Below are 144,179 nucleotides of genomic sequence, written 5' to 3'. Positions count from 1 at the left end.
AGGGCTGTCCTTCCTTAAGGAGATTCAAGAATAACTTAAAAAGTTGTGTATAAAGTGCAAATTAAAATTAAGGTGACATTCAACATTTAATTTTTTAAGGTGACATGTATTTATCTAGCCTGACGAGTTTACTTCCTTGGTTTGAATTGTAAATTATTTAAAAATAGAGTGTAAGAGAGCCTTAGACTAGAAATTTTTAGTTTAAATGTAGTTCTGTTTATAAGTATGCATAAGGATGTAATTATTTGACTTATTTGAACTGTTGTATCAGTGAAGCGAGGTGAGTCAGTGAAGTTATGGTTTTACAGTGCAGTGAACATTTCCGATCAGTGATAATTTATAGCGTCAATGAAATGTGTTCTATAGTGTCAGTGAAATGTGTTACAGAGTGTCAGTGAAATGTGTCATAGTGCCACTACAGGGAATGAGATGAGAGTAAAGTGAAAGACTATTGAAACTTATGTAGGACCTATACATAATTATGTAGGTTGTATTCTAAAATTAGGTATTTTATTTATGTTTTATTATTATTGTGTTAAATTGTATCGTGTATTCTTATTGTATTGTGTATAAAATTGTATATGTGTTGTAAAATTGTATTGTGTATTGTAAATTTTATTGTGTCTTGCTTACCATCTTATTGTGTATTGTTTATATTGTATATACCACTGCCACTGGGTCCTTGCCCACTTGCAGTGTAAATAAATACATACATACATACATTCCTCTGTAATCTGCCAACTCACCTCTTAGGGTTCCAAGAACAGGCTCATCTCCGCAGCCTCTAGATCGTTTGTTATGCCTTCATTATGAAATATATCTTTTCTGGAGCAGCTCTTGATTGGTCTTAGAAATTGAATTTCTGCTGCTGCTACACGCGAGATTCGTTGTTCATTATTAGCCAAATTACACTACCGAATAACAAGGTAGACACCGACGTCGTTCTGTCGGTGTAACTTCATCTGACAAGTGAATTCTTAATGAGCTCGTATCGAAACATCCCCTCAATCTTCACTCTCACACACACACACGTGCTCAGCAGACAGACAATTACAAAACATTATATGATAAGAAAAAATTCTACATAGCACCTACGATCAGTCACAAGCCATGCAACATGTCGACGAGTTCACTTCAACATTTGACTCCGCTCCATCTTCAACATCGTGTCTTAATCACCTCATCGACCCGAGTGACAAAATATTCCATAGAACTTCAGTTTTCAACTACCATCAAAATATCACATCATTAAAATTTTAACTTTCAACATACACATATCATACTTTTATATTTTATACAGGATGTTTCCGGGCTAGTGTTACAAGCTTTCAGGGATGATGTGGAAGAGTACATGTATCAATTTGAGATAAGGAACCCTGCTCCGGAAATGTCTGAGTCGAAAGTTACAAGCAAAAATAGTTGTGTGGAAATGAAATAATTTTATTCCTCTGGTTATTTATGTGTATTTATCTGTAAATCTTGCACATACTGTATTCATCTGACGTTTACGTTGTCTACTTACATTATTCCATTCAGTGCGCTATCTGAGGGGTGGGGCAGGAAACTACACTAAAGCAATGCAGATAGCGTTATGTGTAACGGACATGGTCGGTCCTGATATGCAAGTCTGTAGACAGCAGTGTATGTGTACAAGTTCAGTGTCCAGTCGATCAGTCCTAGTGAAATGGAGGAGTACGCGAGAGCGGAATATGCAGACATGATTATCGAATGCGGATGAGCCAATGGGAACAGTAGACAAGCTCACAGATTGTATTGGGTCGAGTACCCACGTAGGAGACATCCGGCCCATACCATCTTTCCACGACTGTTCCAAAGGTTAAGGAAAGGAGGGCACGTGGTGCGAAATTACAATTCCATTTCCACACTATTTTTGCTTATAACTTTCGACTCAGTCATTTCCGGGCCGTGGTTCCTGACCTCAAGTTGATGCATGTGCCCTTCCCGTCATCCCTGAAAGTTTGTAGCATCAGCCCGGAAACACCCTGTATGTTTACATCACGTCATTATAGTCTATGAAGTCCACACCTGTGGAGTAACGGTTAGAGCGTCTGGCCGGGAAACCTGGTGGCCCGGGTTCGAATCCCGGTCGGGGCTACTTACCTGGTTAAGATTTTTTCCGGGGTTTTACCTCAACCCAATACGAGCAAATGCTGGGTAACTTTCGGTGCTTGACGCTAGACTCATTTCACCGGCATTGTCACCTTCATTTCATACAGACGCTAAATAACCTCATATGTTGATACTTACTTACTTACTTACTTACTTACTTACTTACTGGCTTTTAAGGAACCCGGAGGTTCATTGCCGCCCTCACATAAGCCCGCCATCGATCCCTATCCTGAGCAAGATTAATCCAGTCTCTATCATCATATCCCACCTCCCTCAAATCCATTTTTATATTATCTTCCCATCTACGTCTCGGCCTCCCTAAAGGTCTTTTTCTCTCCGGCCTCCCAATTAACATTCTACATGCATTTCTGGATTCACCCATACGTGCTATATGCCCTGCCCATCTCAAACGTCTGGATTTAATGTTCCTAATTATGTCAGGTGAAGAATACAATGCGTGCAGTTCTGCGTTGTGTAACTTTCTTCGTTCTCCTGTAACTTCATCCCTCTTAGCCCCAAATATTTTCCTAAGAACCTTATTCTCAAGTACCCTTAATGTATGTTCCTCTCTCAAAGTGAGAGTCCAAGTTTCACAGCCATACAGAACAACCGGTAATATAACTGTTTTATAAATTCTAACTTTCAGATTTTTTGACAGCAGACTAGATGACAAAAGCTTCTCAATCGAATAATAACAGGCATTTCCCATATTTATTCTGCGTTTAATTTCTTCCCGAGTGTCATTTATATTTGTTACTGTTGAGATGTTGATTCAGCGTCGTAAAGTAATCCAATAAAATAAAAATAATAAAATAAATAATCTATGAACAACTAACTAATCTTATCTCCGTACGTCCTGGGACAGATTGCGGTCCCTCGTCATAACATTGCATGCCACATACAGTATTCTACTTGGTGTTTCTAGTATTTTAAAGGCTGGTTCACAATAAACCGGGAACGGAAACGGAAACGGCAACGAGAACGAGAACGGAAATGTTAAAATAAATTATTTAAATGTGAGGATTAACAATTAACTATTGTGAACGTTCACATTAAATACATTTATTTTAACATTATTTCCGCTCTCGTTCTCGTTGCCGTTTCCGTTCCCGGTTTATTGTGAACCAGCCTTTACTCTGGTCTTTGGTATAGAAAACCAGTGCTCTATGCGTTCATTAATTATACGTTTTGTAATGTCATCGTATGTTTTTGTACATTGATTTTTAAAATCGGAGCTTGTGTGTTGCAGGTTCCGGCTCCGTGCCCCTGGATCTGTGAGCTGACGAACGACGCGGGCTATGTGGTGTACTCCGCGCTAGGGTCCTTCTACCTCCCCATGCTAGTGATGTTGTTCTTCTACTGGCGCATATACCGCGCCGCAGTGCAGACCACACGCGCCATCAACCAGGGCTTCCGCACCACCAAGGGCTCGCGTACCATCGGCAACCGCTTCGACGAGCAACGTCTCACTCTGCGCATACACAGGTGAGGAGACGAGAGAAGCGAGCAGTACTATGGTATGGTGAATAGGGATATCTTATGCGAAGTTTTGCCGTCAGATGGCAGGAGCGTTCCATGCGGCGCAACATGTTGTAGGGCTATGTTTTGTCATATGCTACAGTTGATTACGTTTTGCCGCTTGTTGGTATACTGTGCGTGTCAAAATTATATTTACAGTTATTTTGTATAACCTAGTATAATTTAATATAATTCAATATTTTCTTACCTCATAATTTAATTTAATTTACAATAAATAATAACGTAAGCCTGTGTAATATTGAGCGATTCCCCGAGATGGGTGGGGAAATCTGCAGTATGCAGAATATAAATACGAGTAAATTGAATGTTCATGAACCTAAACGAGAACTTTGAGAAAAATATGCACGAATATAAAAATAGGAAATATGTCGAAAGTGAATATTGCCCTCTTTAATAATTAGTATTTAAGAACCGTACGCTAAAAACAGGATATGCAGCCACCAATGTGTTTTTGATAGGGAAGAGACTATCGAGATTGAGTTCCTTGTATTTTTTCTGTAGTTGCAGAAAGATCAAATGCAATTTTTAATAGGATGATATAATATGATCGCAGTAGCATCACAATTATTCGTGTGTTTTGTAGGTTAAGAACATTCAGTTTTGAATACTGTGTGGTATGATTTTGAAAATTTGAACTTAAAACATGGCTTTAATGATTAGGGTACAGTACATTAAAAACATTATTCACGAAATGGATTTCACTACGGATCGTCCTCGATAATAAACATCCCAGTTTATCGAGAGTTTACTGCAAGCGTAAAATTCGGAGACTACTACAACTACTGCATATAATCTAAGCTAACATAGCTCGCTGTCGAGGTTGCATATGTTTTTATGAAACTATAGTCAACAATCCCTTCCTTGAAGTAGTTACTTTTATTTAATAGCTAGCACTTTCGAGGCCCAATTTTCTTACTTATGTTTTTTAAGGTTTAAAGCATATATTCAGAATATTTCGGAACCTGATTGAAGACAAAAAGCTTTCCCTGGTTTTTACATATAGGAACATAACAAAAATTTGCCATTTTCAGTTGTTTTTAAGAGTATTTAATATACTAATACACTTCGTATATCCTCAATGTTTATATACCGAAAAAACAAATAAACACGCAAAGCGCATCCCTCATAGTACACGTGCGCTATCTGTTGGTGCTAGTTCAGGATATCCCTATTACTGGGAATGTCCTAGCGTTGTCAATTAATGTAAGAGCGGGAGCGAGTCTGTACGCACAGCATTTCAATTCCTTTGTCTAGTTCAACATCGATTTGATCCACTGTCTCCAAAGTTGGATAGTTACAATAATTGCAAGAGAAACTTCAGAATTCCTTGTAGTTCGTAATAGTGCATGTCCAATTATACAGAGTGTCTCAGGAGGAATGTAAAATACTCCAGAATAATGTAGTTTGAGTTAACCTTATACAGGGTCAGTTAAAAGTTCCGCACCACCTAAATAACTTGTGAAGCATACGGTTCAGTGATATGAAAATTGTTATGTGAGGATAACCATATGCTAAGAACTCAATAATGGTATTGCCGAGTTTTTTCTACTTCCGGTTTAACCAGAAGTAACTCCAACTCTCTTATTTTAAATGGAACACCCAATATATATTTTTAATTTTTGAATAGTGCTCATTAAGAGCTTTTCAAAAAGTACCCACACTCGATACTTCTGTATAAATTCAGTGTTGCTAAGTCAAGAAAACAGAAAAGTGTATCGAATATTAAAATAATAAAATACTCCTTCCTTAACAAAAACAAAACAAAGCTAGCTCACCTTCTAAATTATGTGTTCAAATTGGTAGCCCTCAGCTGCTTTACAATGTGTCACTCGATCATAGAAACCATTTAAGGAATGATTTAACGAGGCTTTAGGAATATTTTGCACCACATCCATTTTTATTTAGCAACACTGGATTTGTACAGAAGTATCAAGTGTGGGTACTTTTTGAAAAGCTCTTAATGAGCTTTATTCAAAAATAAAATAAGTATATTGGGTGTTCCATTTAAAATAAGAGAGTTGGAGTTACTTCCGGTTAAACAGGAAGTAGAAAAAACTCGGTAATACCATTATTGAGTTCTTAGCATATGGTTATCCTCACATGCCAAGTTTCATATCACTGAACCGTATGCTTCAAAAGTTATTTAGGTAGTGCATTTATTATTTTAATATTCGATACACTTTTCTGTTTTCTTGACTTAGCAACACTGAAGTTGTACAGAAGTCAAGTGTGGGTAATTTTTGAGAAGCTCTTAATGAGCTATATTCAAAAATAAAAATATATATTGTGTGTTCCATTTAAAATAAGAGATTTGGACTTACTTCCGGTTAAACCGGAAGTAGAAAAAACTCGGTAATACCATTATTGAGTTCTTAGTATATGGTTATCCCAACGTTGACCACCGAGGAACTGTTTGAGGCGCAGGAAGAGATGGAAGTCACTCGGATCCAAATCCGGGCTGTAGGGGGGATGGTCAATTTGTTCCCAGCCAAATTTCGAGCTGTGTGTGGCCGAGCGTTGTCATGAAGCAACACAACTCCGTCGGTCAGCATCCCACGTCTCTTGTTCTGAATTGCGCGACGGAGCTTCTTCAAGGTCTGACAATAGGTTTCTCTATTAATGATGAAAGAGTAATGGAACGGAGAAAAATTCTCTCCGGCGCCGGGATTTGAACCCGGGTTTTCAGCTCTACGTGCTGATGCTTTATCCACTAAGCCACACCGGATACAACTCTGACGCCGGTTAGAATCGTCTCAGATTAAGCTCCAACTCTTGGGTTCCCTCTCTATTAATGGTTTCACCCCGAGGCAAGAATTCGATGAGTAGGACTCCTTTTCTGTCCCAAAAAAACAGTGCGCATGATCTTGCGTGTTGATATGGTTTGTTTGAATTTCTTTTTCCTTGGCGATGCAGCGTGCCTCCATTCCATGGACTGCTGCTTCGATTCAGGTGTCATATGAGACACCCAAGTCTCGTCAAGAAACTCATCGCCTGTAACGTGTGAGAAAGCTCAATGCACTGGAAGCTCGTTTGGTTTTGTGTTCCTCGGTGGGCATCTTGGGTACCCATCGTGAGCCTCCTGTTGACAACCTCTTAAAACTTACGTTCACGCTATTGTAAAGCCGCAGTAAAATCGTATATACACTACTGCGGAATTAGTCGAGTTTCCCCTACATCTCAAAATTCATCATATAAATCATCATTCACGGCAAAATCAAATATTTCGAATAAAAATGTTTACATAATACAAAAATAAGGGAGAAAAATGGTCGAAGAAAAGAAAAATACAGGGGCAGAGAGTGTGTTAAAAATTAGGGCCAAATACGGGAGATCCTGGGAAATACGGGAGAGTTGGTAACCCTAATTGGTACCGTTCCCTTGTTAGTTCTGTGACATGTTTCGGCTTTAGTATTCCACCATTTTCTCTGCGTTTCTAAGTTTCTGTTTTTTTGCATGTTTGCTATTGCCATCTCGCCTATTACCACTTTACCGCCATGCTTAACCTATATCTTTTTATGTTTTATATTTTTTCATTAATAGGCCATAGTTTCATTTCTCTCATTTCTTGATTCTTAACGTGATCCAGTCTTGAAGACCCCTTTATAGCGCATAAAAAATTCATTTCTGAACATCATTATACTGCGCTCATCTTCCCGTTTTATTATTCAGCATTCGCATCCGTATATCCGTACGAGAGTTTCAAGAAATATCATTTACGTTCTTTATAGACTTATTTTACTACGTACTTTTATAGTTACGTCGCATATTGATATTTTGATAGCTTTATTTGTATATCCTCGTCATAGACTTTTATATTACTAATTATATAACTTTATTACAGCAATTTTGCAAAGTGTACCACATATAAAAATAAAAAAATGTGCTCCTTTAATATTTGTTTCCGTTTTTATTTTTCGGTTTCGTGTCTCTTAAAACCATTATATCTCATATTGCTGTCGGGCGCGGGTACGATTCTCACTTAAGGAGAGAAGATGGTATTTTTTAAAACTGTTTTCCTATTTGGTGTAAAATATTAATTTTTTGTATGTAGAGATCGTATAGCTGTAGCAACTCAACCAAATATAAATATTTTGAAAAAAAAAAATTACTTGGGACCCCAAATTTTTAAAAAATATATACCCAATGCAGAATTGTACTAAAACCGATATATCTAAACCGTCTTTAAAGATAGATCCAAACAGTTTTTTACAATGTATTTACAAACGCATGTTCTACAAATTATCTGTAACAGAATTTTGATATTAGTCCCTACGTTTGTAAAATAAAGAATTAAAATTTAATAACACTTTTCTGATTTCCTTTCTTGCAAACAGACGGACGTATTTTTAAAATGAAATCAATTAACAAAATTCTGTTATAGAGAAAAGTTTCCTAATAGTCTAAAGAATGTGTGTTCTAAATTTCATGCATGTATCTTTAATAGTTCAGAGATTATATCCATTTTTGTCTGGCAATGTAGCAAAAAAAATGAAGTTACTGGAAACCGATAAAAGCGGGCGTGTGATTTAAAAATCCATAGCGCAGGAAGTTTAAGAATGACTTCTCAACATCCGATAAGGGCACAAATACCCACAAAATGTTATGCAATGCAATGCATTTCACACATATCAAAGAGTATTTTTAAGATTTTTTTTTTAATTTAATTTACCAGAAACAACAATAAAAGTGGGCGAGTGATTTAAAAATCCATAACGCAGGAAGTTTAAAAATGGCGACTCAACATCCGATAAGGGCACAAATACCCACAAAATGTTATGCTGTGCATTCCACACATATCACGGAGTATTTTAAAGATTTTTTTTTAATTTACTCATTTTTCACCAAAAAATACCATCCTCTCCCCAAGCTGATTACCTGGCTGGGTTTTTTTCATAGGTTTTCCCTAACCGTAAGACAAATGTCAGGTAATCTATTGCAAATCTTGGGCCTGATCTTACCAAATACCACATCGCTACCATCAATTCCATTGACGCTAAATAACCTGGTAGTTCATACAGCGTCATTAAATAACTGACTAATAAAATAATTTTCATCGATAAAGAGCATTTCCTCCTCTTGTATTATCTCATATTCGACAGTAAGGCGTTGGGATTATATTCAGAAAATACCTTGTTCATTTACTTCGCAGGAATCCTCCAGGAAATATGTTCGCCTAGAGAATATGATGCAGTATAATTGAGGACTTAGTGTGAAATTGACGTAACTAAAAAAAAATTGACATTTTTATATTTTTACCATATACCAGTCGATAGCAAATTCGTTCTTCTACTTGGTCACAAAAAAATCGTAACTCAGTTTCAAACAGCCTTGTATATTATTTTTATTATGATGTACCGAAGTACATAATATATCATATTATGATATTCCGTGCAGGAATTCTGCGTTATCATATGATCAAGGATGGATAAAAAAGAGAAAAATTGTCTCCGACACCTGGACTCGAACCCGGGTTTTCAGCTGTACGTGCTTACATTTTATCACTGAGCCAAACCGGATTCAAGTTCCGATGCCGGATCGAATCTCCTCAGTTCAAGTTCTACCTCTCAATTTTCCCTTTGATGGCCTACTCTCATGTACTGTAACACTTTCCATTTTTCATAAGTTTGCTTTTTATGCAAAAGGAATATTTTCTCACATTTTACAGGAAAGTGAAATTTTCAGATATGTTTACTTAGTAGCCTTACAGGTACTGAAACAATGTTTTCGTAAATGTAATATATCGTAAATACGTATTACTGAAGATATTTTATTGAAAATTTTGAAAATATTTGCATGAAAAATGTTAGTAATGAAATGAATTAACAAAGGAACTATTGTTACATTATAAACAAAAGATATGTGCTCATGTGTTGTAAAAACGTCAGCTGCATATCTTCAGCAGATTTCGAGAAAATAATTTAATATTCTGATTATAGGAAGTTGCGCACAAATATTACCTTAAAAGCATAATGCGATAAGAGTTTTGTTGTGTAATATTAGTTATAGTTAAAACAGTAATATTGTTTTGATTAGTTCATTGATTACTTTTATAAGGCTAAAGATACCATCAATATCAATTCCAACTTATCATGTCATACTCAATCTCTTTCTTTGGGATATCACTTTCTTTGTAAATGATGTGTACTTACTACAGTATAATTGTACTACTATGGAATTTATGTGAATATTCCTTCTTAACTCTTTAATAATAATAATAATAATAATAATAATAATAATAATAATAATAATAATAATAATAATAATAATAATAGTAATAGTAATGTTTTATTTTCGCTGGCAGAGTTAAGGCCATAAGGCCTTCTCTTCCACTCAACCAGCCTTAATCAATACAATACATAAATTTATTATGTTATCAACGTTTAAAATACAACTGCAATATCAAGAAATTGGTGTGATAATATCAAACAGAAAGAAGCCATATAAAAATAACGACATAAAATGTCACGTTCCGTTTGAAATTTGTGGACCACTATTTTCTTAATTCAACAGGCTGCTTATTCATATACATAACCCTTCCTCCCTCCATACCTAGCGCTTGATGCCCGCGCACGACGTCAAGGTCAGAAAAATGCGCTTGCTTTGACATCACTGTTGTACTGTATTGTAATGTATGTAATTTAATAAATAAATGGCACTTAATTATAATTTGTAACAAGAGAGATGTTTAACGGATCCTCAGGAAGACCATAATTTGCAAAAAAAAAAAAAAAAATCACATGTTAATCATAAACATTTTTTTTTATTGTCTACTCTAAAAATACACCTATTTCAGACTTTGTAAAATCAAAATATGAAGACTGACACGTGTAATTTAATTTTTATATAAGTAGAACATAATTAGCAGGAATTGTAAAGTTTTTATCGTCTGTAAATTTTTTTGTCACATGTCACTTTCTTGCATCTTCTGATTCTTGTCTGCAACATTTAATTTCACTATTACGACAATCAAATAAAAAATCAAACTCTCAGCTTATCCGTGTAACAATAAGGTGAATAGTATACAGAAAAGAATAGTAATATGCGTTACAAGAGCGGTATGTTGAAGTTTTCATGTTCCAGGAAAGTTTGAAAAAGCGAAACGTAGTTGAGCTTTTTTAATTTCCGAGAATTGAAAGAAAACATACCGCTCGTGTATCGTACATTATTTTGTGCGAAGATCGCTTATTACATACCTGAAAGAGGAATTCCTAATTAGTTGCAATGAAATCTCCATCTTGGTTTCTGTTCAATGACGGCAAATTTGCAAAACAAAAATATCTATCTTCAACATTGTTGCTTTAAAATGCTTTCTGTGTTTACCATACTCCAGCAGGCCGTGATATACGTCTGTCTTTTTTTTCCCCCCCCAGTCTATAAATCTTGTTGATTTTTTCCTTAATATTACTTGCATCACGAATGCAGTAACTATAGTGGAGTTGTTGAGTTTATTTAATTTTTGCAAATATTTAAAAACAATAATTAACAGTGCAATTTAGGTGAAATTCCAGTGGTGAGTTTCCAATTTATAATTATTACTGTATTGAACGTCTCAAAAAATAATATGTTAAAAGCCTAAAGCAGTAAAATCAATATGTCACTTCAGCGGTAAGAAGAGGGAAATTGTTATGTGTGTTAGGTTGGGAATACTGAATGTGGAATTTTAGACTTTCCGCGGATTGATTTTGTGCGGAAACCAAGCAAATACGCACGATCTCGCACAAACAAAGTTTGAATTATAACTTCATGAAACATTAGCAGAGCCCATATGATTCTATACTGCACATAAAACAAACAAGATGTAACTGAAACACTGTTACAGAGATTAAACTTATTCTTCCAGTTGAAGATATTACAAAGAAATACAGAAATCACACAGGACTTTCAAATATTTGCAGTAAAAGTGTAAACATAGCCTAAGAAAAAATCTGGAAGATTGCCTATAGAGAAGAAAATGAAAGTAAATATTAAAAACAAACTTTGCCGTATAAACCAATGTAGTCAAGGAAATAGACCTTAGAACAAATATAGAGATTGTCAGAACTGGTTCAGTAACTAATCCCTAGAGATGATGATGATGATGATGATGATGATGATGATGATGATGATGATGATGATGAAATTATACATATACTAGTGGCTTGTGCAGCAAATGCTTCAAACTAAGTTCATTAGACGTTCAAATAAACATTTTGCAGATGTATTTTCAATGAAGAATACCAGACATTCTGAAATTTATTTGCTTCCGTAATAATGAAAGATACTCTCTCTCGAGCCATTACTGAAGATAATCACGTATAACATAAATATCTACACCACACCGCCATTAAATATAAGAAAAAGACCCAACCCCACTTATTAATAACTATAAAAATATTTGATTTTTAATAATATTATTATCTTACGTAAGTTTTATAGCTTTCAGTAACATATACTATATATACTATTTAGCCGCCACTCAGTAAAATATAGAAATCAAAATCTAATTTAAGTTATTCTCTACATCTACTTATATAACCCCAAAACGTTTCACTTTCATATCATCAATATAGCATTAATATGTATAATTAATGAAAAATAGTCACATCATGACATTAACTACAATAATATTTCATTTCTAATAGTAATAATGTCATCAAACCACCTCAAGTTTTGTAGTTTTTAATATCCAATACACAGCTGTACCCAGAAAATTACACACCACAGAATCGAACCTGTAAATTATTTTTAGTAAGTTAAGTGTTTAATAACCAATTTAATTTGGGCTCTAAATATGTCAGCATTCTTGCAGATCATGTCCGTGTAATATTGTTTACTGTGGTTTGTGTTTTGTTTTATTCTGAAATGCAACACGGCCGACTTGATGCTCGCTTCGCTTCTCCTTTACTGGCCTTGACAATTCATTTTGATCCCTGTGTTAAAGCGAAGGGAACTTCAAGTCGGCCGTGAATGCAATTAGCTAGTTCTCAAAAATGACGACAGATGGATTTTGGAAAATAGAAAGATTATGTTGAAAAATTGACATTTCACTGAAAACTACAATTTTTTCGAAAAACTTTGAGTTCCAAGCTTCAAAATGAGGGGTCATTTATTAAAATCCGTTCAGCCGTTTTACCGTAATTTCCATTACCAGTTCAAATTATATATTGAGGACATGATAAAAAATATGTAGCCTTGAAAGACACCTAAAAATATGTAGCTATACATGCACTTTTACATAAACTCGCGTATACTATGTGCTGAAAGACAGCTGAGGGGATGCAGAAGGCAGATACGTGCGAATAATCGAAGTAGTTTGATAGAGTCGGCGCGAACTCAAATACACACAATAGGAGCGGCATAATCTGATATGCGAGGTACAAATTGAATCGTCAATACTGAGTCGAGAGTTTAAATTCAGGTAAGAGCCTTCAATCCAGCGCATTCGAATTCAATTCTGTTTGCCGAAGTCACTGCCTCCTGAAACTCGTATTTTATTTCCAGCGCCTTCCGGAAACTGCCATTCGACGAACGTCTTCAGTTTATATTATAATAGGCCTATATCTATGTTAATTAATATTAGCAGTATATTTGTACGTCACAGCTCGGCCGTGGTGCTATCAGTAGTGCGACGGCCTCTCAAGAAAAGGACAGGGGTTCGACTCTGTAAAGTTATTGCAATATTTCTCCGGTAGGCGGGCAAAAGAACCTAAGTTATTATTTTTATGATATAAGATTTACTTCATTAACCCTTAAATCCACAAAGTATCCTATAGTATACAAAAGGTTAATAGGCCTAGGCTATCTATATATATAATTTGAACTGGTAATGGAAATTACGGGAAAACGGCTGAACGGATTTTAATGAGTGATTTCTCATTTTAATGCCTGGCTTCCAAAGTTTTTCGGAAAAATAGTAGTTTTCAGTGAAATGCCAATTTTCCTACATAATTTTCCTATTTTCCAAAATCCATCTGTTGTCAGTTTTGAGAACTAATTTTATTGAATCACGGCCGACTTGATTGAATTTCAGAACAAAACACACACACCACAATAAACAATAGGCTATTACACGAAGGCCATGACCTGCAGAATTGCCGACATATTTAGAGCTCAATTTTTTTTATATTAAAAACTGATTCTGCAGTGTATAATTTTCTGAGTACAACTGTGTATTGGATATTCAAATCTACGAAATTTGAGGTGGTTTGATGACATTATTACCATTAGAAATTAAGTATTATTATAGTTAATATCATGATGCATGTATTTTTCATTAATTGTACATAATATTAATGCTATATTGATGATATGAAAGTGAAACGTTTTGAGGTTATGTAAGTAAATGTAGAGAATATCTTAATTTAGTTCTTCATTTCTATAATTTACTGAGTGGCTGCTGTATATAACTAGAAAACTTAAGTAAGATAATAATATTGTTATTAAAAATCGAATATTTTTATACTTATTAACCCAGTGGGGTTGGGTCTTTTTCATATACTTACTGGCGGTGTAGTGTAGATATTGATATGTGTCATTGTCTTCGGTATTGGCTCGAGAGAGCGCAAAAATTACAGTTCCTAAGGAAAGATCAAAAGGTATTACTTACTGATAAAATAAGAGGCCTAGAAAATTTTGTAGTCTCCAGATCATTTCAGCAAGATCTCTTGATAGGATAAAATGATTTTACGCTCTACATTTCAAGTTCTACATGCAACAGCTATACGAAAATGCTATTGTTCGAAAGTTTAGCAAACCTGACATTTTTTTAACCTTTGCCTACAATCCACAATGACCTGAAATAGCTACTGCTATCGTCCTGACATTGATACTTGCGTTTTCGCGTTGAAACTCAAAAACTGAAGTTGGATAGGTTCAAGAAAAAGTATTTGGCCTAAAAAAATCCATTGAGAGGGAGTATGTTTCATTATTATGGAAGCAAATAACTATAAAAAAGACAAGTATCCTTCATTGAATATAAATCTGAAAATTTTTTATTTGAACGTCTAACGAACTTAGTTTGCAGCAGCATTTGCTGCACAAGCCACTAGTATGCTATAATTTTAGGAAAATTAAATTTAACCAAAATTTCACAATGCTATAATATTGTACAACATATAAAATATGGACATTGCGATAGTTGTTTTCTTTACAGTCCGACACGGTTTAATAAACTAGTGTAAGAAATGAAGTTTTGCCAATTTAAGGGTTAAACCAAATATCAACTGCTTTAAGAAAAAAGTCTTTGACAGTAGAAGAGGAAGTTTTTTGCCTTGCTACTAATGGCTCCCCTAGATGTATTGACATCATAGCGTATTCCCAGACTACCAAGAAAGGATTATAATTGATCCTACCATAAGGATTGAAACGGGGAGTAGCCAGCCGGAGGACGTCAATAAAGAAAAGATCAACATTTATCTGACAACAGTTGATTACTTCAAAGCAAAATACCAGCTTGAAGACATTGAGGTGATTGGTCTTCTTATTGGAGCTCGTGGTGTGATTCCCAAATTCTTTGAATGCTTCAGGAAGACTTTTGAACTACCACAGACACTTACTGCTGACATCATAACTTCAGTTTTGAAACGCTCTTGCCAAATTCTGAGTCATCATATTCACTCTGTTTATTTTTTTTTCTTTTCTTCACTTTATAATTCATATATGTTTATTTTAATTTTCTTTCCACAAAATTTATATAAACATTTAATATTGTAAAATTCATGTACGAGAGTATATTGAGTCCTTCTGGGCTACCTCCAATGGGAGGCAGTTATTATTAAAAAAAAAATACCGGACAGCTAGCAATTTTATGTACGAACGACGCTGGTGCTGCTACCTAGGCGGCCGGTTTGGTGATACTCGTGAAACAAGCTGTAATCAACTGTAATATAATATATTGTTGCTGGGCTAGTTAATAGTTTTATTAATTAGTGCTGTGTTAAATTTCAGGGTGTATATTATGTCCTGTTTATAATTGCTACAAAATTACAGCATTACACACTGCTCCAAATCGTACTTTCGATTTCCGAGGGATCATAAAACGTGAGTCAACAACATTCTTTAGTAGGCCAAATTCCTTCTTTTTTGTGTTGATAGAAAAATACAAATTACCTTTTTTATCTAGACCTAATAAATGAATAGAAGTTAAAATGTATCGGAAATTTTAAGGTTTTATCAAATTAAGTTTTATTGTTGTCCACATGCACTGCCATCGTGATCTAATACAGGCCGTAAGGCAGACCACGTGACTCGCTTAACAGCTGATCGCGAAAGGCGGTCTTTCAACCATATGAATTAGTTGCAGTGCATGAAGAATAACATATATTTCTCTGAAATGCAGTGTAATTGCGTCAGTAAAATTTTAAACAGTGATTGTGAGACGCTTGAGACACAATTTACTTGCAATTTAAGGTATAATATTATTTTTGGTGTGAAAATTACGTTGTTGCAGGCAAAGTTCGTATGTGTAATACCTGCCTTTATTTCGATTAAATATTGCGCCCTTATGTGGTTAAGTGAAATTTTGGTCTTATAAACAGTAGGCTAAATATGTGTAATAATATATACGTGAAAGTGAAACATTGACTGGCATGTAAAGTAAGTTGTGATTAGGCCTAAGTGCAGCGTTACCAATGTTACTCTTGTCTAATCCATTATTGTTAGTTTACCGTATTTGTCTTATTAAATTTAAATTATTGCTCCCTTTTTATTTGTGAATAACCTACATTATACCAGTAAATAATACTACGTTTGATAATATACACAATTTGGACTAAAAACGAGATACATATAGTATATTACAAAAAATTATACCCTATAGTTTCCATTACTGTTACAGTATCTAGAATTGTAATTAGTTGAAATAAAGCACTCATGCTTCATTACGAAATTCTTGCACATTCATTTATGCACGTTTCAACAATTTTCAGTTGCATCGCACGCATATTTTAATGTGTTGAAGTTATAGGTTATGTTTATTCTATCAGTACTTTCCTTATTTCCATATTCGCAATTATGCATTATAATTAAGCATAACGCTACGTATAACTCATAAATGCAATTTGTCTACACTTCAATTGTATTTATTCGTTTCATACGGTACTCCAGTCTGAAGTCTGATTAGTGTAATATGTTACTAGGGCTAAACTAGCGCTGAGGTAGTTCCCTTCGTATTCATACATCTTGCATATACAAATTAGTTCGGTTCGTTCAGGATTTTAATATGCCTTGCTTATAGGATCAAATGCATCTCCACAAAAAATAAATTCAACTGTTTTCAGTTCAGAAATTACCGGAACTATACCTCAGCGCTACTAAGTAATATAACGTATGTACATTTCATAGGAGGGACTGTGGTGAATTTTCTGCCTATAAGTAAGGACGGTAACCGTGTTCTGAAGTTTATCCTAAAAAATATATTCTTCTTTGTTAAATCTCAAAACCGTTTTCGTTCTCAACTTAAGCCTAAAATGTTGACGCAGATAGGTTATGTTAACATGGTAAATTCTCTTCACATAAAAATAACACAGTTTTATTTATTATTCCTGCCACATTATGCAACACATAAATGGAACTTATGCACATATTACATTGAATAAAAATTTAATTGTATTATTTATTTGTTCCCTACTATACTGGGTTGTAATGAATTGTATTTATCTAACCTACCAGATTAACACACAACTGTACATACACTAATTTCATAGGAGGGACTGTGGTAAATTTTGTACCTACAAGTAAGGAAGGTAGATGTGCTAAATTAAAATCACAATAAAAATAATTCTTCTTTATTAAATCTCAAAATAGCTTCCATTCCAAACTTAAAATGTTGATGCAACCAGGTTATGTTACCATGTAAAACTCCGTTCATATTAAAATAACACAGCTTTATAATTATTTCTGCAACATATTATGCGATAAGAACTGTGAAGGGGTCTTATACACACATTACACTAAATAAAATTGAGCGCCGACACGCATTAAAGTAATATATTTCACTCAGCTCCGTATACTCAAATAGAAAAGCCCGACTCATCGAGTGACGTCACTCAACCTGCATTACGGCCTGGTCTAGATCACGATGGCAGTGCCACATGCCTTTACTAATTATTATAAGCATCAGATTACTATCAATTTTATCTTTGCAGTAAGTTGTCAGCAATGCGTATATAAAGCATTATTGTAAATTCATTCATAATATCAGAATTGATTTTGTCTCACTAAACCAAAGAAAAAATATGTAACAATTAATTACGGAAATTAATATGAAACATGCATTATTTCTCGTAATATACAGCTATGATATAAGATATAATTTTACATTAAATATTAATCAACATTTCTTATGTGTTTGATATATTACTCCACATTAGTAACTCACGTTTTAAACAATAGTCCGAATTCCGCTATGTTAATACTGTATTTATATATGTGGACGTAATTCCATCCCGCTCCGCTAGATGTCAGGTCAGCGATATTTCGACTCACGCCAATGCTGCTAGTATAGGCTACAGCTGTCCGGTATTATTATAATAAGGTATTTGGTTAAACCAGTTTCCTAAAAGACGTAAGAAAACATGAAATAGCCGAAATGTGTCACTTTTTTGGAATTATAGCACGTGTTTAAATCTTTGAAAAATTCCTCCTGTAAAAATTTGCATAGAGTAACTTAAATCCTTTTGCCCGCCCATTAAAGATTTGTACTCGAAAATGTTTTTGTGGTGTAGGTTTTCTTTAGTAGTTCCGTTTTTCTCGCATTCTTTAATTTCATCCTGGCTTCTAGTGCATGTAGTAGGTCTGTATGTGATGCTGTCTCATACTGACACTTCCGGCATTTTATACCGAAATACTGACGGATACTCTTAAAATGCCTTTGATTGAGGTTCTAGCTGATATTTTACCTATTATCAGGCAGTAAAACTCACTTGACAATATGTGTCAGAGGAAGAACAATTGTTTGTATGCATCTGAAGTTGATTAGTGTAACATCTAGCTAATCGGCGATGTATGCATTGGAGGGGGAAAGGAACTGGCATCCTACTCCATTATCTTTTGGCCTAATTGCCTCATAAGTGGTATCACTTGTGAGGTTCAGACCTGTCTTCGGACAGTTGACTAAACAACAACTCTTAAAAACTAATGTTCGTAGTTGTAAATTTAGTTAAAATGAGACACCACCTCGTCACTAATTTTACATTACTTTTTGCAACGCTGCCATGAGAATTTTAATCTACGAATGTTAGCACACATTATGGCAAGGGGATTGTCTTCGAACATTCAGAGACTAACATTTCCTTCCGAATCTTATACTAACACATCTTAAGTCAAGGCATGGATACACCTTCATAAGAAGAGATTTAAAATATCCTCTTATGTCAGACATTTTGTTCGTTTTGAAGATAGGCCTATTACAATATTTGTTTTCTCTCTCCTGTAAAATAAGTTTTTTTTATATACAAGGTTGCTGCTGAATACCATCGAATGTTATAGTTACTCTATATTCGTCTTACAAACATCCGAGATTCGGAACGTGTTCCTTTTCCAGACATTAATGCTTAGCAATTGTATTTCCGGAAAACGTTTAATTTATTGAAGTCTGCTATAGGTAATTCTGTGGCTAAAAATTATATTGTTATTGAAATGCACATCGTAAAAAGGGTGTTGAAAGAAGTGGCGCATATTTTTACAGGCGGTAGCATAGGTCGAAACTAGAAAAAAGTTCCTATAAACATGTGTATCTGTTGAGATATTGCCCATGTTGTATTGTGGCTTATGATCGCTATTCGTTTAAAATCACAAAACAATGGTGCATATTTTGAGAGTGGATAGCATCCCTCGACAGAACTAAACAGGAAATTTAGTAATAAGCAAAGGTCCAGGATACTATGGCGTCTATCATTTTACTTGTGTTAGTAAGTAGTGTAGGCTGTATTTGTGTTTATGCACGACGGGGCAACACTCTATTTCCTACGTCTCGTGCGACAGTACATAAAGTTGAGGTTTAATGGGCGATGACTTGGTCGAGGATGTCCAGTAGCGTGGCCTCCCCGATCACCTGACCTAAATCCTTTGGATTTCTGGCTATGAGGACATTTAAAGATATTGGTGTATGCCACACCCATCGACAACGTACAAACGTTACAGGAGCGTGTGTCCAATGCATGTGAGCAAATCCGACAACAAATCTTCGGTATTGGCAGCGGAACTGTCTCCGTGAAATCTCCAGGCCATTCGCCTTTTTCATATATTTCGTGTCGTGTAATATTCACCGAGATACAAGCATGTAGAATACCGAAATCAGGAGTTTTATTTCACCAAAAATCAGTCCGCTAATTACTAGGCATGTCGACCAGTTGATACCCAGTGTAGCAACGCAACGCAGAGAAATAGTCCTCTAAGAGGCAGCCTCAGCTGAATGTGAAAGTCACCTTAGAAAGTACAGAACAGTTTTTTTCATCATTTTTCCCTACCTACTCTGTCTTTATAACTCTTTCACTTCTTGAAGCGCATTCAATGTTACTCTTATTATGTTACAAGTATCCTTGAAACTGACGGCCGACTGAAGTTCAAGAAAAAGAACAGCAGAAAAAGTATGGAAGCGATGTTTCCAACTTAATTACAATGTATTGTTGAAAATTGAATTTACTGTAATAAAACGCGTTTGAATTTAAACTCCATCAATAGAGAAACGTTCCACGCCTAGATCTCTGAGATTTCAAGGTAGAATAGACACATTGAATTATATATTTTATTAATATTCGTCATGTATATAGGTTTATGTCTCTTCACTGTCATTCGAGCACTATATACAAGTTCAGCGAAACTTTTTTTCAAAGCTAGACAGAATAGTATTCCATACGGAGTGATGTGCTTCTTGTATTATGTTCCATTTCTGCTGATTTAAGCAGTTGTCTGGCTCATGCTGACTACAATTTCAAGGAGTTCTGAATTCTGAATGTATGGGTTTATTGGTTAATTATCAGTAGGCCTACCTGGAGGACCAATCATCAGTCGATAAAGGAGTGGGGCTGAAGGCATAAAATATTTTATTCTTTGCTATGTTATACAGTAGATTATTATTTCGCATATATCGACATTTGGCTATTTAACTCTCTAAAATGAGTTTCCTCAAACTAGATAACTCACCTAGCTAAATCGCTTTCTCCTACTCCGAAACGGTAGATTCACCCTATTTTGCAAAACCCTAAAGACCGTTTTCAAAATAAAATGTGCAAATTCTGTATTATTAAATTCGTGACGCGGTCGAGGAGTTAACCATAGTTATTTATATTTAGTTTATTATCAGTAGATTATTATTTATTTGAAATTAATTTATCGGTGATGAAGTTTCTATCATCGGCAGATCCCGAAACCTATAATAAACAAAATAATTGTAGGATAGATTATTTCTAAGTACTTCGATTTTTCGCTGACATTTATCCCATTATGACCACGTTACTCCATCGACCGTCAGTGGCCTGTGTAGTGCATTAGCTGAAATTAACACATTGCGACCCGATTGTAATGAAACACTGTTGCCAACATAGCGCCCTACAATCTCGCTAACTTTTCAACAAAAAAAGTAGCTAAATCTCTCCAAAGTTTGTCAAAAAAAATCCCCAAAAGTCGCTAAAAATTAATAATAAATATCTTACTTACTTACAAATGGCTTTTAAGGAACCCGAAGGTTCATTGCCGCCCTCACATAAGCCCGCCAGCGGTCCCTATCCTGTGCAAGATTAATCCAGTCTCTATCATCATACCCCACCTCCCTCAAATCCATTTTAATATTATCCTCCCATCTACGTCTCGGCCTCCCTAAAGGTCTTTTTCCCTCCGGTCTCCCAACTAACACTCTATATGCATTTCTGGATTCGCCCATACGTGCTACATGCCCTGCCCATCTCAAACGTCTGGATTTTAAGTTCCTAATTATGTCAGGTGAAGAATACAATGCGTGCAGTTCTGTGTTGTGTAACTTTCTCCATTCTCCTGTAACTTCATCCCTCTTAGCCCCAAATGTTTTCCTAAGCACCTTATTCTCAAACACCCTTAACCTATGTTCCTCTCTCAGACTGAGAGTCCAAGTTTCACAACCATATAGAAGAACCGGTAATATAACTGTTTTATAAATTCTAACTTTCAGATTCTTGGACAGCAGACTGGATGATAAGAGCTTCTCAACCGAATAATAACACGCATTTTCCATATTTATTCTGTGTTTAATTTCCTCCCGAGTGTCATTTATATTTGTTACTGTTGCTCCAAGATATTTGAATTTTTCCACCTCTTCGAAGGATAAATCTCCAATTTTTATATTTCCATTTCATACAATATTCTGGTCACGAGACATAATCATATACTTTGTCTTGTCGGGATTTACTTCCAAACCGATCGCTTTACTTGCTTCAAGTAAAATTTCCGTGTTTTCCCTAATCGTTTGTGGGTTTTCTCCTAACATATTCACGTCATCCGCATAGACAAGCAGCTGATGTAACCCGTTCAATTCCAAACCCTGCCTGTTATCCTGAACTTTCCTAATGGCATATTCTAAAGCAAAGTTAAAAAGTAAAGGTGATAGTGCATCTCCCTGCTTTAGTCCGCAGTGAATTGGAAAAGCATCAGATAGAAACTGACCTATACGGACTCTGCTGTATGTTTCACTGAGACACATTTTAATTAATCAAACTAGTTTCTTGGGAATACAAAATTCAATAAGAATATCATATAATACTTTCCTCTTAACCGAGTCATATGCCTTTTTGAAATCTATGAATAACTGATGTACTGTACTGTTATACCCCCATTTTTTCTCCAATATCTGTCGAATACAAAAAATCTGATCAATAGTCGATCTATTACGCCGAAAACCGCACTGATGATCCCCAATAATTTCATCTACGTACGGAGTTAATCTTCTCAAAAGAAGATATCACTACATAAAAATAAGAAAAACATACATATACGGAGAAAAACATCATTTTGTCGTCATCGCCCTTTTATGCAGAGTCTGGTTATGTTGTTGACGGCTGTAATGTAGAGGTGGAAGGTGTGGGAACAGCTGATTGTGAATACACTGCACTTGATCCAATCATTGACACTATACTTTCTAGCAAATTGTAAGTGTGGAAATTTTCGCCCAAGCGTTTGACCACAATTTTTTGTGAAATCTAACACTTTTTAAATCTTATATATTAAAATTTATTGAAACCAGCAAAAACTACAGTCTCATTTGCTTCACACAAACTGTAGATACAAAATTCCAAAACTCAATTGTCTCGGGTCGGTTCGGAGTGGAAAATCTCCAAGCTGCGGGGAAGAACCAAGAATTAGCTGGAGCTCGCGACTCGTCACGTGTCAATCAAAGTTGCCACCGTTTATGGGTGTTGGAGCAGTAGAATTGAGAGAGAAACCTAACCCGTGAGAATCATTGAATCAGCATCTTTCACCCCTGATCACTGATCACGAATATATGAGATCAGGGCTTTCACGTATGAATCATTAGACGACTCAGTCATGCACCCATGCCTCTTCTAAAACTGAGAAGTGCATGACTTCAGTCGAATGTTTTAATTTAAAAGAAAGGAAAAAGTAGAATATAAAAATCAGCAGAAAAGTCACTAAACGTATTTTACAAAATTTGTCGCCGAGACTGATTCAAAATTCCCTAGATTTAGCGACTTCTCGCTAAATATGGCAACACTGTAATGAAGTTATAATGCGATGAACATGAAAGTTCTTTGAAGAAAACATATTCGTTCACGATTTAGTCAGCAAAGGACCCTTTACTTCTCGGAACTTGTCACCGGAACCGTGGACAAAAAGGCTGTGACATTTTCACTTCACAGCTGCTCCATTACGACCGTGAGGTCTCACCTGCTCTTAGTAATCTGTGTAGGAGAATGTTTGAATAAAGAATTGCAACGGATTGGACGTATGGCCCAGGTTCTCGGCGCAATATCAGGGCCTGATATAGCAATAAATCGGCAGAGCAAACTGAGAAATGGGCGTCACTACGTTACTTTTACAGCCGCCCAGGGAGCCACTGGCGTTAATCCACATCGCAGTCCATCTGCAAGTTTTACCGCTTCCTCCCGCTCCTCTTCCTCTCGACTCCCAATCTCCGGTTCTCAGACATTCTCACGTTCGACCACTTATATTCCCCCACTTGCCCTTCATTTCATCCAAAATAAATACACAAATACGCTATATCCCTCTGAAGCACGTTAAATCTTAACGGACCATAATTTATTCCCTTTCTGTCTGTTAGGCTGTCTGTATATCCATTGATTTTGAATAACCTTCGAAGTTGAAGAGGGTATTTTAAAAAATAACTATCTACCGTCCCTTTGTTCTTTAATCATTCGTCCATTCATGTGTTCCTACGGTTTCATTCACTGGATCTGTCAGTTACGCACTCACAACCCCAACCACATAATCACCCATTCAATTCAGTCACCCGTTCATCCACCCATTTATCTCTTCATCCATCATCCGTTCATTCACATTGATCCACAATCCATTCCTCTACACACTCATGCTTCCATTCATTCATACTTCATCAAATTATCCATCCGTATAAAGTTGGAAACCTCGCATTTCATTGGCCTCGTATCAGGGAGACGGCATTGTTGTCAAATATTGTTCTCATGATGACTGTACAACACTGGAAGAAGTGGAAGCCACTTGGGGCTCAAAGTGAAAAGTGAAGACTGAATTATTATTTACCATAATTTATAACACATTCATTTTATCCTCACGTTTTGTATATTTTCTTCTCCATTTTATTTCGCTTCCCATAGTCCGAGAGTGTGACATAGATTGTAGTAATTTATTCGTAAAAATGAATTATTTGCACCACAGATTGTGAAGAGAGGAATGCATATTAAAAGGGTAGTGTACAAAGTTTATGTGATAAAAAAGGAAAACATGTTTCCCAAAAAAGACAAAACCAAAATGAATAACAGAGAATCTGTTATGTAAAGGATAACACCAACTCATAGCGTAGTAACGGCATGTTTGAAACTGGGTTTCAAGAATCGTAACCTTGGTAACTGTACCATTCCCGCCTATTATACAGGTATTGAACCGAAGATTATAAAGTTCTAAAATCTTATTGTGAAAAAGGTACATAGAGTTGGTTAATAATGGCATGTCTGAACAAATTGAAAAAAAAAGTTTACAACGATAGCATTGATGACTGGGTGAATTGAGCTGTAACTTTGATAAAGGAATTATTGTCATTGGACAAGTTAAACATTAACTTTGATAATGGTACAGTTTGATAATGGTACCATTGTCATTGGACAAGTTGAACATTAACTTTGATAATGGTACCATTGTCATTGGACAAGTTGAACATTAACTTTGATAATGGTACCATTGTCATTGGACAAGTTGAACATTAACTTTGATAATGGTACCATTGTCATTGGACAAGTTGAACATTAACTTTGATAATGTTACCATTGTCATTGGACAAGTTGAACATTAACTTTGATAATGGTATCATTGTCACTGGACGAGTTGAACATTACCTTTGATAATTGTACAATTGTCATTGGGCGAATTGAGCAGTAACTTTGATAATAATACAAATGTGTCAACGGTCTAGTTGAACACAACTTTAATAATGACACAATTGAAAAGGTGGATTCCAAAGTGTCCTAAGTCGATTTTTTTTAGACTCTAACTTGCTTTACTAAAATGTTAATTTACATTTTTCAAGCCTGTATATAACTGTGTAAGCTTATTTAACAGACTCTAAGTCTTGACTTTGATCCGTTTGAAAATTAAAAAAAAAAAAAGATATGCAGAAACTAAGGGCGTTAAATTTATTTTATTAATCTTTGCCATTTTCTCATAACCTGTCATTTGCAGTAAGGCCAGTTTGGAATCCATCTCTTCAATTTTGACTAGGACGAGTTTAAAAGTAACCTTGATAATGGTGCAATAGTTATTGAGCCAGATGAACAATTATTTTGATAATGGTATAAATGTCATTAGTTCAGTTGAGCAGTAACTTTAATAACGGTACCATTATCATTTAGCTAGTTGAAGAATGGCTTTGTTAATGGCACCATTGTCATTGGCGAGTTGATCAATAACATTGATAATGGTGTAATTGTCATTGGGCGAATTGTGCAGTAACTTTGATAATAATACAATTGTCAACAGGGCTAGTTGAACACAACTTTAATAACGGCACCATTGTCATTGGGCGAGTTGAATAGTAATTTTAATAATGGCATCGTTGACTTTAGGCGAATTGAACAGTAACTTTGGTAATGGTGCCATTGTCACTAGACGAGTTAATCAATAACTTTGATCACTGTACCATTGTCATTGAGCGATTTTAATAATAACATTGATAACTGTACCATTCACATTGGGAAAATTGAGTGGTAACGGAGTTACTGTAATTGACCGAGATTAATGGAAACTTTTACAACGGTAGCAAAGTCAGTGGATGAAGTGCATAGTAACCGGTGCTTTCTCTGTTGCAGGGGGCGGGGCTCCTCGGTGATGCGGCACGGGCCGACGCCGCCGCCGTCGTCCTCGCAGCAAGACAGCAGTGTCACAGAGACGAGCCTGGCCAGCAGTGCGTGCGGGTCGCCGAGCAGCGGCGCGACGTCCTCGAGCGCCGTCAAGTCGCCCGAGTGCCAGCGCCTCACGCGCTCCTCCACCAGACGCAGCAACAAGCCCATCAAGATCAGCGTGAGCTACCCCAGCAGCGACGCCATCTGCATGGCCGGCAGCAACAACGGTGGGGTGCCCTCCTCATCGCCCAGTCCCAACAGCTCCAAGAAGTCCAGCTTCTCTTCTTCCTCCCCTCCCCCAGGACTCTATTCTGTTCACTATTCCAATGGCGGCCGCGAGGCTACCTCGTCCGTGTACCGCAGTCGAGATCCGAACTGCCACCTCCGGGTGACGGGATCTCGCCTGGCGTCTCACAACCGCCGAGGCAGCAGCGTCCGACGCCGCAGCAGTACTGACAGCACGCTGACGCCTGGCGCTGCGCAGCAGTTGCTGGAAGACAAGGATCTGTCCCCGTCACCGACTTTCGACGACAGCGGGTCGGCGAAGCCCAAGCTGATCTCCAGGATGGGAAAACGCAACATCAAAGCGCAGGTCAAGCGCTTTCGGATGGAGACCAAGGCGGCCAAGACGCTTGGCATTATAGTAGGCGGCTTCATCGTGTGCTGGCTACCGTTCTTCACCATGTACCTGGTTAGAGCATTCTGTGAGGATTGCATCCACCACCTTCTCTTCTCCGTCCTCTTCTGGCTGGGCTATTGCAACTCTGCCATCAATCCCTGCATATACGCCCTCTTTAGCAAGGACTTCCGATTCGCTTTCAAGAGGATCATCTGCAGGTGTTTTTGCGCGAGGAAGATCAAGAAGGAGACGAGAGACTGGGCTCGAAGACGGGGCTCCGACGGCTCCCAGCTCGGAGCACGAGGCCCTGAACCCGGTTCGGAAAGAGGGAGGTCGCCCTCCAACAACAACACTCAGCAGTATCCTCACAACTCGGTAGGAGAGGACAGCGACCAAGGCAACGATGGATCGGACTCCAGGTGACCTCCACTAATGCCACTCACAGCGTGGGGCAGGGTTCGTTGCCTGAGAGACCAGAGAGTCCTCCGCAACATTGTCCTGTGCAGCTGAAATGGGTTCGGACCTTCCACGAGCAGGTGTCCTCCAGACTCGTGCCTGCAGCGGTCTGGAGGGTCACTTGGAGTGATGCAGGTCTGAGAGTTGGCATGCTTCGGTCTTCAAGAACAACCGGAAAGTTGTTGCATCGATTTATGCTTTATCTTTGAAGCTGAAAGGTTCGAAGTGTCCTAGTGAATGCACAGGCTTGCCAAAATATTGAATCAGTTGAAATGTAAAAAAAAGAACATGTTATTTGAGTAATAACTGACAATCGCAGTCAGATATTGAACTGGTGATCATTTATTCAACGCTGTAAATCTAGTTTCGCGGAAGTACATCTGTCTTCCGTTTGTAATTTAAGTTTTTTGTGGTCATGACCCATTGAAGAGCTTCCTATGTAATATAATTATTTTCTCACAGTACCAAAGTGAATAATGAAAGTCCTACTATCATTACAAAAAAAGACAGAGGCTCAGTGAATTTGTTTAGAGAACACGATCGCAAAAGTTTATTATCTACAAACTATGACAACCAAAGGGAGAAAAGTTTCCACATGTTTAAAAGATATCTTCATGATAATTTACAAATCTCACAAGAAGTTGATCAGCGTACAGATACTTCATTCATTATACTTTTTTCCATAAAGATTATTTCAACATTTACATCTATTCCTAAGATTACGAGTTTGAAAGTCCTCATAAAAATGTATATTTCAAGCCATAATAACAATACTTTCAACACTAGTCAATATTCATTTAAAATTTGTTTCCCACACATGTTGCTATATTATCGTATTATTTGGCACTGTCAACTGTATGCTAGAAAACAACAAACGGTTGATCGTTCTGCAAAAATTTAAATGATCGGTAACGAAAATATTAAACAAATATAGTACTCTAATCATAGTTAGAAGCTATTAGTTTAAAATTAACTTAAAGTATTTAGGTTAATACATAGTCTAATGATTGCTGTACATATTATTAACGATAAATTCTGAGGAATTATACATATTATGAAATTTCCGTATGCTTAGCTAAGTGGAAATAGCTTTGGAAATTTAACTTTTATCGGAAAAATTTCCTAAAAGTTTATTTTTAAAATGTTTAGCATTCGTTCAGAGTGAAATAAGCTGTAAAAGTTATGCATTTTGATAAATTTTACAACCACAAAGTAAAATCATAATTTATTAATTAAATAAGCGTGAAACTATTTTTATATAATCCTTAATTCGAATATACTCATTAGACATCTTGTTCAAAAGGGTTAGTTTCGTTAATCTCTTTTAAATAAGAAAGATAATGAAACTAAACGTACGGGGAAAAAAAGACACTCAAGGATCAAGATTGCAAAAATCCTTTGATGTTCATTCTCTTATCGACGAGACCTTAAAGCTTGAAAAGTAATTCATGATGATTCATGTTTTCTGTCTGCTATACTTTGAAGTGGACCACGTTACATTAGTTGTCTCTAACTTTGTTTGTCAAGAATGTGAACTGCAAATACAACATAAGCATTGCTACAAATTCCTAATGTCTACACAACAGTTAGAAAACAAAATAAAATGAACGCATTTCTTCGGACCAATTACTCATTTATCGTATTTTATTTTATATACTGAATGTGGAAACGATGACTGAAAAATAGCTCGCTGAGCGACAGGTAATGCGATTCATCTTAGTAAATCATTAAAATTAAAATATTTGCATTGTATAATTTATAAACTCGGCTGTATTCATGAGAACCCATACAAATTGAGGTGTTCATGTAATTACATAAAGATATCTCTCTTTTTTTTCGGTAATTTCCAGAACAACTTCAATTAATTTCCGCTTAAACGGATAGTATCTTTGACGAAATAACGTGTGTAAGACGACATTTTATAGTCTTCTATCTTGAATTAATTAACATTTTCTGAATGCAATCTTACACGTCTTAAAATAATTCAATTATCTTCATATTCTCATTTTTTTCGAAGGATACCATTTCCTTGATTGAAGATTATCTGTCAGATCAACAAAACCTTCATCTACTTGTCACAAGAATGAACATTTTTAATGTTATAAGTGAGGTTGTACAGTACACATATTAGTGAAATCACTTGTTACGAACAAAAAAGAATATAGACAGGTCAGATCAAACATAACCTAAATATTCTGTGTGCACAAACACATTTCTTTATACTCTAATCACAATGTATATGAAGTGTACCTTGACACACATCCAGAGTAGCAGTGTGTTGTTAAAACACTTCTTATGGACATCAAATAACATTTTTTCACATCTGATTTCCTTTAATACAGAAAATAGTGACACGAACTCGCCAAAGTGTCGCTAGGTTAGTTTTCAGTTCATCCATGCAGAAGATTTGGAAATTTCGAAGACCAATAAGCAAGAATATTGGTTTAACAGAGTCCGAGTTTCCATTCTAGACGAGAGTAGTTAAAAATCCAGCGATGAAAAGCGAAACTTAAAATACTTTATATACTACAAGGTTTATAATCTGCTTAACGGCAGATTTGAGATGAAAATGGTAGTCGTACATAATAAGTAATCGATAAATGACGAACATTCTCTTCGATATTAATTTCATGTTGAAGCGACACATCATAACAAGACATGAACAGAGAACTAACTCCACAGAATTTAACCATAAGCAAGGAAACTATTAAGAAAATTCATAGAATATAAATCATCTTTCACCAAAGGCAGTGAATGCCTTCTAAAGATCAGAGTTTCGTGAAAATGGAATATCTTGAGGCAGAAGTTCCTTTCTCTTTACTTGTGCCCTCTGTGTGAGTATCATTGTTATTCGTCAATTCAATTTCGATGTATAACTATTGAGTGTTTACATAGAATTTCCAAGAAATGAATTTTCATAATATTTTCCTCCTCTTAGCGAACTACTCGATGTCGAAGGCTACAAACCTGAGGTATTCAATGTCTCATACTGAGACAGAAATTCCCAGATCATATGTCAACAGAAATGTCATTATTCTTCAAAGGATACCTACTGTATATTCACTGTATATTTATAAAGAAAACACATTTAAAACGGGTATTACCATTTAATGTTATGACGTTACTGACCAATTCGCGTTTAGAATTAATTTTCTTGATGATTCTTTAGAGAACAATAAGCTTTATTGTAATATTATTAATATTCCTATACTGTACATTGCATGTATATTATGTAACCCATGTACCCGACGCCCGGGGAATAATACATGTCTCCGAGCTTATCCAAAATGTGATAATACTTTCTTGTTGAGTGCGCATGCGTGAAAGGGATGCCTGTTTGTTGTGTATATCTCATGTACAAAATGTATTTATGTTGACCAGTAAATATTATGATGTTCAAGAGCGTGGTATTTCAATTCTTATTCAGACCATTACACCTTTACTACGTCATATTACTTTCGACCAATAAAACGGTACTGAACGACGAGTTCCAACCAACCATGGTTGCTTATCAGAGACGTGCACAACGGCCCAGCCCGTAGGCTGCTTCCGCACTGGGCTTCACAGTCTCGCACGCAACAAGCCTGTGACGTCACCGCACTGGCCGTGCCTGGCTGCGGTGGGCTGGTATTAATGCTGCGCATAAATAGTTGTATCCGGAGCAGTTGTTTGCGCGCTTTTAACCGGACACCTCCGATTGATGCCGTGCAGGTTGTATATGTGCTGTGGCGGAGATGTACACTTTCCGCTAAGCATTCCTTTATCCGGATCATGTAGTGGTTCGAATCCGAGTATTTTTAATAAGTGTGTAATTTTTTGTTTATTCTCTCATTGTTTTACTCTCTTTCTCTCTTTTTGCTTGAAGTACTGCCATAGTCTGTACAGTCACGAAGCTTGAGTTGTGAGTGTGCTAGGAACAATAGACTGTGCCGATAGTATTTCGTATTGTCTGTAATGAGGCGATATTAGCGACCCTAGTGGTTAGCAACTATCTATGCATGCATATTTACTACTTATTGAGCTTCGTGACTATATACAGTATACTAGACTGTGGTACTACTTTAGCCGACAGATTTTTTCTACATAATTCATAGCATTTATGTAAAAGCGTGTTAGTTTTATATTACTGATCAGATTAATGTCATTAAATTCAATTATTGCGAAATCTACATCAAACATTTTTGAAACATTCGTTTATTCGCAAATAGTTACTGCCAATTAGTCTAATCGACTGAGTTTAACGTAAAATATATTAAATGTAATTTCAGAATGGAATCATTAGTTACCCATTAGTTGAGTTTGCGCGGGTTTGTGCTTGCGTAAGCGGTTCGATCAACGATCATCTATTGTTTCAAACATATTTTTTTTTTTTTCTGTTTTTCAAGATGAGTCCAAATAATAGTGTATCGCAAAGAAAATAATCTCTCTAGAGAAAAGCAGTAATTGAGAAGAACGCTGCTAGAGAGTTTAAAAACAACAGAGACGGATGGGAATTTAAAAAATATCACTGGATCAGTTTTTAAATGTGTGTTCGACAGCTGTGGAAAATAATTTAATTTTGTGTGTTGTCCGGTATGACTCTGTTAAGAGAGAAGTTTTATATGATATTCTTATTGAATTTGGTATTTCCAAGAAACTAGTTCGATTAATTAAAATGTGTGTGAGTGAAAATACAGCAGAGTCCGTATAGGTCAGTTTCTATCTGATGCTTTTCCAATTCACTGCGGGCTAAAGCAGGGAGATGCACTATCACCTTTACTTTTTAACTTCGCTTTAGAATATGCCATTAGGAAAGTTCAGGATAACAGACAGGGTTTGGAATTGAACGGGTTACATCAGCTGCTTGTCTATGCGGACGACGTGAATATGTTAGGAGAAAACCCACAAACGATTAGGGAAAACACGGAAATTTTACTTGAAGCTAGTAAAACGATCGGTTTGGAAGTAAATCCCGAAAAGACAAAATATATGATTATGTCTCGTGACCAGAATATTGTACGAAATGGAAATATAAAAATTGGAGATTTATCCTTCGAAGAGATGGAAAAATTCAAATATCTTAGAGCAACAGTAACAAATATAAATGACACTCGGGAGGAAATTAAACGCAGAATAAATATGGAAATGCGTGTTATTATTTGGTTGAGAAGCTTTTATCATCTAGTCTGCTGTCAAAAAATCTGAAAGTTAGAATTTATAAAACAGTTATATTACCGGTTCTTCTTTATGGTTGTGAAACTTGGACTCTCACTCTGAGAGTGGAACATAGGTTAAGGGTGTTTGAGAATAAGGTTTTTAGGAAAATATGTGGGGCTAAGAGGGATGAAGTTACAGGAGAATGGAGAAAGTTACACAACACAGAACTGCACGCATTGTATTCTTCACCTGACATAATTAGGTACATTAAATCCAGACGTTTGAGATGAGCAGGGCATGTAGCACGTATGGGCGAATCCAGAAATGCATATAAAGTGTTAGTTGGGAGGCCGGAGGGAAAAAGACCTTTAGGGAGGCCGAGACGTAGATGGGAAGATAATATTAAAATGGATTTGAGGGAGATCGGATATGATGATAGGGAATGGATTAATCTTGCTCAGGATAGGGATCAATGGCGGGCTTATGTGAGGGCGGCAATGAACATCCGGATTCCTTAAAAGCCAGTAAGTAAGTAAGTGTTGTCCGGTAGGCTATGCGGAGAACTGTATGCTCATGCCAGAGTCCTGCAAAATAGACGTGAATCGGACAAGGGGACAGGAAATTCAACAGAAAGGTAGGTACGTTTAGTGGGCCTCTGATCCACACTGGCCATGCGCCAAACGAAGGCAAAACCAACTAGCCTAATGGGTTAGTGTCAGTGCATTTCGGAGCAGTGTGATGGGCTACAAGCGTCGTAAAACAACTGATTTCAAACCAATGGCAAATCCTAACTCCACATTAGATAAATAAGAATTCTGTGTGAGGATAGAATTTTGGCTTTGGATTATATCCGCTTCCCTCCGTCAATCTTGTCTCCAATTATGTTTATTTATATCGAAGCATTATTATTTAATTATTTTATTTGCCAAGTTCGTTTAACATTTTACATTTCAGGCATCTTAAGTCATTGATGTAAAATTCGCTGATGTCTAATTTTAATTTTAATTGATATTCATTTTCATTCATAGTTTCCTGCCCTGAAAAGCCAGTATTCTCGAATCTTTCCTATTTGTTTACTTTCTCTTTGTCTCCTCATATGATCCACATATCTTAATTTCGTCTATCATCTGATACCTTCTTCTGCCCCGAACTCTTCTCCCGTTCACCATTCCTTTCAGTGCATCCCTCAGCATACACTTTCTTTTCAGCCAGTGTCCCAACCAATTCCTTTTTCTCTTCCTGATAAGTTTCAGCATCATTCTTTCTTCATTCACACTTTCCAACACAGCTTCATTTCTTATTCTGTCTGTCCATTTCATACTCTCCGTTCTTCTCCATATCCACGTTTCAAATGCTTCTCTTTACTTCGTCGTAATGTCCACGTTTCTGCCCTATTCAATGCCACATTCCATACAAAGCACTTCACTAGTCTCTTTCTTAGCTCGTTCTCCAGGAGGTCCGCAGAAGATGCTCCTTTTTCTATTAAAAACTTCCTTTGCCATTGCTATTCTCCTTTTGACTTCCTGGCTGCAGCTCATGTTACTGCTTATAGTACATCCCAACTATTTGAAGCTGTCCACTTGCTCTACTGCTTCATTTAGTATTCGCAAGTTTACCTTCTTGTTTTTTCTTCCTATGACCATGGTCTTAGCGTTATTTGCATTTATCTTCATCCCGTACTGCTCACAGCTGTTATTTACAGTAGTTCCAGTAGCATATCCTTTATAGTAAGTAATACTTCCTTGACAAAGGAACTAATCTTAGGATGGTATTCGAATAGACATGCCATTAATTTATAATGACGACTTCCCCATGTGGACGACAACTTTGTACAGAAGTGTCAGTAATATGTATGTTAAATGTTGCCAAAGTGTTGTATGTTGCGTGATGTATAATAATATGTAGGTACATAAGCCGAGCTTTCCTTTATTATTATTATTATTATTATTATTATTATTATTATTATTTCCTTACAATTATCTTTTAGAGACTCATTGCCGCCCTCACATTAAGCGAGCTCTCTACCGCTGCTCTACGAGACGCAAATATCGAGTAACTCCATAGTTCCGAAACTCCTTCTATAAGTGCATTGCATCGTGTAACATCACCGTGATCCAAAGTGGACTTAGAAAATATTCGCTGTTCACGAGTGCGGCCACTTTTTTTTTTTTTTTTTTTTTTTGACAGCTGTACGTTAGGATGTATAATTAAACTGTAAAGAATTAAGTTCCTAAAGCCGTATGATTTGTAACAATTGTTCTGCTAAGTGCGTAAGAATGATGTAATTTTTAGTTAAAAATTGAAAAACAAAATCTATACAAATAAATTAACAACACATTTTTAGTATCAGAACACTAGCCAATTAAAGAAATGATACTTCTGAATAGTCCATTTTCCATTTGTAATATTCTTTCACCGTTAAAAAAAAAAGGTCTCCTTCTTCTTCAGCTACAGGGATTAGGCCTATTGGCCTGTTCCGTCTTCAAGGCTTAAATCATCTGTCCATCTTATTTTCGGTCTTCCGACATTTCTATATCCTGTTGGTGCATAATCCATAATTTGTTTTGGTAATCTGTCATTAGTCATTCTTGTAATATGTTGGTACCAATTTTGTTTCTGATTTTTAATCTTTTCTTCTAAATTAAAAATATTTAATAATTGTCGGATATTTTCGTTTCTTTGATGATCCAATAAAGTATAACAGGCAACACCTCGTAGAAATTTCATTTCACTTTCTTTCTTTCTTTCTTTCTTTCTTCAAGCTCTTCATCTTAACCGGTGTTTGATTTCACTTCATAAGTTCAAATTTATCCACTAATAAATCAAAAGTATTTTACTAATAACTTCAAATTAGTGTAACTTTAAAACTATTAAGATTAGGACACATGTTTATATGACATTTTTTGCTCGAAATGTGTTCGGAAATAAGTTCCGTAAGTGGCGGTAAATTCTCGTGAATAACCCTGTATATGCCATAGCATTTACATGATCAATGAAATATATTGATAAATACCTTTATTTTATTTTCACAGGTGTAATAAACTACAGATAAGAGAGGTTCACTTTCAAGATATTTTTATTTTAATTTTTTGGTTGTTTCTTCCTTCCTTTCCTTGCTTGTTTGTTTCTTTCTTTCTTTCTTTCTTTCTTTCTTTCTTTCTTTCTTTCTTTCTTTCACTAATCAATTCCTTCTTACTTACTTCGTTTCTTTCTTTCTTTCTTTCTTTCTTTCTTTCTTTCTTTCTTTCTTTCTTCAAGTTCTTCATCTTAACCGGTGTTTGATTTCACTTTATAAGTTCAAATTTATCCATTAATAAATCAAATTTACTTTAATAATCAAAATATAAATTTTAAATATAATCTGTAACCTAAAGTACAAGAACAAATTAATTAATTCTCAAAATAAAACGAGTATCCCCACCCCCTCACCCTCCTGTGGTAGGGCCCCCCCGTTATTCTCCCTCACTCTACGAACGTGTTCATCGATGTCGCTAGTACCAAGAAATGTAGACAGACCATTTAGTTCGTTAGAGTGTGTCCAGAGTGCACCACAGGACAAGTAAATCATAAAACTATATTGTATCTTACAATTTATAGGCCTATTTTTATTCGAGAGATGAAATCGACTGGTCACTGTCAAGACAATCTTCTGTGTGTGATAATACTGATAATATACGATATCATATTGCAACGGATAAAAATATTAATGATCGAGGCGGATATAAAATCAAGTAGACCTGCTTTGACATTAAATGTAGCGTTCAAGCTAGAGATTTGAGGATTTGTATTTTTCGAATGGGGGTACAGTAGTGGGGAGGGGGCTCAAAAGAAAGTCTTGCCCAAAAGTGGGTCGTCCATGACTTCAGAAAGTTTGTGAACCACTGTGATAACGCATTGAGCATGCGCATAGCTGCATTATTGCCGAGCAAGCATAACACTGATAGCATTTCAGAAAATGTTTTCTGCTACAAGAAAAAAAAATACTTATTCTAATTAACTGTCGTGTCCTGAATCCGAATCTGTATTCATATTTTCTGTATTACGTCAGGTTTTTTCTATAATTTTGAGAATAAAAATGGAAAAAAAAAAAAAAGAAAAAAAAAACATCAAAATTAGTAAAGTTCATGATTAAAAAAAATAAATGTAATACGATACTCTAACTTATATGACTGCTTTTAGGTATTGAAGGTCGTTGAACCCGAGCCTGTATTCAGATTTTCTCTATCGCATCGGATTTTTCTGTAATTTTTGGAAATAAAAACGAAAAACTTCAAGATTTAAACAAGAATTGCAAAAACGTCAAATGATGTATAATATTTTTAAAAACGCATTTTAACGCCGTAATATAACATTCGAGAGTATAAAATTAACTATTAAACCTTAAATTATTAATATAAATTATTTTTATATAATTAATATAACACTATTATCATAGTCTAGTATATACAGTCACGAAGCTTGAGTTAATGAGGGTACTAGGAACAATAGACTGTGCAGGTACTATTTCTCATTGTCTGTGATGAGGCGATAGTAGCGATCGTAGTGGTTAGCAACTATTTATGGATGCATATTTACTACTTATTGAGCTTCGTGGCTGTAGATATTAGACTGTGCTATTATTATATAATCAATTGATATATAAGTAATTTTATTGTACTACTTAAAAGATTTTCTTTTCACAAAATAAACACATATTTGAGGCTTATATCTACCACTTTCAATTACTGGCAAACGAATAAATGTAGAAATTAAGTGATTTTTTTTCAACTTCTCTAGCAATATTAAGCAAGAAAAATGATATTTAGGGATTCATTGTTCATAATTTTTTATTTATGTTCTTTACAACATTTTAGTGATTCCATTATTTCTAAATTACCAACTTTAACGTAATAATAATAATAATAATAATAATAATAATAATAATAATAATAATATAATTTATGTAAGGATATTACTAATTTCAGTGTTTAGACATTTTCATTAACTTAAAAAAAAAAAGGTAATTTTTAGAAAATTGGACGTGATAAAACGAAACTACATAATGGGTTTTCTAACTATCCATAGTGGGGAACTGGAAAATATAAACATTTTCTCTGTAGCAAAATGGTTTCATACCACTATAATATCTGCATTTAGACCATGTGACTCAGCAGCAAATGCGTTTCAGTTTGCTTTAGTTGCTGGCCTAATCAGTCCAATGATAAGTTATGTTTCATTCAAAGTATAATTAAAAGTAATGGCACTTTAAAGTTTTGTTACCAATGTATTACAATCATTTTTAACCCCCTCCTCCCTTGCCCCGAGAACCAAATTCTGGCTGCACCACTGATTGCTGTATTTGGAATTCGTTTCATCCGTATCTTCATCTCCTCCCAGTTCTTCTCTTTTTATTTATTGTATGGAACCTATGATTTCTGCTTTCGTACATAACAGCATCGCAAAGCTAACAGTTCATTTTGAAACGAGACTAATGAAACGACAGCAATAATCGGAGTATTGTGAATGCAAAATCAAATTCATAATATACATACCGTAAATACCGTCCAATGGCTACCGATGTGTGTAAAGCTACCCTCGTTACATACTTTTTTTGCTTGCTATCCTTGCTACGCTTGTGATTAAAAAAAACACACAGAACGCTTGTTGTAATGTAGCTACATCGCGAGAGATGGCAGCAGGTCGTTACGAGACACTGCGCCATCTACTGTTAAGGCTGTGAACTTGGTTTCTTTCTTGGCATGGATTACTGAGGCAAGGGTCCATAAGAGACCTGGAACTTATTGAAACAGGCATATAAAGTGCCACCAATTAAAAAAAAAAGAAAAGAATGGATTACTGTGGTAGAAAAATGATTTCAAAAATGGCGGGTTGTTATAAACGTTAAAAAAATTTAGAAATACAGCCTTCTCCAGACAATGTAACTAATGCAATATTCATTCATTCATTCATTTTAATTTGTTTTATTTATTTATTTATTTATTTATTTATTTATTTATTTATTTATTTATTTATTTTGTTTTGTTTATTTGTTATTTCTTTTGTTTTGTTTGTTTATTTATTTATCATACACTATAATCCGAAAATTCTTGAATTAGACTCTCAAGAATACCTGCACATGCCTGTAATTGATCTTGTGTCAAACTAGACGTTTCGTTGACAATTTGGGAAAATGGGCTAACTCTCCTTTCAAAATCTGACGCTGCCAAAGCTGCCAAACTCAGACTGCAGCGTGGTACAAAGTAATGTGGTGTCATCTAGTCTTACAGCACAAACTATTAGAAGCCAACAGCTCTAGTCTCTTACAAACGCTTATACCGTTATTTATTTATTTATTTATTTATCTATTTATTTATTTATTTATTTATTCATTCATTCATTCATTCATTCATTCATTTATTTATTTATTTATTTATTTATTTATTTATTTATTTATTTTATTGCTAGTAAGTTTGAAATGAATACAGGTTATTAAATACAATGAAAGATAAACGCCCAATCCTGAATGAGTAAGACTCAGGAGGGGATTCCAATCAGACAAAAATAAAATTAAAATTGAGAGTGAATACAGATTAAATAGTGTTTAATATGTTTAAACCCAAACTATATATCCAATACAAATTTTTATATTTTTTTATTAATTTGGAGAGGATTCGTGGTTAAAATAATATTGGAATAAAATTTGTTTAATAATCTGGGACCTTTACTCATACTATGATAAAAAGCTGCATTGGTTTTACATTTTGGTTCACACAAACGCAGAGAATTGATATTTTTAGTTCTATATTTATGTATATACCTTTCAAAGTTATTAGAAATTCTATGAAAATATTTTAATAAAATAAAATAATACACTTGTTTAATATTGGAAATTTTAAAATGTTTAAACAACAATTCAGTTGGGTAATCTTTCTGCTTTCTTAAACAAATGTTTAATACTTTTTCTGTAGTAAAATTAACGGATAAAGGTTGGATTTATAAGATCCACTCCAACCTATAATACCATACATAAATATAGATTGAAATAATGCTAAATAAATTATACGTAAACAGTTAATTGACAAAATATTTCTTAGAACAACAAAGTAACATAATGTTTTACGTAATTTATTACAAATATAATGGATATGATTATTTGTTTATTTATGCTCGACCATGCCGAAATGTAGTAATTATACACCTGGTAGCAGTCCTTTAATGCATATCATTAGAGTACACCTATTCATTAAAGTTCAGGTTTTCGATTATTCTCGGATATGCAATCGAAATACAACTAGGGAAACGTCACGGATGCTGGAAATCCAATACTGTCGCAGAAGGTCATGTTCTGTTACTATAATAATTAGCAGGGAAAGGATTTATATGTAAATACATATTTACTTATAAAGCTAATATAATTTATATTTTGCATTATCTTTATGTTTCACAATGTGTAGGGTTGAAAAATCCTACTTTTATTTTCCATATTTTTCCATATTTTAGAGTTTAGTACATATTTTCGTTAATTTCCATATATTTTCCATATTTCATATAAAACAGTCCATATTATATTAGGTTTAACAATAAAACAAAACAAAATTCCATTAACTTTTAAAAATACATTTCAACAATAGAGATTTAAACACATGTTCAGTAATCCCTTTAACATCAGAGTTATTTGAAAATTAGCAGTCCTATCAACAATGGGAAAGTAAGTTACAAAACTGTATTAATTTAATTTAAAATTTTTAACAGACTTCAGTTGTGCAGCTCAACAGTTAAATGCCAGTCAGAGTACACATAGGTTCAGTTTTGTAAATCATACTATAAAGACGGTAAATATGCCAAAAGTACGTCATTCAGTCAATTTAAAATCAAAACTAACAAGTTACATTTCAGAATTTAAAGAAGATGGTTTATCAACTGACAATAAAATATTATTTTGTAATTTGTGTCAGTGTGCAGTATCATCTACACAAAAGTTCCTGGTGCAACAACACATTACAACTAGTAAACATCAGGCCAACAAACAACTAAATTCCAAGCAGAGACAATTGTTTTTAACACAACCAACAACATCGAATGTAAGATCTGAGTTTAACATCGACCTGTGCCGTTCTCTCATCTCTGCTGATATTCCTCTCTACAAACTAAAGAATAAGGTCTTCAGGGAATTCCTTGAAAAATATACTCAACATACAATCCCGGATGAGTCAACACTTAGGAAGACGTATGCTCCATCCATCTACGATGAGACAATACAGAAGATAAGAGATGAAATTAAAGATAGTTCAATTTGGGTTTCCATTGATGAGACTCCCGACAAAGAAGGTAGACTTGTTGGTAATGTAGTTATCGGTTTGTTAAGTGAACAATATTCTGAACGAATTCTTTTACATTGTGATGTTCTAGAAAAGTGCAATAACAAAACTATAGTTAAACTGTTCAACGAAGCTATGGGTATCCTGTGGCCAAAGGGTATTATGTACGATAATGTGTTATTCTTTATTAGCGATGCTGCCCCTTATATGGTCAAAGCTGGACAAGCATTATCTGTTGTATATCCTAAATTGACTCATTTTACTTGTGTGGCGCATGCATTTCATCGTGTGGCAGAAGTGGTCAGAGACAATTTCCCTAAAGTAGATTTGTTGATTTCATCAGTGAAAAAAGTATTTCTCAAAGCTCCCAGTAGAGTTAACGTGTTGAAAGAAATGTACCCTGAAATTCCATTGCCACCAAAGCCAATTTTAACTAGATGGGGTACATGGCTAGAAGCAGTTGAATATTATGCCGAACATATAGACTCTATTAACAATGTTCTCCTTGCATTGGACTCTGAAGATGCAGTCTCAATTGATACTGCGAAAACAGTTACCTGTGACATAAGTGTGAAGAATGACTTAGCTCACATTCAGCATACATTTTCATGCATCATAAAAACGCTCAAAAGTCTCCAAAATAGGCACCTTTCACTATCTGAAAGTTTTGAAATTATAAATAGTACTGTGGAACAACTGAATCGTGGTAGAGGTAAAGTTGCAGATGCAGTAAGAGCTAAGGTGGACACTGTACTTTCAAAAAACCCTGGATATGAAGAACTACAAAAGGTTGTTGCTGTGATGAGTGGTGAATCAACAGTGAAGATTAACTTGGACTTATCCCCAGCAGACATTGTGAAATTGAATTATGTACCAGTTACTTCTTGTGACGTCGAACGCTCTTTTAGTCAGTATAAATCTATCCTCAGAGACAATAGAAGAAGATTCACTTTTCAGCACTTGAAAGAAATGTTTGTAACCTATTGTTATGGTAACAGACAATAAAAATTGTGTTTTGTTGAAACTACATTGGAAGATAAGGTACGTCCATTATATTTTTTGTTTAGTTTGATTAAAATGTACCAATATTTAACGTACATAGTCATTTTTTTATAATTTTAAGTCCATATTTAATTCCATATTTTGGTAAAAATCCATATTTAATTCCATATTTTGGTAAAAATAACTACATATATATTTACATATTTCATATATTTTTAGTCCATATAAATCCGTTCCCTGATAATTAGCGTTAATTGTAAATAATATTCAAATAAATTCAATTTGTCATCTCCTTTTTCAATGTCGAATTCAATTTCAAGGTTATATCAAGATTAATTTTTATCTTACTCTCTAGATTATATCATGGTCCTCGACATTCGTTTCCCGGAAAAAAATCAATACTTTCGCGTCTGCGCACATCTCACAATTTATGAGGTAGGCTATTGCACTCACATAACAATAACATGTATACTTATGAATCATTTCAAGTTAGAAATATGGTCGAGCATAAAAAGTCGTATGAAACTTGCCTATAATGGTAATTAAAACGCTCGTATGAAAATTATGAAACTCGCTTACGCTCGTTTCATAAACATACTCGCGTCTTAATTACTAACATTATAGGCTCGTTGCATAATGTACTATTATTTTCCTCATTCATCCCTTCTTTTATTTGATTAAGTGTTTATTTAAATTATTTTTATTCACTTAAAATAATTAATATGACGTTTAGTTAACTTATTTCTTTCGAAAACTGCAGCGCAAGGATGGAATTATGCTAATACGCACAGTAAACGTTTTCAAAGGAAGCCACGTGGCATATTTTAGTTAGTAGGCCTACAACATTTGCTGGGACCAAAACCAATGGAAATTGCCATCCAATGTAGTCTGCTTTAAGGTTCGAATAAAGAACATAACGACCACAAGGCCTGCACTACGACCTTGCCTTTTTTTTTTATTTTAAAGACTTTGTTTTCCGCGGAAAGGAGCGCCAGTGGATTCCGTAGTTTTGCATGCGGCTTGTAATTATCCTCTTACTGTGATGACTGCTGAATTGTATTCCACTTTGGAAACTCCTCGCCTCGTTAACCTTGGAACGTAAACACAAAAATAACATTACAGAATGCGCACAAATTGGCTATTGTTACCACAAGGCTCATACTGAGCTGCCTCTCAGCCACTAATGATAAAACCCACATCATTACTTGATATTACTGGGTTAAAAAACGGTTTACGTCAGACTCAACAAAATTCATTTCCGTAAAGCAGGGATCCGTATTAGGGCCTCTTCTACATAAATGACATATCTGATTCTCTAAAACACAGTAAACACATGCCCTATGCTGATGATGTATACAGAGTGATTCAGACAGTAATTTATTTCGGAAACTAGTGCATGAAAATTTCCGAGACAAAAAAATTTATAACTAAACCACATGTGAACTTTCACTTGAGCTTGATTCCATCAATCAGCTCTGACAGGAAGTAGGGTCAGTGGCGTATCACTTTAAAATTTCAAATGGGAGTCGGGGTCAAATATTGATAGAGCTCTTCAAAACAAACAACTTTCATAGGAAACGTTTTATTAATTCCTACTCTTTCAATGAGAAAACGTACGAAAAGGCAATGGGTGATTCGGAACAACCGTAAGTCATTTATTTCGGAAACTAGTGCATGAAAATTTTCGAGACAAAAATATTTATAACTAAACCACATGTGAACTTTCACTTCAGCTTGATTTCATCAATCAGCTATAACAGGGAGTAGGGTCAGTGGCGTATCATTTTTAAATTTCAAGTGAGAGTCGGGTCAAATAGGGTACCATTTGATAGAGCTCTTCAAAACAAACAACTTTCATAGGAAACGTTTTTATTAATTCCTACTCTTTCAATGAGAAAACGTACGAAAAGGCAATGGGTGATTCGGAACACCCGTAAGTCATTTATTTCGGAAACTAGTGCATGAAAATTTTCGAGACAAAAATATTTATAACTAAACCATATGTGAACTTTCACTAGAACTTGATTTCATCAATCAGCTCTAACAGGGAGTAGGGTCAGTAGCGTATCATTTTAAAATTTCAAATGAGAGTCGGCTCAAATAGGGTACCATTTTATAGAGCTTTTTAAAACAAACAACTTTCATAGGAAACGTTTTTATTAATTCCTACTCTGCCAGTCACTTGACCACGCCGAAGTATTAGAAGTCATTGACAGTGTTAGAAGAAGAGTACAGGTGTGTGCTGCTCAGAACGGCAGATAGTTTGAAAATTTATAAAAAAAAATTAATGGAATTGTCAAGCCTTTCAGTAACATGTCAACATTAATTGTCTTGTTTACATTTTCGTCTTGTAACATTTCTCAATATTGATGACATCGTCTTTTTGTGCGTTTTCTCATTGAAAAAGTAGGAATTGATAAAAACGTTTCCTATGAAAGTTATTTGTTTTGAAGAGCTCTATCAAATGTTACCTTATTTGACCCCGACTCCCATTTGAAATTTTAAAGTGATACGCCACTGACCCTACTTCCTGTTGAGGCTGATTGATGAAATCAAGCTCAACTGAAAGTTTACATGTGGTCTAGTTATAAATATTTTTGTCTCGAAAATTTTCATGCACTAGTTTCCGAAATAAATGACTTAAGGGTGGTCCGAATTACCCATGGCTAGACTTCGTTGAATTGCCACAAGCAGCATGCTATCAAGTTGCCGATGTACGGTAGTATAGAGCAGGAGAGCGACCGCCCGGTCTCGTAGTATAAGCAGTTCATGTTAAGAGTTGTGACCGGTTCAAATAGATAGAGCAGCTGCAGCTAATGTATACCTATGTAAGCACTTGTTTTTGCATTACTGTGGTTGGAACAGTCAAAGCTTCACATTTATTCAGTGGAGACAAGAATTCAATCAAACATACTACAATGAGAGTGTTGCTGTTCCAAATTATTACCCCTGGAATACCCTTATCTTTGACCCGTTGGGAAACGTGGTTGGATGCTGTTAATTATTATGCAGAACATTACGGAAAAATAATGGAGGTAACTGATGTATTGGATAGCACAGACAGTTCCGCTGTTGGAGCTGTAAAATCATTGCCTTCTGAACAGCTATTGGAAGACATTCTGTTCATTGATTCTAATTTTAAAATCGTGTCCAAAAGCATCATCCTGTTAGAATTATCTAAACTACAACTCTCAGAAGCCCTTAATATAGTGGATAAAGATCACAAACCGTTATCCAAAATAACAAAAATAACAATTCACTAATTTAAACAATGTAAGTTGAGAAACGTTAATGCTAAAAATTCTGCATATTCACAACTTCGTATTATAAATGATGTACCATCAGGTCACGACAAGGCATCTGAAGTTGGTGTACTAAAAATTACTGACTTTCCGTTCTTCAGATATGTAGGCCCTACGTATTACATCGTGTGATGTTGAGGTTACTTTGCAATCGCACAAAATATACGTAACTCTTCACTGCAATGCACATTTTCAAGGATGATATGAGTATCTTACATTAAATTTTAAGAGTTAATATATCTCACTATAAAATAATTGTGTATTTACATGTTTAGATATTTCCTGATTCAATGATCATTCATTATGCAGGATACATGTTTTATTGTAACCGCAGTATACTGCTCAGTGTTTACATCAGAGGCATACTCCATTCTTTCCACGTCCCCTCCTCATACAGTGTATACCGCGTGCGCAGTAAACCTTGCGATTCTCGTGGCAATTCCACGAAATCTACTCATGGCATTTTCGTACGTTTTCTCATTGAAAGAGTAGGAATTAATAAAAACGTTTCCTATGAAAGTTGTTTGTTTTGAAGAGCTCTATCAAATGGTACCTTATTTGATCCCGACTCCCATTTTAAATTTTAAAGTGATACGCCACTGACCCTACTTCCTGTCAGAGCTGATTGATGAAATCAAGCTCAACTGAAAGTTCACATGTGGTTTAGTTATAAATGTTTTTGTCTAGAAAATTTTAATGCACTAGTTTCCGAAATAAATTACTGTTACGGGTGGTCTGAATCACCCTGTAAGATATGCACATACGCGACCTGAAACTCTAAATGACACAATAGACCAATTGAACAGTTACTTGAACTCAATATCAGCATGGTCTACAAAATTCGACATAACTTTAAATCCAAATAAGTCGCAGGCAATTCTAATCGGACAACAACCACTCTTACGCATTTCAAAATTCGCTATTATAAATTCTATAAAATTGAATGAAACTATAATCCCATTCAGTCCCTCTGTTAAATATCTAGGTGTGTACATGGACGAGGGCCTCAAGTGGAATGTCCAAGTAACACACACATGCAAGACCGTCTTCTCCATCCTTCATTCATTAAATCGCCTGAAAAATTTTCTACCCTTTCAATTAAAAAGAATTCTCTTACAAACATTGGTGCTGCCACATTTTGACTATTGCGACATTCTACTAACAGATTTAAATTCTAAATTAGCCCAAAGACTGCAACGCGTTCACAATGCCTGCATACGTTTCATTTGCAACATCCGCAAATACGACCACATTACACCTTCCCTTGAAACGCTCCAATGGTTAAGATTACAGAACCGAAGATATATCCATTCACTAATTTTCATATATCGCATTATCAATACTTCTTCGCCTAACTATCTCTCGGTGCGTTTTAATTTCTTGTCCTCTTATCACAGCATGGGTACTCGTTCTAAAAATGACCCTTTATTGTCTATGCCTTGCCATAAAACAGCTCACTATTCTTCCTCTTTCACAGTATCAGCAATTCGTTTTTGGGACCCCCTACCCAGCTCCCTCAAGAACTGTTGTTCTGTATGGTTGTGTGTATAGGTGTATATATGTAATTTTCCTCAGTGTTGTATAGTTATAATTTACAATTGAATTTGTTATTCTTGTAATTTGTAACATTGGTTCACTTACCGCTCTCATATTCATTGAATGTAACTTTTAGCCTTATATTATTTTGTAATTATTATTTAGCATGTTCGCATTATTTTACTCGACTTGTGCTTGTATAACTATATAAACTTTTATTAGTGTTCTTTAAATATTAGTCTGTAAAATTGAATCAGCTTCTTTTGTTTCTGGCTAAGTGGAAGAGAAGGCCTGATGGCCTTAACTTCGCCAGAATAAATAAATAGATATTAATGCAGTTTTCAGACTACCCATTAAAATATTCTTCTTGTATTACATACACATACAGCATATTCGTATTGTTTCTTTTGCTTCAATGACATTTTGTACCATATACATCAATCCACGCAAATTTAAGACGTCCAAAAGCAACGTGGACATATGTATAATTTCTTTACAATGTTCCGCCTTGAATCTGTAATTGTAATCTGGGACATTTATTATTATTGTATCTCCAATGGGAGGGTAGCCCTATTTTATATATGTATGCTAGGGCTATAGTTTTACACAAAAAATAGGCCTAAGCATAAAACAAATTGAAAAGAAAAATAAATTAGCTTACACAATGGAAATAACCAAACCAAATAACCAACAACCAAAAATACATTTAAAAATAGGCTTAAGGACCTTACTAATAGAAGGTAATTATACACAGTATTTAAAGGGTGTAAATGATATATTGTTATTGAAGTGTTGTATCAGTGAAGAATTATGTTGTGTCAGTGAAGTGTGTTGTATCAGTGAAGAAGTATGTCGTGTCAGTGAAGTGTGCTGTGTAAGTGAAACGTGTTCCTGTCAGTGAAGCTTTATAGTTTATAGTGGCAGTGCAAAGAATTTGAACAGTGAAATGTTTTTGAAGTGTTAGTGAAATCAGGATAGAATCAGTGAAATGTGTCGTAGTCCCAGTGCAGTGCGTGAGTTGACAGCGAAATGAGTGTAATGTTGAAAGGTACTTGTGCAGATATGAACATATACTCGTGGGTTTTAGTTCGATCTTAGTTTTAAGATACAAATTAGAATATTTCAAATGTTATTTTAAGTGATCGTTTCATTTAATTTAGTATATTCCCTGTTGTTGTTGTTGTTGTTGTTATTAGTAGTAGTATTAATTGTATTTTTAATTAATAAGTTTATTATTGTCATTATTGAGTGTAATTAGTTAGCACTGCCACCGGGTATATACCCATTGCAGTGTGAATAAATAAATAAATACATACATACATACATACATACATACATACATACATACATACATACATACATACATACATACATACATACATAAAACCTAAACAATCCGTAATTTAAACATTGCGATTGCAAATCAAACATCAGTCATCAATTCAGACATACAGAAAACAGTTACAACACATTAACAAAACATTTCTTATAGCGGTACTCTATAACACAATTAAGGAACTTTCCCTAACATACATCATAAATTAATACACAATAGTCACACAAACACAATCAAGCATCCCACAACTATGATTCACATACACAACAAATCAAGCATCCTCTACAACACATACACTTCAACATGATAACTATACTTTTAAAAGTTACAAATTTGGCTGCAAAAGAATAAATAGGACACTGTTACTAAATACTGTTATTTCTACAAGGTCTTAAATACACCTGTAATAAATATGTAAAATTCCTTTATGCAACATTGCTTCAGAAGAACTTTTGTTATTGGTGGTGAGAAAGTTGTATCGTACATGCTAAGGTGGGTTTCTAGCCGGTATCTCTTGCGTTCTTGTAGTGGGCACTCAAATAACAGGTGGTCGACTGTTTGTGTGGGGTGTTCACACGGACATGAAGAGCCATTTTGGTTGTCAATTTTGAAACGTTCAAAATATGAATTAAATTTTCCGTGTCCAGTCATAAATTGCGTGGATATGTAAGATGGTTCATAATTCTTTACGGTTAGTCTATCTTTAACTGTGGGAAAATATAGTGATTTTGTGATTTGACCATTTGTACTATTTAACCACATTGCATTCCAGTCATTTAAGATGTCCACCTTCATTTGCATTTTTACATTGGGACATTTAACCCTAAGTTGATTAATTTCAATAAGTGAACAAATATGGGAAAATAATAGATATCGGCCGGAATAATATTAATTCCAATCATGAAGAAATGGGAAAACCTTTGAAAAATTCCCAACTACGATGTTGTCCACTACAAATGTCACTATGGATTTTTTTTTTTGTCAATGACAAATCCCAACCCTAACCAGAACTCAAACCCGGATCGCCTGCGTGACAGGCTTATGCTGCAAACCATGCAACCACCTCAAAGTATTACCTACGTTTTTTATTCGCTTTTCTGACATGTTGTAATGTTCAGTTATCCTCAGACAAAGCTACCTGAATTCATATAAAATAAACAGTCTCATCTAGCTAATCTGACCTAATACAACACCGACAATGAGAACGGAGGTCAGCACAGTGAAGCGGAGATAATGGTCGCTAATTTCAAGGTCGAATGTTATGTACATATTAAATTACATTGTACAAAATGCACGGTTCCTCGCATGTCTCTGATCACGCAACGGCTGTCAAGACATTTGTCTGTCGGACAGTGGCCGAGAAAGACGTGAGTACAATATACTGTAGGTCGTGCTTCCTGAACCTCATCACCAGCAAGTATTGGATAACGTTTTATTTTTACACATTTGTAATATCCCTTCTCTTCGTCTGTCTGTGAGGGATCTCATTTAGAGCTGGTGCATAAAGATAACCTACATATAATCATAAGCAACAGGAATTGTGTTAATTTAAATAAATGTGCAAACGTATATTTATATTCATTAACAATTATTTATTCTGGTGCTTTCTACAATTTTCCAAAGTGTGCAGAAATGTTCCTGAGAGGTAAACCATTTATAATTACATAAGCTACAGAATGGATCTACGTAGATGAAATTATTGGGGATTATCAGTGCGGTTTTAGACGTAATAGATCGACTATTGATCAGATTTTTTTGTAATCGACAGATATTAGAGAAAAAATTGGAGTATAAGGGTACAGTACATCAGTTATTCATAGATTTCAAAAAGGCATATAACTCGGTTACGATAGAAGTATTATATGATATTCTTATTGAATTTGGTATTCCCAAGAAACTAGTTCGATTAATTAAAATGTTTCTCGGTGAAACTTACAGCAGAGTCCGTATAGGCCAGTTTCTATCTGATACTTCTCCAATTCACTGCGGGCTAAAGCAAGGAAATGCACTATCACCTTTACTTTTTAACTTCGCTCTAGAATATGCCATTAGGAAAGTTCAGGATAACAGACAGGGTTTGGAATTGAATGGGTCACATCAGTTTCTTGTCTATGCGGATGACGTGAATATGTTAGGAGAAAATCCACAAACGATTAGAGAAAACACGGAAATTTTACTTGAAGTAAGTAAAGCGATAGGTTTGGAAATGAATCCCGAAAAGACAAAGTATATGATTATGTCTCGTGACCAGAATATTGTACGAAATGGAAATATAAAAACTGGAGATTTATTTTCGAAGAGGTGGAAAAATTCAAATATCTTGGAGCAACAGTAACAAATATAAATGACACTCGGGAGGAAATTAAACGCAGAATAAATATGGGAAATGCGTGTTATTATTCGGTTGAGAAGCTGTTGTCATTTAGTCTGCTGTCAAGAAATCTGAAAGTTAGAATTTATAAAACAGTTATATTACCGGTTGTTCTGTACGGTTGTGAAACTTGGACGCCCACTTTGAGAGAGAAACAGAGATTAAGGATGTTTGAGAATAAGGTTTTTAGGAAAACATTTGGGGCTAAGAGGGATGAAGTTACAGGAGAATGGAGAAAGTTACACATCGCAGAACTTCACGCATTGTATTCTTCACCTGACGTACAGTAATTACGAACATTAAATCAAGACTTTTCAGATGGGCAGGGCATGTAGAACGTATGGACGAATCCAGAAATGCATATGGAGTGTTAGTTGGGAGACCGGAGGGAAATAGACTTTTGGGGAGGCCGAGACATAGATGGGAGGATAATATTAAAATGGATTTGAGGGAGGTGGGATATGATGATAGAGACTGGATTAATCTTGCACAGAATAGGGACCGATGGCGGGCTTATGTGAGGGTGGCAATGAACCTTCGGATTCCTTAAAAGCCATTTGTAAGTAAGTATATCTGGTGAGTCGTCCCCTATCCGGAAACTGGGGAGGCGCCCAATGGGGCACTAACAATCCCGACACGGAGTTATATAATTGCCTAAAGAAGCTGACCTAAATAGTATTCAACTGACGTGTCTTCATGAATATTCAACAACGCATATGCTGCGGCAGGTCACGGACTGTCAATTTTTTTCTACCGACAAATGCGTCACAAGATAATTATGTTTACACTCTATTCGTGTTATTGTAGTGACATGTTTATATAACTAACAATTAGGTAGGAACCTACTGTCTCCATAATCTGGAGTTTCTTGCAGCCGTGTCAAAATGACTGGTAGCCGATGGACACGGCCCGGCGACATTCCGTTCCCAACGGTGTGGCGGTGGTACAACGGCAAGCAGCCTCTGGAAGGCAAGACGCCTCGGTTCCGCATCCAAGACGTGACTGAAGACTTGGAGGACGAGGTGGTGCAGCACATGACCGACGTGTTCCTGAGAGATGAGCCCATGTGCAGCTCCGTAGGGCTCGCTGACGATCCCGTGTCCGTGCTGGAGTTCCAGACTATGTGGCGTGACTATATGCGCCAGAGAGTGGCGTTGGTGGCGGTGGTGGAGCCGGAAACCACCCCGTATAGCGGACACAGGGTCGCCGGCTGCAACTTGCTGGGTATCACCTGTCGAGGGGACGTCACAGACATCAATAAGGTAACAAACTGTGAAGGGGCGAAATTCAAGAAATAGCTTATCTATCTATCTATCTATCTATCTATCTATCTATCTATCTATCTATCTATCTATCTATCTATCTATCTATCTATCTATCTATCTATCTATCTATCTATCTATCTATCTGTCTGTCTGTCTGTCTGTCTGTCTGTCTGTCTGTCTGTCTGTCTGTCTGTCTGTCTGTCTGTCTGTCCATCTATTTATTTATTTATTTATTTATTTATTTATTTATTTATTTATTTATTCTGGTGTAGTTAAGGGCATCAGGCCTTCTCTTCCACAACATCAGGAATACAAATACAATAATAGAAATAAACAGAAACAATACACTATATACAAAGTAAAGCTACACAAGAAATAAAGAGAGAGAGAGAGAGAGAAAACACTATAAACAAAGTAAAGCCACGCAAAAATATACACAGGTTGCAGTCACACAAACTTTGAATGAGTGATTAAGTACCATAATTAATTGTAGCCCAACTAATTAACTAACATAAACGAGAAACTTGCAATTTTAATCTAGATTAAAAAAGAAAAAGAAAAAAAACACAAATCAATACTTCTAGCAATAACTAAAAAACATTAACTAAGACAAAATTTTCCAATTTAATTTTGAATTGGGATAAAGTCCGGCAGTCCCTGACGTCATTAAGTAACGAATTCCAGAGTCGAGGTATATCTACAGTATAGGAAGATGAGTATAAAGACGTTCTATGATGAGGGATAGAAAGAAATGCTTGTTGTCGGTTTCGAAGTTGTAAGAAATTGAAAGCGCAATAACAAATAATTCGGAGTAGAAGTATGCATGATTCTAAACAGAAGAGACATTGCATTGAAATAAATTGCCCTTGACCAAATATTTTAGAAGCACTTTCGATTAATCGCGTAAATCAATTATGAATAGGGATTGGATTTTTATGTAATATCAAGATGTGAAATATGTACATATTTATGTAAGAAAAATAAGCTGAATATGTACCAAAATATGTAAAATCATTTAAATATTTTATATCAATATCTGACAGGTATAGGATAGATAAGACTCTCCAGTTGTGATTTCATAGAGCACCCGACTCTTTTACCGCACACTTGACACATTACTATTTTTCCATCTGTAGTGAAAGCTTCATCCGTCGCAATCCATGATTTTATTTTAGTCGTTAGGGTTGAAGATATAGGGGCCATTTTAGTTAGTTAAAAGCAGTAGATAAACTCATTTGCACTTTATACTGTAAGTACTAAAACTAGAGAACTGAGTGAAATGAATGACACAACAGTACTGGAAGCACTGTTTCGCTTCACTGGATTAGGAGTTTTAGGCATTTTAGCTGCTTCCTGTAAGAAACAAAGTAGGCCTACCTACTAAAACCTCCAACTATAGGCATTTACAAACTGTTGTTTGAAAAGTGACATTCCTGTCTCATTTAGAAGAGTAGGATTATTCCAGCCGAGAACCATATTTTCTAATTGCTCGGAAAATCCCATTTCCGTAGAGATCAACTAAATTTAAAGTAAAGAGGTCAAGCAATAACCTAAAAAGCTATTTATTTTAATCTTTCAACATCTTTCCAGTTTGTTCCTTTATTCCAGCTTCTTTTCAAAAGTCGGCTACTTTATTGCAGCTCATGCCAGACTTGACACGGGTTTTCCCTGGAAGGATTAGGAAGAGGGTTGTTAAGGTTGCAAATTGCATGGGAACGGCTTGTTAAGACGTGTGCAGAACAATTATAGTTCGAGACAAATCATGTCGTCTTCGTCCCACTCCTCCGCATGAAGGCAACGCTACTTTCTGAGTGTTTTTTTTACAATACAAGGTAGTTGTATGAGAAAGGTTGCCTTTTATTCACTCATATTTACAGTGGGTGGTATGGGGTGAGTGCCTCTATTACTTCCTGGAACTAAGACTGTTATGTTTCGTCCCGAAATATATCCTTTCTCGGGTAGGTAAAAAGGCTTCTTAATATTTGTATTTAAAATTGTAAACTTCCCCAGCAGAATTTCTTTATTCCTTTTAGAGAAGTAAAAATGAATAAAACCCCTAAATATGTAGATTCTAATATATTAATGGTAATTACAAGATTCGCAAGGATTTGTTATTTATATACGGTTAGATTGAAAGGAATGTAATATGTAATTACATAAAAATCTGGTCCCTAGTTATAAAGCTCTTGAAGACAAAGACACAAATTCAAGAAGTAATTTTCCTTCATTCCATTCAGATAAATTGCTCTGAATCAGAGACTTAGAAACATTTTCTATTAATCGCTTAAATCACTTGCAAAACTTTGGGAGATACAGGCACAAATTGAAGAATCTACAAATTACAACAGATCTCTACACGTTGCTGTACGAGCTGTATGGCCTTCTTCGTATAGCTTATGCAAAGCCTCAAAATGTTAGTTTCGTTTTTCAACGAAAAACGTTGTTTTCCAGATAAACGTAAGCGTTGTACCAAGCTCCCTGCTAATCTCGTTGGTGCAATATGATAGATTGCGTCCTCAAAAAGTGGCACAATATCTGGTGTTCCTTATCTCTGACATTACCTGTCTTGCAAAATTTGTTCACTGTAGGAGGTGGCTTCTGATATCTACATGTGAATTCTTGCCTCACCTCCTCACAGAACATTCCTCGCAAGCAACACTCTTTCCTCAGTCGTCAGCATGGTTCATTAAATATAGAAACAAAAACATTGGTTGGCGTTTTCAGAAATATTAATATGGCATTATAAATACCTTGTAAGGGAGAGTAGCCATCGATGAACCGTTGCTTCAAATAGACCGTTGCCATATTCTTGATAAGTCATATTGACTGCGTATCCATGTAACTTCACCTCAAGGCTTCCCCCTCCTGTATGTCACTCCTGAGTTGTCTTTGGAGGCGGCAGCAAACACGTGGGCTGAACAAGATGCTCAGATACGTTTTTGTTATTTTTACTGTAATTTTAAAGTAACTTTAAGTACAGAGCACATTGGTTTAATGACATTAAGTTATGAAATAGCATAGGCTATATAAATGGAAGCAGAGTTATGTCTGCTTCCTTTTTAGTTGTATAGTCATAAATTTTGTATAACCTCTTCAGCGCTCTTTAAGTGTGATTAGAACATGGCGAAGTCGCTATGGATGGACCAGCTGGAGTTCCCATGAATGGACTGCATTTTAAAATGGATCATTCATGGAAACCAATTCCCTTCAGGAAGCAATCAAAATCAAGACTACTGGTTTTGTTCCATGTACGAAGAAACCATCGAAGAAAATATGATTCAGTGTATGTCATGCACATGAAGCTTGTGGAAATGTTAGGCGGGGTCAAAAGAAATACTTTGTGTGGCATGTGTGTCTTGAAAAGGAAGACTTTTATGTACAATATAAGAATAATCTCAGCCTGCAGAAAATAATTTTATATGTAAAATCATATCATTATGTTGCTGTCTTGTAATTTAAAGTTTTATGCTAACATTTTAACTACTGTATTAGCTAATTTGAAATAGTATAAAACTTTAAAACATTGAAGTGACAAAGACTGTTTTTTTTCATGATTTTCAGCTTCAAAATACCATTACAACTCGATTAAAAGTAAGTTCAACATCCATTAATCGAATCTATGTCTCTTCATTTGTTATGATTTTCCCTTTCCTTTGAATAAGGTGCTTAGGAAAATATTTGGGGCTAAGAGGGATGAAGTTACAGGAGAATGGAGAAAGTTACACAACATAGAACTGCACGCATTTTATTCTTCACCTGACATAATTAGGAACATTAAATCCAGACGTTTGAGATGGGCAGGGCAAGTAGCACATATGGGCGAATCCAGAAATGCATATAGAATGTTAGTTGGGAGGCCTGAGGGAAAAAGACCTTTAGGGAGGCCGAGACGTAGATGGGAAGATAATATAAAAATGGATTTGAGGGAGGTGGGATATGATGATAGAGAATGGATTAATTTTGCTCAGGATAGTGACCAATGGCAGGCTTATGTGAGGGAGGCAATGCACCTCCGGGTTCCTTAAAAAATCCAGTAAGTAAGTAAGTAAGTAAATAAGTAAGTAAGTAATTATTTTGAGATATTTTTAAAATTTTTCTCTTGGTCCATTCATGGGAACATGGTGGTCCATTCATAGAACCCCGTCTCCTTCATTGAACCAATAGCCGAATTTTAAATGAGCTAATCTTTAAACAGATATAAATAGGATGTAGCCCTGAAAATTCATTTTATCATTCTATATTAGTAATGTAATTATTCAAGCCTATGAGCGGAATTTTAAGGCATTGCTTTAATTAGATGAAATAAGAAATCGTTAGGTGGTTCATTGATGGCTACTTTCCCCTACTTTCGATTAATAGTTTAAATATCAGTTTCAAACCTGAGAGACAAGCGACTTCACGACTTCTTGAGGACCGTGCGTCATCTTCATCTACACGGCCTTTTTCTTTTCCAATATCGACAACAGTGCTCTTATTAATTTTAGCTCAAGCAGCAGTTCTCATTACTATTGCGCCAAAGGTAAAAGAAGCCCGCCATTATCTTTTTCCCTCTCAAAATACTCTCTTACATTACACATCATCTCTCGCGCTTGACTCTTTAACGGGGCAGCTTGTACAATATTCTTTGTTCTCCGCCTGCCTTTCCTACCTCCCTACATTGCACAAGTCACCTGTTTAGAAACTCTCGCATAAACCAGAAAACACACACTAGTCACACACTCCACCAATGACAACGAAGATAATACGTGTAATATAATTTAAACACTAGTACATTATGCAACGAGCCTATAATGGTAGTAATTAAGACGCGAGTATGTTTATGAAACGAGCGCAAGCGAGTTTCATAATTTTCACACGAGCGTCTTAATTACCAGTACAGGCAAGTTTCATACGACTTTTTATGCTCGACCATATTTCTAACTTGAAATTATTCATAAGTATTCATGTTATTCTTATCTGACTGGGGAACGGAACTGTCCTTGTACAATATCTCGTAAATTGTGAGATGTACGCAGACGCGAAAGTATTGATTTTTTCCGAGAAACAAATGTCATTGACCTTGATATAATCTAGAGAGTAAAATAAACATTAATGTTGATATAATCTTGAAATTGATTTAGACATTGAAAAACGAGATGACAAATTGAATTTATTTGAATATTATTTACAATTAACGCTAATTATTATAGTAACAGAACATAACCTTCTGCGACAGTATTGGACTTCCAGCCTCCGTGACGTTTCGCTAGTTGTCTTTCGATTGAATATCCGAGAATAATCTATACTTGAGCTTTCATATTGCTACAATGGTGTTTTCTGATTGGTGGAACACCTGAACTTTAATGATTAGGTGTACTTTAATGAGGTCCATTAAAGGGCTGCTACCAGGTGTATAATTACTACATTTGGGCATGGTCGAGCATGAAATAATTATCGATACACTAAAGCAATAATAAAACCAAATAATATTTTTAATTCACACAATCCACGTGCTAACCAGCCAACTCAAAGTCATCCCGGGTAACTTGTAAACACAGACACTTCAACACCGTCCCGTTACCATGGTTACGCGTCTCTCGTGATTGGTTGATTTGAATGATTCCCAGGATAACATACTAAAGGCGCAATTTGTCAGGTCGGAAGTTGTTCTGGACACGCAATAGGAACAATACATTTTTCAAGTCGGATATTTATTTACTTATTTATTTATTTATTTATTTATTTATTTATTTATTTATTTATTTATTTATTTATTTATTTATTTATTTATTTATTTATTTATTTATTTATTTATCGACATAACGATTTTAGCTCCTAATTTTGAAGATACATAAGCTTTCCCAACGTTAGATGTCAGATAAAAATATTATATATGCCTGGACACTTGTATTTTGTTAAAGCTGCATGCGTTTGGAGCATTCTAAACATAAAAAAATGTACTTTCGGGAAAATGACAAATTTGTGAAAAAGGATACAATAATGACCTATAGAACAGTGATGTCAATTGATGCCCATAGGAGCAAGCACGCGCTTTAGAGCTCAGGAGAGCCTGAGCGCTTTACAGCGGAAAGGAAAGAGACAGACGAAAGAATTAATATATGCCACTTGGTCGAGCTATATTCAGGGATGGCCAGCACTGATTCAATAGATAAAGGGAAGAGAAGTCATTAAAACTGTATCCATGTTAATTTTTAGCTTTGTCTGAGAAGTATAAGTGCATTATAAGAATGTAACTTTTAATTTAATGCTCATTTTTCACAAGTTTCATTTTTTATTCAAAAGAAATATTTTCTCAACTTCTTTTATAGAAAAGTGAAATTTTCAGATATAGGCCTATTTATTTAGTAGCCTTACAGAATGTTTTCGTAAATCTAATATACGTAAATACGTATTACTGAAGATAGTGTATTGAAAATTTTGAAAATATTCGCATGGAAATTGTTTGTAAGGAAATGAATTAACAAAGCAACTACTGTTACATCATAAGCAAAAGATATGTGCCCATTTGTTGTAAAAATGTGTAAGGTCTATAGCTTCAGGACATTTCGAGAAAATAATTTAATATTCTGATATTAGGAAGTTGCTAACCAATATCACATTAAAAGCATAATACGATAAGAGTTTTGTTATGGAATATTAGTTACACTTAAAACATATACAGCACCTAGGTAACTTTGCTTTGTACTGTAATATTGTTTTGATTAGTTTATTGATTACTTTTATAAGGCTAAAGGTACCATCAATATCAATTCCAACTTATCATGTCATACTCAATCTCTTTTTTTGGGATATCATTTTCTTTATGAATGATGTGTTTCATCCATTTAGTACAATATAGTTGTACTACTATGGAATTTATGTGAATATTTCTTCTTAACTCTCCATTATGTTATTAACATTTAAAACACAAGTGCAATATTAAGAAATCAGTATTAGTACTTTTGTTTTACAGACAATATAGATAATATCAAACAGAAAGAAGCCATATAAAAATAACGACATAAAATTTCACGTTCCGTTTGAAGTTTGTGCACCACTGTTTTCTTAATCCAACAGGCTGCTTATTCATATACACAACTCTTCCTCTTTGCAAACTTAGCGCTTGATGCTCGCGCATGACGTGAAAATCAGAAAAATGCGCTTGCTTTGACATCACTGCTATAGAGCTTACCTATATTAAAATCGCTCCTGGATCTCAAAGAAGACGTAGAGCCAAAAAAAAAAAACAAACAAACAAAACAAAAAAAAAAAAACAAAAAAACACTCTTACTATCAACTTTCTAGGTACTCCAGGGATATTTTCATACAAAAAAAAAACGAAAATTGTTTTTTTTTACGTTTCTTTTGTAAAACTCAGTCCTAGTGTCCCTTAATAATGTACGAATAATATAACATTTAGACGAGCGCGAGTCCAAGGATCCGTCTACGGCCACGTGAAGGTTTGTCTTTAATCCATTACGAATTCCCTTGTTAAATACAGTCCGGTCCTCGAAACGTCAAGCCACGCCAGCAAGAGACGCATTAAATAACTCAGTAAGCACGTGATTGGCTTTCTGGGTGACATATCGACCGACCACTTGGATTGCTTTGACTTAGCTTTACAAGGATCTGACGTGAAACTGATCCCTACACACAGGCTTACATTGGTCTATTATGTGCATTATATATTATGATTGTCCAAGTCCTACAGCTGATAATCCGATGCTGACAGGTGGGCCATCCTGCCTCAGACCTGACAGAGCCAGGTCTCCCCCCTGATAAGGTCAAGGGCCGGCTCTCCAAGTCCTTCTTACTTCAGTAAGAAACCCGTACTACTCGCAAGATTTCGCCCTAGGTTATTTTCAACTATTACAGATGAGAGATGAAATAAACTGAGCGAGGTGGCTCATGTGCAGAGACCGGAAGTTTAGGTATTATGAATAATTAAAATGGGCAGGCAAAAAGGCATAATAAATAGCTAAAATAGGCAGCCAAAAAGGCATTATAAATAGCTAAAATACGCAAAAAAGGCAATTACAAAAACCTTGCACTAGACCCACAACCTTGCACTTTCCACAAAGGGATTTCGACAGCAAGAAAAGCTTCACATAAATCGAACGCAAATTGATATTTTAGACTCGATGTTGCAATTACTGTTGGAAGCAAAGAAATTATCTTCCCAGTAGCCTTGGTAAGTGCATTTTTATGTTTGTTGGTTGTACTGATATGTTGCGATAAGAAATATTTAGCTAGCTACAACAACGTCGCAATGAAAACTGAAAGAAAAACAATCGTTAAAAATAACGTTAGACCCGCACTCATTGCTGCCTTGTCAAATAAACATAAGCGATAATTAAAACGCTTACTGTTATGCATTTTTGCACGGCAGCAATCATTGTTGCAAAGAGAATATGAACTGACTGAAAGACAATAATAATTACACATTCGGTGAAGTCACTTTCATTGTAGCGGTTATAGCAATAAATTAAAATATACCTGTAGGCAATTTTTAATAATAAATTAATTAATAATAGATAAATAATCAAATAAAGGCAAAAAAAGCATTTATTTTGTACATTAGGCATTTATATTTAAAAAGGCAGAAAAGGGCAATATAAAACTGTGACGTTTCAATCACAAAGGTATAATTCGTACAGATTTACTTTCAAAATGAAGATAGATTTAACACATTTAAAAAGGCATTCTGCCAAAGTTGCGGTTTCTGCTCGTGTGTTAAGCATGAGACTCGCATTCGGGAGATCTGTGGTTCGAATCCCCGGATCGAACAACCTAACTGTGGTTTTTCCGTGGTTTTGTACAGTTATTTAGGCAAATGTCGGGTTGGAAAGTTCATCAAGAGCTATAGTGAGTAATATGTGAAAGTTTTCATTCTTGCTATCAGTTGTTCCTCCAAATTATCTCCCATTTATGATACGCGCTCTGCAACAATATTACGAGACAAACATATAGATTTAAAATCATTAACGTATTTCGAACATATCCCTTTTGCAACAGCTATGAGACAGTCTTTCACAAATTCTCCGTCAGTAAATAGCTTTGAAGCCGTTGCAATAATTTCACAAATTTTGTAGTTAGCACGAACCAAGCTTATATAATAACACCCGATGATGATGGAAGGTTTCCTGAATTCAATCTTGATTTTAATTCTTCTACAGCCTTTTCACGAGTGAAACCGGATAACTTTTCTGGTTCATAAGCTTCAGCATGACGTGTAGAATTAAAATACCTTTTAATATTATGATGGCTAATGTATCCAAGTTCTTGTCTACATATTAAGCAATGTGCCTTTTCGTCCTTTAAGATAAATAAATATTTATCTGTCCACTCACTATTGAATCGTCGTTCCATATCCATACCAGCCGCCAGAGTTGATAAACACACTGCGTACAGAACACTGCTGCAGCGAGCTGACTGACTGTCGTTTCAGCTCAGCTACGGTAGGAAACAGTATTAATCGTTTCACAGTTTGAGAGCGCTGTTCGACATCCCTGAGCTACCTATAAATTGGAATGAAGTTGTTTCATTCGAAGTATGTCTGACGTCACAGCGCTGGTACAAGTACGTTCGTATACAAAATAGTTACGCATCCTCTGCCATCTTCCTCTGGAAATTCAAAATAGGGACGCAGTCATAGTGAGTAGTCTTATCGATCACTGCTCTTACTAGTCGTATTATTTAAATAACTGCATCTTTGTGGGTGATTGGAGGTTCGTTGCAGAGGTAAGACCCTCAAGAGTGTAATATTGCAGGTCATTATTGAGGATATTTGAACTAATATTTTCACTGTCAATATAGACAACATTCCATATAAATTGTGTAAAATAGACTCTGGAATTCGTTACCTGCTAGCATCAGGGACTGTCGAAATAAAACTCAATTCAAACTCAAACTTACTAGGCACTTCGTCAGTAATTGAGACTCGTTCAGACATGGTTTATTGTAAATAGTTCTCTTAATATATCACAAAATATTTCAATATCCGGTAATTTCATCACTATAAAATTTTGTTATTCTAGGTTTAATTTGTAATTCAGTAAATACAAAAATATTCTTTGTTCTTAACTTCTATGATAAAATGTCTAGCTTTCATTAATCAGGTAATCTTGTCGTACTTTAATTTGTATTGTAATTGTAATTGTAAATTTAATATTAATTGTAATTTTATTCTTCATATTATAGTTGTAATCCCCTGGTAGAGGGGCAGAGAAGGCCTGACGGCCTTATCTCTACCAGGTTAAATAAATAAATACTAAATAATACTAAATAAAAGTGTCAAAAACAGTGCACTGAAAGACACTGCAATACCAAAAGGCGCAGAAAGTGTGTTGAACACCAGTTACATCAAAATCTGAAAATTATGAAGATATTAACTCGACGTTTAGCATGGATTTGTGTAGCCTACCATGATCTTCAGTGCCAACATCTCAATTAATAAATTGAATAATCTACATTTTAGGGAATTTCTAGAGAAGTACCTACATAGAAAAGTAGTTGGTTTTCAGTGATGGGCGACATGCAATATCCTAATGAAACACGAAAAAATATCAGACATTATGAATATCTTGTACTACATCATGCATCAATAACATCATATACTATTGAAAGAATTTCTTGCGATATTATATCATTTCAAGTGACATCTGCATATGTTCAAGTTCCGTAACTTACGAATGCACGTTATTATTCACTACAAAGTTCACGACGAAAATGAACATCACTGATCAAGGATGTATTCACTAGTATAGCTTCAGAATGTCGGGAGTTGAGTGTACTCCGCTAACACGCAGCGACGACCTGTTTGTTTATATTCTTATCCGCTGCATTACCTGTGTTCGACGTACTACTGGGTGTTCATTTCAAAGTGTGTCATGACGTCACTGTTGTGAGTCAGCGATTTGAAGCGAGTTTCAGATTTTATGTCAGAGAAGTTGCCTATTAATCAAGGCGTTCAATCTGAACTTGAGAACGTGTACGGTATAACTTGAATACCGTAGCAACAGATGGGGTCTGTAAAGTCTGTGTGCTACCATAACCTCTTTCGAACTGTGTTTTGCGCGCGCAAGTCGTACGCAGGATATTTGTTATCATCGGTTGCGTACGGCAACATTCCACAATACAAATCAAATGCTCCGTGTCCATGTTGACCGTCGAAGTTAATGTCAACAAATACGTAAGTAATCGTCTTAACCCTCTCCGACAGTAAGAAAAAAACTCACCTCAGTACGTGTTTCCAAACAGTTCACATTCCTGCCACTACAGGTGTTACCGTACGTATCGGTAAGTACTCTTCAGAATGAACGCCGTACTTGCTAGCCAACTTCTCAACGAGCGCGCGCGCTCCTTCGGAGCGGGAGAGCCTTGTTTACCGCTCGCCGAAATGGAGTGGAAGATACGTCAGAATGACATAGACTTGCTATGGGTAGAGGAGAGGAAAACGACGACTCAGTTATCTAGTGGAATGTAGTGTGTAGGCCTATTCTCAGTAACTGTTTCACGTTGCTTACCTACTGCTACAGTACAGTATGGAGGAATCTAAAAGACGGAACATAACATTTAACGATTTACTGCTCGAAATTATTGATCTTCAATGTGACCTAAGGGCTAAAGATCGTTTGAATATATAGTCCACACCTGTGGAGTAACGGTTAGCGCGTCTGGCCGCGAAACTAGGTGGCCCGGGTTCGATTCCTGGTCGGGGCAAGTTACCTGGTTGAGATTTTTTCCGGGGTTTTCCATCAATCCAATATGAGCAAATGCTGGATAACTTTCGGTGTTGGACCCGGATTCATTTCACCGGCATTATCACCTTCATCTCATTCAGACGCTAAATAACCTAAGATGTTGATAAAGCGTCGTAAAATAACCTACTAAATAATAATAATAATAATAATCGTTTGATTAATACTACTACCCTGGTTGAGTTTTACAAGACTAAACATTAGCAATAATATCCACGACTACACAGGCTGTCTGTGAAAATGATTGCTATATTTGGCTCAACATTTATATTTGTGAGCAATTTTTTTCTATAATCAACTTTAATAAAGGCAGACATCGAACATCTGTAACTGATGTTTCATTATGATCAGTAGGCTACTGTTCCTTTCAGCTCCCAACAGCATAAAACCTCGTTTTCATGTACTGATAAATAAAAATATAACAAACTGATATTATACATTTAAGTAGTATAGAATTTCTATTATTTCTGTACAATAGATATTTCTTTATTAATTAATAATAGACCAAGATAGTTTTGCAAACACTGAACGGGAATTCATTTCATAAACACTCGTAGTAGTACTTCCTCTTGTGTTTATTTTGTACGAGATCCACCCCTTCTTCCAGTCCATCCTTATACAGAGCGCAGCTAATATCTGCATTCCGCTCATGAGCTGTGAGCCGGCTCGGAGAGCGCAAACCTTGTGCAGGCCTGGTGTAGGCTCATCGGCTAGCCACAAGACGGCATACAGCGAGCCATGACACACTTTGAACTGAACGCGCAGTATATACCCAATGTGTCTTTAACTTCGGTCTTTAGGTAGCTGGAATACGAAGCCTATTAGTAATGTTAATTTTGTTAAATTCTCTTTAATTTTATTTAAATGCTAGTGACTGATAAAACGCCGAATATTGTATACAATTTTGTTCTCTGTTTACTTCAGTACAAGGGCGTCGCATTTCGCAAGCTGATTGAAGCCCTCGACCACACCACGAAGATGGCCAAACTGTTTGAGCGATATGGCGTTGATTACTACCTGTGTGCTCTGGGACTGTCGGTGGCACGCGAATACCGAGGACAAGGTCTCGGCTTCGAGCTCCTCAAGTAAGTCCTGCTGCGTATTCCATGTTCTATGATTTCGAAAGCTTAATTGAGAACGGTTTTCGATATTTAATGAAAACCTAGTAATTATTACAAAATTTGCAATTCAATACTTGCCTTCCTAGGAATCATGTTCCAAGTTCATTGGATCTAAAAAAAATCCAAAATCACGAATTCCTGCAGAAGTTAGCACTTATAACAAATATTACACTTATGTACTAACTCTATAGCTTCAGAGAAAAAGCAAACTTTTTTTTCTAAATGGCGGAATAGATGTGTGTGTGCCTAATGCCTACCCACTTCACTTTGCGTGATTCGGGTTTCTCATATTGCGGATAGATGGCAGGACTGTGACCCATTTTCTAGTTGCACACCACTTCGGCAGTCCACGCTGTAGGCCTACATGATGTGTATCTGTGGACAGTTATGTCGTTTACTAGGGTGTGTAAGTGTAATAATAATAATAATAATAATAATAATAATAATAATAATAATAATAATAATTTATTATAGCTGGCAGAGTTAAGGCCGTAAGGCCTTCTCTTCCACTCAACCAGCAAAAAGTATACATACATAATTATGTATGAACTTACAAAGAATTCAACAATTTGATTTAGATAAGAGCTACATGTATACAAGAATTATTTACGAATTAAACAACAAAATACTATGAACTATTAATTAAACCCTGAAATACAAACTATGTAGCAGAATTAAGCTAAAATACATAGAATATTAATATATTTCAAATAATATTAGATAATAGAAAGAGATTATTATGAGACAATTTTGAAAATACAGCGCTATCAGGATGCATGTCTAAAGGAAGGAGTAACAATGTAGACAGTGATAGTTTAAGTGAAATGCTAAGAAGTGTAAGTGTTCATGTAAGTATAGTGAATGAGTAATGATGATGAAGGTGAGGATGGAAGAAGGGGAAACCCGGTGTCGGCACGTAGCCTACTCCTGTCGAATAGCACCAAGGAGACCTTCAGGCTTAACGTCCCCATCCGACGGACGAATCACTGTCAACAGTGACATGTGCCTTGGTCGTGGTCTAGACCTCGTTTTAGAAATCGACCCTAATAGTTTTATTGATGTGGTGCTATTTTACGCACCTCTCTATTCATTTCTGTAGTTGTAGAATCGTTCTCAAGTAGATTCAAATCGTGTTGCAGGGCGCGGTTCGACTTGGGCCGAGCAATGGGCCTGCCTCTGACGGTAACCCTGTTCTCCCCCGCCAGCACCCAATGGATGGGGGCGCAGCTCGGGATGAAGACGGTGGTGGAGATCGACTACGAGGACTACAAGGACGACGAAGGGCACGTCGTTTTCTCCGGCATAGAAAACAAGTCCATGAAGCTAATGGCAGGAAAAATATAATATGACGAGCAGAGTTAATGACCTTTTAATCATGTCTTTTTGCCACTGTAGATATTAATGTAAACAAATAAATTATCCACTATATAATAATAAACACAGACATCTCTTTGTACAACATCCTTACTAATTTTTTTACTTGGTTATTTAATTATGTTGTATTAACTGTTGAGTTATTTAGCGTTGATGGAATTGGCGATAGTGAGATGACATTTGGCGAAATGAGGCAGAGAATTCGCCATAGATTACCTGATATTCGCCTTACGTTTGGTGAAAACTTCGGAAAAACCCAATCAGGTAATCAGCTAAAGCGAGAATCGAACCCACGCTCGAGCGCAACTCCGGATCAGAAGGCAAACGCGCTACCACCTAACCTACGTCTCTGGCTTCCTTATTATTATTATTATTATTATTATTATTATTATTATTATTATTATCATCATCATCATTATTATTATTATTTTACGTCGCTGTATCAACTGCAAAATAATCTTCCATCGATGGAATTTATAATTAATCAGAGGATTCGCCATGTGATCACCAGTCTATTTGGCTTCTCGTTTTCAAAATTTATCCGCATATCATCAGCTAAGTACAAGATCTCATCATAACAATTTACTCATTATACCCTAAAACAAGACATCTTTATATTCTTCATCCTATACAGTTTCAGTTGCTAGAAATTGCTTCCGAGTGATGTAAGGGGTTGTTGGACAATAACTTCATTTAGGTCCAAATTACATAAATTCTTACTTAACAAATTAATTGCTGATTAATATTTATTACATATAATGGAACTAACATCTGTCCATTCTTATTATTATCATTAATTTCTCTAAATAGATTTACAAAACCTCTAATGGCAATTACATTAATATTCTCATTATAGAAATATATTTTATATATATATATATATATATATACTTTTTCTCCTTGTAACATAGTTATAATAAGCTTATATTAAATTAATTTTCATCATTTTACTAGCTATCTGGAATCTCAGATTAATTATAATTGATTGAATTAAATTAGCTCATGAATTAAGTTACTACTTTACCCTATAGGTTTATCTAAATTTAAATAAATATGTAGTCTACTAGTCGTTAAAACTTAACTGAAGAATATAGCTGGAGAACCTTTTAAGTGTAGTGTAAATATTCTTAATTTAAATATGTATTGTATTGATTAAGGCTGGTTGAGTGGAAGAGAAGGCCTTATGGCCTTAACTCTGCCAGCGAAAATAAAACATTATTATTATTATTATTATTATTATTATTATTATTATTATTACCTGGTATTAGCATTATTGTTGAGAAAAGGCGCGGAAAGATATTCAATGAATAATCAGTCTAAGCGGGGTTCTAACTTAAACCCAAAACCAATCTCGGAGCATGAGCAACATTCGCTGTTCCTAGACCACGTCTGCATGTTTACACAGTAAAGTAGATACCGGTATTGTTAGTCCATATCGCTCCCGTAACATAGAGACTGCTGCTTTGCGCACTAACGTCCCCAATCCATTGCGAAGTCACAGACACCATTTGGTCAAAAGTCACGTTATGTTTGTATTTTCCTGCAACTTAAACCTGTTTAAGACAATAAAATTGAGCTATGGTCAATAATTCGTTCTTTTTTTACACTGCGAATGTGCAATGAAATGAAATTCACTGACAGATACAGAATCCTTTGTACATAACGGCTCAGGACATACAGAAACAGTGCGCCTTTCATACACATCAAAGTTCAAGAGCGTTTCTCGGGCGTTGCATGCTTGCAGTTCATCTCTATTTGTTATGAGCTGCTGGGGGGATTGCCGGTGCTCATTCGTACGTAATATAGTACAAACTATTGTGTTTTTTCTAATTTTTAAATTGCTGTAGGGAATATTCATTCGTGCGTAATAAAATGCACGTTATTGTGTTGTTTATAATTGTTATAGCACTCATCCGTGAGCAGCGTATATACAAGCTGTTGTATTTTCTTCTAATTGTGGACACTGAAGGGTATACTCATTCGTGCGTAATAAAATGCACGTTATTTTGTTCTTTATAATAAAATTCTTATAGTACCTATTGGTGTTTAGTGTATGTAGAACAAGCTATTGTGTTTCCTTCTAATAGTGAACGCTGAAGGAATTACTCATTCGTGTGTGTGTTCAAAGCTATTGTGTTTTGAAATAACATACGTTTCAGGTAAATTTACTCAGAGTGTGTCACGAAATCAGATGAGATTAGAAACTGCTACTGTGAGAGAACTAATAGAGATACCGTATCCAAATAAACCAAATTTCACTTCATGGTACGGGAACAAATATTTCTGACATACGTGGTTCGAACTATGAAACAAAAGAATGGTGAGGGTAAAGCCAATCTAGAAAGAGAAAACGTTGTGTCACTTGCCAGTAAATGGTCATTATTCAGTAATGACACATCGTACAGCGTTCGTTTTAATGTTTTTCGATCCAGAATTACAAATTCTGCTAGAATAGTACCAATTTCTAAAGTTCAATTTTGAAGTGTCGTAGCATGTGATCATATCATAGACCTATGTTGTGCAATGTAAAGCTTGTCAGTGATAATAAAATCTTGTAAACAACGAACACTGTAGTGTCATTCTATCTCAGCGAACCATTCATCACTACATGTAAACATTGCTCCACAAAATCTCTGACGTTTATTTTAATAGTCTGAGAATGTTTTATATCATATTGCAACGATTTTTTGTTATTTTAAGTTGCGTCTTTGCAAAAAAAAATATGTAAGAAAATATCCGACAAATAATTTCGAACATTTCGCAAAAAGAGGCTGGTCGTGTATTTCAGAACAGTCTTTTAAGATGTTAAAAATGTAGGAGAAGTCGGGCACATTTTTTATGACAGAGGTAAAATGCAATTTGTATTCATTTTTAAGTTGTTTATTATAAACGTTCTTCCTGCTGAACATGTTTTATAAAGTAAAGGTACAGGGACATCATTTTATTTTTACTTCAATTTTTATTGTACCTCAATTTTTTAATGTACTTCAGTCCCACCCCCTCTACTAGTAAACTTCCAACCGTTCTCCACACAGAACCTGGGCCGGGTATGCGGTCATAGTAAGCAGTACTGAGTTAGTGAGTATAGTACGTTCCAGAAATATGTTCGCGTTTTCCAGTGGCGAAAGAGCTTTCAATATTGAATCATATTTTCGCACAGGTACTGTCGTCCGTTTGCCTACGTTGCATCCCGGTTTCCCCCACTCGCTTCTGTTCGCCCCTGTGTAAAGTCTAATGGCTGGGCTGTCTTAGCTCTTTTCTGAAAATATTAATTTCTGTTAGGAATTGGACGTCTACGTAATATTATACAACTGTTTAAAATAACTTAAATAAAAGGGCCTCGTTAAGTAATTAAGTGTCACGTGATTTCCCCCATTTCTACGACCCTGCTCCATAACCACTTGGACGGACAGTAGATAGCATGTCTGAGTAATTTTATCTTTTCGGATTGGGCAGAAGTGAATATTGAATTTACAGTACGTAAAGTACACTCGGGAGGAAATTAAACACAGACTAAATATGGGTAATGCGTGTTATTATTCGGTTGAGAAGCTTTTTTCATCTAGTCTTCTGTCAAAAAGTCTGAAAGTTAGAATTTATAAAACAGTTATATTACCGGTTGTTCTGTATGGTTGTGAAACTTAGACTCTCACTTTGAGAGAGGAACAGAGATTAAGGGTGTTTGAGAATAAGGTTCTTACAAAAATATTTGGGGCTAAGAGGGATGAAGTTACAGGAGAATGGAGAAAGTTACACAACGCAGAGCTGCACGCATTGTATTCTTCACCTGACATAATTAGGAACATTAAATCCAGACGTTTGAGATGGGCAGGGCATGTAGCACGTATGGGCGAATCCAGAAATGCATATAGAGTGTTAGTTGGGAGACCGGAGGGAAAAAGACCTTTAGGGAGGCCGAGACGTAGATGGGAAAATAATATAAAAATGGATTTGAGGGAGGTGGGATATGGTGGTAGAGACTGGATTAATCTTGCTCAGGATAGGGACCAATGGTGGGCTTATGTGAGGGCGGCAATGAACCTCCGGGTTCCTTAAAAGCCAGTAAGTAAGTAAGGTACTCTTTTATAGAGTAGGTACAGAAATATTTCAACATGAGTTACTAGTACGAAGCCGAAACTGGTAATTGGAATTAGGTACAGTAGTCTATAGTGGGATAATATGCACGAAAAAACTGAAGCCTGTATCGAAACAAACGGCCTCCATTTTCAAAAATGTGTTTAAATATCCACATTATGATTATTTTTAATTTAACTTCATTCTCTATATTGTACGCTAATGTGCTGTAGATAGAATAATATACACTGCATAATGAATACGTCCGAATGGATAGCTCAATTCGTGAGTAAAAACACTTACTGTTGATACAGTACTGTATTTTGATTAAACAAAAACCTAATAAAAATTATCAAACTGAAAATGCCAATATTTCCTAGTTACGTAAATGGATGAACTACTTTTCTTTCCTCCTATACTTAAAGTTATTTGTTTGTATTTTACGTCAGTATCATTGAACTCCGGTCGTGGAAGGGGGTAGCAAACGTCGCTTCCTGTTCTCAATCTTTAATCCAAAAGTATTGCAAGGTTAATATTAGAAATGTTAGTAAAAATAAAATGATGTCCCTGTACTACCGTAGAGATCGTGGTAACTGTGCGGAGGCACAGTCTAGTATATACAGTCGCGAAGCTCAATACGTAGTAAATATGCAAACATTAGATAGTTGCTCACCACTAGGATCGCTAATATCGCCTCATTACAGGCAATGCAAAATAGTACCGTCACAGTCTATTGTTTCTAGCACCCTCAAAACTCAAGCTTCGTGACTGTATATAGTAGACTGTGGTGGAAGTGTAACAGAATGTGCCTCTGATTTGGAGTACGTGGAAAGCGACCTATAAAGTATTCTATATCGAAGCAAGTAAGTAGTTCAATTTACATTACACAGATACAGGTATTATACAATAATATACTGATTTATAAATCGTAGTTACAAACAAATTAGAAAAGGATTACAGTTGGGTTTTTAGATATTTACGAGAAATTTTAGAGTGAGATAAAAGTTGATAAATAATGAAATTATATAGAATAGACTTAGCATTATAATTAAACTAGTGGCTTGTGCAGCAAATTCTGCAAACTAAGTTCATTAGACGTTCAAATAAACATTTTTCACATTTATTTTCAATGAAGAATACCAGACATTCTGAAAGTTAATTGTTTCCATAATAATGAAAGAAACTCTCGAGCCAATACTGAAGAGAACCACGCATATAAATATCTACAACACACCGCCATTAAATATATGAAAAAGACCCAACCCCACTTGATTAATAACTATAAAAATATTTGATTTTGAATAATATTATTATCTTTAGTAAGTTGTATACCTTTCAGTAACATATACTATATAGCCGCCACTCAGTAAAATATAGAAATCAAAATCTAATTTAAGTTATTCTCTACATCTACTTATATAACCCCAAAACGTTTCACTTTCATATCATCAATATAGCATTAATATGTATAATTAATGAAAAATAGTCACATCATGATATTAACTACAATAATATTTCATTTCTAATAGTATTAATGTCATCAAACCACCTCAAGTTTTGTAGTTTTTAATATCCAATACACAGCTGTACCCAGAAAATTACACACCACAGAATCGAATCTGTAAATTATTTTTAGTAATTTAAGTTTTTAATAACCAATTTAATTTGGGCTCTAAATATGTCAGCATTCTTGCAGATCATGGCCTTCGTGTAATATTGTTTACTGTAGTTTGTGTTTTGTTTTATTTTGAAATGCAACACGGCCGACTTGATGCTCGCTTCGCTTCTCCTTTACTGGCCTTGACAATTCATTTTGATCCCTGTGTTAAAGCGAAGGGAACATCAAGTCGGCCGTGAAATGCAATTAGCTAGTTCTCAAAACTGACGACAGATGGATTTTTGGAAATAGGAAAATTATGTTGAAAAATGGACATTTCACTGAAAACTACTATTTTTCCGAAAAACTTTGAGTTCCAAGCTTCAAAATGAGGGGTCATTTATTAAACTCCGTTCAGCCGTTTTCCCGTAATTTCCATTACCAGTTCAAATTATATTAATTAAATTGTAAGCGTAACAGTAATTTGCAGTACAATGCTCAGTAATGACTAAACTCATTTTCATTTGTCGGGCTGCCTCAACAAACAAAACATTCCATATTGGCCCCCAGAAATGCATCAGTGACCGCTCCACAGCGAGCTTGTTACTATTTGATGTCCTGTCGCACAATCTGGAAAAATATAACCATACTTTTTTGAGGAAGAAGGACGCACAGTCACTGTTTGAGGAGTGTATAGCTCGTGAGGGCAAGCATTTGGACGATTTTATCTTTGAAACAAAATGATGTCAAAATGGCAAAAATTCTTCTGTAAGATGCCAAAATAAAATTTTGAATAGGATCTATGTTGCTCTTGTTATTTATGTTCCTAACTGGAGAGATCATTCTGACGTACCCTGTATAATTGGACAATTACAGTAAATTGCGGTCCACACCTGTGGAGTAACGGTTAGCGCGTCTGGTCGCGAAACCAGGTGGCCCGGGTTCGATTCCCGGTCGGGGCAAGTTACCTGGTTGAGGTTTTTTCCGGGGTTTTCCCTCAACCCAATATGAGCAAATGCTGGGTGACTTTCGGTGCTGGATCTCGGACTCGTTTCACCGGCATTACCACCTTCATCTCATTCAGACGCTAAATAATCTAAGATGTTGATAAAAGGTCGTAAAATGTATTTATTTATTTATTTATTTATTTATTTATTTATTTATTTATTTATTTATTTATTTATTTATTTATTTATTTATTTATTTATTTATTTATTTATTTATTTATTTATTTATTTATTTATTTATTTATTTATTAACACTACAATTGGGTATACACCCGGTGGCAGTGATACATAATATACAATAATACCATTACAATTATATAATAATTACAGCAATAAAAGAAAAATAAAGGAAATAAAATAAAATAAACCTAAATTTATTTCTAAGTATAAATGAATAGATGCAATAAACCTAGGACTATAAATAAAAACTATTCTATAATAACGCCTAACAATAAGCAAAAGTAAACCTAACTTATAAGTATTTCTATTTCACCCAACTATTACCAATTTATGTAATTACATATCGCCTTAATTAATTACAAATCAATTTAATTACATATCATCTTAATTACATATCACCTTAATTTATTTACATATCAACTAAATTACATATCATCTTAATTAATTACTTAATTAATAATCTACTAAAGAAAAAAGCAAATTGCGGAACAACCAGAATTGTGTAGTTTAATTTTTAGGGGAGAAATAGGCAATTTGTAAGATTTATTAGTTAATTAAAAAGGAATAACTGTAGTTTTAGCAGTATTAAGAGAAAGAATATCCGAATCAAACCATACTTTCATTAATTTTAAACCATTATTTAAGTTAAAATAAGTGTCGTGCCACGTTTTTTCCCCAAACAATAATAGTATTAATACTGTATCATCTGCATAGGAATACAATACACCTTTGTGGTTTTGTAAATCAATTTTTAATAAATGAGTCGTTCAGGCAGAAGTAGTGTAAGTCAAAATTGGGTAATGAGGTTTAAAGTAAAAATTCTGTAAAATAAAGCGCAAAGTAGCAATTAATATGTCCTCCGTGCCATCCACTAACTACTAATAGTTTAAATAAATTCAGTACCAATTCCTATTTTGCGCTGTATTTTACAGAATGTTTACTTTAACCCTCACTACTCATTTTTGACTTACACCACTTCTGCTTTGAACGGCTCAAATCATTAATGTATATCAAAAACAAAATAGGACCAAGAACTGTACCCTGAGGGACACCAATATTAATATTGCAAGGTTAACTAGTAAAATTAAATCCAATGTCTGAAAAATGTATTATACTGTACAGCGATGAGATTTTTCCATTCCGTAATATATCTAGGTCTAAGTGACCTATTGTAACCGGAAAAGCTAGCATTGTTACTAGTGAGGACATATTTTTAAAACTCTAGTTTAATAACCTCAGGCGAAGACTCAACATGCGGTTCTATTGTTCAGGCCAATAAATTAAACATGCTTTATCGATTCAATGAAGTTGACAGTTCAAACCCGTAACGATTTCAACTGTTTACAACGCAACATATTTCTCGAAATAATACATTACAAGAAACAAGTGAATGTCATATGCATCAAGAGCGAAATCAATTTTCCAGAGAAAATTTCCTTTGTGTCGTTCCATTAAACATTAACTTAATGTATTTCATGGTGGACGATATTAAACTGAAGGACATCCATTCATAACACAAAATCAAGAAGGGGAAGACAGGGAAGATCTTATTGAAAAGTTATGAATTGAACAGAGAAGAAAAATGATTAATGAATTTACATGTTAGCGTAGGCCTATTCATATTAAAATATTTCGATTTTGAAAGTAATAATTACTGAGATCTCAAAAAGATTTTTGGAAATTATCCCAACCAAAGAAGTTAACTAAAATACGAAAGTTTTAAATAGGGAAAATACGTTTCAATATATTTCACAGCACACAAAATAATGGAAAATGCGTATTGCTCTAAAAACGTGTAATACAGGTTGTTTCCGATGTAGTGTTACAAACTTTCAGAGATGATGGCGAAGGGCACATGTATCAATTTGAGATAAGGAACCCTGGTCCGGAAATGACCGAGTCGAAAGTTACAAGCAAAAATAGTTGTGTGGAAATGAAATAATTTTATTCCTCTGTACACCTTATTTATGTGTATTTATTTGTACATCTTACACATACTGTATTCATCTGACGTTGTTCACGTTGTCTACTTACAGTATTCCATTCAGTGCGCTGTCTGAGGGATGGGGACAGGAAACTACACTAAAGCAATGCAGATAGCGTAATGTGTAACGGACATGGTCGGTCCTAATATGCACGTCTGTAGACAGGAGTGTATGTGTACCAGTTGCAGTGTCCAGTCGATCAGTCCTAGTGAAATGGAGGAGTACACGAGAGCGGAATAATCAGACCTGACTTTCGAATACGGATGAGCCAATGGGAACAGTAGACAAGCTCACAGATTGTATCGGGCCTAGTACCCACGTAGGAGACATCCGGCCCATACCATCTTTCCACGACTTTTCCAAAGGTTAAGGGAGGGAGGGCACGTAGTGCCAGATTACAAGTCCATTTCCACACAACTATTTTTGCGTCCACACCTGTGGAGTAACGGTCAGCGCGTCTGGCCGCGAAACCAGGTGGCCCGGGTTCGAATCCTGGTCGGGGCAAGTTACCTGGTTGAGATTTTTTCCGTTGTTTTCCCTCAACCCAATACGAGCAAATGCTCGGTAACTTTCGGTGCTGGACCCCGCACTCATTTCACCGGCATTTCATTCAGACGCTAAATAACCCAGATATTGATACAGCGTCGTAAAATAACCCAATAAAATAAAAAAACAACTATTTTTGCTTATAACTTTCGACTCAATCATTTCCGGACGATGGTTCCTTACCTCAAATTGATACATGTGCCCTTCGCCATCATCCCTGAAAGTTTGTAAATCACCTCGGAAACACTCTGTATAACACAGTTCAATTATATTTGCTCAGAATACTTCAAGTAAGGGGTCAAACTTCGTACCTTGCATAATCCAAACGTTTACACTTATCATACCTTTATTTTTCATGCTTTAAAATTTTTCATGGACTCATAAAAATGTATATATGTCATGCTTTATCCTTATCTATACATGCGAGCTATGCTTGATCTGTTGGTGGGGGGCAGAGTGTTTTGAATTCTAAATATATTACACCATTACTTTACTTAACTTCACTGCGACCTAGTAGATCTAGTGTTACATCCCATCTAGGCGCATTCACAACCCTCAGCAGTTGACTACACTAAGGTTCGGTGAGTACCCAAGTTCAGAACAGACAGCCTGACTTGTCCCTAGATTATCCACCCCACGTGGATCGAAAGCCAGCGAGTGTGGGATACTGTGGAATAATAATGGAACGGAGATCGAACGGCGTAATGTTGACGATTAACATGGGAACGAGGGAACCCAGAGAACACCTCAACTGCGAATTTCTCCGCTATAAGCAGGGTTGCAGAATAACCAAGTAAAAAATGAAAGATGGTTCCACGTCGAAATTTGGACAAAGCACAATGGGCCCGTATCAATAATCTAAGTGTGCAAATCCATAACACACATACAGTCTCATTGTAAATATATTATACTAGTGGCTTGTGCAGCAAATGCTGCAAACTAAGTTCATTAGACATTGAAATAAAAATTTATCAGGTTTACATTCAATGAAGAATATCACACATTTTGAAAGTTATTTGCTTTTATAATAATGAAACATACACCCTCTGAATGGTTTCTTTTATGCCAAACACTTTTTCTTGAACCTACCCACCTTCAGTTTTTGAGTTTCAACGCGAAAACGTAAGTAACAATGTCAGGACGATCAGTGGGGTTTTCACATGGGAAAAGCTATTTCAGGTCATTGTGAATTGTAGGTGAAAGTTAAAAACGACAGGTTTGCTATACTTTCGAACAATAGACATAGCATCTTGGTATGGCTGCTGCATGTAGAGCTTGAAATGTTGAGGGTAAAATCATTTCCTCCTGCTCAGAGATCTTGCTGAAATGATCGGGAGACTACAAAATTTTCTAGGCCTCTTATTATATCAGTAAGTAATACCTTTTGGTCTTTCCTTAGGAACTGTAATTTTTGCGCTCTCTCGAGCCAAAACTGAAGAGAATGACGCATGTAAATATCTACACCACACCGCCATTAAGTATATGAAAAAGACCCAACCCACTTGATTAATAACTATAAAAATATTTGATTATTAATAACAATATTATTATCTTAAGTAAGTTTTGTAGTTATATAAGAGGGGTTCACAACCGGAGTCGACCAAGTCCATCTGGAATAGTTCTGAAATATTGAGTCTTAAAGTTCCTGGCTCACGCTTAGTAACCTTCACTTTCCATAGGAAATGCTGCCCTCTGTGGAGTAACAAATGAGTTATGGACTTTCTTTGTTTGTTTTTTTCTTTCTTTCAATGATTGTTTCTTCATAAGTACCAGGTCGAATTTGACCCTTTCCTTTGTTTGTTATTGCAACGAATAAATCTAAGTTTTCTTCATCCGAGATTGTATTAATCCACAAACTGATCATGGTGGACTTGGTCCACTCTGGTTGTGAGCCCCTCATATATTTAATAGCCACCACTCAGTAAATTATAGAAATGAAGATCTAATTTAAGATATTCTCTACATCTACTTATATAACCCCAAAATGTTTCACTTTCATTTCATTAATATGTATAATTAATGAAAAATAGTCACATCACGACATTAACTATAATTAGGGGAGAGTCGGGTAGTATCGGACATCGGGTAATATCGGACAGTGAGTTTCTTTCATCTACCACACGAGGATAGTACCTGATTGACATGGTTATGTTTCTGTGATGTCGCATAGAGAAACGTAACCATGTCATTCAGGTACTACCATATGGCGGTAGATGAAAAAAACGCACTGTCCGATACTACCCGATGTCCGATACTACCCGACTCTCCCCTATATTTCATTTCTAATGATAATAATGTCATCAAACCACTTCAAGTTTTGTAGATTTTAATATCCAATACACAGCTGTACTCAGAAAATTACACAGCGCAGAATCAGACCTGTAAATTATTTTTAGCAAGTCTTGAAGTTTTTAATAACCAATTGAATTTGAATTCTAAATATGTCAATAATCATGCATATCATGGCCTTCGTGTAATAGCCTATTGTTTATTGTAGTGTGTGTTTTGTTTTATACTGAAATGCAATTAGTTCTCAAAACTGATGAAAGATGGATTTTGGAAAATAGGAAAATTATGTAGGAAAACTAACGCTTCATTGAAAGTTACTATTTTTCTGAAAATCCTTGGATGCTAAATTTCAAAATGACGGGTCATTCATTAAAATCCGTTCAGCCGTTTTCCCGTAATTTCCATTACCAGTTCAAATTATATATATAGATAGATATTCACCGCATTTACATAAAAATGAAAATTTACCTACGCCACACTTTTTAACATTACTGTAATGTCGTAAGACGATAAAAACGAATGCGTCATGCTGATAAGATAACTCAATTTTCCATACTAATATGTGTTATATCCAAGGCAAAGCTTAAAAGAATACATAAAACTGTCGATATTCATTTAGCTTCACGGTCAGTTTTTCTTAGAGAACGTCTGAAATAGAGGTAAGTACAGGCACAGAGCGTCGTTAAATAAAACATAATTTAATAATTTACACAGCAAAACGAAATAATAGTGTACTTGTATATGAAAACTTAAAAAGAGAAATTATAACCGATAGGAATTATGCGACAGCTAAAGAAAGCCTAACTGGACAATGTGACAAATAAATAAATCTATACCAATAATAAATCTGTAGCCAAAATTTTTCTGGTAATTTTCGATTTTCCAAAAATAATTGGTGTTAACATGTATAATTAACTATCCTGAAACCGAAAATCGCTCTTTTGAAATTTTTGTTTGTGTCTGTCTGTCTGGATGTTTGTTACCTTTTCACGCGATAATGGCTGAACCGATTTATATGAAAATTGGAATATAAATTAAGTTCGTTGTAACTTAGATTTTAGGCTATATGCCATTCAAAATACTTTATTTAAAAGGGGGGTTATAAAGGGGCCTGAATTAAATAAATCGAAATATCTCGCTTATTATTGATTTTCATGAAAAATATTACATAACAAACGTTTCTTTAAAAATAATTTCCGATAAGTTTTATTCTATACAAAATTTTGATAGGACTGATATTTAATGAGGTAAATGAGTTTTAAAATTACAATAACAACGCCATTTATGGCGCTGTACTGAAATAAAAACAAATGACTTCGTCTATAAGGGGCCTTGGACAACAATAATCGAAAGCTATTAAACATAGCCTAAGAGAATGTTTCTGTGTTTGTATGAAGTAATATCGGAAGCTAATTAATTGTTTAATTATTATTTCACCATTGGAAAGTGTAGTTTCTCTAGATGGATATAATTCTACAATGTTATTACAGTAACTTCTGAAACATATAGCAAGTAATATAAAGTATACACATTAAAACTAAATGATATGTCAATCTTCATTAAACTATGGTTGCACGTAATAACAATTAAGAAACATGTTAAAGGAATTGTCATTGCACCAAATGATTGCTCTCTGGACCAAAATGACAGCATTTTAATTATTTAATTACAATTTAAATTAAGTAACATATTAAACGATTTATCCTTCTATCAAACACGAATGTTCCCTGGATCAAACGTCCTATTTGAATTATGTAATTACTTTATATTTATTTCTAGCAGGTGCAGCGGAGCGCACGGGTACGGCTAGTATATGTACAATAATTTTAAAGTACTAACAATTTATTACAAATAATCAAGAACAAGTCCACACCTGTGGAGTAACGGTCAGCGCGTCTGGCCGCGAAACCAGGTGGCCCGAGTTCGATTCCCGGTCGGGGCAAGTTACCTGATTGAGGTTTTTTCCGGGGTTTTCCCTCAACCCAATACGAGCAAATGCTGGATAAATTTCGGTGCTGGACCCCGGACTCATTTCACCGGTATTATCACCTTCATCTCATTCAGACGCTAAATAACATAAGCTGTTGATAAAGCGTCGTAAAAGAACCTACTAAATTAAAAAAAAAATCAAGAACAAATTTTAAACTAAACAATTCGCAGAAAGGGGCACAAATCTTAACAAAAGAACATACGGTAAGACAACAAAAATGCTAATTTTATTCTAGGAACACACAACGAACAAACAAGAACATTATAATGTGCTAAAATACCTCCGATTGAGGTTCTAGCTGATATGTAATTTAAATCTATCATCAGGCAGTACATCTCACTTGACGATATGTGTAGAGGAAGAACTAATTGTTTTTTCTACTCCAGCATTATAAACAATCTACGTCATTGAAAATCTACGTAATATTCCACATTATTATACCACAGCTGTAAAATATTACTACGCTAAATAAAATGTCATTACTTCTATTATGACGGCATAGATCTAACCTGTGCCATAAAGTTAACATTATGAGAAGATTTGCCATGCTATAATATTTAATACATTATTATTGTTATAGCAATCTCTTTCCTCGTAGACCATGATATCAAACTACAAATCTAATGTTATTTCTATATTATTAATTGTTTTATAATGCTGTCGTACAAAAAATAACGTATGAAATACGTTTATAATACAGTGTGTCCGCAGAAACATTCCGGGGTTACAAACTGCTATAATTCTGTCACTATGTGTTTTACGAAATTCATACCGGTTCATTTGAAATAACAGCACGAAGAATTTCAGGAAATGCGTAATTAATAATTGTTGACCGCAACAACAGATGGCAACACAAGAAGAAAGAAAAAACGCCGTTTCCGCTATTTCATTTGTCATTAAGGCATTGTGGGATATAAACAAATTTTGATAAATGATCTGAATGTTAAATTTTCAAGTCTGAGTGAATTCTGCAGCATTTAGTGGGTTATTTAGGATGATGAAGACCTTTCAGTCAAATTCACTTTTAGTGACTAGGCAACGTTCCACGTCAAATGAAAAGTAAATAAGCACAGTATTAGGATTTTGGGGAGCGAGAATCCACATTTCATTTTGGAGATTGAACGTAACTTCCCTAAGCTAAATGTGTTTTGTGCCGCTTCGAAAAGGAAAGCCTATGGCACATTTTTCTTTCAAGAGAACACTGTCACCGGTATGAGTTATCTTGATATGCTTACTGAGTGGCTGTTTCCACAATTGAAAGAAGAAGGCAACGAATTTCTTTTCCAACAAGATGGAGCACCTCCTCACTGGCATCTTGAGGTACGGAATTTTCTAAATCAACAACTTCCAGGAAGATGGATTGGGCGCGCTGGGAACCAAGATAATGTCTTCTGCAGCTGGCCTCCGAGTTCCCCAGACCTGACTGTCTGCGTCTTATTTTTATGGGACAAATAAAGAATATTGTCTATATACCTCCACTACCTCAAAATCTGCAAGAGCTCCAACTTCGTATCACTGCCGCCTTCGAGTCCATCCCTATAGATATGTTGGAACGTGTGTGGCATGAGTGGGGAATATCGCCTTGATGTCTGTAGCGTGACACGTGGAGCACACATCGAGTGTCTTTGAGGTAGGTACAAAAATTTTTGAGTTTCTCTTTCTAATGATACCAGTTTCGTATAAATCCGGCAACTGACAGCGACGCTATAGCAGTTTATAATCCCGGAATGTTTCTGCGAACACACTGTATTATATATATATAGAGAGAGAGAGAGAGAGAGAGAGAGAGAGAGTTATTGCACTCGTCAAAATTGGGAAACTCGCTTCACTCGTTCCCTAAAAATTGACTCGTACGATAACGTGTAACATTATGAACCTGTTTCATAATATAGCATTATATACATCTGAAGTCTGATTAGTGTAATGATATGTTGCTAGTCAGCGATGTATACAATGGAGGGGGGAAGGAACTAGCCAACTTCCCCTTTACCTCCTGGATTAGTTGATTGTGAGTGACGTGATTCCTTATGGTGTCATTTATGATATCCAGATCTGTCTTCGTCCAGTTGACTAAACAACGATGTGCGAAAAAATCTAAATAAACATAAGACACAAACTGTTAGAATAAATAAACAAAATACGATTACTTATTATTCTGGGATTATATGAAAAATATAGCCCTGCAAGAATACAAGTCGAAGAAATAAGATCGAAACTATTAATGTAGAAAATGAGTACAAGGAAACAAAAATTCAAATTGTAATGTAGAAGAAGCACTTGTTTGTCTAGTTGTCGAAGGGAATATTAGCACTGTTGGAAATTACACGTTGTCGCAAATGACGCTATCGCAAATGTCGCGGACTCATCAAGACAAATTAATGTATGGTATTATATGCCACAAGAAAGTGCTTTTATATGTTTAAATATGGAATGCTACACAAAATTACGCTATATTTGTAATATACAGTACAATACAAAGAACATTATTCTTTCAGTAAATACAATGATGAAAAATGTTACAAAAATAAAAACCGGCTATAAGCAAATGAACAAGTAAATTTATAAAGATATTTGTAAGAATTAGTGTGTAGCTATAAGCAAATGAAAAAGCAAATTTATGAGGATATTTGTAAGAATTAGTGTGTAGCTATAAGCAAATGAAGAAGCAAATTTATGAAGATATTTGTAAGAATTAGTGTGTAGCTGTAAGTAAATGAATAAGCAAATTTATGAAGATATTTGTAAGAGTTAGTGTATAGCTATAAGCAAATGAATAAGCAAATTTAAAAAGATATTTGTAAGAATTAGTGTGTAGCTATAAGCAAATGAATAAGCAAATTTATAGAGATATTTGTAAGAATTAGTGTGTAGTTATCAGCAAATAAAAAAGCAAATTTATAAAGACATTTGTAAGAATTAGTGTGTAGCTATAAGCAAATGAATAAGCAAATTTATAGAGATATTTGTAAGAATTAGTGTGTAGTTATCAGCAAATAAAAAAGCAAATTTATAAAGACATTTGTAAGAATTAGTGTGTAGCTATAAGCAAATGAATAAGCAAATTTATGAATATATTTGTAACAATTAGTGTGTAGCTATAAGCAAATTAGTAAGCAAATTTATAAATATATTTGTAAGACTCAGTGTGTAGCTATAAGCAAATGAATAAGCAAATTTATGAAGATATTTGTAAGAATTAGTGTACAGCTATGAGCAAATGAATAAGCAAATTTAAAAAGATATTTGTAAGAATTAGTGTGTAGCTATAAGCAAATGAATAAGCAAATTTATAAAGATATTTGTAAGAATTAGTGTATAGCTATAAGCAAATTTATGAAGATATTTGTAAGAATTAGAGTGTGGCTATAAGCAAATGAACAAGCAAATTTATGAAGATATTTGTAAGAATTAGTGTGTAGCTATAAACAAATGAATAAGCAAATTTATGAAGATATTTGTAAGAATTAGTGTATAGCTATAAGCAAATGAATAAGCAAATTTATGAAGATATTTGTAAGAATTAATTTATAGCTATAAGCAAATTAGTAAGCAAATTTATGAAGATATTTGTAAGAATTAGTATATAGCTATAAGCAAATGAAGAAGCAAATTTATGAATATATTTGTAAGAATTAGTGTGTAGCTATAAGCAAATGAATAAGCAAATTTAAAAATATATTTGTAAGAATTAGTGTATAGCTATAAGCAAAAATGAATAAACAAATTTATGAAGATATTTGTAAGAATTAGTGTATAGATATAAGCAAATGAATAAGCAAATTTATGAAGATATTTGTAAGATTTAGTGTGTAGCTATAAGCAAATGAATAAGCAAATTTAAAAAGATATTTGTAAGAATTAGTGTATAGCTATAAGCAAAAATGAATAAGCAAATTTATGAAGATATTTGTAAGAATTAATGTATAGATATAAGCAAATGAATAAGCAAATTTATGAAGATATTTGTAAGATTTAGTGTGTAGCTATAAGCAAATGAATAAGCAAATTTATGAATATATTTGTAAGAATTAGTGTGTAGCTATAAGCAAATGAAGAAGCAAATTTATGAAGATATTTGTAAGAATTAGTGTGTAGCTATAAGCAAATAAATAAGCAAATTTAAAAAGATATTTGTAAGAATTAGTGTGTAGCTATAAGCAAATGAATAAGCAAATTTAAAAAGATATTTGTAAGAATTAGTATGTAGCTGTAAGCAAATGAATAAGCAAATTTATAAAGATATTTGTAAGAATTAGTGTGTAGCTATAAGCAAATGAATAAGCAAATTTAAAAAGATATTTGTAAGAATTAGTGTGTAGCTATAAGCAAATGAATAAGCAAATTTATGAAAATATTTGTAAGAATTAGTGTGTAGCTATAAGCAAATGAATAAGCAAATTTATGAAGATATTTGTAAGAATTAGTGTGTAGCTATAAGCAAATGAATAAGCAAATTTATGAAGATATTTGTAAGAATTAGTGTATAGCTATAAGCAAATGAATAAGCAAATGTATGAAGATATTTGTAAGAATTAGTGTGTAGCTATAAGCAAATTTATAAAGATATTTGTAAGGATTAGTGTGTAGCTATAAGCAAATGAATAAGCAAATTTATGAAGATATTTGTAAGAATTAGTGTATAGCTATAAGCAAATGAATAAGCAAATTTATGAACATATTTGTAAGAATTAGTGTATAGCTATAAGCAAATGAATAAGCAAATTTATAAACATATTTGTAAGATTAGTGTTTAGCAATCAAACACAAAATAAATAGATTCTATATGTTATCGTGAAAACATCCCCTTTTAGCTCTGTTGACATGACTGACAACCAGTGGAAGAGGCCCAGTGATGTTTCGTTCCCGTCGGTGTGGCGGTCGTACGACGGAAAGCGTCCGCTGGAAGGCATGACGCCTCGGTTCCGCATACAGGACGTGACCGAGGACTTGGAAGACGAGGTCATCCAGCTCCTGACCGACGTGATCCTGAGGGACGAGTTTATGTGCAGCACCGCCGGTGTGGCCAGCGACCCCGTCTCCCTGGCGGAGGTACAGGGCTTGTGGAGGGAGTACCTGCGGTATAGGATATCTCTGGTGGCGCTGGTAGAGCCGGGCACCACTCCGTATATCGGCCATAGGGTCGTCGGCTGTAACGTGCTTGGCATCGTCTCTCTCCATGACACGTTGGATGCCAACCAGGTGAATAGAGGTCAATGAGTGAATGAATGTGCGCGGGTGAAGCGTTGAGTGGAATAGTGTTGTGTATCAGCGTATTCCGAATCTCACCGGACCGGTGAACATCAATGACGTCACGCTGCAGCGAAATAGGAACAAAAATGCTGGAAAGTTCAATAGCTAACATGGCGGCTATATAAGTTGTTTTCTGTGCTACGCTAGCAAGATTTTGCGAAATTTCCGTACTGTCATCTCGTTCAAAGAAAAGAGAGCATAAACAATTTATTTCTTGAACCAGTAGTAATAACTGGTCCGTTGACATGTTCGCTCATAAGTAGACAGTGGATGCTGGATGACTTATCGTTGAATGTAGGTGCACATTTACTATATCTTACATTTTTTTCATTCAGACCATTGGCTCAACAGGTTTTAAACGTAAACAGACGACGTCAACATGCTACTGTATCTCCGTACAGTCAGAAAGAAAATAAAAGTAATGTACTGTAGTACTGTAGTACATATCTTGCAAGGTTCAGTCCTCGTCATCATTGATGCAATTACCAGCGTTGCAGTAAACGACGATATATTATCGTAAGTTGTCGAAGCAGAATCGTCTTCGCCTATCGCTTAAACAGTTTTTATATCGAGACAATTTCTGAAGAAAACCTCTAAAATGAGGATCACTCATTTTCTTTAGAGGAATATTTGTACTGAGCATCATGTTGCACGTGTCGTTAGACCCGCACAACTAAATGATGATGATGATGATGATGTAGATGATTTTTTCAGATTTCTTTTCAACGCATTTCCTGTGCGATGTACTGGTGCAATGTTTCTATATAGCCTGAGTTGTTCTGGTTTTTATTTCAATCTTACATACATTACACACAATATTGTCTTCGTTAATGCATAAAATATCACTCTCATACTTCTTAATTGCATTTAGTATCTCTGAGTGAATTTAACGTTTTGCCATTATGAATGGATCAGCACAACGAGCAGGATAACACAACTGCACACGTTGCGTTGCAATGTTACTATGAACGCATCGGGGTTCCTTCGTTTTGTACGCCGCTGTACTCGACAGGTACACAAAAGACGGACGGCGCGCCACGTGCCACATACGCTGATACGAAACAACTTCACTTTTCCTTAAGTCTTCCCGCATCCACTATCTACTCATAAGCCATTAACATTTTTTTTACGTTGTGCTCATTACAAACAATACAGCAGAACCAAAGCAGAACACACCGCCATGACACAACAATGCACGATGTCATTCGTCTGCTAATTCCCGCCCTATACAAGAGCCAATCAGATTCATTGATGGCGGCTGATGGATATTGCCATCACCTCTGCAAGCTGATGGAACCGGGGCGACACCGGTGGAGCATCAGTGACGTCAGCGTTGAAGTTCTGAACACCGTGATGCCATCAGATTGCTCAGCGCTGAGATTCGGAATACGCTCTATGTTTGAGGTCTGCAAGGGTCGAAATTTTTAGACCAGGCCCGGCCCAGCCCAATCTGAACCAGACCGAATCCGACCCGGGATTTGCTTATAATTGAGTTCCCCCCCCCCCAAAACAAGTTAAACTTAAGTCCATTTTAAGTAACTTAACAGGAAGGACAACAAACTGTGAATGCTGTTTCGATTTATGCTGGATGTTTCCGGATGGTTTCTCACTGTTGTAGACAAATATGTTTTCAACATAGGTGAAATAATAATTCCTCAGTTTAAATATACGTTTAAAAGAGGGTCATTTCTAAAGAAATAAATTAACACAAATTCTGTGTGATGCTTTCTATTGACCAAAATTCCAGAAACAGTACAAAACATGTATGTTTTTGTAAATTTATACCTTACATTTATACAAAATTCTCATCAAACGTCTCGACGTCCACACCTGTGGAGTAACGGTTAGTGTGTCTGGCCGCGAAACCAGGTGGCCCGGGTTTGATTCCCGGTCGGGGTAAGTTATCTGATTGAGGTTTTTTCCGGGGTTTTCCCTCAACCACTGGGTCACTTTAGGTGTTGGACCCCGGATTCATTTCACCGGCATTATCACCTTCATCTCATTCAGACGCTAAATAACCTCAGATGTTCAAAAAAGCGTCGTAAAATGACCTACTAAGATAAAATACATCTCGGCATGCATGCAACATCATACTACCTATTGCCGTACTACCCTAGGGTCAACAGTGAACATCTGACGAAACTTTTAGCAGTATGCGGAATCATTAAAAAACATGATACTTTGATTCACCACGTACTCGCTTGCTGTCTCCTACATATCTTCTGGCCAATAATTCGAATCTAGGCCTCGGAAGTTGATGAACTTTTTTTACTAACTTATTAGCATCATGGTCATTTTTAATATCATATTTTCAGATATTTAATTTCATTTTATAAGTCATTTTTCTGTGATCTTTAGCTCATCAACTTCCGGGCCCGGATTCAAATCCTAGTTTGAACAAGTTACTTGGTTGAGGTTTCCGGGGTTTTCCCTCAACCCATTAAGAGCAAATGCTGGGTAACTTCAGGCGTCCACACCTGTGGACTAACGGTTAGCGCGTCTAGCCGCGAAACCAGGTGGCCCGGGTCCGATTCCCGGTTGGGGCAAGTTACCTGGTTGAGGTTTTTTCTGGAGTTTTCCCTCAATCCAATAAGAGCAAATGCTGGGTAACTTTCGGTGTTGGACCCCGGACTCATTTCACTGGCATTATCACCTTCATCTCATTCAGACGCTAAATAACCTAAGCTGTTGATAAAAATAAATACTAAAATAAAATAAACTTTCGGCGCTGGACCCTGGACTCATTTCACAGGGGTGATTACCTTCATATCATTCAGGCGCTAGATAACCACAGCAGTTGATAAAGCGTCGTAAAATAACCAACTAAAAACCGCTCTCTGTAGCCAACTCTCACGTCTTCACAGCAAAATGCTCTCAATATATTCGTCCTGCGTCAGCATGATTCAACTACAAACAAACAAAGAATTAAGTTACAGTTTTGGTGATATCGCCTCCTATGACCTATGATGAATAACTTGTCGGAGACATTGTAGTTAATATATCGAGAGTACACTCATGTAACTGGGAGATCGAGCTCAATAGAGATTTGAAAGAAATGTTTAAGGAATAAGGTAGCCTCTTTCCATCGGGGCCTGTTGTCTTTTTCACAGTTCAAAGGAGAAGCCTTCCGCAAAGTATTCTTGACCACCATCTCCATCACCCTCAATGCCAACCTGTTCGAGCGCTACGACGTGGACCATTTTCTGAGCGCTGCCGGGCTGTGTGTGTCCCGCGAGTACCGAGGACAGGGCCTCGGGTTCGAACTTCTCAAGTAAGTTCTGTTTCCGTTTCTACATTAAAGGAAACATAATATTATTTATTTTATCTGTGAGTTCCACATTAAATCTTACTGAACATTCATTTGATATGAACAATCGTCAAGGAGGCACAGGGGAGCTACGATAGGTAGCAAAATCCGGTTACTAAAGTCAAGTACAGGGACATCATTTTATTTTTACTAACATTTTTAATATTAATCTGGCTATACCTTTAGAGAACCGGAAATACAGTTTGCTACCCCCTTCCATAACTGTAGTTCGATGATACTGGCGTAAAACACAAACAAATCACTCTGCTAGGTATAGGAGGGAAGAAAAGTAGTTCATACATTTACGTAAACTAGGAAATATCGCGATTTTGAGTTCGATAATTTTCATTACGTTTTTGTTTAATCAAAATATAGTACAGTATTAACAATAAGTGTTTTTACTACGAACTGAGCTATTCATTCGGACATATTCATTATGCAGTGTATATTATACTGTCTACAGCACATTAGCGTACAATATAGAGAATGAAGTTAAATTGAAAAATACTCTTAATATGAATATTTAAACACATTTTTGAAAATGATGGCGGTTCATTTCGATATAGGCTTCAGTTCTTTTGTGCATATTATCGCACTATAGATTACTGCATCTCATTCCAATTGCCAGTTTCGTCCTTCGTACTAGTAACTCATGTTGAAATAATTCTGTACCTACTCTATAAAAGAGTACCTTACGTACTGTAAATTCAATCTTCACTTCTGCCCGACTCGCACAGATAAAATTACTCAGGCATGCTATCTACTGTCCGTCCAAGTGGTTATGCCGCAGGATCGTAGAAAGGGAGGAAATCACGTGACAGTTAATTACTTAACGAGGCCCTTTTATTTAAGTTATTTTAAAACAGTTGTATAATATTACGTAAATGTCCAATTCCTAACAGAAATTAATGTTTTCAGGAAAGAGCTAAGACAGCCCAGCTTTTACAGAGGGGCCAACAGAAGCAGGTGGGGGAAATCTGGATGCGACGTAGGCTAACGGATAGTACCTGTGCGAAAATATGATTCAATATTGAAAGCTCTTTCGCCACTGGAAAACACGAACATATTTCTGGAACGTACTATACTCGCTAACTCAGTGCTGTTTACGCTAAGGGTCTTGGATCTGTGTGGAGGAACTTCATTAGTAGAAGGGGTGGGAGTGAAGTACATTCAAAAACTCAGGTACAATAAAAATTGAAGTAAAAATAAAATGATGTCCCTGTATAAGAGCTGAGGAATCATCTCACTAACCACACGATACCTCCATTCTGGTTGGATGATCGTTCACCTCTGCTTCGGCATTTGGGCGTGAGGCCAACAGCCGGCTGATCGTTCTGGGTCCTTGAAGGACTGTAGCGTCACAGATTATTATTGTATATCCCACAAAAGTACGAGTAAATAAATAAACTTAATTTGATATCTTATTCTCAATATTAGTCAGTTGTTTCCTATTTTCGAGCAATTGACAACTAAATCGTTTGATCATTTCATTTGGTCTCGACTTAATTGTTACATATCTCCAATTTATGCACCTTGTATAAATATACATATGTACGGAAACTAAGATTAACCTTTCCTGGAGACTAAATGTCTGGATTTTAAGTACGATCGACACCTAAAATAAAATTGATCTTTTGCTTTTAGTATTAAGTTATTCATTTGCTAGTAAAAAACTAAAAAGTTAATTGTGTTGTTATACAGTGAGAAAGTTGGTAGTTTTTAGATTTTTTTAAAAGTTATTTCAAATTTTAATGTTTTCCGTTCATTTTTTCTTACTGTTTTCATTTTTGGGGTAAACATCGGGTGTTTTTAGAATGTATTTTTCTCGAAAGGACAGAATCAGTACTTATAGATATTTACCTAGAGTCGACGGCAATTCGGAAGGCGGTAGTCTGCTAGCGTTTGCGTCGAGAGAGACAGAGCGTACAACATTGCCACATCGTACTTCACGCGCACGTGCGATGCAAATAGCGCAGGAGAGAATTTAAATTATCAGAAGATAATAATGACCTTAGCCGTTGATTACTGTAAGCATGACACCAAACAAACCCTGTTTCCTTCACTAACAATATTCTTTGCATGGTTCTCAATCCCACACCACATGCTTCTGCAGTCGTTTCTTGCACGTTGGCAACGTTGCAGCCAGCATCAAGATGGCCGGCAGCGTTGTGCTCGCCAACGTTTTTAAAATAATTATACACCTTAAACAATATTTTCCGCACCTGCCTGTGCAATATTTTTTTTTACAGTCTCTTCTTCCATTTATTTATCTTACACGCACAGTAAATGTTAGTTTTACTTATTCAATGTATTGAAACACTCACACGTGAACAAACGAACTCGGGAAGTACTTGTTACAGACTGATTCCGATTGGTTCTACTGTACAAGCTTGTGACGTCACATACCAGAAATGCTACGGCGCATATAGCAGCCGACCGCCTTCTGAACTGCCGTCTAGTCTAGTCTTTTGATACTCCTTGCATGCATACCATTTTTTGATTCATTATTCTATCACAATTCGAACTATGTCCTTTACAAACGTACCTTCTTGACATCATGTATTTAAAACATACAATGAATGTGTTTTCTTTGCTTGATACTGCCAATTGTCATCGTGCCAAAAAGGGATATCCGAACTTTTACATCAGACGACATAGTGCCACATCGCCGTGAAGTAACAGTCAGCATGTCTGACTGTTCCAGAGGAATATTTTAACTCATTAAAATTATAAAGATTTATATGGATTTCTCTGTATATAATCTTTCCGTTGTAAGAAGAATCATACAGTAAACAATGGCACGTGACTAAAGTGAGGCTAGATTGGTCGCAGTTTGGCGCCAGAGATTCTCAGTAAGTGATCCCGCCCACTCCTGTACAGTTGTGGCAAAAAAACCGGACCGAACCTTGTAGCTGATTTCAGAGCCTTGTTCACTCAGAGCACGATAGACTGGTAACTAAGACTTTCGTGGTTCGAATCCTGCCTGGGGAGGAAACTTTTTTTTGTTCCTTATTCAAATTTATTCCCAATACTTTTCGATTGCAGCGATATTTTACTACTTAATTAACTTATTATTCCCAGAACATGAATTTTATCAGCAGTCGAAAAGTATTGGGAATAAATTTGAATAAGGAACAAAAAAAAGTTTCCTTCCCAGGTAGGATTCGAACCACGAAAGTCTTAGTTACCAGTCTATCGTACTCTGGAGTGAACAAGGCTCTGAAATCAGCTACAACGGTCGGTCCGGTTTTTTTTTTTTTGCCACTATTGTACATTCTGTTTCATTTTAAACATTTCCCGTTACTCGTCAATGTAGACCTAACCTCACTACCATGCATTCGTTTGTTAGGAAACTGTTACTTTATAATTAATTAATTGGATTCAACTCACTTAACTTACTATATATTCAACACTATTTCTTTCTCTCTGCTTTTGAGAGGGTTTCCACTCTTATGTTTAGTAACAACACACATAGAGGATGCAGAAGCCATACTATCACGTGCTTACGAGAAAAAGCAAGTGGCGCCAGCGTATTACAGAACAGACTACCTTAGGTTCGTTGCAACAAGCGGTTCATGGATCAGTTCGTGTACGGTTCCTGTACTATCTTATGCGCATGCGCTATGGGATTTAAACTGGATTGGAGCTGTTGGAACGCTTTCGCGAATCGTTATGTACTAAATCCAGAGATGCTATAACTGTGATCATCTTTGTTAAGAACGGAATGCTTAATTATTATCGTTTCGCAGCTAATTCTAATTTCAGAAAACAGAATTTCGATCATTTTCTATAAAAATATGAAAAAAAAATATATATATGGAAGGCAAGAATTCCGCTAATTCAATGTCGTGTACTTAGGAATTCTCATCTAAAAATAGTTATTTTTAATTATTAATTTATGTACGTTATTTATTATACTTTTAATCAAATTAAATCTCTAGTTTTATTATTCGTCTGTACTGTCACTTTTCATCTTAACCTCATTGATGTGAACAGTCGATCATGTCTTTCTTCAGTATCCAGGAGACGTTGGTGACCTAATGCGCATGCGCGTCTCGCGTACTCTTTCAACCCGCAGACTACTTCTGACCATTCCCAACCCGTGTCAAAAGTTCATTGGAACGCCCGACTGCAGTACATGTTTCCGGTTCAGGACTGGTTCGGATTGTGTTGGGACGCTTTTTCTGTACTGCGCATGCTCACGATAATCACGGACGGTTCCTGACTATTGTTGGAAAGAACCTCTTGGTATTACCCTTAGTATTCATCCGCTTACAATGTAAATAACAAAATATAAAAGTAGCTTTTCTTTTACATAGCGTTTTACATATGAGTGAAGTTATTTCATCGTATTTAATAAGTAGAATTATTCAATTTGTATTTTCAAACAATGCAAGATAATGATTTCCAAATACGGAACTATACTGTATGTATTATTCACACTGCAATGGGTATATACCCGGTGGCAGTGGTAACTAATTACACTCAATAATGACAATAATAATCTTATTAATTAAAAATGCTATTAATAATAATAATAATAATAATAATAATAATATTAATAATAATAACAGGGAACATCCTAAATTAAATGAAGCACGATCACTTAAAATAACATTTAAAGTAAATCTAATTTGTATCTTAAACCTAAGTTCGAACTAAAACCCACGAGTATGATATGTTCATATCTGCACAAGTACCTTTCAACACTACACTCATTTCGCTGTCAACTCACTCACTGCACTGGAACTACGACACATTTCACTGATTATATCCTGATTTCACTAACACTTAAAAAACGTTTCACTGTTCAAATACTTTGCACTGCCACTATAAACTATAAAGTTTCACTGACAGGAACACGTTTCACTTACACAACACACTTCACTGACACAACATAATTCTTCACTGATACAACACTTTAATAACAAAATATCATTTACACCCTTTAAATACTGTGTATAATTACCGTCTATTAGTAAAGTCCTTAAGCATATTTTTAAATACATTTTTGGTTATTGGTAAAGCCTTTAGTAAGTCTGCAGATAAAGCACTCCAGTCCCTGATAGTACGATTGAGAAAAGAAAACTTCCCAGTGTCCGTCCTCTGTCTTCTTTCCCTCAATTTATATGAGTGGTCGTTCCTTGAAGAGTAATTTGGCGACTGCAACGTATTTTTTATTTCTCTCCAGGCAGGCTCACCTCTGTATGTTTTGAACAGTGCGTATAATCGAATTCGCGTTCTCCTGTCCTTGTGTCCTATTTTAATGGTGAATTTTTCCGACAACACTTGAGAGCCCGTTTTTTTTTTTATCTTTTCTAGTGTATTTTCCTGCGTCGTGTGAGTGTTTCGAGTGGGAGCCAATCACGGGTATGACAGTCACGTGCTTGTGTTTACATTACGATTTTTCTTACAGCGAAAAGGGTATAGATTTCGTATGACACAAGCATAGTAGCTCGCTTTACGAGAACACCTTCATCTCCAAGGCCTCCTACATGTCACTTAGCTATCACCGGTGGAATTTCAGGGCGCGCTTCGACATGGGACGAGCAGTGGGACTCCCTCTTACGGCGACTCTGTTCACGTCGGACAACACGCAGTGGATGGCAGAGCAGCTGGGCATGGATATGATAGCCGACTTGTCGAGCGACGACTTGAAGGATGAGGAAGGTCGCAGCCTATTCCCAGGCAACAAAAACAAGCGCTTTAAGTTGATGGCACGCCGCATCTAGAGCGTGCGGTGTTCTGAAATCAAACGCTATCTGGCTACAGTTCACAGATAGCAGATATCAAAAAAAAAAAAAATATCCGGTTTAACAAGTCCATGCTATTTGACAAACGAATTCTTTACACGATAGTGTGTTTTCTCGTTACAGCTAACGGTCGCCACGATTGAAAGTTGATTTTATTTAATTCAGAGTTGCCAGCCTAGATAAGAATGTTGAAATATTACAAATAACTGCCTATACTTGTTTTTTTGAAAGATGGGACATGACAGGAGCATTGAGATCGGAAAAACAACTGAATGTCACGTAGCGTGGCAGGCCTGTTGCTATGGTAACAACGGTTGAGTTGCTAAACTTACCGTTCTCAAGTGGCGAGTGCTTAATAGCTCTCTTGGCGACATTTATTGTGCACATAGTGTTAGCAGTAGTACGTTTCGTGTTTGATTCCCTGTCGATTTTTGTATTGTTTTCTTACCTTCGCGTCAATTGTCAATGAATATTTTAACGTCAGCCATCTTAACATTGATTAATAGCTTCCATCAGCTGGCAGCATGGTAGTCCATATTGGCAACATGGCACTGTAGTTCCAAGCTCGGCGGCTTAACTGTCATGTCCCATCTTTCAAAAAAACAAGTATAGAGTTGTAATGAAAACCACTGACTTCTGTGTATGCTACAATCCTATAATGCGTGTAAAATTCATACGCAAAAGACAGTGTTATTTAATATACATTGTACGAAATAAATACTGCATTTGAAATGTACTGAACTTTATTTAAACAATTCAAACGTCACTTAACAAAAAAAAAATAAAAATTATTCCAATTGAACACGAAATATTGAAAGTAACTGAATAATTTTTACTCCTTCACATCGAAGTTGATGGTGAAGTTTGTACGTTGACCAGACTGCTGAACTTCAATCAGCTGTTCATAGCATAGGGTCTAATGTATGTACTGTATATTAAGAGTTTTAAAAATATTTTCAAAATACTCTATAGTGCAAAAAATACTGCACAAAACACGTTTCTGAAGTCCATTACAAAATCTTGGAAAATGAAAAACTCGCTCTGATCGTTTTTCAAACTTTTCCTTGGTTTTGTAAAAAGCACTTCCCAACTTTGTATTGTAATATATTATTTCCTTGATAATGAATGTCATGTATATAATATAAAATTTGTAATTACATATCTTAAGAGTTTCCTGAAAATTACTTCCTTTTCACATTATCATTTTCTTCTCCCTGTATTTTATTTTACTTACTGTATATAACATTTAAGAAAATATAAATAAAACCATTTGTTCTACAACCAAGTTGGTAGGTAAGCTTAATATTCTTCATCCTATAAAAATATATATATATGTATTTTTTGTAGATTGTAAGTTTCATTTAAGTGCATGCATATAGCCTAATTAAATTTGTACAATTTTATGTACACTTTACTAGTCATTCATTCACTGTTCATTTCCATAGGCCTATTTGAAATGTTACTGCATATGATTATCGCCTTTAAAATTGATGAAAGCATTAATAGTTATTTATGTATTAAGCAGGCGCTACACATAAAAAAAATTTACGCATATTTTGGTTTAAAATACAAGTTAAATTATTATGGTCTGACAAGTAAATACACGATTAGTATGATCAGTGTAGTAAGTTTCTCATCCAACTAGAATCGTTTGTAGGAGCCTCGTCGTTGACTTGCCAAAGTAAACGACCGTACTTCTTATGGAGACTGGCTTGATCTTGGGTATCTCTTCGGGGCGAGGGCATGAGAGGGGTGTTGTCCAGCGTGGATTTTGAGTTGTTGATAAACGAACAGGGAGGTAAACGAGCTTTGAAAATGGAAACAGATGGCAGTAGCTTACAGAGCTACTGATGAGTGACAATGAATGAGTCGGAGATTGAACATGCCCGTCCTGCGACTGCTGTTAGGCGCGAAAATAAGTTTTTTTAGTGTAGAGGGTGAGCTTGTATTTTATTGGTGTGTATGCTTTCCGTTTCACTGCAGTTACTGGAATCGAGTTGGTTGAGACCACGTGATGACGCGTAAGAAGCTGTTTTAATAAACTGTGTTGTTTGTGTTATTCTACTATATTAAATAGACCCTAGTCAAGATGAATACAATTCAATCTTTAATAGGACATCCATTTTCATCGCGCAGCTTAGAAGAGATGTGTGAGATTAAGCGTCTTGGTAGATCGACTCCGAACCTTGAAACTTCACAGTGCGTGAAAACCAAAACCAATTCATTTAACAGAAAATTCAATTCTGACGCGTACGAGAAGTTTCAGTGGTTATGTGGCTGTGAAATAAGAAAGTCTTTGTCCTGTTTTCTTTGTGTTTTGTTCGGAGGAGAGTAGGAAAACACTTTTCAGCCTCTGAAGTCGTCATAGGGATTGTTAGTAAAATTTCTAGTAATTTTGTACACTCGCCGAAGGTTGAACATAAATTGTTGTGTCTGAAAAATTCCGTTAGAGACACACAGCCTGAAATGTTTCTGAATTCATCAGTGCCATAAATAACTGAACGTTCAGTGCGAATATTCCTTTCATTTATGAACGGATACGCTCTAATGACACTACGAAGAAATTCTTCTGGGAAAACATTGTGGAAATAAGTAGGTGAGTTTTTGCAAATTTTTACGACTGTAGCACGATAGGCCTAATATTTCGTAGTAAGAAAGTAAACGAACAAAATTTTGAAGCACCAGCCGCCACTGGTATTAAGGTAGGTAAGTAGTTTTTACTAGTCGAGGACGAGTGCGCACCCGAGTGATAGCGAGAACTGCAATTGAGTAGTCCAGACTAGCAAATTCTATAAAACTCACATTTTGCATAGGTATGATTTTTTTTTTCCACTCCCACATTTTACGTAATGAAAATACATGACACTCTTCATGTTACATGATTTAATATCTGAACTGTTGGAGAGGTTGTAGTGTTTTGAGTATTATTTCATTTGTTTCTACATATGAGCTAGTCCATCTCAAATCGACCGAAATATACAGAAAATTCACCTTACAATTTCTAAATACAATTAAATTTTTTTATACGTAGAGAACTGTGATACAATGCTCTGTGCAAAGGTTGAGGCATCAGAACTTCATAGTGTTTAAATTAAAAATATTTAAATTTGTCATATTTTCATAAAATTAGCAACTTTAAACAGTTGTAGCTCCGAAACCCTTTCACCCAATGATCAAAATCATGGTTTATTTTGATGCTGGGAAATTAAAGTTTATATTGAAATATAAACAGATTTTCTTACTTTTTATGGAAATGGAGAAATTTAGATTTTTCCTCATTAAGACGCCTTTGGCTAGGAAAAAATATTTTTAAAATATGTAGTTAGATTCCGCATTGAAAGTACAAATAAACACATATTTTTACTGGTGCACCGTTGATAAGAAAGTATTGAAAATATCAAATAAAGAAAAATAGTACGCGCTTGAACTAAACAGCTGACTATGAGACGGGAGCTAGCCGAGACAAACAAGGCCAGGAGACAAACACGTGATGTGTCGTCTAGCAGCGCATGGCTGTGCTAGCTTTATCACAAGTTTTCATAAACACAGGAGTAAAATGACGTCCAACGCTCGCTTATCTTCAGCTCTCGGCCAGTGCGTGCGGTACTGCACCGTTCAAGTCTAGGCGTGTGAAAATAATCTATTTAATACCCTCGAAACTTATTGCCGTACCACTAAGCAAACAATACCGAATCCCTCTTAATAATGCAAGGTTTTTTCTCAATATTTTTTTACATTTTTACAAATGGCCAAAAAGCCTAAAAGCATGTAAAATCAGATTATTTGTCTCTCTGTGTACAATAAAAATAAGGATTACTTCTTAACATAACCTACCAAATGTCAGCTCCAAAATAAGCTCTCGTTTAATGTTCTGCAGTAAATGGTTCCAGAGTTCTGAGCGCTGAAAGAGGCTTGTTTTTATCAAATACGCTAAATTTGTTGCTCAATAATACGAAAACCGTTTGATTTTCGATAGTATATTTTTGAAAATGCACTCCCCTCAACACCTTGTATAAGTAGGGAAAAAATTAGAGTATAAAAATATGCGAGGTTTTTTACTGATCGATTTCATATGGATTAGCCCATATTATGTTACTCTTGAATGAGCCATATGTTGACTTGAGGTACGGTCACACATCGCTACTTTTGCAGCACTACTTTTGTACTGCAGCTGCAAAAGTTGCGTGTCGTGTTCACACGTAAGCCAAAAGTAGCGCGCTGCACAATACTTTTCGTGCTGCGCAACCCGAGTGCAGCAAAAGTTGCAACTGGAGGTTGCGAGTCTGTTCACACACAAGGCGCTACTTTTGCAGCCGCAGTCATGCTGCAGGTTTCCATCTCCGTGTTGACTTCTCAATATACATTTTGTGGTTATGTTCGCATTATTAAGAAACTCATGAGAAAGCTTCCTGATCTATTATTTGCTTTTCTGTCGTATCTAGTATTCAGAAATTGACATTATTTTTACTATAAAGCTTTTAAAAACGCCTATATACTTAAATGATAACCAACAGCATATTCATGTAATCAATGTTGGCAGCCCTCCTGTTTGGAACTACGCTACGGAAACTTTAAAAAATGAATTATATAGTCAGGAATCATGCTCAGACTGTGTTGTGTATTTAATAACTGTTACAAATAATTTATTTTCATCACATTTAACATTAAAATATATCCAAACAATATAAGTATCATTGGCACATTTGGTTGGTAACACTGGTTGCAACCGCAGCAAAAGTTTCAACAAAACCGATATCAAAAATGCTGCGGCTGCAACCATGAGAACCCTGTTCATACGTCGCTACTTTTAAGCTGCGCGCAGCATGGAAAAGTAGCGGGCAGCAGGTTCGGCAGCCGCTACTTTTCGGGTTGCACCGTTGTTCACACGTCGCAGTACAGGAGTTGCGCAGTTTTTTATACTGCAGCGCTGCAAAAGTAGCGACGTGTGACTGTACCTTTATACTTCCCTAGAGAAGCAATGTGACTTACGTCCCGTCGTCAATAGCAACCAGCTATAGTGCTTAAAATCTAATTGCACCCGTACATATTTATTTCACTGTTTGTAAAAGAGGTAAAGTTATCCCTGATACAAGCCACGCAGGCCCACAGGATACTGGAAGGTTAAGGCTCCCTCTACCTTTACAGACAATCTGCATTATTGGCAGTAGAGGTGTCAGTCCTACTTGCTTGTCACATCGTCTTTAACCTCAAGAAAATTTCCATGGTACTCATTTCTTATAGATTCTGGCAATTACCAGGGTCGTATAGGAGAACATCGGAATCGAACCCTTGTCCTTCCGGCTTGCAGGGCAACATCTTAACGCTACTGCACGCCCCATCATGTATGTAAGCGTTATGCAATGTCGTGTATGTTCTTTGCTCTTTAATAAATGAAATGAATAACCGTTTCTACAGTCTAGCTTAGTGAACACAAGGTTTTCGATCGCTTGCTTTCAAACATACTCGTTCTACTTCAAATAATACATCATAAGAAAGAAACAAATGCGTGGCCTATATCAAACAAAGTAAATAGAGTGACAATAAAGTCAATATAAAAATGTTAAGAATTCAGCTTCTTCTGTTACCATTTCTACGTCACAGCGTATGACACGCTCTTTGGTGACCTATTCGGACTACCATTTGAATGGGAGTTTCAGTGTCATTTGTGTCATGATTTGTTTTATTAATACCTTGTTTACGTCATTCAACAATACTTTAGATATTATTTATCATATCATTACTCTGAAGAGAAGATGAACCCTAATGCTAGGTCCATTTGAGGAGATTCACCATGCTTAATCATCATCATCGTCCTTGCAGGTATTAAGTCTAGTGGCCTGTTACGGTCTCCGTCAATCTTTTCAGGGGGCGTCCCAAAGATCGTCTTCCATGTGGTATATAACGGAGAATTTGTCTTGGGAGTCTGGAACGGTCCATTCTATTGACATGGTCAGGTCATTTTTGTCTGTAGTGGTTATATGTTCATAAATAGGTGTAATTTTCAATTCTTTTGTAATTAGTTCATTCCTTTTGTGGTCAAGCAAGGTGTAGCAGGCAGTCCTCCTTAGAAATCCCATTTACGCAGTTGTTAGGCGTTGAACATCTGAGTTTCGGACAGTCCAGGCCTCACTACCATACATGAGGACAGGTCTTGCTAGAACTTTATATGCTTTTAACCTGGTACGTTTTTGGGTTTTCGTGGTTGTGAAAACCTGGTTGATGGTTCTTAAGGCTCCTTTAAAATGTTGAATATTTTCAGATATATCAGTAACAGGTAAATGTGTAAATATTATAACCTAAATATTTAAATGAGTTTACATGATCTAACGTATGGGTTTCAATGCAACTTTTACTCCTAACTGGCTGTTTACCTTGGAACTTCATAATTTTTGTTTTGTTTGGGGAAATTCTCATATTGAAATTTTGTGCTATTATATTCAGACGATAAGTATATTGAGTATTGCAGCTCGTCTTCATTTGTAGCAAAAAGAACCTGATCGTCTGCATATAATAATCTATCTAGGGTACAATTTCGGAAGAGCGGGATGTTTCCATGAATTGTTAGTCGCCAATGTCTGATGATGGAGTTGTGAGAGGGGGCATCCTTGACGAACTCCACAGTTTATCGGTCTCCATTCGGTATGTTCTCATCCGATAGTAATTTTGATAGTATTGTGGTTATATAATTCGTAAATTGTTCTTTTAATTGCGTTTGGAACTGAATCATCTGCCAAAATCTGAAAGAACTTATTTCTGTCAACACGGTCGAAAGGTTTTTCGTAATCAATAAAAGCCAAGTGAGTTTCTTTATTAAATTCCCTATGTTTTTCGATCAAAATCTTCAAAGTAAAATATCCATGCTTAATTCCAATACAATTCAATATAAGCTACCCTAACCTAACCTAGAAAAAGGACTATTTTTACAAAAACAAAAACTAATGCTAATGCACCATTCCATCGAATACACTATTTTCCTCAAACATAATTATTGCCGATGTGAATATGTAAGAGCTCTATTACACTAGGCAATCGATTGCATGCAACTGATTCCAATCTATGTGCCAAGCAATTTCACCCTAAGTAAACCGCACTGCAATCAGTTTAGCGACCGTGTCAGAGTGAATGTGAGTCAAGCCGAGGCCTCTGGTATATACCGGGGACCTCGGTAAAGTTCAGTCGGGAAAATGTCGTCGAATAATGCAGAAGTACTGCTTCTCGCCTTGTTGATTAATAAACAGGAAAGGAAGTTACAAAAATTTCATGTTCATCCAATGTTAGCCTTAAGAAGGGAAAAGGAACTGTATTATACCTACAACATTTGAGGATCTCTGTGCGCATGAAAACAAGTTCTTCTTCAATTACTTTCGCATATCGAAATCTCATTTTATGAATTACATAGGAGAAGACGTAACTGGCCAAGATACCAAATTGAAACAAAGTATTCCAGCAGAAAAAAAGTTAGTCGTAACATTGAGGTAAGGCATATTAATTACTGAATCATAACCACAATGTTTTTTTTTTTAACACTAGAAGAAAACAAGATCAACTTGTACTGTATTGTTTAGTATTTATTACACGAAGAAAATTCCATAATAATACATATAACCAATAAGTGGGAAAAACCAACATGAGTTTTCTCGTTAACAGCCTTTTTTTTTTAAGTCGGAAAAGAAATTTACCAGCACTCTTTTCCATGCAATTAATTTTGTACTTTTGTTTGAGTACTCTTCTGATCTGCTGTCCCATAAGGTAGGAGATTTCTCAACTTCACATATAAAATCTTCTGTATTAACTTTGCTTTAAACGGCGCGTTAATTTTTCATCAAATCTTCCTTTTTCGTATTGTTTACAGTTTTTCCTCCATCGCACTGTTACCTGTTATCCACACTTCTTCACCAGTGAAAACACAAAATACGCACAAAGAACCAAATGACACAAACGTGCAGGCCACGTCAACTGTATCTGCTGAGGATTTGTTGACGAGACAGGTCTGGGGTTTGTGTGCTCGCAGGCAAGTTTAATGCAATTAGTTTCCTAGTGTAATATAGGGTGCGTCAGAAAGAACGGATGGATTTCACAGGGCAAGAAAATTGTAAGGATTCATCAAATCAAACATTTATTGTTATCAACATATTCACCAATAGATGCAGTTTATTTATGGTATTCAACATCATCCATAAGATGTCCTTGGTTTTCGATACAGGCATCGAGCCGTTTTCTGAAGTTCGCCGTCACTTTCACAGTCATAGTTGGTGGGATTGCCGCGATTTCTTCACGAATCGCCGTCTTCAGTTCGTCCAGTGCATGAGGTTACTTACGCCTTCAAATGGTCCCAAAGAAAGAAGTCGCAGGGCGCGAGATCTTACCGTAACCTCAGACAATCTCAGTGCAATAGCATGTTTGCGGGCTGATCGTTGAGGTGGCCGGACAACCTACTGTCTGTCTCCACATTTGCAGGTGTACACGCGCTCCGTGTTCGTCCAAGTGATTTCTTCTTTAATGTTGAACCTGTGGTACGAAATGAAGTCACCCACCGCAAAATTGTATTCCGAGTTGGAATCCTAGCGTGACGTCCGATGTCGAAATGAGTCCTGAGTGGCGATCACAGACTCTTCATTTTTGAAAAATGTCTCTGCGATGAAAGCACGTTGTACACCAGACCAACACCATGTTCTCTACTGAAACTGCATTCTCTGGCTGACCCAACAGTCTTGGTCCCCCTCACTCTATCCTTTCCCTCGCTGCGTATCGATAGTTTGAAATCCATCCGTTCTTTCTGACGCACCCTGTACGCTCCATTTCGGTCAATCCTCCGCAACGGTTGCCTTAAACTAAAAGTTGCAAGAACAGTTCCATGGCCTGCAACTAACTTGCAATCGATTTCCGAGTGTGCAACTAATTGCAGTAAGTGTAATAGCGCCCATTTCGGTCAATACCCCGCAACGGTTGCGTTAAACTAAAAGTTGCAAGAGCAGTTCCATGGCCTGCAACTAACTTGCAATCGATTTCCGACTGTGCAACTAATTGCAGTAAGTGTAATAGCTCCCATTTAAATTTGCATTATTTTAAATGAAGATCACCCACTTGTCTGTATCGCCTCTGTACGCATGACTGGATTCCGATCGGAATTCTGGCCAGAGAATTCTAAACGATTTCCGTACAGTCCAAGATCGAAATATAAATTGTCATGGCAAATTATATCGATTGCAAGGCCTCCAATCGCGGTAATATTGAAGGTATAGGTTATTTTATTAAGTTCAACAGTATGAAGAGCTTTATATTAGAATGAAAGCAATGTAATATGGAAAAAGAACATATGGATGGGTTTGGGATACCAAATTAACCAAGTAAGTCCTTCATAGTTTAAGTTACAGAGCTATTCAATTTATTTCCAGGTTCAGTTCAGAACACTACAATGATATAATAATAATAATAATAATAATAATAATAATAATAATAATAATAATAATAATAATAATAATCATAATCATAATCATAATAAAATAATAATAATAATAACACTCAGCACTCGCTGAAATGTGCAAAAGGTAAGCGGTGCCGTCCCGTTTGTACCATCGTGCAGCAGGAAGAGGTAGAGAGCATACCCGCTAGCAGCTACGAGTGCACCATGGTGCACTGCGTTTTCCGCGGGTAAGAGACGCTAGCCCCAGGGTGCTCTGTACTGACGAACCTGCTTTAAGTTGTTTTTGAAAATGTATATTCTCTTGCAGCCCCTAATACTTTGTGACAAGGAATTCCATTGTCGCCAGGTGGATATGTAAAAGATGATGAATAAAAGATGTTCTATGAAGCGTGCCACAGATAAGTGATCTGGTATTTACAGTACGATTATTTAGTCCTGACAGTCGCCGGCGAGCTGCGCCTGGGTCAGACGAGTCCATTAATTTACTCCAAGGGATGTTCAGGTTAGCCTGTTGCCTACAGTCAAAGGGATCGAATGTCTCGCATGCGGTATAGCGTTGTGTTTCCAGTACAGTTGAACTGTACTGCATTCCTTTAGCGACCGCTCGCCCTTATCTCTGCTCCGGAACTCTCCCCACTACTCCTATTACTGCTCCTCTTTCGTGTCGCTGAGCTGTCAGGGCTAAATAATCGGGCTGTACGTCGTGGTTAGAGTATAGGTAAGAGAAACAAGACGAAAGGTAATTTGGTGTTGAAGTGTGCAGAATTCGAGAGAGTAAAGACAAAGAGTGTAAAGTTCTACAGTCTTTAAGCCGGAGCCACGAAAGACTTGCGAAGGACGGTGATATGTGATCATATCGTCGGATGTTGTGCTCTAGCGGTAAATTACAACACTATTTGATTATTAATTCCGTAATGCGGACAATGAGCGATGCTTACTTACTTATTTGCTTTTAAGGAACCCGGAGGTTCATTGCCGCCCTCACATAAGCCCACCATTGGTCCCTATCCCTATCCATTCTCTATCATCATATCCCACGTCCCTCAAATCCACTTTAATATTATCTTCCCATCTACGTCTCGGCCTCCTGAAAGGTCTTTTCCCCTCCGGCCTCCCAACTAACACTCTATATGCATTTCTGGATTCGCCCATACGTGCTACATGCCCTGCCCATCTCAAACGTCTGGATTTAATGTTCCTAATAATTATGTCAGGTGAAGAATACAATGCGTGCAGTTCTGTGTTGTGTAACTTTCTCCATTCTCCTGTAACTTCATCCCTCTTAGCACCAAATATTTTCCTAAGCACTTTATTCTTAAACACCCTTAATCTCTGTTCCTCTCTCAAAGTGAGAGTCCAAGTTTCACAACCATACAGAACAACCGGTAATATAACTGCTTTATAAATTCTAACTTTCAGATTTTTTGACAGCAGACTGGACGATAAAAGTTTCTGAACCGAATAATAACAGGCATTTCCCATATTTATACAATGAGTGATACTATAATAAAAATCCAAACGCAACGAACGATTATTTTCCGGTAAGTGAGTGCCTACCTTAAATGTTACAATTTGCTTTATGCTCGACCATGCCGAAATGTAGTAATTATACACCTGGTAGCAGACCTTTAATGTATGTCATTAAAGTATACCTACTCATTACAGGTCAGGTCTTTCAGCCAATGACGACTCAGGTTACAACTGTTCAGCCAATGACAGGTCAGCTTTCTGCCGTTATAAAACCGCAAGTATCGATTATTCTCGGATATGCAATCGAAAGAGAATTAGCGAAAAGTCACGGAGGCTGGAAATCCAATACTGTCGCAGAAGGTTATGTTCTGTTACTATAATAATTAGCGTTAATTGTAAATAATATTCAAATAAATTCAATTTGTCATCTCGTTTTTCAATGTCTAATTTAATTTCAGTGTTATCTCTGTAGGTTCTTATGGCCTAGCAAGGTCAATGTGGACATCTATTCCTCGGAAAAAATCAATTCTTTCGCGTCTGCGCACATCTCACAACATACGGAACATTGCTCAAATAAAATTAATAATATCAAGTTAGAAATATGATCGAGCATAAAAAGTCGTATGAAACTCGCCTATAATGGTAATTAAGAAGCTCGTATGAAAATTATGAAACTCGCTTGCGCCCGTTTCATAAATATCCATACTCACTTCTTAATTACTTTCATTATAGGCTCGTTGCATAATGTACTATTCTGGATGCGCCTCGTATATTGCCCTTCAAGAATTTCGGTATTCGTTAGTTGTAAGTCATTACTTGTATTATATTTTAATTATTGTAATTGTTCCTGAATCATGTATGTAACTTGTAACCGTAAATCATTGCTTGTAATAGGCTATCTCTTTATTACTCTTAACTGTTTCATTGTTAATGAATTAAGTATTAATTTGAAAGTGAAAATTTGTTTTATTAATCTACTATTGATTATCTTTTTAAGATCGTGATTTACTCTGAAACGGTTAGACATTCGTGTATACTTTTTGTATTGATGATTCCTCAAACATCTCATTAATCTTTAACAGGAGCCATTCTTTCACTAATGTACATGCTTCTACATAATTCATGTACGAGTAAATTGTAACTGTGACCACTATTTTATGTTATCACTTTACTATTGTTTATTGGTTATAAAATATGTATTTTGATGCCAACTATAACCTTAATATACCTCAGGGTGAAATAGGGTTTATTAAATTGAATAATAAAAAAAATTTAAAAAAAATCCAAACGCAACAAACGGTTATTTTCCGGTAACTGAGTGCCTACCTTAAATGTTACAATTTGTTTTCTAACAGATCCTAATATGTCAATATTATTTTTAACAATTCCGTGCAATTCTTCCTGATACAAAATAAAATATGGTGGTGATAACGAGCACCTTATCTTACGCTAGGCATTGCTTGTAGTTTCGCTTCCTTACTTGGTGTAGGATGTAATATAAATCATAATGTTATTTTTGTACACACGAATTCAACAGCTCACGGTCAACTGCTTGTCATATTTTGTGCCGTATCCACTCGACGACGCCGCGCCTTTCTGCCATGACGGCCAAGTCCAGCGGGCTGTGCCCCGCCTTGTCCAGGGCTCTGAGGTCCCCGCCGCGCGACGCCAGCAGCTTGGCGACGTACAGGTGTCCCGCCCCCGCTGCCAGGTGCAGGGCCGTGCTGTTGTATATAGTGCGGTCGTTGGCGAGAGCACCTCGGTCCAGCAGCAGCCGGCACGTGTCCAGGTGGCCGGCAAAGCCCGCCTCGTGCAGGGGGGTCCACCCCCACCGAGTCCGTGCCCGCGGACTAGCCCCGGCATCCAGCAATGTGCGCACCACTGCTAGGTGTCCCTGCCCCGCTGCCAGGTGCAGCGCCGTGTAGCCGTCCCTGTCGCGACCGGACACGTTCAGACCGACGTTTGCCAGGAGGCGAATTGCGGTTGCATTGCCAGACGTAGCAGCGTCCAGTAGCAGCTGCTTGCGCGCCTCGGACTCCATGAACAGCAGCTCCTGTGACAAACGAGACAGTCACGTTTCTTTTCCAACAGACAGTAGTAGTTGTCAGTGGCGGCTCCTCGGGGGAGGGAAGGGAGGAACGTCCTCCTCACATTTTTCTTCTTTTGAAAGTAAATCTATACTTACTTACTGGCTTTTAAGGAACCCGGAGGTTCATTGCCGTCCTCACATAAGCCCGCCATTGGTCCCTATCCTAAGCAAGATTAATCCAGTCTCTATCATCATATCCCACCTCCCTCAAATCCATTTTAATATTATCCTCTCATCTACGTCTCGGCCTCCCCAAAGGTCTTTTCCCCTCTGGCCTCCCAACTAACACTCTATATGCATTTCCGGATTCGCACATACGTGCTACATGCCCTGACCATCTCAAACGTCTGGATTTAATGTTCCTAATTATGTGAGGTGAAGGGTATAATGCGTGCAGCTCTGCGTTCTGTAACTTTCTCCATTCTCCTGTAACTTCATCCCCTTTAGCCCCAAATATTTTCCTAAGAACCTTATTCTCAAAAACCCTCAATCTCTGTTCCTCTCTCAAAGTGAGAGTCCAAGTTTCACAGCCATAAAGAACAACCGGTAATATAACTGCTTTATAAATTCTAACTTTCAGATTTTTTGACAGCAGACTGGATGACAAAAGCTTCTCAACGGAATAATAACAGGCATTTCCCATGAAAGTAAATCTATACTAATAATAAATCTATAGCCAAAATTTTTCTGGTAATTTTCGATTTTTCAAAATTAATTGGTGTTAACATGTATAATTAACCATCCTGAAACCGAAAATCGCTTTTTTGGAATTTTTGTTTGTATGTCTGTCTGTCTGGGTGTTTGTTACCTTTTCAAGCGATAATGGCTGAACCGATTTATAAGAAAATTGGAATATAAATTAAGTTCGTTGTAACTTAGAGTTTAGGCTATATGGCATTCAAAATACTTTATTTAAAAGGGGTGTTATAAGGGGCCTGAATTAAATAAATCGAAATATCTCGCTTATTATTGATTTTAATGAAAAATGTTACATAACAAAAGTTTCTTTAAAAATAACTTCCGATAAGTTTTATTCTACACAAAATTTTGATAGGACTGATATTTAATAACATTAATGAGTTTTAAACTTACAATAACGACATCTAAGGCGCTCTGCTGAAATAAAAATAAATGACTTCGTCTATAAGGGGCCTTGGACAACAACAATTGAAAGCTATTAAACATAGCCTACAGAGAATGTTTCTGTGTTTGTGTGAAGTAATATCGGAAGCTATTAATTGTTTAATTATTATTTCACCATTGGAAAGTGTAGTTTCTCTAGATGGACATAATTCTACAATGTTATTACAGTAACTTCTGAAACATATAGCAAGTAATATAAAGTATACACGTTAAAACTAAATGATATGTCAATCTTCATTAAACTATGGTTGCATGCACAGTAATAACAATTAAGAAACATGTTGAAGAAATTGTCATTGCACCAAATGATTGCTCTCTGGACCAAAATGACCGCATTTTAATTATTTAAATACAATTTAAATTAAGTATCATATTAAACGATTTATCCTTCTATCAAACACGAATGTTCCCTGGATCAAATGTCCTATTTTAATTACGTAATCACTTTATATTTATTTCTAACAGGTGCAGCGGAGCGCACGGGAACGGCTAGTATCAAATAAAATGTGTGCCTTGAAAATCGAGGAAGATTCGATAATTTCTAAGTTCACAGCTATAACGAAACCTCGGTTGATCGAGTTTTAAATGACGCGCGCTCATGTGCTACGCGAAAACTGTGAGAAGGAAAAAAAATTATGGTTTATTTAACGACACTCGAAACTGCAGAGGTTATATCAGCGTCGCCGGCGTGCCGGAATTTTTGTCCCGCAGTTCTTTCACATGCCAGTAAATCTACTGACATGAGCCTGTCGCATTTAAACACACTTAAATGTCATCGACCTCGGCCGGTATCGAACCCGCAATCTCGAGCATAGAAGGTCAGCGCTATATACCTTATTTTATTTCAAGGAGTGCAGTTCGGTGGCTCCTTTGAACACCCACTTACAGATTTATGACTTCCTATACAAACACCTGTGACAATTCCATCCTGTCCCCTCATCCCAACATTGCACAGTTGCCACAATCCTGGTGACCCTTGAAATGAGACTGACGGGATTCTTGGAATTCGGAAAAGATGCGACAACTCTGCCTACACGTGGATTTGACGGGAACCTGTCAATTCTTCTGAACGAGGGTTGTGATTGGTTACTAACAGGAGAAGACAAGATTTCCGTCACAGTAAGGAAGACATTTATTTATGACAACCAATTAGTAGGGGGCAGTAGATGGTCTGTCGGCAAAGTCCTTTCTATGAAACTGCACTCCATGGGGGGGGGGGGGGAAGTATACCAACTACGCTACCGAGGGCGACTGTAAGAAGGAAGCGAGATTATTTGTGAGGAGGAAAGGCAATTTTTAGTAGGTTATTTTACGACGCTTTATCAACATCTTAGATTATTTAGCGTCTGAATGAGATGAAGGTAATAATGCCGGTGAAGTGAGTCCAAGGTCCAGCACCGAAAGTTACCCAGCATTTGCTCAAATTCAGTTGAGGGAAAACCAGGAAAAATGCTCAACCAGGTAACTTGCCCCGACCAGGATTCGAATCCGGGCCACCTGGTTTCGCGGCCAGACGCGCTAACCGTTAGTCCACAGGTGTTGACTACTACTGGTAGTAGTAGTAGTAGCGTAATATGCATGATCTTCCTACTTGCTCATCTATTCATAATTATTCAACCCGTTCCAGACTTGATATATATTTAAACAAGAATAAATATAGTACTACAAGCAATAGTTTTATTTCTATATCATATAAACTTTATAACTCTTTACCCTTGAATATAAGAAGTAACTCATATTTTACTTTCAGAAGGTTAGTGAGAAAGGCATTGATGGCAAATCCACTCTATAATATCAATGATTTTAGTAATAATGTTTTAGATACTATTGTTTTAACTTCAAGTAAATGACACCTTAATCATTTAATGGGAACGCAATTAGATATAATGTCACAGTTTTAACCCTTTTTAATTTATAGATTAATTTTATTACTAAATGAAAAAAATATATAAATTTTGCTTTTATTTGTACATTTTAATCCCATCTTATACCATTCCTTTTAACACTTTTAATTTCTTTTTGTAATTGTCTGGCAATTGTATATTTATTTTGATTTTATTCCAATATCTTTTATAGGTCATCTATTATATATTTGTATTTTGACGTTGTCTATGGGCTGTATATTTGCTGAATGACATTAAATTATCTATCTATCTATCTATCTATCTATCTATCTATCTATCTATCTATCTATCTATCTATCTATCTATCTATCTATCTATCTATCTATCTATCTATCTATCTATCTATCTATCTATCTATCTATCTATCTATCTATCTATCTATCTATCTATCTATCTATCTATCTATCTATCTATCTATCTATCTATCTATCTATCTATCTATCTATCTATCTATCTATCTATCTATCTATCTATCTATCTATCTATCTATCTATCTATCTATCTATCTATCTATCTATCTATCTATCTATCTATCTATCTATCTATCTATCTATCTATCTATCTACCCATTCATCCACCCATCCATCCATCCATCCATCCTGCCTGCATGTCTGCCTGCCTAGTTTTATTTTGCCTGACAGAGTTAAGGCCATGTTCTCTTCCACTCAACCAGGTTTGAATAATATACATGAAATACATAATTATGTAATAGAATACAGAACAACAAAAAAGAAGATAGGTTAGAGATTACATAAAATGTAATAGAAAATTACAAATAGTCTAGATCAGTTAGCTATATTATATAAGGAGAATATAAAATAAAATAGAAAATTACATGTAATCAAAATCAAACATATAATAAAAATCTAGGCCTACTGAGAGGTGGTGGCGTCTTTGCCGCTGGGCTACATCTCTACTCCCCATAAGAATGGAAGTAATCTATTCTAGAACATTCACTGTAGCAGATTCTGTTTATTGGATCAACATTTTTCGTCACGACTGGATTCCATGGTCTAAATCAGGGATGCAAAACTGATATGCGAAAAGCATTTTTTCCCCTTCCACAATCCCACAGTCCCAAAACTAAAAATATCGAATAGATTCGTAAGATTTGCAAGCCAAGAGAAGTCCCTCATATGAACTCATTCCTGTTCACCTCTGCGTATCAAAAGTCTGACCTGATAATGGTCACACTTTGGTTTCTTGAAGATCTTTTAAATCACTCGCGAACAGTCAAAGGTCCACGAACCACAGATTAGGAACCGCTGCCTTAATGTATTAATATTAGTTCATATAGCGAACTATGCAAATAAATTTAACCAAATTACAAACTATACTAAAAGTAACACAATTTCTAATCTTCAATAAGCAAAACTTTACTAACATGCGTGACTTTGACTGAATCATCAACCGATGACACAGGCATATTCATTTTTTTATGTTTACACCAGTAACAAAGACAAAACTCACTTGTTGGGTGTGTACCAGCTTTGTCAGGTTTTCCAGTTGCTGAAGAGCAGAATGCAGGGCGTTCTGAAAACAGGCACAGTTGGCAGCAATGAGCAGTATAATCTTTTCTTCAGACTATTACACTTTTACTACGTCATGCTTATTTTGACCAAAAAAAAAAACGATACGGTACGACGTGTTTCAACCAATCTTAGCGCTTATCCTACAATTTCTATCACTTCCCTAACATTTCGTTTCTATCACCTCCCTAGCATTTATTTGTTTTTATCACCTCCTTTCTTTGTTTGCCTACATTGTACTTTCAATAATTGTGCCTTTTAAAATGATTCATGTTTACCTATTTCATTATCCTTAATTAAAACTTTTCTATCATTTATCTTGTTTGTATTATTTAGGTAATGTTATAGCTTCTGCTGTATGAGATTATGGATAGTCACGTATCAGAATTTGTTTAATGTATATTGATAAGTAAAGTGGAATGCAGCTGTTTTAATAAAAATGAAACTGAATCAACAAAGTCTTCTTGACTAGTAATCGTCCATAGAGTTCAATGAAGATTGTATAGTCGGCACAACTGGTAACAAGAGAACTGCTCATAACACACTACTGACATCTACTACCTCATTCTCAAACACCCTTAGCCTCTGTTCCTCTCTCAAAGTGAGAGTCCAAGTTTCACAACCATACAGAACAACCGGTAATATAACTGTTTTATAAATTCTAACTTTCAGATCTCTTGACAGCTGACTAGATGAGAAAAGCTTCTTAACCGAATAATAACAGGCATTTCCCATATTTATTCTGCGTTTAATTTCCTCCCGAGTGTCATTTATATTTGTTACTGTTGCTCCAAGATATTTTTTTATGATATATGATATATTTATTCCACCACCTTACATCGGTCGTGATTGCTCTTCACATTCTGTATACAGTGCCATCACTCCTTTGTCTCCAAGATATTTGAATTTTTCGAAGGGTAAATCTCCAATTTTTATATTTCCATTTCGTATAATATTCTGGTCACGAGACATAATCATACACTTTGTCTTTTTGGGATTTACCTCCAAACCTATTGCTCTACTTGCTTCAAGTAAAATTTCCGTGTTTTCCCTAATCGTTTGTGAATTTTCACCTAACATATTCACGTCATCCGCATAGACAAGAAGCTGATGTAACCCGTTCAATTCCAAATCCTGTTTCTTATCCTGAACTTTCCTAATGGCATATTCTAGAGCGAAGTTAAAAAGTAAAGATGACAGTGCATTTCCTTGTTTTAGCTCGCAGTAAATTGGAAAAGCATCAGACAAAAGCTAGAGATATATTTTCCTTATTAATACCAAAATCGCGAAATTACTCAGTTACACTAATGACTAAAAGTCATTCCGTAAACGAACATGGTAAGATAACCGTGATTATGACATTCCTTTCCAAGCGTTCCGATAGCACCGTGATATCGTGCTTGATCACTAAGAACAAGGCTCTATGTTCAGATCATGATGTCGACTTTTTATTTTAATTCATAATGTATGTCAAATGTATTGCCATTCTATTTTACTGTAATGTTTATAAATACCCATTCTTAACATTAGATCACTTTTCATCGCATCATTTGAAATGCCTTTCAGATTGCGACAAGAATCGAAGAAAAATTATACAGGGTGTTAAAAAAGTGTCCAATATTTTAGGAGGTGCTAGTATGCATCAAAACAAGAAAATAATGTCTAATAAACATGGGTCCTACAAAACATACTTTCTGAGATCTGAACACTTGTTCATACGAGGTGCTCAATGTGATGTCCATTCATGGCAATGCATTCCTCTGCCCTTCGGCGTAAGGAAACACTCTTTGAAATTGACTTGGTTCCTTTATGTGTCCCCATAACCAAAAGTCTAGGGGATTTAGGTTTGGGGAACGAGCAGACCAAGATGTGGAGCTTCCCTACCAATCCAGCGGTCCTGAAATGTCAGCTTCAGGTGTTAACGCACATTGTGGAGAAAATGTCCTGGTGCGCCATCGTGCATAAACCACATCTTTAGTCTCTGCTGACATGACACATTCTCCAGCATGGTAGGCAATACGTTAATAAGAAAGTCCTGATAACGATCCCCAGTTAATCTCTGTGGTAGCACGTATGGATCTTTAATCTATCGCCGAGAACATCTGCACATACGTTGATTGAGAATCGGTGCTGATGCCTTGTTTCTTCAACTGGATGCGGATTTGCATCAGCCTACACATGCTGATTACGAAAATTCACAATACCATCTCTGCTGAACCTCGCTCTAATCCGCGACCAACTTGTATTTTCAGTATTCTTTGCGGCGTATCATTATTCCATGCTAGGGGTGTCAACTACGGTACGATGATCTGGTAGCCTGCTGTATTGTAGGGCAGAGGAATGCATTGACATGAATGGACGTCACATTGAGCACCTCCTATGAACAACTGTTCGGATCTCAGAAAGTATGTTTTGTAGGACCCATGTTTATTAGACATTATTTTCTTATATTACATATATTATATATTACGATGTACCGAAGTACATACGGTATTTCAGTGCAGAAATTCTGCGTCACCATATGATGATGGAAAAGTGGAACAGAGAAAAATTCTCTCCGGCACCGGGATTTGAACCGGGTTTTCAGCTCTACATTTATCCATTAAGCCACTGAATTTTTCTCTGCTCCATTCTTCCATCATCATATGATGACGCAGAATTTCTGCACTGAAATATCATATGTAATTCGGTACATCGTAATATATATGCAAAAATAATCACTTTCTGATTTAAGACGGCGCTTATTCCGTCGGATCCCGGCCACTTAGTCATTCATAACGAGTGCACCTCTGCACATGTGTGGACATTGTGCCACTGCCATACATCTATGACGTAGTGCATGAGGGTAGGCCACTAGAGGGAACCCAAGAGGTGGAACTTAAACTGAGAGGATTCGATCCGGCATCGGGATGGGAATCCGGTGTGGCTTAATGGATAAAGCGTCAGTACGTAGAGCTGAAAAGCCGGGTTCAAATCCCGGTGCCGGAGAGAATTTTTCTCTGTTCCACTCTTCCATCATCATTATTTTTCTGTTTTGAGGCATGCTATCACCTCCTAAAATATTGGATACTTTTTAACATCCTGTATATTTCAAATGCTGACAAAACGATGCCGTGCGGACTATCGCTTTGGAGAACTGGGCATGCGCAGTGTGTTGCAAGCGAAACTTATACAATAAGGGAGTTCCAAATATTATTTCCGTATCTGTACATTGATGTCTTTTGGAGTATTAGAATATTAATAAATATAATATTTAAAAATTAATTCATATATAAAATAATTCACGAGAAGTAACTAACATATTTTACTGAATATTATTGCTCTTTTATTTGAATAAAAATAAATACAAATAAGGGTTTATTAATAATTGGAGATAACGATTCTTTCGTTATATTTATGTCACATATGATTGTGATAATTGAAGGGTTCAGTACCATAGTGGGCCAAGCGCCATTTACTAAAACCGTGGAAAACAAGGGTTAAAATGAAGTTATTACCATAATTCAATGGAAACATATAGCAAGTAATATAAAGTATACACATTAAAACTAAATGATATGTCAATATTCATTAAACTTTGGTATTCACTTAACTTTAACTCTTGCTTTCTCCGTTTTTAATAATGGCGCTTGGCCCACTATGGATCTGAACCCTTCAATTTAAACAGCATAGGCCTAAATAGAATGTCTACAAAAACGTCCGTGTTAGAGAAGTTGTTTATTATTTATGTAATTATACTCCAAGTAATTATGGCTTCTTCAAACAAAACTATTACACTTTAAACATACTGTAGCTTCGCTTTGTACAGCTAATGTACCCTAGCCGTTGCGAAAGTAGAACAGAAAGATAACATTTTCTACGAAAAAAAATTACTTTTTACAGGATTTCACGTGCAGTTGAAAAAGAATATTGGCAGTTATTAGCGTTTATCTCTACTATTATCGTATTTACATTCAGAATTTTTTTGTAATAACTATAGCCTCGGTTTTATCGCAGGACGTACTAATTTTTAGTTGTTATTGGTCATAATTAGCATGAAAAGTGTTTTACGTAATTTGTTTGTTTCTTAATCTAGGATAAGTTACAGTCACAATCGTATAAAACAATGCCACATCTTACGAAATTTATATTAAAATTATTCCTCCATTAAACCAAAATGTAATAATTATAATAAACTAGCTACTTAAGCAAACTATTTTATTAGTAATAATAATAATAATAATAATAATAATAATAATGATAATAGGCCTAATAATAACAACAATAATCATCTAGATGGAGTTAAATTAAACATGAGAAAGAGAATACTTAATTTGAAGTACTTTACAATGACTATTTCGTTTATATGACGTCATTCCATTTTCGGCCAATGAAGTGTAATGACATTTTGAATTCCAACCAATCACACTCATACATCGCGATAATTTCTGCAGCTCGATTTAGCACTATCAATTTTATTTATCGCATGTTCATTCTTTTGTTTAGTCAGTGTCGCCAATTGTTCCCGCGTAAATCGATGAGCATGAATCCATTGTACTAAATAAATAGTGTGACCTCCTACTTCCACATCTACATCTTCATCTTCTAATTCCATGTTCATTGTATCTAAAGAAAACGACACTCCTTCATAACAATTGTTCATTTAATTAATGTATTAATCAGGTTATTTGTAATTATACTATAAAATATTTAAATTAAATTATAGCAGAAAATGAAAACACATTTCTGTTAACGGAAGGGAAAAGCGCAGTACATGTAATTAAGAGTTTTAAACTTGTATTTCGCTTTTCTCAATTGGCATTACTGAATAGCATTCAATTTCTTTATTCCAGTAATCGTTATTCATCTATTTCGACTTCACAATGTCTGAATAGGTTAAGTATTCATAAATATACAATTATTAACATTTTGTGAGCGAATTTTAGGGCCATATTATTTACATTTTTATTTTATTCACGAACTAGTCCTAATAAATGTCACTCGAGGTCTGAGATTTCCAAAATAAATCCACTCGCTTCGCTCGTGGATTTATCGGCAAATCTCAGGCCTCTTGTGACGTTACTAGGCCTATAGATAGTTCAGTACTATAACGTATTGAGAACTCTGATGTATTTTTAATTTATTCATTATCTAATGGTTACTTTGTATAAATAATACATCTTTATATGACACCTATTTTTATTTTATTCATTACTTATGGCTTATAGTTATTGATATGACAGCAAGAACTCTATTAGAAAAGCTTAATTTTCTTATTGTTTCACTGCATTGGTTGTTGGTGGTTATTTTTCATGTGCGTTCACTATCAATAAATTCTTTAATGTAAGTTAAGAAAACAGGATAGAATTTACTACAAGTCCATAAAAAAGCTTTCGTTTCATTTCTGAAGAAAGAATATAGATCTACACAAAGTTTAAATGTCTTGAGACGTCAATCAACAAAATTTTGAAAAGTGCACGTGTGAAATGATACCAACATTTGCGTAGAATAAACTTCACTAAGAATGATCTGATTTTTTTTTGTGAGCACTAAGAAATAAATTTCCAGTTCAGTTCTCACTCCGTAAATTTATAATCGTGATATTATGCAATAAAATAACATTTAAATAGAACTAACATACCTACCTTCGTATTTCATATTTGATCATATATATATATATATAGCCTATCTGTGGCCGGGAGGAAAATGGTCTTAAGTCAATTTTTTGTGAAAGTGAGATTTTTATATATTCTGAAAACTGAAACAATTCTCTACAATCTGGTAAAACGGTTAAAGTCAAATAAGACTCCTGACTGGATTTATAGAGCGTTACCAAATACCCTAAGTACTTTTTTTTTTAATCGAGCGCACACAGAATAAAGGACTTAAGAATATTTAATACTTTATTCCTTACAAACCATCACATGTTTAGTTTCCATGCTTCCCTATTAAAAAGGTCGAACTTGTATTTTAGCCATTTCATCGCATACTAATGCCCTTTCCTTTTAAAATTTTAAGCACCAGGGTAAACAGTCCTATAATTGTTTAAGACCCATTTTGCATTCCTTATAATTTACATTTCTCATTTATTTTGACGTGAAAAAGGTCTTATGTTTAAATACAGTAGTCCCTTCTACTCAGTTTGGCTTCTAGTCTTGAAAGGGCTTAAGTGTGGCTAGTTTTGGAAACTTACTTACTTACTTACCGGCTTTTAAGGAACCCGGAGGTTCATTGCCGCCCTCACATAAGCCCGCCATTGGTCCCTATCCTGAGCAAGATTAATCCAGTCTCTACCATCATGTCCCACCTCCCTCAAATCCATTTTAATATTATCTTCCCATCTACGTCTCGGCCTCCCCAAAGGTCTTTTTCCCTCCGGCCTCCCAACTAACACTCTATATGCATTTCTGGATTCGCCCATACGTCCATACGTGCTACATGTCCTGCCCATCTCAAACATCTGGATTTTATGTTCCTAATTATGTCAGGTGAAGTATACAATGCGTGCAGCTCTGCATTGTGTAACTTTCTCCATTCTCCTGTAACTTCATCCCCCTTAGCCCCAAATATTTTTCTAATAACCTTTTTCTCAAACACCCTTAATCTCTGTTCCTCTCTCTAAGTGAGAGTCCAAGTTTCACAACCATACAGAACAACCGGTAATATAACTGTTTTATAAATTCTAACTTTCAGACTTTTTGACAGAAGACTAGATGACAAAAGTTTCTCAACCGAATAATAACAAGCATTTCCCATATTTAGTCTGCGTTTAATTTCCTCCCGAGTGTCATTTATATTTGTTACTGTTGCTCTAAGATATTTGAATTTTTCCACCTCTTCGAAGGATAAATCTCCAATTTTTATATTTCCATTTCGTACAATATTCTGGTCACGAGACATAATCATATACTTAGTCTTTTCGGGATTTACTTCCAACCCTATCGCTTTACTTGCTTCAACTAGAATTTCCGCGTTTTGGAAACAGTCAAGAAAATTCCTAATGAACAACTTTACCTATTTTAGGAGAAGTATAAAAAATAATACCCAGGAAAAACCTCTTAATTAAAAAACTCTCTAATTGACACCAATTTCAATCTTTCTACCGCTCTTCTGAAAAGTATAAAATTTGTACTTAAGCCCTTTTTCCTCCCGGCCATAGATATATATATTCAGAAATAAATTTCATTAGACTCAATCAACGGAAATGCAGCCTCCTCAAATAAATTTATTGATATCTTTTAAATTAATAAATATCACCAATATATCCATATAACGAATGATTTAAGCTGTTAATTTATTTGAAAAACAAATGTCACAATTAAGCCTGACTGTTGAAGTACTGTCAAATTGTTCATATCCAGCGCACTCAACATCGTGTTTTACCCTTCACAGGACAAACGTGGTTATTTGGATCCACAATTATATGATAGTTTCAGTCATCTTAATTTACCATGTCTAACCTCATACTGCACACACTTTACTGCCTAAAATTTGGCCTACCACGTCATAGACAGGATATTCAACAAGAATTTGTTCTCATCGGCTTTCCCACTGGGCTAGCTAAACCGCAGCTGATGATAGCAAAATAACGGGAAATTTAAAAGTAACATTTTTAAACCAAATGTAATGAAAGACCTGAGCTTTGGTGAAACGTGTAAGGCTAGCACATGGCTAGGTAAATACTTTGAAACGTGCATTATCTCCAGTGCGTATAGCTACCCACTGTTAAATATCACATGTAATGCCTCACTAAGTAAAAACTGTATAACTGTTACACTATGACAGTTCTGATAATACAAGTTTTAATGCCCTTCATTTGTTTCCTTGAAAGATATCGTTAGTTGAAAGCCTTGGAATAAAAAAATTCACTGGTATTATATGGGTACACCGTGTTTCAAATTTATGGTAACATTTTCATACGATAAACCTATTATTAAGTAAGCATTAATGAGAAATTAACGTCGTAGCCTATACGTCATCTGATAGTTAAACTTTCAAAGTTACAAATTCTAAGTTTCGGATAACATATAATAATTTATTTTGATATGGGAGACATTGTTGAAAAATGGCAAGTTCACAACATAAATAATTTTTATTTCTGCAGACTGCGAAAACAAATTCAGTAACAATGGTTACAAAAGTTGTTTCGTAGACATTTCAGAATTATTGTCCATCTACTACACCGTTAGCTTGGACGTGCTACCGATATTGATCTGACCTATCGCCGTTGGCCTCCCAGGTCACCAAACTTGACACCATGTAACTTTTTTCTTTGGAAGTTTAAGAATGCAGTTTATGTGCCAGCTCTACTCCAAGATCTTGAAGAAACAAGATAGCGGATAGGTAATTGCTGCGATTGCATCCATAAACAAAGATATTGTGTTGGACAGAGTGTGGCAAGAATATGACTATCGCATTGGTGTATGCCGTGTAACAAGAGGTTCTCACATTGAGTATTTTATTACGTGTTAATAAAATCTTTGAGAGTTTCTTAAATTGTATTCACAAAGTTATTGCCATTCATACTTAATAATAATCACATGAAAATGTTATCACAATCTGGTATACAGGGTGATTCACGAGGATTTAACGCGACTTAAGGAGCTTATTTCCGAAGAAACTCTGAGCAAAAAAGTCATATAAACATTTGTCCTAATCTCAATATTTTCAGAGTTACACTAATTTGAAGTTGTTAGTAAAATACCTTTTTTCCTTTAGTTTCAAGGATAAAAATATATTACAAATATAGAATGAACTATTCAAAAGTACCATTTCTTTAATTGTATAATATTCTAAAGCTAAAAATGTGTTCTTAATTGCTTTGTACAGATTTTGTTTCTCAATTTTTAACTAAAAGTTACATTATTCTTACGCACTTATCACAAAAATTGTTAGGCCTACAAATCATACGACTTTAGGAACTTGATTCTTTACAGTTTAATTATGCATCCTAATGTACAGTCATAAAGAATTTACAAGAGTGGCGTGATTTGTAACAATTGGTGTGATAAATACGTAAGAAAAATGTAATTTTATAGTTGAAAATCGAAAAAAAAAAAAAAAAACTGTAGAAAGCAACTATGGAACTCACAACACATTTTTAGCTTCAGAATACTAGATAATTAAAGAAATTATACTCCTGAATAATTCATTCTTTATCTGTAACATTCTTTTACCTTTAAAACTAAAGAATAATGGTATTTTACAAACAAATTCAAATTAATGTAACGCTGAAAGTATTGAGATTAGGACACATGTTTATATGACATTTTTTGCCAGAATGTCTTCGGAAATAAGCTCCGTAAGTGACGGTAAATCCTCGTGAATCACCCTGTATACAGTCACGGAGCTCAATTCGTAGGGAATATGCATTCATAGATAGTTGCTAACCATTAGGATCGCCACTATCGTCTCATTACACACTATGCGAAATAGTACCAGCACAGTCTATTGTTCCTAGTACCCTCATCACCTCAAGCTTCGTGACTGTATATACTAGACTGTGGTGTTATAATTTCGAAACACGGCGTACACTGGCGTTCAAAGATGTGAGGCTATCAAATGCAAAGCTCGCCCTATCCAGGTAAAGTGGTTTGTCAGAAAATAGAAAAACCCGTTATGGATATGGACAGTTTTGCATTTGATAGTAGTTTTCTGAGCTGTATGGACGAGGAATTAGATAAGTTTTGCACAAACTGAATATATCAGTAGATAGAGAGTTGCAAGAAGTGCAACACCCCATATGTAACTCATTTTTTTTTAATTTTGGATAAGGCGAAATTTGCACTTGATAGCCTCACATCTGACTTACAATTTTCTGATCTTGTAAGCGACCTTTCTAATCACGGAATAAGTCAGAACCAAAGATATACCAAATTGACTAAATTTGAAATTGACTCTATTATTGAAACGGTTAAAAAAGTAAACGTTGATGTAGATTAAGTATAAATCATTCTAATAATTCACAGTATCAGCGATTTCCCGCTAAATCTAGGGTTTTTGCAATCATTAGAGGAGGTGACATTTTAAATTTTATAATGCGGATATATTTATATACTATTGATGACACTGACTATTATCTTCGCCATCTATTTATGGAAGTAATAATTAAAGAAGCCATATTTACACGAACAAATTATTATCGATCATTGTCATTTGTAGGGGCCAGGTATCTTTGAACGATTTTATGATCGTGTAAGCGAACTTTCTAACCATGGGATAAGACCAACGAGTTAGAAAGAGGATCTCGTTGGATAAGACAGAACCATTTTTTTTTAATTCGTCAACTTTTGGATACAGTATCGAAATCTTGGGTGATCTCCCGACTGTTCCTAATTACTTTTACTTATTGCTGAGAGGTAGTTCATTTATGATGCTGCACTCCCGTCATAACCAGGATGAACAGCGTGAAAACAAATTTGACAGATAACTATGAGAAGAGGAACAAAGGTGTACGATGTCTTGTGTAGTACTGAGGGTTATAAGTTCCAAGTTTTGATACATACACATTTTGGTGGGAATGTGTCTGTTTATAAAATGTTTCAGCGAATCTCCTAATGATAACTGGGATACTTTCCACTTTTAGATCTTGATGTATCTCTTCGTTTCTTGTGTACCACCCGCTGTTATGAATTACACGTAATACTTTATTTTGTACAACTCGAATGGGATCTAATGTTGTCTTAGGTGCGTATCCCCATACTGTAGAACCATACAAAAGCACTGATCTAATCAGCAATTTATAAATTGTTACTTTTTTAGATGTTGACAATGTACGTGAAGACAGAACCAAAGATATAAAAAATTGACAAACTTTGAAATAGTTCCCCTAGTTCTCAATAGGGGCACAATTATTGGGACCAACGAGTTAGAAAGAGAAAGATATAGAGTGGTCATTGCGCCGCCATGTTTGAAGAAAATTGAACGACCGTCGGTAATGAACTTATGCGCCCAAAACAAAGTGGGCGTGGTGATAACTACATTAGAATCGTCAGCTGTCTCTCATTTCGTTTGCATAAATCAGTTAAACTGAAGTGGAAAAACCTAGTATTTCGTCAAATACGTGCTAGGAACTTAATCTAAACTTATGTACGCTAAATTTAAAACACTTGAGCTATTCCTAGAAGGAATGCTTAAAAGAATAACCTAAGCAAAATTGTCATGCAGTATGACAAGAAGTCCTAGCAAATATACTGAAGAAAATGTTAATATTCCTAGGTTCTTTTAAATGCGACCTGCAAGATTGACTATAAAATGAACGAGTATGATTCGGATGATTTTATTAAATTGTTTTCCCAGTCTCTATACGTTGCAAAACTATTTACTATACCATAAGGTATAGAATGAAAGTAGGCCCTATCTATAGTAAACAACCTTTACCTCCAAGCTTGTAACGTGGGTGAAACATGATAAAACTCGCTTTCAGTTTTTTTGTTACAGTAAAGTATAATTATTATCGAAGTGTGAACGTGAGGCCAACAGCCGGCTGGTCTGTCTGAGCCTTTCAAGGGCTGTGGCACCACAGATAATTATTAGTGTATAATTGAGCACCCACGTACAATAATAGGGTAAGTAGTTACGAAATATATTCATACTTACCCCATTATTGCACGTGGGTGCTCAATTATGTTCTTTCATGTCCTTCCAGTCAAAATACTAACAACAATACGACCTACCCCAGAGTTTTGCGTTATTTTGGATGCGAGTGTCGAAATACAATTTTAATATTTGATTGCTATTACTAGGTTTGAAACGGAATTGTAGCGGTTTTATCCGTATTTAGTTTAACTTTATTACTAGTGAACCATTTATTTGTTTAATCGTTTGTCTTCGAAATAGGCCTACTTCTTGTAAGCTACAGCTCATCGTCTTCTTGTATAAGCAGTAAGCACAGAAGGAGCACAAATAAAGGATGCCGGTGTCGAAATACAGTTTTAATATTGTGTTGCTATTTGTTTTTCACTGGGTCTGAAACGGAATTGTATTGGTTTTATCCGTATTTAGTTTAAGTACATTACCAGTGAACCATTTATTTTGTTTATGCCGGGCGTTGTTACACATTTATGCATGAAAAAAATGCTGCTAATTAACAAAACTATGGACTTAACTTCATAAAATTTACATTAAATATGATATATCAGTTGTCTTTTTCCTTTTGACATGGCAGTTATATGCAGCACACACAACAGCCATGTTTTTTCTTCGTTTCTTTGTAGTTCTTACCTCCGTTATACAATATTGTAAGCAGACGAATTTTTACAAAGGTGGGCGCTTAGCTCAGATCTGCCGTGTTTCGCGGTGGCACCGCAAAGAGCGCTGTACAGGACAACATGACCACTCTATAGTCTTCTCTTTCTAACTCGTTGATTGGGACAGTTAAAAAAGTGTCAGAGAAATTTATTTCGTAGATTAAACATTAATTATTATCACAATTGACAATATCAGTGCTTTCTAGCTAATCCCAGTGTACAGTCAATTCAGTGAGAGGAAACCAAGGATGAAACATTGAATTCCATAATGCGGGAATATTTATCTATAATTGGCAATAGTGACTGTTATCTTCGCCATCTATTCATAGAAGCAATAACTATACTTGTTTTTTTTTAAAGATGGGACATCATATTTCTCTACACGACTGCGAAAGGCAAGGGTCCATAAGAGACCTGGAACTTATTGAAACAGGCATATAAAGTGCCAACAATTAAAAAAAAAAAAAGATGGGACATGACATGAGCGTTGCGCTCGGAAACACAACTGAATGTCACATAGCGTGGTAGGCCTGTTTCTATGGTAACAACGGTTGAGTTGCCAAACTTACAGTTCGCACATGGCGAGTACTTAATAGCTCTATTGGCGACATTTTTATGCACACAATGTTAGCATTCGTACGTTTCGTCTTTGATTCTCTGTCGATATTTAATTGTTTTCTTACCTTCGCGTCAACTGTCAATGAATGTTTTAACGTCAGCCATCTTAACGACAATTGCTACATTCCATCAGCTGGCAGCGTGGTAGCACAGTCTACTATATACAGTCGCGAAGCTCAATATGTAGTAAAAATGCAAACAGGGTTAGTTGCCCACCACTAGGATCGCTACTAACGCCTCATCATCGCAGATCTCTCTCCTAGCAGCCGACAAAATATGTTACACTTTCGTTGTCGTGTTCTTTTGGAAAAATTAACACCTTCCTTCCATTATTGAAATATTAAATGCATAAAGTTAATTTATTATTTTAATGAAGTATATTAAATTCCACCACAAACTCGAAGATACCTGCAAGAAATAAGTTAATATAATTTTTGTTTGTGCAAAACGAACTGAAATTTACAATAATAGCTTCACTCATTCAAGATTATAGCGACAATTAACTATGAATTTAAACCAATAAATATTAATTTGCACTTCTCTTTACAACAATAATAATGGAAATATGAATTAATGGAGTAACTTACGTATACCGGTACTTGTAGTGTAGGCTTACGTAGTTAATAAAATGGGATGAGGTTAAGCAATAATAATCACACCAGAATTGGAAATAAAACGTGATCAATACATTTTATTGTAACAGACTTGTTCTACGTCTCTAGTTAAAGCAACAAATAAAAATAACAAAAAAATTAACAGCTATAATTAAAAACATATCCTTTGAAGAAAAAAATAGGCCTAAGCAATAATAATCCCGCCAGAATTGAAAATGAAACGTGATCAGTAAAGTTCATTAAAACAAACTTAATTTTTCTACGTCTTTAGTAAAATAACACATAAAAATAATAACAAAATTAATAGCTACAATTAAAAATATATCCTCTGAAAAATAAAAGTAGACCTAACCTTTATTTCTCTGGAAATTTATAGCAGCCTAAGTGACAGAACTTTGACCGGTATCTAATGTCCTTTCGGTTGGACTGAAACATTTCATTGTGAAATTTAAGGATATAATGTATTCTAACAGCCACAAAGAACTTCAAATTAAGAGTTTTGTTTCTGTACAGCATTCTTGTGGAAACCCAGGAACCTTTCTGAATCTTTCGGAAATCGGAAAAAGGATAACTCTGGCCTCTTTCTCTTACTGTTGCTACAATTTATAGCACTACAAACGTCTCCTCCTTGTCCCATATTATTATTCCAATTATTATATTTTAGCCATTAACATTTTTATTATAACCAATAACGAACATTTCACAAGCATCAATGTGAAATACGAGCTAGCACTCGATAGAAATACGACACAGTCCAAAGTCGACCATGGACAGTCTATTGTTTCTAGTTGCTAACCGCTTGGAGCGCTTTATCACGAGATTTGCAAAAAAACACCTCAAGCTTCGCGACTGTATATAGTAGACTGTGGTGGTAGTCCATATAGGCAACATGGCACTGTAGTTCCAAGCTCGGCCGCTTAACTGTCATGTCCCATCTTTCAAAAAAACAAGTAAGGAACCCACATCACGGTCGACTTGATGCTCAATTCGCTAAGCGAAGGGAGGATCAAGTCGGCCGTGTCCACAATTCCGCTAACAAATTATCGATCACTATCGATTAGTCGGATCAGATATCTTTGAACATCAGTGTAGGCCTACATAGTTCAGTGCTGAAAATTTCAGTTAGGTTATGTATTGTACAAATGTTAAAATGTAGTACCTATTAACAAAATGCATTTCAAATGGACTATAACTTTTATAGTAAAATGATATTACTCACTTCTGTAAAATTAAGTTGCAGAGTCAAATTTGTTATTTGCTTCTTAAGGTAGTCCAGCCGGGACTGAAACAGAATTAGAGTCTGCACTAGAAAAAAACAACATGAATTGAAATCAGAGTAGTTTTCATGTTGAGATTCGTAATTGATTTTATTTTACAAATGTCGTATTAATTAAGAGGTACAGTGACAGTACGACACTGCCCATATATTTCATTGAATCTATGTAAATATGACGGAAGACTTGAAGTACACGGTCTTTGTTCATCGCAAATTCCACTTATACAAATATAAATTTTAATCAGAGTTTTTGTCATAAAACTGATGTTCTTTTGTTGCGCTAACAGAACGCTACACTGTAAATACAGTGCGTCTGAGCCATCTAGACAGGGAAACTAGTCAGAATCTTGTAAAAACTGGAATTAGAAACAGCCTTTCACTAAAAAGAGTTAGCACTCTGCTAGCAATAAATCTTGAAGGGTCTACTAGTGAAGAATTTCAATGTTTAGAGTGCCCATAATATAACGTATTTTAATGTGATGTAAATTCAGGAGTAACTTACATAAGTATATCTAGAGTGTGATAAGATGGATCGAAAGTAATAAAACTTAAAGAAACAAATTACATAATTCTTTGTTTCTGCATACTTTATTAATTTTATCTCTCTGCATAATTATTTATAATATTTCACAAGCATTTCGCAATTTGCACAAATATAATTTTTCATTTGTAATTTTTGCGACAATTATTTATTTTCTAACTTAAATCCTGATTTGAATCCATATCACTGAAATGAGAAGCAGACAATCTGAAATTTGTAAATAATGCGTCACATACCGTTTTGCAGTTATAAAGAGCGTATTCCGAATCTCACCGGTGAGCAATCCGATGGCATCACGGTGTTCCGAATTCCACCGATGACGTCATTGATGCTCCACGGGTGTCGCACCGGTGCCATCAACTTGCAGAGGTGGTGGCAGTCTCCATCAGCCGCCATCAGTGAATCTGATTGGTTCTTGTATAGGGCGGGAATTAGCAGACGAATAACATCGTGCCCTGTTGTGTCATGGCGGTGTGTTCTGCTTTAGTTCTGCTGTATTGTTTGTAATGAGCACAACGTAAAAACAGTATGTTAATGGCGTATGAGCGAACATGTCAACGGACCCGTTATTACTACTGGTTCAAGAAATAAATTGTTTATACTATCTTTTCTTTGAACGAGATGGGAGTACGAAAATTTCGCAAAATTTTGCTAGCGTAGTACAGACAACAACTTTTGCAGTCGCCATGACAGCCATCGATCCTTCCAGCAGTTTTGTTCCATATTTCGCTGCAACGTGACGTCATTGATGCCACCGGATCGGTGAGATTCGGAATACGCTGAAAAGATGAAAGTAAGACTGAATAGCCCTACCGAGTTACACACTCACCTGCTTCTGGATCACTTGCCTTCTCAGCACCTTTACTTTTCTAACTGCTGCCTTTAATTCAATCTGAAGGAAAGAACAAACAATGTAGAGGCAACTGGTGTTTGTATAAGTGTAAGAATGTTGAATTAAATGTAATGTCGTGTCTCACATACATGTTACATAAACCAATTCCGTTTGATTACATTGGGGGGAGTTGGCTAAAAGTAGATGGTACAGCAAAACAAGATACCACATTTATTTCGTAGGAAAATGCCGCCACCTCTAAAATGAGATATGTATTCCCTTCCTATATGCAAGCTCTTCACTAGAGAGTCATTATTTGGTGAGAATTCCCTCGTATGTGTGTTGTGTGAATCATAATTTAGAAAACGACGTGTTTCCTAAAATATTTCCTTCATTTTAAGGTGTTCATAAGGAGGCATCTAACTTCAACAGCCAATAGGTGAGTGTTTGAAATAATTCTATAGTTATTAGTCTTCAATTGTAGTTCAGTTAAATTCGATATCTTTCTTCGTAACTATCGGTGCCTTATATTTTAAATTTCAACGCGTGGTCTGACAAAACGAGATACCACACGGTCGGCTAAAATGGGATAGTGTCTTGTTATTATGAAAATTCCCCAAGCTCGGTATAAGGTAGGACCAACAAATGACAGAAGACGAGGGAAGGCAGCAATATTGACCTCTTCACCTTATAAGAATGTGCTTGTAGTAGCTATGGTAACAAGGGCAAGAAAATAGTAAAGAAATTGTTTTTTATCTGTTTTCTAAATGTAATAGTTGGAACAATTTCATGTATATATTCACTCCACCCTATTGTACAATAAGCTCAGGCTAAGGTGCTAACCTTCTTTACAGGGAGCTATACCTAAAAAAAGCCAAATTTATATAGTACGCATTACTGTTTCGATAATAGAAAACCACAATTTAAATAACACGGAGCTTGGTGTGCACTCAATGCTGGGATCTGACGATCTGTAACCCACTTGAGGTATGTGGATATAAGAGAAAAATTGATAGTTCCTAACTAGCTCAATCGGTAGAGTGTTGGCGCGCTCAGCCAAAGGTCCCTGGTTCGATACCCGGCCCTAGAACAATTTTCCCCTTTAAATTATTCACAGTAAATACTTCACAACCAAAGGTGATGCTTAAATAGAAATAAGAACTTAATATAATCCGTGGCGCTACAGCCCGTGAAGGGCCTAGACCGATCAGCCGGCTGCTGGCCTCACGCCCACATGCCGAAGCAGATGTGGACGATCATCCAACCAGAATGGAGGTATCGTGTGGTTAGCACGATTATCGCCCCAGCCGTTACAGCTGGCATTCGCAACCGGATTTCGCTACCTATCGTAGCTCCCCAAGTGCATCACGATGCTGGGTGGGCACCGGTCGCATACACAGGCCGAAATTTCATGAGAAAATTTCTTCCCCATGAGGACTCGAACCAGCGCGCATTCCGTAACGCGAGTCCTACGCAGGATGCCTTAGACCACGACGCCACGGCGTGGGACGAAATAAGAACTTAGTATGAAGAAATTTGAAGAATTAAGGTTTATGCATTAGAAATCAAATTTCATAATTTTTAGGTCGTTACACTCATTACTCACATTTGTTTCATTAACTTCTTGTTTCAGATTGTCCACTTGCAACTGCGCAGCTTCCAAGGCTGACTAAAAATGAAATATAAAAGTTTTTATGTAAATATCACATAAATTTCAAATCACAGCATGACGAGTTCTCTGTACGTCAACATTGCTCCTGACGTTTTATATATGGTCGCACTCCAAGATTCTTTCAAATGAAGGAACAAAGAGTAGTAGGATATCTTTCGCTACTTCAGTTTTATTTGTCCTTCCCATTGTCTTGTTTTTAGTAGGTTATTTTACGGTGCTTTATCAACATCTTAGGTTATTTAGCGTCTGAATGAGATGAAGCTGACAATACCGGTGAGAAAAGTCAGGGGTCCAGCACCGAAAGTTACACAGCATTTGCTCGTGTTGGGTTCGGGGAAAACCCCGGAAAAAACTTCAACCAGGCAACTTGCCCCGACCGGGAATCGAACTCGGACTCATTGTCTTGTGACTTAGTTACTGTCTAATCTTCCATAATTAAAAAAGTTGCTTAATAATATTTAATTACCACAAATATTAGTGTTACCAATATTTCTGTACAATACACAGCATACAGAGAGCACCAGCTTCAATTCTCTGTAACGAAGACATCGAGTGGATCGGGGGAAGATGCCTGACATTTTCTTTGACTGAAAATTTAAGATACTGTTCACTTAGTTTTGAATTTCATATTGAAATATCAAAGTCTGGAAGGTATTTTGAAACTATATTTTAGTACAAATAGAAAACATTAATTACCTTGTTTATAGATAAAGGTTTTCTTCTTGTCTGCACACTAGGCATCTTTCCCCGATAGTCGAGTAAGATGGCAAATGAAATTAACACATTTACTGATACATGTATTTTACCTGAACTTGGCTTGATGCATATTTATAACAAAATTGACTTAATCTAAAGCTCATGGACACTTTTTCACTCGTTTATCACTACTTAGGAACACAGTCATTGCACATATTTTATTGCCGTGTGCAAGACTCGTGAAATCACTTCTTGCACACAATGAATTCAATCCAGTATATTTTTTTTCATCAGTCTTTTTTAGGCGGCGTTTAAGGATACTGAAAGGAATCCCATATGCTTACGATGCTCTAAAACAGCTCATACCCTCGTTATAACATGTTCCGTTGCAAGTTGAAGATTGTCCTCATTCCACTGACTTCTATCAGAGAATCTTACGTAATGTTTACACATTCCCTGCAATGAAACTCTTGCCATCTTACCCCAAAAAAAGTGATCATCTTACCCCGAAAAAAGTGATCATCTTACCCCGAAAAAAGTGTTCATCTTCCCCAAGTATCAGGCTAAGATGCCTAGTGCTCTGACGCAATCTAAGATGGCGGATCAAGGTCGTTGGTTGTTAACAATACAAACTTTAGAACATTTACTACAATATCCATTACAAATGTTTGACAGTTATTACGAATTCAACGATGTATTAAAATTTTAACATAGGCCTATCTTTGTAATTATTTTATAGCAGAAAATGAGTTGTTTTCTTGCTTTTCTTCTTCTCATAACAAGAACACGTGGCAAAATGAGTTAGCTTTCACTCTACGACATTCAACTGTCTCAGTGATCATGAAGACATGCGCGTGGCGTTCTCTCTTGGAAGAATGTGAAACTACAAAGAAATAAGCATCTTCTCGCGATAGTCATCTCCCCCCGATTCAGCCTAAATTTGGATGATATGTTTTAATTCTACACTTCCGCTATTTAATGAAATGTTGTATTGTGAATACTCACTCGTGCGATCTGAAGTTGTTCTGTCAGATTGTCATCTTGTTGTCTGGCCACGAAACGTTCGCTCTGCAATCGACGACCACAAGTTACAATAGTACTTTCAATATACGGCTAATTAAATAAAACAATGCAATATAAAAATAATAAATCCACAAAACAAAATGTGATGGGGCTGGGTGGAATAAGATAGCAGAGGACGTGATGGATTGGAACGGCACAGGGCGATATGTGGCTAATGAAATATAAAGAATGTACTGTATCTCAGGTTGTTTAGCGTCTGAATGAAATGAAGATGATAATGCCGGTGAAATGAGTCTGAGGTCCAGTACCGAAAGTTACCCAGCATTTGCTCGTATTTGATTGAGAGAAAACCCTGGTAACTTGCCCCGACCGGTATTCGAACCTGGTTTCACGGCCAGACGCGCTGGCCGTTACTCCACAGGTGTGGACGAATATAGTGTAAACTAAAATACTCAACAAATGAAAAGTAAGGGGATATAATGAAATGGTAGGATGGTATGGGATAATGTGAGGCATAGTTTGACTAATAGAAGAATAGTACATTATGCAACGAGCCTATAATGATAGTAATTAAGAAGCGAGTATGGATGTTTATGAAACTCGCTTCCGCTCGTTTCATAATTTTCATACGAGCTTCTTAATTACCATTATAGGCGAGTTTCATACGACTTTTTATGCTCGACCATATTTCTAACTTGAAAATATTCATTTTATTTGTATCTAACTGACCTTGAGCAATACCTCGTAAATTGTGAGATGTGCGCAGACGCGAAAGTATTGATTTTTTCCGAGGAACAGATGTCCACATTAACCTTGATAGCTTATAAGAACCTACAGAGTAAACTAAATATTAACTTTGATATAACATTAAAATTAAATTAGACATTGAAAAACGAGATGACAAATTGAATTTGTTTGAATATTATTTACAATTAACGCTAATTATTATAGTAACAGAACATAACCTTCTGCGACAGTATTGGTTTTCCAGCCTCCGTGACTTTTCGCTAATTCTCTTTCGATTGCATATCCGAGAATAATCGATACTTGCGGTTTTATAACGGCACAAAGCTGACTTGTCATTGGCTGAGGTTTTATAACGGTACAAAGCTTACTTGTCATTGGCTGAACACCTGTACTTTAATGAGTAGGTGTACTTTAATTACATGCATTAAAGGACTGCTACCAGGTGTATAATTACTACATTTCGGCATGGTCGAGCATAAAAACTATAAATGAATTATGTCGAACGCTTTACTTCGTTCCATAATGTCTGACAGGTAACATAAAAACACTGCCGGCAGATAGAGAAGGATAATTGCTTTTGAACCAATGCCAGAGCTGTCATTCCACTATTACCTTGAATTTGGGCGGTCTGAAGTGTTACCATCGCCCAACTTCAAGATAAGCGTGGATTTGAGACCTCTGCATTGGTTGAATAGTAATTATACTTCTCTCCTCCTCTGCCGGAAATATTTACGTCACCTGTCAGACATTATGGAACGGAGTATAGTTGCTAGGATACCTTACTAATCACTGTAGACCTCGGATTTTTAGGCTCGTTTAGCATAGGCTGAAACATACGTTCTTTAATACACCTAGTTTTAGGCAATATCATTGCTCGAGAGTTTCTTGTGTTGCATACATTTAGGGATTTTTACATAAAATTGTTGCAACCTATCCTATTCGAGCCTAAAAATCCGAGATCTTTTAATCACATATTCCTATCAACATCCGTAACTTAGATCGGAATTCAACGGGGAATTATGGAGTGAGCTGAAGTGACGTGCAATGGGAAAAGGCAGCATTACTCGTATATGTAATTAAATGAATAAGAGTGGACTGAAATGGATGAAGATGCTAATTGATCAGGTTGGGACTGAATGATAGGGTACGAGAAGAACCGGATAGAACGGAATTGTAATGGATTAGGATGGTATGGGTAGAATACAATAGCATATGATGAAATAAAATGAGTTAGAGAATGATGAAATGAAGGTTTCAGAGCCATAGTGGGCCAAGCGCCGTATATTAAAAACACAGAAAACAACGGTTAAAATTAAGTGAATTCCATAATTCACTGAACCTAGCAAGTAATATAAGGTATGCACATTAAAACTAAATGATATGTCAATCTTCATTAAACTTTGGTATTCACTTAACTTTAACCCTTGCTTTCTCAGTTTTAATAAATGGCGCTTGGCCCATTATGGCTCTGAACCCTTCAAATGAAATAAGTAGAATCTGACAAGCAGAATAGATGTTAGGATAAGATAGTACATACAGTGTACGTCAGGATAAAACGATGGGCCTGTAATGGTTCGAATAATTGAAATGAACTTACATAGAAAATTAAAAACTCTGTTTTTCACCCATTCAACTATTTACTGTGAATGAATCAACGTTCTTATCTGCTGATTGGTTCACAGAGAGCCTTACAAGACAGGTGGAGTGGTGAACAATAAATCCTTACGAAAATATAAATTTCATATATACAAATATACAGAGTGGAAGTGAAATAATCTTGCAGATTTCCAGAGCGAATAGTTCATGTTGTATATAACAAAAAAGTGTAATAACATATTGGTGGAAAAGTCATAATTTTTTTTTCAAATATTTAACACCCTCTTATTCCGTAACTATTGCGAGTAGGATCGTGATTTTTGTCCGTATCGATAGGAAATGTAATAAATAATTATTTATCCCTCTGGCATATTTCAATAGCGTGGACGGTTTTCGTGTAAATTTAATTTAAAAATTAATGATTTCAAGCCACTGAACGAAGCAACGAAGCAACGAAGCAACCAGATTGTAGCTAGAGAGGGCGGTGGGAGGTAGTTCACGTAGGGAGACAGACCTGAGTTCGTTGACCTCTTACATCTGTATTACGAGAAGAAAGAGGACTGTGTTAGCCTCGATGTTGCCAGACTGCTGAAAATTCCAACTCAATTTTCTAATTAACCTTGAATTTAATCACAAAACTTAATATAGGTTTTGTATTTATTTACGTGTACCCTATCATCCCTTTCAATCTGCAAGATTATTTCACTCCCACCCTGTATACAAGAGTAGCAAAGTAGATACGAACTCTCGGACTGGATGTGTCGGGTTTGGAACCAGCATACCGTAGCAGGAGTCCAATCACCTGCAGCAGCTGCAACAGAGCGCTCGGACTCGTTTCTTGACTCCCTTTCATAATCGACTCCATCTGAAAGTCATAGTAGATAACTTACTTACAAATGGCTTTTAAGGAACCCGAAGGTTCATTGCCGCCCTCACATAAGCCCGCCATCGGTCCCTATCCTGTGCAAGATTAATCCAGTCTCTATCATCACACCTCACCTCCCTCAAACCATTTTAATATTATCCTCCCATCTACGTCTCGGCCTCCCTAAAGATCTTTTTCCCTCCGGTCTCCCAACTAACACTCTGTATGCATTTCTGGATTCGCCCATACGTGCTACATGCCCTGCCCATCTCAAACGTCTGGATTTTAAGTTCCTAATTATGTTAGGTGAAGAATACAATGCGTGCAGTTCTGTGTTGTGTACCTTTCTCCATTCTCCTGTAGATTCATCCCGCTTAGTCCCAAATATTTTCCTAAGCATCTTATTCTCAAACACCCTTAACCTATGTTCCTCTCTCAGAGTGAGAGTCCAAGTTTCACAACCATACAGAAGAACCGGTAATATAACTGTTTTATAAATTCTAACTTTCAGATTTTTGGACAGCAGACTGGATGATAAGAGCTTCTCAACCGAATAATAACACGCATTTCCCATATTTATTCTGCGTTTAATTTCCTCCCGAGTGTCATTTATATTTGTTACTGTTGCTCCAAGGTATTTGAATTTTTCCACCTCTTCGAAGGATAAATCTCCAATTTTTATATTTCCATTTCGTACAATATTCCCGTCACGAGACATAATCATATACTTAATCTTTTCGGGATTTACTTCCAAACCGATCGCTTTACTTGCTTCAAGTAAAATTTCCGTGTTTTCCCTAATCGTTAGTGTATTTTGTCCTAACATATTCACGTCATCTGCATAGACAAGAAGCTGATGCAACCCGTTCAATTCCAAACTCTGCCTGTTATCCTGAACTTTCCTAATGGCATATTCTAGAGCGAAGTTAAAAAGTAAAGGTGATAGTGCATCTCCCTGCTTTAGCCCGCAGTGAATTGGAAAAGCATCAGATAGAAACTGACCTATACGGACTCTGCTGTATGTTTCACTGAGACACATTTTAATTAATCGAACTAGTTTCTTGGGAATAACAAATTCAATAAGAATATCATATAATACTCCCTCTTAACCGAGTCATATACCTTTTTGAAATCTATGAATAACTGATGTATTGTACCCCTATACTCCCATTTTTTCTCCATTATCTGTCGAATACAAAAAATCTGATCAATAGTCGATCTATTACGCCGAAACCCCCACTGATGATCCCCAATAATTTCATCTACGTACGGAGTTAATCTTCTCAAAAGAATATTGGACAAAATTTTGTACGACGTCAACAAAAGTGATATTCCTCGAAAGTTACCACAGTTGGTTTTGTCCCCCTTTTTAAAAATAGGTACAATTATGGACTTCTTCCATTGTTCTGGTACAATTTCCTTTTCCCAAATAGCAAGTACAAGTTTATAAATTTCGCTATATAATGCACTTCCACCCTCTTGTATTAATTCTGCTGGAATTTGATCGATACCTGGAGACTTGTACTTTTTCAGATTTTCCATCGCAATTTCAATTTCTGAAAGCATGGGTTCGGGTATAAATGGCTCAGCAGTTTGTATTTCAATTTCGTCCCGATCATTTCTATTTGGCCTATGTACATTTAGTAGTTGCGCAAAATAGTTTTTCCATCTGTTTAGGATTGATGGAGAGTCTGCAAGCAAGTCACCATTCTCATCCTTGATCACGTTTACCCTTGGCTGATATCCGTTCTTAAATTCCTTTATACCCTTATATAAATCTCGAATGTTTTTATTCTTACTATTTGTTTCTACCTCATTCAGTTTTTCCTTCAAGTAACCTCTCTTTTTATTCTTAAGTGTACGACTTGTTTCCCGTCTTTCATTGAAATAATTATCTCTCTTCTCCTCAACTGGATCCTGTAAGAATTTCAATTTTGCCTGTTTCCTTCTTTCTACTACCATGCAACAATCTTCATCAAACCACGGTTTCTTTTTCTTAGTTTCATAATAACCTATGCTCTGCTCAGCTGCAATTTTGATACTATCTCTGATATTTTCCCACGCGCTATTAACATCTAATTCTTTCTCAACTTCGTCGGAACTTTCTAAAGTGGCAAACCTATTCGAAATTTCGACCTGATAATTTTGCTTAGCTTCCTCGTCCTTTAATTTCAAAATATTGAATTTAGTAATATTAACTTGTTGCTCTACTCGCTTGGCTACTGATAATCTTTCTCTTAATTCTCCAATCACCAAATAATGGTCAGAATTACAGTCTGCACCCCTGAAAGTTCGAATATCTACTAAACTAGTATGTCTCCGTTTATCTATCAAGATGTGATCTATTTGGTTGTGTGTTAATCCATCTGGAGAAGTCCAAGTATATTTATGTATATCCTTATGGGGGAATGTTGTACTTTTGACAATTAAATTTTTCGATGTGGCAAAGTTGACTAATCTAACTCCATTGTCACTGCTAATTGCGTGTAGGCTCTCTTTTCCAATAGTTGGTCTAAAAATATCCTCCCGTCCTACTTTAGAGTTGAAATCCCCCAATAAAATTTTCGTGTGATATCTAGGGAACTGATCAAAAGTATGTTCCAATTCCTCATAGAAGCCATCCTTTATATGGTCGTCTTTCTCTTCTGTAGGGGCGTGAGCATTTATAACTATGATGTCGCACCATCTACCCTTAAGTACTAAATATGATAACCTGTCACTGATAAATTCGACCTTTTTACTGCTGATTTTATTCTTTTATGAACAAAGAATCCTGTTCCTAATTGGTGATTATTGTTTCCTTCCCCATAATACAACAAGTAATCTCCTATTTGTGATATGCCATTCCCATCTAACCTAACCTCTTGTACTCCCACGAAGTCTATTCTATATCTAGCTAGTTCTTTTGCTACTAATGTTACTCTTCCTGTTCTATAAAGACTAGTTACTTTCCAAGTGCCAAATCTCAAAACCTTATTCCTTTGCTGTGGTCGTGCCAGAGAATCAGTCCTATTCCGAGGCTTATTGTAGGGATTCGTAACAAGCTGTTTTTACGGTGATGGGTTGTTAACCCTTCGCCCAACCCCCAAGCTGGAGGACCACCCCTTATCGGCTGTCCACGACTGCTTATTCAATATATTCGCAGCTACCCTCCATATCTGAAGGCCGTCTCCTCTATCCGCAACCTGAGGACGCGCCATGCCGTGGTGATAGGGACCCACCATACATGGCATAGTAGATAACACCGAGCAGAAACATATTTTAATCTATCCATCACGTACAGATATTATACGAGTAAGTATCTTCCATATTTCATCCTAGATCATAATGTAACAGATATTGGCTTTGACGTTAATAACTTTTGTCAGGTTTACTGCTCTGTCATCTAGTTGTTACATTAGGAGTCACGTCATAATTCCTATTTGAATTGCATTAGCGACTGTACTGCCATCTCGTGTTCGTTTACGGCGGACGGGTGGCGATCCTGGCGGTTGTTCTCTTCAAAGTGCTGCCGATTTTAACATAGCGATGAGTTATCTGTTACATTATATAATCTAGGATTTCATGCATCTTAACCTCACAGGAATAAGGGAATATAAAAACGAAACAAAATAATGTTCTAAATACAGACATATCTATGTATGTGTATGTAAAGTATGTATAGATCTAATGACAGATGATGATAGTATTGAATAGTAGGTTTGAATATTGACGAGGATGATAAATAAATTTTGCTTAATAATTCTATCAACTACCTCTGATTGAGGTTCTGGCTGATATGTGCATCTACTATCAGTCTGTACATATCACTTTACGATATATTAGAGGAAGAACAATTGTTTGTATGCATCTGAAGTCTGATTAGTGGAGTATGTTACTAGTCAGCGATGTATGCAATGGAGAGAGAAAGAAATTGGCCACCCTACCCTACTATCTCCTGACTTAGTTGCTTCATGAGTGATGCCTTATTTGTGTCACTTATGATGTTTCAGACAGTTGACTAAACACAACAACAGCAATTGAGGGGGTCTTGTTCAAAATTTGCTTATTGCATTTTTTGATGAAATTGAGTTATATACAAAATCAGACATTCTGGGACATATTCTGTGCACTAAATGTAGTAACTATGAGTAGGCCTATCAACTTGTACCATATTCCCATAAAAAAAGGCGTACACAGGTAAGACTCCGCTGCAAAACCTGCTTGATGCATGAAGTTAGTAGTGATACTCCATATCAGAATCTATGTAATGCAACGACAAAATAATAAGAATGCATGTTTTAAGGTTGCGAGAGACGTAGGTGTTTTCGCTCATGTTAGTAGTAACAGCGTTTGCAGTGTTCAGCAAGTCTTTCGACAGTGTTATTAATCGATGATGAAAAAATATTTATCTCTAACTGAAGCAAACATAGTTTACACATAGCCTACTTACTTCAACATTGGATTTATTTTTATTTAATTCTTTATTTAGTCCTGAAAAAAGTTTATACATTTTCATTTCAACATTGGCTTCATTTATTTATTTATTTATTTATTTATTTATTTATTTATTTATTTATTTATTTATTTATTTATTTATTTATTTATATATTTATTTATTTACTAGCCGTACCCGTGCACTCCGCTGCACCCGTTACAAATAAATATAAAGTAATTACATAATTAAAATAGGACGTTTGATCCAGGGAACATTCGTGTTTGATAGAAGGATAAATCGTTTAATATGTTGCTTAATTTAAATTGCATCCAAATAATTAAAATACGATCATTTTGGTCCAGAGACACTCATTTGGTGCAATGACAATTCCTTTAACCTGTTTCTTAATTTTTATTACATGCAACCATAGTTTAATGAAGATTGACATAATTTAGATTTAATGTGTATATTTTATTTTACTTGTTATAGGTTTCCATTGAATTATGGTAATAACTTAATTTTAACCCTTGTTTTCTACGTATTCAGTAAATGGCGCTTGGCCCACTATGTTTGTGAACCCTTCAAATAACTGAAATTATATTATATAATATTACATATTATATTATATTATATTATATTATATTATATTATATTATATTATATTATATTATATTATATTATATTATATTATATTATATTATATTATATTATATTATATTATATCAGAAGTTACTGTAATAACATTATAGCATTATGTCCAGCTAGAGAAACCACACTTTCCAATGGTGAAATAATAATTAATTAAACAAATCGGTTAATTTAGCTTCCGATATTACTTCATACAAACACAGAAACATTCTCTGTAGGCTATCTTTCATAGCTTTAGATTGTTGCTGTCCAAGGCCCCTTATAGACAAAGTCATTTGTTTTTTAATTCATTACACGGCCTTATATGGCAGTTATTTTAATTTTAAAACTCATTTATCTCATTAAATATCAGTCCCATCAACATTTTTCGAGGAATAAAACGTATCGCAAATTATTTGTAAAGAAACTTTTGTTATGTAACATTTTTCACAAAAATTAATAATAAGCGAGATATTGCGATGTATTTAATTCGGGCCCCCTTATAACCCCCCTTTTAAATAATGTATTTTGAATGCCATATAGTCTAAAATCTAAGTTACAACGAACTTAATTTATATTCCAATTTTCATCGAAATCCGTTCAGCCATTATCGCGTGAAAAGGTAACAAACATACAGACAGACAGACAGACATACAAACAAAAATTTCAAAAAAGCGATTTTCGGTTTCAGGGTGGTTAATTATATATGTTAGGATCAATTATTTTTGGAAAATCGAAAATTACCAGAAAAATTTCGGCTACAGATTTATTATTAGTATACATTTATTTATTTATTTATTTATTTATTTATTTATTTATTTATTTATTTATTTATTTATTTATTATTTTTTACTTATTTATTTACTTACGTACCTACTTACTTACCCACTTACTTACCTACTTACTTAGTTACTTACTCACTCACTTATTTATTTATTTATTTATTTATTTATTTATTTATTTATTTATTTATTTATTTATTTATTTATTTATTTATTTATTTATTTATATGTATTTATTTTTTTACTTATTTATTTACTTACTTACCTACCTGCTCACTACCTACTTACTTACCCACTTACTTAGTTACTTACTCACTCACTGACTCAGTTTATTTATTTATTTATTTATTTATTTATTTATTTATTTATTTATTTATTTATTTATCTATTTATTTATTTATCTATTTATTTATTTATTTATTCATTTATTTATTTATTTACAAAATAAAACAAGATAAAATTTCAGAAACTCATTATTGCATATTTCGACATTACAACAAAGTTGCTGCTACCGGTAAAAATGAATTACTGCCGTTCTTTACATTAAGTACATTTACAACTCTATTCACATTCGTGTTAGAGATTTCATTTTTTCAGACACGTTTAATAATAAAAAGTGTACGTATTGATAGTAATTAAATATAAAAAGGCGCTAACATAAATTCCTTGCAATTGTAAAAAAAAAAATACAGATCAGAATGACCGATACATTTCTTTTAATGTTAAAAATAGTATCGTTTTATGAAAAATGTGTAACAATTGACTACATTATGTCTTTCAGTAAAATTTAATGTTGTAAATTTAATTTTATAGATGCTTCATAGAAACTCCGCTGCAAACCCCGCTTAATGTACAATTAAAACATCATCATCTCCTAAACTAATTGAACGAATCTATTGCCATTTTGGGTTCTAATAGAAGAGAATATAAGCTTGCAAATTTAAATTGAAAAAGGGTTGCATTACTCATGGTTACTGGGATACATAATATTCTCATTTTCTTCAATGTTTAAAATTATGCATTTTTCAGCTTCAATTCTATGAATCTAAACAGAGACATTACTTTACTTCCGAAATGAGCCATAATAAAAATATTTTGCCCTAAAAATCCTTCAGGAGCAATTTTAATTTAATCTTAACTGAATGGCACTAGTAGAATACATTATATTATATGCATACATACGCACACACATGCAGTACTTACAAATACGTATATTATTATCTAGGCAGACAGTGTATGCAATAAATAATCACCACTTCTGTACACTGTGCTTCAAAATAGTCCTAACAACTTCACAAACTTAACAGTCCTTGTACTACGCACAGCGTGCTAAATGAGAAAGAGAGCAAAAAAAAAAAAAAAAAGAATCACATCTAGATAAGGAGGTCACAGAGAGCGCATATGTCCAATAACATACATAATAAATATAGGTCTGAGATACGATACAGAATCTGAGATTAGTTACTACACAATGGAGGAAGTAATTGCTTTCTTGATGCTTTACTTTCTTGCTTTCATTCAGTATTTCTTTCTTTCCCCGTTCTCCCTCGCTATTCCCTCATTTATCCGTCAACTGCAATTAATCGAACAGTGTGGTTTGTACAGTGTAAATTTTATCTAATTATATACTCTTTATAATTTTATTTTTACTGTTCTTTCATTTCCAAAATGTAACATTCGCAATGGAAAAAATTGTTAGATTCTGTAGAAAATTACTTATTTACAAGTTTCGCAGAAATAATGCGTTTTCAGCATTTCTGATAGAGATAATGTGGGTTAAGTTATGATTTTTCATCGTGATCACTTTCGTTGTTTTAATATTCCTTCATCTTATAAAAATAATGTTTAACCTCAGTAAAATTTACATTCAAACTCGTGTCAAATTTTTATGAGTTTCATTTCAAGTACTTTTACACGCTTTATTTCACTATGCAATAATCCGCCTTTGTAGTCCATTTTTAGGAACTTTTAAGTAGGTTTTATTGATATTTCGTGTCACTAGCTGATACGTCCAGAAAGTAGGCCTATTCACATAATGTCAGAAATTGATTCATAAAATGACTCCTTGTATAAACCGGGCAAGATGTCATAAAAGTTGCAAATATCACACAAATTATTGTTTGCATAATACACTGCGTCGAATCCAACACTATAAGCGATATTTTAAAAAATATATTTTAGAATTGTAATTTTGAGCGTTCAGATATAGGCCCCTACCTAAAATCAAAAGCTTCTTCTAACATTACATCTTTGGAACAAGAAAGTCGTACATAAATCACACGGCATATTATTATAAGTTAACCGTTTATTTAGGCCAGTACCGGTTGATCAAAAGTGGCAAATTACTATATATTGGAGTGAATTTGGTCCAGATAAATTGGAATTAAAGCAAGCTTTATATGTTTGTACATCCCTGGATTCTAGCCTACTATTATGAAACCAATTCCGCTCATCCCAGAAGTTTTCATAATCTTGTAGACGACTTCAGGACCTTATCATCAATGTTTAGATCTTCTGCATGGATGAATAAATAATAGGATGCGAAACTGCGGTCAGCACCACCTGACTGAAGGGGGGTTCAAATAAGATGATCAGCGCCCAACGTCGTGGGTGGTGAACATTAGAACTAGCCTACGTGTTGGGTACATTACCCAGAGTTCTCTATTTATCCATTCTTTCGAGACGAACAGACGATGCTCGAGAAGACAAGATGGCAACCAGAAACTTACTAATGAGTGAACATAAAATGATACTAAGCGTGTGTACATATAAGCAGTGTATGTTAAACAGTGATGTTTATGGACGTTGTAAAAATAGTGTTGTGGAATGTATTGTAAAGTAATAGTAATATAATAAATTGAACTAAGTAGTTTTTGCAGACTTTTCCATTGCACTGTACACTAAATACCCAAAGAATACAATCCCAATCATCTAATCTTTTGCTTTATTTCCTGTCTCTGTTTGATTATACAGTATTTTAATTGGGTAGTGTAAAATAGATCGTCTCTTTTATCTTCCTGTTGGCTCCGGTAAGAATTTTCAGTGGAAGATGGTGTGAGAAATAAAAATGTAAATGTTTTAGTTTAAATTGGGTTACTTGAGAATATCGATGAGAATGGGATGGAAGGAATATTTTCTGCATAGTTTAACATTTTCGTCACCAGGTGCGCTGCTAAATGCATGGGGTAATTAGTTTTTGTGTTCGCTACTTAGCGCGCTGCTAGATATAATAAGTTCTCCTCCGTCCAACAGATGGCAGCAAGATCAGTTTCTACATTAGCGCCTATAGCATCTGTTGCGGGAAACTCTGTAAGTTTCGCATCCTATTGTATTTTCATCCATGTCTTCTGTTTCATTTCATTTGGACATCAAAGACCTGTACAATTTCATAGGTCCTGCGCTGTCTTTCTAAACATCTATTTGTAAGCAGGAAACTGAGTCAGTGATAAATTATCGAACAATTTTGCCTGAGCTCTCTATCTCTCTCTCCCTTTCTCTCTCCCCCTCCAACCTCCCCTTCTCCTCCTATCCTCCCTATCCTCTTCCCTCATGCTCCCCTTCCCTCTCCCTCCCTATATCCCCCTTCCAACATCCCCCTTCTCCTCCTCCCATCCCTATTCCCTCTATCACTCACTCTCTCTCCCTCCAATCTCCCCTCCCTATCCCCTCCCCATCATGCTCCCCATCCCTCTCCCTTCCTCTCCCTCCCTCTTAGGGATAGGTTTGTTGATGTATACTCATAAATTTATTTCGTTCCAAAGGAAGCCATGTTTAGGATTTTTAACGCCCTTAAAATCCAGTGCCAAAGAATTTGAATGCACAGCCGTGTCTCTACTTCAGTGATACCGCGTTGCAAATTTGAAGTTTCAATTAAATAGGGCATATACAATTAATATAACTGGATAATAAAATCAAATTAAACAAGACGATAAGTTGTGCTAAGGGGAGAGGATGGTATTTTTTTAAACTTTTTTCGTATTTAGTGTAAAATATTAATTGTTTGTATGTAGAGAGATCATAGCTGTAACAACTCAACCAAATATAAATATTTTGAAAAAAAAAATTATTTGGGGGCCCAAATTTGAAAAAAAATATATATACCAATGTAGAATTGTACTAAAACCGATATATCTAAACCGTCTTTAAAGATAGAGTCAAACAGTTTTTTGCAATGTATTTGCAAAAGCATGTTCTACAAACTGTCTGTAACAGAATTTTGACATTAGTCCCTACGTTTGTAAAATAAACAATTAAAATTTAATAACACTTTTCTGATTTCCTTTCTTGCAAACAAACGGATGTATTTTTAAAATTAAATCAATTAACAAAATTCTGTTACAGAGAAAAGTTTCCTAATAATCTAAAGAATGCGT

At 35.7% G+C, this 144,179-nt stretch overlaps 4 protein-coding genes across 6 annotated transcripts in view; 3 read left to right on the top strand and 1 right to left on the bottom strand.

Annotated features, from left to right (window-relative positions):
* The window catches only part of LOC138705433 (probable G-protein coupled receptor No9), a 1,480,426-nt gene extending 1,449,770 nt beyond the window's left edge, over nt 1-30,656 (top strand). The window contains exons 9-10 of the mRNA XM_069834160.1: nt 3,380-3,615; nt 26,151-30,656. Coding sequence (XP_069690261.1) covers nt 3,380-3,615; nt 26,151-27,225 — 1,311 coding nt within the window. The 3' untranslated portion in view covers nt 27,226-30,656. The remainder of the gene's footprint in view (nt 1-3,379; nt 3,616-26,150) is intronic.
* Nucleotides 30,657-49,163: 18,507 nt separating this feature from the next.
* LOC138705407 (arylalkylamine N-acetyltransferase-like 2) lies at nt 49,164-65,796 on the top strand. 2 transcript variants are annotated; one of them, XM_069834158.1, is made up of 4 exons: nt 49,164-49,234; nt 51,113-51,500; nt 64,166-64,326; nt 65,502-65,796. In XM_069834158.1, the coding sequence occupies exons 1-4, from the start codon at nt 49,173-49,175 to the stop codon at nt 65,704-65,706; spliced, it is 816 nt and encodes a 271-aa protein (XP_069690259.1). In that variant the 5' UTR covers nt 49,164-49,172; the 3' UTR covers nt 65,707-65,796. The 2 variants fall into 2 exon arrangements, with proteins under 2 accessions (XP_069690259.1, XP_069690258.1); XM_069834157.1 differs by lacking the exon at nt 49,164-49,234 and adding an exon at nt 49,359-49,512.
* Nucleotides 65,797-75,635: 9,839 nt separating this feature from the next.
* LOC138705381 (arylalkylamine N-acetyltransferase-like 2) lies at nt 75,636-94,895 on the top strand. 2 transcript variants are annotated; one of them, XM_069834156.1, is made up of 4 exons: nt 75,636-75,706; nt 84,216-84,603; nt 87,765-87,925; nt 93,489-94,895. In XM_069834156.1, the coding sequence occupies exons 2-4, from the start codon at nt 84,226-84,228 to the stop codon at nt 93,691-93,693; spliced, it is 744 nt and encodes a 247-aa protein (XP_069690257.1). In that variant the 5' UTR covers nt 75,636-75,706; nt 84,216-84,225; the 3' UTR covers nt 93,694-94,895. The 2 variants fall into 2 exon arrangements, with proteins under 2 accessions (XP_069690257.1, XP_069690256.1); XM_069834155.1 differs by lacking the exon at nt 75,636-75,706 and adding an exon at nt 77,988-78,073.
* Nucleotides 94,896-105,893: 10,998 nt separating this feature from the next.
* LOC138705365 (serine/threonine-protein phosphatase 6 regulatory ankyrin repeat subunit C-like) lies at nt 105,894-141,127 on the bottom strand. Its single transcript, XM_069834153.1, has 8 exons — nt 141,010-141,127; nt 133,861-133,980; nt 130,755-130,817; nt 128,988-129,050; nt 127,379-127,441; nt 125,952-126,014; nt 111,215-111,277; nt 105,894-106,661 (listed from the first exon to the last, which is right to left on the bottom strand). The coding sequence occupies exons 2-8, from the start codon at nt 133,978-133,980 to the stop codon at nt 106,164-106,166; spliced, it is 933 nt and encodes a 310-aa protein (XP_069690254.1). The 5' UTR covers nt 141,010-141,127; the 3' UTR covers nt 105,894-106,163.
* Nucleotides 141,128-144,179: the final 3,052 nt, after the last annotated feature.

The sequence above is a fragment of the Periplaneta americana genome, chromosome 1 (assembly GCF_040183065.1).
Source record: "Periplaneta americana isolate PAMFEO1 chromosome 1, P.americana_PAMFEO1_priV1, whole genome shotgun sequence".
In the NCBI taxonomy this organism is placed as follows: Eukaryota; Metazoa; Arthropoda; class Insecta; order Blattodea; family Blattidae; genus Periplaneta; species Periplaneta americana.
This window is presented reverse-complemented; position numbering and strand designations above follow the sequence as displayed.

Bases quoted from the DNA above. Each gene is read 5' to 3' on its own strand.
- LOC138705365 (XM_069834153.1), bottom strand. From the start codon at position 133,980: ATGGAGTCGATTATGAAAGGGAGTCAAGAAACGAGTCCGAGCGCTCTG. The intron at 127,442-128,987 runs GTGAGTAATGAG...TCTTTCCTTCAG, and splicing joins AAGAAGTTAATGAAACAAAT to ATTGAATTAAAGGCAGCAGT. The intron at 111,278-125,951 runs GTGAGTAATATC...GCCTGTTTTCAG, and splicing joins TGCAACTTAATTTTACAGAA to AACGCCCTGCATTCTGCTCT.
- LOC138705407 (XM_069834157.1), top strand. From the start codon at position 49,424: ATGTGCAAACGTATATTTATATTCATTAACAATTATTTATTCTGGTGC. The intron at 49,513-51,112 runs GTAAACCATTTA...AGTTTCTTGCAG, and splicing joins TGCAGAAATGTTCCTGAGAG to CCGTGTCAAAATGACTGGTA. The intron at 64,327-65,501 runs GTAAGTCCTGCT...ATCGTGTTGCAG, and splicing joins CTCGGCTTCGAGCTCCTCAA to GGCGCGGTTCGACTTGGGCC.
- LOC138705381 (XM_069834156.1), top strand. From the start codon at position 84,226: ATGACTGACAACCAGTGGAAGAGGCCCAGTGATGTTTCGTTCCCGTCG. The intron at 84,604-87,764 runs GTGAATAGAGGT...TCTTTTTCACAG, and splicing joins ACACGTTGGATGCCAACCAG to TTCAAAGGAGAAGCCTTCCG. The intron at 87,926-93,488 runs GTAAGTTCTGTT...GTGGAATTTCAG, and splicing joins CTCGGGTTCGAACTTCTCAA to GGCGCGCTTCGACATGGGAC.